Here is a 144,179-nt window from a genome sequence, read left to right as displayed (position 1 = left end):
TTATGGGGCCTTTCTTCCATTAAAACGGAGGCTGTCAATCCACATTGGGGTTGCCAGCTCTGGGTTGAGAAATACCTGGAGATTTGGGGGCGGAGCCTGAGGAAGGCAGGGTTTGGGGAGGGACTTCAATGCCATAGAGTCCAATTGCCAAAGCGGTCATTTTCTCCAGGGGAACTGATCTCTATCGGCTGGAGATGAGCTGTAATAGCAGGAGATCTTCAACCACCACCTGGAGGTTTAGCAATCAAACAATTCTCGAGTGCTCACAAATGTAGTTATACAAACACAAAAGCACTACTGGCAAGAAAAAACACTCACACTAGCATGCATATGCCAAGTGAATATATTCCAACTAACAACAAAGCATTCCAAATATTGTTACACATGTGCAAATAGCAATTTGCAGTAGTAGTAAATTCCTATGTATTTTTAAAGGCAAAAAGTGCAAAGTTCATAGTTGCCAATATATTGGGCCTCCAGTATGTCCTCCCATTTCGCAGCAGCTTCTTCAATATAGGCAATTCTATGAAATATTTTCTTGGAACATATGTTCCATTCACCGGTGTATAACCTCCTCTATCAATGGATGGCTTATACACCGGTGAATAGAAAAACACAGTTTCACTTACCTGTAACTGTTGTTCATCTGGTGGATCTTCTATGCAGTCCCACATTGGGACGGCGCAGGCCAGCCACGGATAAGATTTGTCAGCTTCTAGCAAAATCTAAAAAGAGAGTGCTCCCCCTCCCCTTGGGGCATGCAGCCTTCCCGCCCAGCGGTCACATGACCCAGGGCACTCTTCCCTCCAGTTCTCCAACCTGCCGCCACGGAACCAACAACCACATGAATGCGGAGAGGTCCCACAGCGGGGAAGGAGGGAGGGATGTGTTACTGTGTAGAAGATCCACCAGATGAACAACAGTTACAGGTAAGTGAAACTCTGTTTTTCATCTGTGTGGTTTCTATGCAGTCCCACATTGGGAGAATAGCGAGCTTGCTTACCAGGAGGTGGGTGTGGGACAATCACCGAAACAGCGATTGCAAAACGGCACGTCCCACGGCTGCTTCTCTAGCGGAGTCCACATCCACGGCATAGTGTTTCATGAACGTGGATGGCGTGGACCAAGTAGCAGCTTTACAGATGTCGTGAAGATCAACCTTAGAGGAAAATGCGATGGATGCCGCATACGCTCTGGTCGAATGCGCTCTAATCATGTCAGGGCAGTGTTGACCTGCAAGTTCGTAAGCCAACCTGATGGCTGATGTGATCCATCTGGAGAGGGTCTGTGGAGAGGCTCAACAACCTTTATGATGACCACCAAAGCAGATGAATAAATTATCTTCTTTTCTGAAACTGCGTGTTCGCTTTATATAGAAAAGGAGAGCTCTGCGAACATCTAGGGAGTGTAGGGCTCTGTCTGCACTCGAGGACGGGTTAGGGGAAAATACCGGAAGGACTATGTCTTGGCCAAGGTGAAAGGCTGAGACAACTTTGGGTAAAAAGGAAAGTTTTGGCTTTAACACAACCCTGTTGGAATGAAACTTAGTATACGGAGGGGAATGTGACAGTGCTGAAAGGTCACTAACCCTCCTAGCCGAGGTAATGGCGACTAGGAAGGCTGATTTAAAAGACAGTAGGGAAAGCTTGCATGTAGCCAATGGCTCAAATGGGGGCTTCATGAGTTGTGAGAGTACCAACGACAGGCTCCATTGCAGAACTGGAAGTGAAACCGGAGGGTATAAGTTGGTGAGGCCTTTAAGGAATTTTTTGGATAGAGCGTGAGAAAAAACTGAAAAGGAGTCAATATCGCAGTGAAAAGCCGAAATGGCGGCTAAATGAACTTTAATGGAGGAATCTGATAAACCACCATCTTTGAGGGACATCAAATAATCCAAAATAAAGGACAACGGGCATATAACAGGAGAAAGTGATTTGGCTGTCACCCAACTAGAAAACCGCTTCCATTTTGCATTGTATGAACTGTGGGTAGAAGACTTTAGGGAGTGTAATAGAACTCTGGCTACTCCATCAGACCACTGCCCTAGGATCAAATCCTCCAGGCTGCCAACTGGATTTCCGGGGGGTAATGGGTAGGGTCCTTGGATAGGTGGATGAATTCCCTGTGGGCAAGGGACATTAGCACCGCCAACCATGACCTCCTGGGCCAGAAGGGCGTGATCACTATGGCATTGGTGTGGTTGTGACTGAGCTTGGCCACTACTCTCTGAAGTAGAGGGAAAGGCGGAAACAGATAAAACAGAGCCCCGTTCCATGTCAACTGAAAGGCATCGCCCAGGGAGCCTGGGATCGCCCCCGCCCTTGAGTAGAACTGTGGACACACAGAGTTGAGATGTGTGGCAAACAGATCTATCGTGGGCGACCCCATAGTTGGAATAGATGTTGGAGGCAGTGCGTGCTCAGAGTGATCTCGTGTGCCTGATTGGGATGACGACTCAGGGCGTCTGCCAGAGTGTTGCTTGTGCCTGCGATGTGTATCGCTACAAGTGTCACTTGATGTGCTATGGCCCATTCCCAGATGCTGGTGGATTCCCTGCAGAGCGAAACGGACCGTACGCCTCCTTGTTTGTTCAGATAATGCTGAGTGGTAGAACTGTCTGTAGCAATCTGAACATGATGCCCTTCCAGATATCCTGTAAAGGAAGACAGAGCAAGGCGTATAGCACGAAGCTCAAGCAGGTTTATGTGTAGTCTGGATTCTGATGCAGACCAAATGCCCCGAGCCCTGAGGTGATCACAGTGAGCTCCATATCCTGATAGGGATGCATCGGTGAAAAGATGCAACTCTGGGGAGGGAAGGTGGAAGGGAAGGCCTGCGAGGAGGTTGGAATCACTAGACCACCATTGCAGAGAGCGTATAACATATCTTGGGATGGAAAGATGTTTGTGTTGTGAGTCGATGTTAAGCCTAAACGTCAGGAGGAACCAACCCTGAAGTGGGCGCATATGAAGACGCGCAAACTCTACCACAACCATGGTGGAGGCCATAAGGCCCAGCAATTTCTGAACCTTGAGGGCAGTCTGGAACCTATTCCTGGTGAACTGAAGGACCATAGACTGAATTGCACGGGCCCTTTGTGTAGGGAGAAAAGCCCTGGTTGTCGTGGCATCCAAACAGGCCCCAATGAATTCTTATCTGGGAGGGGAAGAGCCTAGATTTAGAGAAGTTAACTAGGAGGCCTAAATTGTTGAAGGTCTCTAGGATTATATCAAGCTGAGCAAGCAGCCCTGATTGTGAAGTTCTTACCACCAGCCAGTCATCGAGGTAGGGAAAGATTACACGAGCAGATAAGCTTTGAGGGTCAGCCACTCGAGGTCGTTGAGATACGGATAGACTCCGACGGGTTGAGCAGCTCCTACAAGAAGTGGATCGACTCTGACAGGCTGATCGGCTCCGAAGAGGAGATTGACTCTGACGAGGAATCAAACGATGCCGACGAGACTGGGATGGTGTCGGAGTACGGGATCGGTGCCGAGGTGCTTGGCCGTGCTCGATGTGCAGCGATCCCTGAGGCGAAACTGCGGGGCTCTTTTCAGTGACCGACTGAGTTTCCGTAGTGATAGTGGGTTGCGGCTGAGCAGCTCCCGACACATAGCCGGTATCGGTATCGGGCCACGCCATCGATTCATTGGCCACCAAAGGCACATCCTTGTAGAGCTTGATGAGGTGTTGCTCCATAAAGACTTTAACCTCCTGGGCCCTGCTTGGAGCCGGAGCCGAGGGGGTAGCCAGGGAATGAGGAGGTGAGTCCTCAATGGTAATGGGCTGGCACCCAGCGACGTCGGTGGCAAGAGAAGCCAGTGGATGCGGAGACTTGGTCTGAGTTCGGCGGCAAGGAGGGGTGGATTGGGAGCAACGTCGAATCGATCTCGGGGACCGTGAAGGCGACTTGCGGCGTGGAGATCTAGAGCGAGAAGAGCTGCGAGAGGAGCCCCGACCGTGGCCATCATGTGCCACCGGCACAATACTTTTAGCGGGTTGGACGACCACCGAGGAAGGTTTGTCCCACTTGGAATTCCCTCCCGCCGACCGTTTGGAGATTTTCGATGTTTTGGATGAGGGCCCGGGTTCAACTGACTGACCTTGCGATGAGGTTGAAGGGCCTACCGCCGGATCCTGATGGAGAGACTCTTTGTAGAGGTGGGAGAGAAGGCAAGTCGAACGGCCCCTCAGGGCCTTCGTGGTGAGTTTGGCACAACTCTTGCAGGACGCAGAAATATGGCCTTCTCCCAAACACAACAGGCACTCTTTATGAGTGTCTGTTTTAGCCATTTTTGTACCACAGGTGGCACATTTCTTGAATAAAGGAGCCTTTTTGGACTCCATTGCTCCAGCAGAAGCTAACACGTTCTCTCTCCATGGCGGCAGAAAGAGAACTGGGAAGAGTGCTTTCTCCCCCTGGGTCATGTGACTGCTGGGCAGGAAGGCTGCATGCCTCGAGGGGATGGGAAGAACTCTCTTTTTAGATTTTGCTAGAAGCTGACAAATTTTATCCGTGGCTGGCCTGCGCCTGCGCAGTCCCAATGTGGGACTGCATAGAAGCCACGCAGATGAACATATGTTCCAAGAAAATATTTCATAGAATTGCCTATATTGAAGAAGCTGCTGAAAAATGGGAGGACATACCGGAGGTCCATTATATTGGCAACTATGAACTTTGCACTTTTTGCCTTTAAAAATACATAGGAATTTACTACTACTGCAACTTGCTATTTGCACATGTGTAACAATATTTGGAATGCTTTGTTGTTACTTGGAATATATTCACTTGGCATATGCATGCTAGTGTGAGCGTTTTTTTCTTGCCATTAGTGCTTTTGTGTTTGTATAACCACCTGGAGGTTGGCAACCCTAATCCACTTATGAAGGAATCGGCCTGGGAAGCTCTGTGCATGCATCAGAGTTCTGGCATCGAGAATTACCAATATGCAGGGTGCACATGCAATGAGGTATAGCCATTTTCTGATTCGTTCCTGCACACATATTAATTACATGAGTTCATAAATCTAAATCTGAAGCGGTCCTCAGAAGAGTCTGCTTAGGCTGTCTCCTCCCCCACCCCACCCTGGCCATGAGAACAATCTGTGTGATTTCCAGGTTAGAGATGAGTCACCTCACTTAAACAAATCCATACATTCCAACAGTGATTCATGGACAGTGGTTTCACAGTCACTTGCATAAGGCTCAACCCCCTGGGTGGTAATAAGGATCAGAGAAGTTGTGTTCTAGTTCATTTTCCCCAGCCCCCTGAATCTGTGCACAATAAAAATCATATTGAAGCAAACAGTGAATGGTACAATAAACTTCACCATATGCGTTCAGTTTAGTGATCTGGCATCCTCAGAGCTACGTTGCCATTTAAAATAGAAAGAAAGAAAGAGAAAGGAAAGAAAGAAGGAAGATCCTATTACATCATTATTTATTTGTTTATTTATGTCACTTGAACTTGTTCTTAGGTTATGTTTTTCTGTTTAAATCAGGTGGTCCACGAGATGCAAAATCCCTGTCTTTCCACGGGGCTCAAGCCCTACGGAAATGAGAGTGGCATTGTGGGAGCTACGCAAGAAAGTAGTGTTCAGTGGCAGACAGTCAATGGCCTTTCACACCCTAGTGGTATGAAAATGGCTAACTGGTCTTTAAATCCAGAGGTGGTGTTAGCTCATGGGCAACAAGGCAGGGTTGCTGATTCGTCAGGGAGGGAAAGTGTTGTCCCTTTAATTGAAGTTTAATGAGTAGAAATTGGCAGCTGGAGGTTTTCGTGGCATGGAGCTAAATAAGATCACCTGATAACTGCTGCAGGTCAAACTGATATTCAAGGGACTTGTAAAAGGGCGCGTATAAAAGCTGGCAACCCTGGCATCAAGGGCCATTGCCCTGGGCCCCATGCTGGAGAGGGCGCCTATGGCCACCTATGGCCCCATGCTGGAGAGGGCGCCTGGCCACCCAATGGGGAGGGGGAGAAGAAAAAGATCAAGCTCCTGCCACTGTTACTAGAGTTTGCTAGCTCCCTCTTTGCCACTGGTGGGAGGCTTTTGGGGCGGAGCCTGTGGAGGGCAGGGTTTGGGGAGGGACTTCAATGACATAGAGTCCAGTTGCCAAAGTGGCCGTTTTCTCCAGGTGAACTGATCTCTATTGGCTAGAGATCTGCTGTAATAGCAGGAGATCTCCAGCTAGTACCTGGAGATTGGCAACCCTACCTGTCACTCACACCCAGCCTATTTGGTGTGAAGTGGTGACAATGGAGGGGTTAAAGGGGGCAGGGCCAGAATGTGTGAGGGGGTGGCGAGCTTGCAATGACACCCACTCAGTCCAGGGCTCAGGCAGTCAGCCTCTGGTGGCATTTCCGCCCGTCTTGCATGGGGCAAGGGCCACTACTTACTTGGCCCTGGCAGGGGGCAGTGATTCTGGGGCCCCAGACTGGACTTTTGCCCGGGGCCCAGAATAAATAGGGCCGCCCCATTTAAGTCCTTCACTTAGATGGCGAATGGTTTTATTTGCATTTAGCCATAGGCCATTACAAACATGTCAAGGATACCACAGATACATAATAAAAGGAAAGACTAGGTTAATAAAATTCTGGATTAATAATAAATATACATAATAAAACTATGCTAAATCGATGCATACAAAAACAACAACAAAAATAATAACTAAAAATCGTGGTGGTGTCCCAGTTGACCTAGCAACTATTAAAATCAACTTGAAGGATCCTTAGCTTTGATCATCAATGCATTTTGGTGGATGGAAGGTTTCCATTCACAGAGCTTGACTTTCTCATTCCCTCCCCCTCCCCAAACACACCTGCTGCAGTCCAAAAATGATATTCCTACTGAGAGCAGCATTTCAGGAGGTATTTTGGGCTGAAGTGGGGAAAAGGAGAGAGGTTGTGTTCCACAGGTGGAAATTGTCCCATCTATGGAAATGCTCCCCTAGATTCAAGACTTACCTGTCTAATAATGTTCCCCCTGACTAATCAATTCCTGTGTGACCACAGTGATCTGATAGCTTCTGTCTTTTTTAAACATAATGTTGTCCTTCTAATGCAGGGGTGGAGAACGTCAGGCCCGGGGGTCGTTTAAGGCCTGCAAAATCATTTGGTCTGGCCCTTCGTGGGTCCTGGCAGATCTCTAGCTCAGAAGAATCTAAGACTGGTGATCTGCCCCCTCCCGCGGACAGGAATAGCCTCTCTTCAAGGCAGATGTGAGTTTGTTTTGCCGAGAAAATGAACCCTTTACCCCCCTTGCAGAAGAGTCATTAGCTATGGCGCTACTAGGACTGCCCAAGAAACTGTGTTAACCCTTTCCCAACTGGGCCATGGAGAAATGTATTCCATTCTGTACTACAAGAGAGCTGGAGGTGGAAGTGGCGACAGTGGAGGGGTTAAAGGGGGCAGGGCCAGAATGTGTGAGGGGGTGGCGAGTTCTTAGCCAGTGTGTCTTCATTTCATCCCTGCAGGCAGAGGTAGCAGGAGCCAGCTGTAGAATCTGGGCCCAACTATGCAGAGCAGGAGCAACTCCGGCGTGCGGCTATGCCTGGCTGGTGCAACAGATCATCCTATGCCACCAGGTGGGCGAGTGTGCCACCGGTTGGATGCCTGCCTGCTTGCCTGTGCGGGGGGTGGTCATCTGGGGCAGCTGCCTGCTTGGGGCTTGGTTGGCTAATTTTTAAGTTGATAATTTTGTATGGCCCTCGAAGGATGTTATAAATATCCAAATGGCCCTTGGCGGAAAAAAAAGGTTCCTTACTCCTGTTCTAATGCATGCCTGGTAGTGAGACATTTATCTCCAGTACAGTATATACATTGAATCCCAGAGCAGTAGTGACTGTGTCCAAGCTTTATTCTAATATTGCTCCCCTAGGCAACCACTTAATAAATAAATCCTGATGGATAATGTGGGGTGGGATGGATCTTGAAAGCACAGTTACTTTTTAAGTGACAAAATGAAGTTTCCCTGGACAAGAAAGCCTCAGTCTTCAATTTTGTCCTTCCAGACCGGTAGCGCTAGAATTAATTTCTCTCCCCTCTCCATCTCTCTTATGCTTTGCCAGGTTGAAATCTGAGGGTATGTTATTTCAGCCCCCCTTGCCTCGAAGCACAGACAGAAGCGAAGTAGTCTGCCAGGATGCTCTCCCCTTTATCTGTGCCTAGCCAAGCATGGCCTTTTATTTCACTGTTCACATTTACCTTTGTACTTTGGTCTTTCCCCTTCTTGCATATCTGCGTTTCCCTGGGCCTTCCTGGTTATATCAATGAAGCATTTGTAAGTAGCATCAGGCTTGACTGGTAGGCTAGCCTTTTTCTGAATGCGGTGGCTTTTGCTCCATTCCTTGCCAGCAGGTGAGGTACCTCCTCAGTCCTCACATGGGCTCCCCTTTCCTATCATTGTCTGGCAGGAGAGAGCAGGAATTCACTGCAAATGTACTCCTCTCAGAAGCTCAAGTGCTTACTTGAATTCATTCTACTGGGCAGGCACCCCACCACTCCCTTTCATTGTGGTCAATAGCCTTCAGCTGACTTTTCCTTCACAGCCAGCTGGATCTATACTGGATCTAGACCATATGTTACAATTCTACTGTGGTAAGCAGAAGTCACACCTGCTTAAGCTGAAACACTGGTTTCCTGCATCAATGCTACATATAATGACATTATGATAGTGGCTAGCACCACACCCATCTTTGACGTCTCCAGCCTGATATACTGGATATGGCCTTTTTACAAATGGAGCGAGCTTTGTGATATGAAAGGCAGATGCTAACAGTGCAACCTCCAGGCCTGAGGTCAATATCTGAGCTTTTCAGCCATTCCCCTTACACTGAGTCTGGGCAAAGTGGTATAAGTAAAGCCTTTTCCTTCTTCTTTGGGTCACAGATTCAGCCCCTCTACAGATTCCTATTGTGTCTCATCATAGTTGAGGAAACCAAGCTCTAGATGGGCTTCCACAATTGTGAATTTTTTTTAAAAAATTATTTATTTCATTTATACCCCACTTTTCTCCCCAATGGGGATCCAAAATGGCCCTTTTCATTTTGTCTCCCCACACTAACCCTGTGAGGTAGGTTAGGCTAAGAGTGTGTGGCTGGCCCAAAGGCCACCTAGCAAGCTTCCTTGGCAGAGTGGGGATTTGAACTCGGGTCTCCCAGGTCCTAGTCTGACACTGTAACCACTACACCATTCTGACTCGCAATGTTTAACAATAGAGCATTGTTGCTATACTACTGGGATTGTCACCTTCTATTCAGACTACAGAAGAACAAGCAGCATCACAGCAGTTATTAGAAGTGGCAATAATAACTTGTTAATGGAGAACCTCAGAAAAAGAAATAAAACTATGGAGGTACAAACCACTAGAAAGGAGGGAAAGGAAGGTGTTGAATGAATTTCCACAACCAATAAGACTCCGTCCATGCTGTCATATCCTCTGTGAGATCTAAGGGTTGCCAACTCTGTTGGGAAATTCCTGGCGATTTTTGGGGCGGAGCCTGTGGAGCGCAGAGTTTGGGGAGGGGAGGAGCTTCAGTGGGGTATAATGCCCTCATCTCTCAAGGCTGCTACCTTCCAAAGAGAGTCCACTTTCCAAAGCAGCCCTTTTCTCCAGGCTAACTGATATCTGGGGCCCTGACCACGATGGCCCAGGCTAGCCTGATCTCGGAAGCTAAGCAGGGTCAGCCCTGGTTAGTATTTGGATGGGAGACCACCAAGGAAGTCCAGGGTTGCTGTGCAGAGGAAGGCACTGGCAAACCACCTCTGTTCGTCTCTTGCCATGAAAACCCCCAAAAGGGGTTGCCATAAGTCGGCTGCAACTTGACGGCGCTTTACACACACACACACAACTGATATCTGGACTGCAGTTGTAAATCCAGGAGATTTCCTAGCCCTACCTGGAAACTGGCAACCCTTGATCTTCCACCTGAATTCCCAATCATGGGGAGAAAGACGAAAGTGGATGTGACTGAACATGCATGGAGCCAGATGCCTTGTATTTCCATGGCGGTGGCTGTACTGTGTCAGGGTAATGGCTGCCATATTTCTGAATGTGTACCTTGATTCCCATTAGTCACCCTTTCTCTATGTAGTTGCATACTGATGAATGCAGGAAGGAAGGGGGAGAGGGAGCACTGCTAATATTCCCTGGAGCAGATGATTATCCGATGTCTTCCAAAGAAGCAGAATCACAGTCAAATGGCTCACCTAAAGCCAACCAAATTCTCAGATTCGAGTATCAAATATACCAGCTACTCTCAGTCTTCAATATATAAACAGAACTTGTGGATTTCTGGAGTTTCTAGCATAGTCAGGTTCTGGTCTGGACAGAGGACGTGGGGCAATCCTGCAATACTTCTGAAAGGCTTAAATCGTTGTATTTGGAGCTGCTAGTGCAGATTTCACCTTTGCCCCTTTCCATTCTATTTGAATGCCAGAGCTGCAACACGGGCTGGTCAAATGAGACACTCGCTTCAGGAACACAAAACTGAGGGGGAGAAGTATATCATGACTAAAATAAATGTTGTATTGTTATTACAACCATTATTATTCTCAACCATGGGGAGAAAGACAAAAGTGAATGTGACTGAACATGCATGGAGCCAACATGCATGTTGAAGACTTTCTATTCCTTGGCTTCATCATCACCCAAAAGGGAGACTTCAGCCAAGAAATCAGAAGGAGGTTGAGACTGGGAAGGGCAGCCACGAAGGAGCTAGAAAAGATTCTGAAGAGTAAGGATGTGTCACGGGCAACCAAGATCAGGTTAATTCATGCCATCATATTCCCTATTACTATGTATGGGTGTGAAAGCTGGACAATGAAGAGAGCTGACAGGAAGAAAGTAGACTCCTCTGAAATGTGGTGTTGGAGGAGAGTGTTACAGATATCGTGGACTGCCAAGTGGGTCATAGATCAAATCAAGCCTGAACTGACCCTAGAAGCTAAAATCACTAAACTGAGGTTATCATATTTTGGTCACATTCTGAGAAGACAAGAGTCACTGGAAAAGACAGTCATGCTAGGAAAAGTTGAAGGCAGCAGGAAAAGAGGAAGACCCAACAAAAGATGGATTGACAAGAGTCACCAGAAACTACAGTTATGCTAGGAAAAGTTGAGGGCAGCAAGAAAAGAGGAAGACTCCAACAAAAGATGGATTGACTCCACAGCCCTCAATTTGCAAGATCTGAGCAAGGCTGTCAAAGATAGGACATTTTGGAGAACTTTGATTCATAGGGTCGCCATGAGTCGGAAGGGACTTGACAGCACTTAAAACACACACATTATTATTAGTCTTGCTATTTCTGTATTTACCTTTTAATAATAAAAAAAACTACTATGGAAGTATATATGGAGGCATTTTTATATTTTTGCCTTGGGAAAATTTGCTAGTTATGGCTCTGTTGAATACTACGGCTGTTAGGGGCTGGTCGTTAAGGTGATAGTAGTCTCATTAGAATAAACTTCTGTTTTTACTTTGCTGGGCAATTGATGCATTGAAAAGAATATCCCCTTGCCTCAGTTGTTTGTCAAGCAGTGGTTAACATTGCATAATGAAAGCTATTTTTAAGTTAAAACTGTCTTCTATTAAATTCATTCAGTATCAGTTAACCCCAACCATAGAAATATTCTGAACTTTAGAAAGAACAGGATAAACTATTTTTAAAAGCGATAAATCCCTTTATTGTGCTTTTATTTGTCTTAACAATGATGCATTTGTTTTACACTCTAAGATGTGTATGCTGAAATTTCTATTATAGTGTGGTAAGATTTGAGGAGAGCTCTCCCTAGTGGTAGTAGAAGGAATCACAACTGTAGATGATTGATTTTTACCGATATGAACATCTCCCACCCCCACTTTTTTGTTCATTTTGTCTTTTTTAAAAAACCGAGCTTTGTCAAATTTTTATTAAAGCTCATTCAGTTAGGTTTTTGTTTCCATTAGCTTCAGTGGGAAACATTTTATTTCAATCTGTCATCACTTCCCTCTCACAATGGAACAGAATTGTCCGCAATTGGTGCCCCTGAAGCTTTCCTAACTCTACATCACATTTCAGGCTAATAGACTAATAGGCGATTTTTAAAAAATCTCACTTGCACAGTAAGTACAGCTGGGTGTTGAGCAACACAAGGAAGTAAACTGGGAGCACAACAAAGCTAGGCTTTCGAAAGAAATAGATCGCAGTGGCCCTTCTCCTCTCCCATCTTTTTGAGAAAAAGAGAAAAATAGTTGAGGACTTTGGCTTAGTTACAGGAAATATCTCTTTGAACTGTGCCAATGCACTGCATTGTCCTATATGGCACACATTTGTTGAAAAGGCTGCACAAGGCCAAATCGAAATCTAAGAACGGGCTGGGGCTGGGGCTGGGGCTGGGGCTGTGTGATTGCTTGGTTACACTTCCAGAATTGACAGCAGCACAAGCATGATTTTATGCAGAGACCCGCAATGCTACCATGAGCCTTCTGTTTGCACAAAATGATATAGATATACGGTATGGGGCTAAGTAGAGCTAAATACATATCTTTGATTTTCTCCTGGTTCTCAGAACAATAAAGTACTATAAAATATGAATATTTTTTAACATATAGCATTTAAGGAATGTAAAAAGTGCATACAAAGCATATGTACTGAAGTTACATATGCATCTGTTTCAGTTGTATTTATATACAGGTGGGCACAAAATCACACCCTAGATGCCTACAAAAGGCATATTAGCCCATTCAAATAGCCGTTATAGTAGCAGGCAGTGACTACAGACTACAGAATCAAGCCCCGCAAATGCACAGAAATCATATCTTGCTACTCTGAATGGAATGATAAAACATTGGGAGAACATTAATTTTTCACAGCCAATGGTGCAGAAACATCTACTCTAAGAGTAGATGATGCTTGCTGGATTTGGGCCATGATATATCACTTCTGAGTATCTGTAATCCGTGTTAGTAGGTTTGGCTTGCTGTGCAGGATCATCAGGTATGATTTCACAGAGCCATAAATAGACATGAGTGATAAGTCATCCCATTTTTGTCACTGTGAAGCGATTCTTGCGTAGAGTCAATTTGCTAGAACGCTCCTTACGGTGTGAGAATGACAAAACTTGCAGTCAGCTAGCAGAGATGCAATACTTGGTGGCAATAGTAATTCACAACTTATTTATAAGACTGCCACATCACCTTGTCAGAAGGCAGCTTCAGGATTTGTATGTTTATGCAGTGCAAAAGGAAAGGAGAATTTCAGTAGAGCCGCCATCATCTTTGAAGGCCTGCAAACATGCAACTGAATCAAATGAGAGACTGAAGTCAGAGAGAAGAGTAGCAGATGAGATTGGTTGAGGCCCTGCGGTACAAACTGGAAGAGTACACAGAGTCCGGCCAGGCTGAGTGGATCTGCTGGGAACTGACCCACAATAGGCTTGGAAGGCCATGCTGAAAAACAAAGCTGCAGAAACCAGTCCAGGTCATCTTGATAGAAGCCGTGGGTCATGAACAGGAAACTGGAAGATTCAGTGCTGCCTTTGGATCATCCCTTGTCCAGAATTCCCATGGATCTAAGACGAAAAGTCGTGGGAAGTAGCCTTGAACTTGCTGCATCTCTTAAGCCTACCTACATCCTAAATGAAGCGAGGAGCTTCAAGATTATAGCCTCAAGACATGTATGACAGCAGCACATAGTAGTAGCCCTTTGACTTGACTGAAATGATGATCAATAGCTTTAGCTTGCATCATTTTTAAAATTTGTTTTACAGCATGAACACAGTCTTATACTTTACAGCCTTATACTGAATCAGACTATTGGTCCATCAAGGTCAGCGCTGTCTACTCAGACAGGCAGCGGCTCTCTAGGTGTCCTAGGTAGAAGACTTTCATATTACCTACTACAAGATCCTTTAAACTGGAGATCTCAAGGACTGAACTTGGGACCGTCCACATGCTGAGCAGATGCTCTCCCACTGAGCCAGAGCCCCTCTGTAATGATAGCCCGTCTTTCTCATCTGTTGTGGAAATATAGTCAGCTCCTTCTTTTTCCCTCTTCTTCCTTAACAGATTATTAGATTTACAAAGCTCAAACTTTACTAAGCTTGTTCCCCTAGCACAAGAATGAGGGGGGGAGGAGATTACGTTGCTTGATTTCCCCCTCCTTACAGCAGCCCATGTACCACATGGCACTTTATTCAGCAGGGTCTCCTGACCTACAACAGTACACACACACGCACAATGATCACTTTCAGATTACCATTCTAAACCGGATGTTATCTGTTGTTGGCCTGATTCCGAGTAAACTCAAAATAATACCCTATGCTGCAATCGAAACGCCAACAAAATACACAGCACACAGGCTCATAAAAAACACTACCAAGTCTAAATACTAACAATACTAAGTATACTAAATATAGATACAACACACTTGGCAGTTGTATGTACAAAAATGTCCATTACAATACTGATAATACAACACTCATATTACAAAATATATAACCAATAGTATGGCACTCAGGCAAGTGAAACAAATACAGTCCAAATTCTTATCCCTTAAGTTACACAGGGCTCCTTGAACAGTATTTGTTTCACTTGCCTGAGTGCCATACTATTGGTTATATATTTTGTAATATGAGTGCTGTATTATCAGTACTGTAATAGACATTTTTGTACATACAACTGCCAAGTGTGTTGTTTCTAGTATTTAGTTTACAGCCCATTCCTGAAAAATGGGCTGAAACTCAATAGGAGGCGGTGTGACCTCGCCGCCAGCGTAAGTACGCATAATTGCATGATTAAACGTACTTACACTGGCGGTGAGGCCAGTCCCGCCGGCGTGCGTGTGCCGCGGGACCGCGCCTCACCCCTCCACCGGCGTGGCCTCTCCATGGCACCGGCAACAGCGTGCAGAGGCTGCGCCGGGGGCGTTCCGGCGGCGTTCCGGGGGGAGGAGCGCTTCCTGTCCCCTTTCAGCCACTTGCGCCGGCGGCTGGAACGACGGTGCTGCGCCTGCTATTTAGGGCTTTTGGCCCTGTTGAAAACAAAAAAAGCCGCGAAACGTCTTTTTTTGTTTTGTTTCCCCGGCCTGTGTGAATCGGCTTAGGAAGAGGCGCCACTGTGCCTCTTCCCTGCCAACTCCGCACGCCGCATTCTCAGGAATGGGCTGTTAGTATTGTTAGTATTTAGAATTGGTCGTGTTTTTAATGAGCCTGCGTGCTGTGTATTTTTTTGCTGATTCCGAGAAAAGCAATTCAGAGACATTTCATACAGCTCATTTCAATCCATCTATGAGCCATCAATAAAGCACTCTGAAGTACTCTGGCCATTTCAAACAGTGCCGTGCTTTCCCCCCTGCCTTTTTTTCATGGCACATTCTTTTTCGACATTAAAAAAAAAATTCTAATATTAGTGGCACCACAGCAATCCAATGCATCCAAATGCTGATGATATAGCACTGAAATGCTACATCACCAGCATTCGGATGCATTGGATTATGATGGTGATAGTAAAATGTGGGCTTGACACTGCTACTGTTAGGTGGATTGGTAATTGGTTGACCAACCGAACCCAAAGGGTGCTCCTTAATGGCACAACTTCATCCTGGAGAGGAGTGACCAGTGGGGTACCACAGGGGTCTGTTCTGGGACTGGTACTATTTAATATTTTTTATTAATGACTTGGATGATGGAATAGAGAGCATGCTAATCAAATTTGCAGATGACACCAAGTTAGGACGGGTAGTTAATACCCCGGAGGGTAGGGTCAGAATTCAGAACGACCTCGATAGACTGGAGAGCTGGGCCATAAGCAATAAAATGGTTTTCAATAGGGAGAAGTGTAAGGTACTTCACCTAGGCAGAAACAACATAAGGCACAGGTACAGGATAGGAGATAGTTGACTTGACAACAGTACTTGTGAAAGAGATCTGGGAGTCTTAGTGGACCACAAACTGAACATGAGTCAACAGTGTGATATGGTGGCTAAGAAGGCCAATGCAATTCTGGGCTGCATCAATAGGAGTATTGTGTCTAGGGAAGTAATACTACCACTGTATTCTGCATTGGTCAGACCTCACTTGGAATACTGTGTCCAGTTTTGGGCTCCACAATTTAAGAAGGATGTTGACAAGTTGGAGCGTGTCCAGAGGAGGGCGACCAGAATGGTCAAAGTCTGGAATCCATGCTGTTTAAGGACAGACTTAGGGAGTTGGGTTTGTTTAGTTTGGAGAAGGGAAGGTTGAGGGGAGACATGATAGCCATGTTTAAATATTTGAAGGGATGTCATGTTGATGAGGGAACTAGCTTGTTCTCTGTTGCTCCAGAGACTAGGACAGGGAGTAATGGATTTAAACTAATAGAAAAGCGATTCCACCTAAACATTAGGAAGAACTTTCTGATGGTGAGGGCTGTTCGACGGTGGAATGTGCTGCCTTGGAGGGTGGTGGAGTCCCCGTCTTTGGAGGTCTTTAAGCAGAGGCTAGATGGCCATCTGTCAGGAGTCCTTTGGTTGTGGGATCCTGCATGGCGGGGGGAGGGTTGGGGTCACTGGGGATGTGTGGGGAGGTAGTTGTTAATTTCCTGCATTGTGCAGGGGTTGGACTAGATGACCCTGGTGATCCCTTCCAACTCTATGATTCTATGATTCTATAGCGCTATAGCACTAATCTTAGTTTTAATTAAAAATGACTACGCCTTGGGATGCCACAACACACAAACAGCTTTGTTTGAAAAGGTAAAAAAATCTGTTAGCAACCAGGAGCCAAAACGGTTGTGTCTGAAATGACACAAAAAAATCTGTTAGCAACCAGCTGCTGAAACAGATTATAAGGGCAGTTTGAAAGTGGCCTAAAACTGGAAATCTGAATTCTATGAAAGTCTGAATATGTCTCTATTTCATAGCTTTGCTTTCCAATGACTAACCCATGCATTAATTTCAGATGGTAACAAATAGTTATTAATGTTAATATAAAACAAAACCATTCAGGAGGGTGTATTTTTATAACAGAACAGAGCTGCATTATAAAATAATGATTTAGGAAGATGTTCAGTAGGGGGAATGGTACTGGGGATTATACTACTGTATTTTATTTTTTCCTATGTAATACCATTTCTTGCATTAACATGTTGTGTTTAATACTTATGCCTTGTTTCAGATTTCTGAAATCCCAGTCCTATTACATTGTTTATTATACGTCTCCTTATCCTATTGATTGTACTAATTTACATTATGTAATCCGCCTTGAGTCTCAGTGAGACTCAGTAACATACATAAATAAAATAAATAAATTAGCAGTCACATATTGTGCCATCCTAAGCAGACTTGTAAGGAACCCCATGGTGCAGAGCAGTAAGCTTCAGAACTGCAGTCAAAAGCTCTGCTCATGACCTGAGTTCGATCCTGACGGAAGTTGGTTTCAGGTAGCTGGCTCAAGCCTGCCATCCTTCCATGGTTGGTAAAATGAGTACTCAGCTTGCTGGAGGTAAAGTGTAGTTTACTGGGGAAGGCAATGGCAATCCACACCGTAAACATAGTCTGCCTAGTAAATGTTGGGATGTGTGACGTCACCCCATGGGTCAGGAATGACCCGGTACTTGCACTGGGGAATACTTTTACCATTTTAAGCAGTTACACCTTTCTAAACCCATTTTCTTCAATGGATTTAGAAAGGTGTAATTTTGCGTAGGATGGCCCTGCAATTGAGTACTCAGCATATTCCCAGTATGAATAAGCAATGCAGTTGCATCAAGTACAGGATATAAATTAAGATCAGTGGGTTGGATCTAAACTAATGTTTCCACGGCTGCAAGGATTTCTGCCCACAAAGTGTACTTTTCCTGCCTGTTCCCTCCTGCAGCAGCTCAAAATGCCCCCCCAGTCCTAATCCTGGGCTATCCTCAACCCCAGTAACTGGAGGGGGGGCATTTCAGGCTACTGCAGGCGGGGAGAGGTGGGAAATCCTTGCACCCGTGGCAATGTCTAGACTGGATCCAAGGCTGGATCCTTAAATAGCGTTCTAAAAGGAGATCTTGAGGTGTGAAGGCGAGCCTTGTTCCAGCACCATTAGAAGAATGATAAGTGAAAGAGGAGCCCATTCTTTGTAATCCTGTTTTTGCAGTTCTCAGCCATTGTAGAAGCATGGATGGATTTTAGCCCTAAAATTCTTGAAGGAGGCTTGAAGGCTCATCAGACCGATAGGTCCAACTTGTCTAATATCCACATAATTATGAACAAATTGGCTATCTTATTTCATATCAAAGTTATGCCAAAACAGATGTGTGGTGTTTTTTTTTGGGGGGGGGAGGAGGATACTGCCCATTAAAGAACTGACTGAAAACCACCCGTCTTATTTGAATGTGAACGTAAAATTGTTCTAATTGTGTAAGTACTGAATTGCTTCAGCTCGTCAAAGTCAGCTAATATTATGTAGGATACTAGCCCTGTCTCGCATCAAAATGTTCCCAGTTCCCAGAGGACAATGGCATTTGAAAGCTTGTCTTTGAAACTGCAGGAGGGGAGAGGTGGAGGGTAGACCTTGTAAATATTCATGCACATTCACAAAGGCAGACTTGTCCAGATGCTGAGGATCAAGAAGCAAAGGCTTTTGAAAAGATTTATCCAGGGAACAAAAACCTCCAACTCTTGTTAGAGTGCCCTGGGATTTTCCTCTGTCTTCAAAAATGATTTCCTCAACAGATGGAGCTGCGGGGAATCACCTCTACTAGAACGCCCCAGCTTACCACAGTGCCACAGTGATTAGTGCTTGGAATGTATCAAGTATCATATAAATAAAGTATCTAATAATAACAATAGTGCAGCGAATATGATCCAGCCAGTGCTAAGTACTTTTAAGTCCTGCTAGTTAAGTGCACATTTAACTCTCTCCAGCAAAAATTAATGGAACTTTAAAGTATTTAACTATGGTTTTGGTTCATAACTTTTGATATATATTTTTAAAAAGTGATTTCCATACCCCTGACATGTTTCTGCAGTACGTTCCCTCTTTGCCGTTTTGAGTTTGCTGCAGGTTGGGTTTGACGGAATGCCTAGAATGGACTCCATTCAATTGTTCAGGTCACTCGTTTCAGTTGTGAAATGCAATGTTTAAAACAAATTGTTCTTTTTTTTTTTTCAATGGGTGTCAATTGGAGGCCTGTGGGACACACTGGCCCCCAAAAGGCATTTTTCCTGCTCACTGCCAAATTTTAATGAGATCAGAGCAAAGGCCCATCTAGTCCAACACTGTATCTCCAGTGCTGAGCAACCTGGTGTTCTTGGGAAGATGACTAGCAGGCTATGGTGGCTCTGTTTTGCCTCCTACCAGATGGTAAGAGATATTGTTAAAATGGTGGACACAATTTTCATTCATAAGGAAAATGAAATTGTTTCAAAAAGTTCTGAAAGGGTACTAAAGGGATCTCGCGGATGTAATTTCTGAGCCTCTATCCATTATTTAGAGAATTCTTGGAGAACAGGTGAGGTGCCAGAAGATTGGAGGAGGCAGGCAAGTGTTCCCCATCTTCAAGAAGGGGAAAAAGGAGGATCCAGGTAACTACCGACCCGTCAGATTGACATCTATACCTGGAAAAGTTTCAGAACAAATCATCCGTGAGTCAGTCCGTGAGTATTTAGAAAGGATGGCTGTGATTACTAAGAGCCAGCACAGGTTTCTCAAGAACAAGTCACATCAGACTAACCTTATCTTCTTTTTTGAGAAAGTTACTACCTTGCTGGATCAGGGGAATGCTCTGGGCATAGTTTATCTTGATTACAGTAAGGCTTTTGATAAGGTTCCACATAATATTCTTGTTGACAAGTTGGTAAAATGTGGTTTGGATCCTGTAACTGTTAGGTGGATCTGTAACTGGTTGACAGATCGCACCCAAAGAGTGCTTGTTAATGGTTCCTCATCCTCTTGGAGATGAGTGACAAGTGGCGGGATCTATCCTGGGCCCTGTGTTGTTCAACACCTTTATAAATGATTTGGATGAAGAAATTTGGATGAAGATACTTATTAAATTTGCAGATGATACTAAATTTGGAGGGGTAGCAAATACAGTAGAAGACAGAGTCAGGATACAGGATGATCTTGACAGGCTGAAAAACTGAGCTAAAACTTATAAAATAAATTTCAATGGAGATAAATGTAAAGTTCTGCATTTAGGTAGGCAAAAACAAATGCATAATTATAGGATGGGGAAACTTGTCTTGCAGTAGTAAATGCAAAAAAGATCTAGGGGTCTTAGTAGACCATACACTGAACCTGAGTCAGCAGTGTGATGTGGCAGCTAAAAAGGCAAGTATAGTGTCCAGATCTCGTGAAGTGATGGTATTGCTTTACTCTGCTCTGGTTAGACCTCACTTAGGGTATTGTATTCAGTTTTGGGCACCACCGTTTAAGAAGGTTGTAGACAAGATGGAACATGTCCAGAGGAGGGCAACAAAGATGGTGAGGGGTCTGGAAACCAAGTCCTATGAGGAAAAGTTGAAGGAGCTGGGTATGTTTAGCCTAGAGAGGAAACTAGGGGTGTACATATCAATATGCCGGAACACGCCCACCCCCCCCCCCCAATACCTTTTTGGTTTTAAGCTAAATATTAGGAAGAACGTCCTGATAATTAGAGCAGTTCCTCAGAGGAACCGGCTTCCTCGGGAGGTGGTGGGCTCTCCTTCTTTGGAGTTTTTTAAGCAAAGGCTAGATGGCCATCTGACAGCAATGCTGATTCTGTGAACTTAGGCAGATCATGAGAGGGAGGGCATGAAGGGTTGTGTCGGTGCTTCGCTCTCATGGCCCTTTCTCACATGCCCAAGGTAATGCCGATTGCCACTTTGGGATCTGAAAGTAATTTTCCTCCAGGCTAGATTGGCCAGGGATCCTAGAGGTTTTTTGCCATCTTCTGGGCATGCAGCAGGGGTTTCTGGGGGTGTGAGCATTGGGGAGGTAGTTGTGAATTTCCTGCATTGTGCAGGAGGTTGGACTAGATGACTTTAGAGTCCTTTCCAACTCCATGTTTCTATGATTCTGTAAAAGTACTCCACATTTGTATTTTACATTTCTATTTTGAATTTTATGTGGAATGTCTCAGCTGATAGTTACTTGGGACTGGACTCTATGGCATTGAAGTCCCTCCCCTCCCCTCCCCAACCCCCACAGGCTCTACCCCTAAAACCTCCCGCCGGTTGCCAAGAGGGACCTGGCAACCCTATTTTGCACCGTTCTGGACTTTTTATCATCATGTCGATCTGTTGGTGCCACCTGCCTATGTCGCTTACAGCCCACATTGATACCTTATTTGTCATGGGCAACAGGTTTTCAAGCCTTTCAGGGAACTCTTTCCTCGTTAGCTCCTCTGCCAGAATATCTCAGAGCATTTCAGATAATTTGAGAGCGTGTTGTAGGGCACACAGTTAACAGCGGATACTGACCATTGCCCTGGATGCGCTAAAAGACTGCCCACCTAACACACTTCTGCAGATGTACAATGCCGGGCAAGATTGGAAATAATCAATAAGCTATGCTTCAGGGAAAGTTTTTGCTTGTGCCCATCTTGTCATGGACAAATCTCTAATGAATCTCCAGGAGAGCACTGTCTGAAATCTACTCCAGATGCAATACAGGGCAGAGCTCTTTTATTTTCTAGAGTTGTGCAGCAGATATAATTACAGCATGTAAACTATTTTTATTCCAGCAGTAGGAAATGGGAATTACAATAGAGGGAACCTATGCATACAAAAAGACAACCACAGAAACTCTAAATGTCGGCCTTTTGCAAGTACTCAGAATAGGATTGCCAGGTCCCTCTTCGCCACTGGCAGGAGGTTTTTGGGGCAGAGCCTGAGGAGGGCAGGGTTAGGGGAGGGACTTCAGTGCCATAGAGTCCAATGGCCAAAGCAGCCATTTTCTCCAGGTGAACTGAAATCTACTATCTGGAGATCTTCTGCTAGTACCTGGAGGTTGGCAACCCTAACTCAGAAACAAGAAGTTATCATGCACTCAAAATATTAATATCAGACCTATCAAGGACAAACCAATTTAATTGACTCTTGCTGCTGCTTTATTAATGCTGGACAAGATTTGCTCTTTGAGATCTGCCTGGTTTCATTATTGGGCTAGGACTGGAGAATGTTGTTTTCAAATACCCACTCGACCACAAAGCTCACTGGATTATATTGGGTCAACCACTATCTCTTAGCCTAACCTACCTTGTAGGGTTGTTGTGAGGATAAACTGGCAGAAGGGAGAACAATGTATTTCACCTTAATCACCTTAGCGGAAGGGCGAGATAAAAGTATAATAAACAAACAAGACTTTAATAGTAACATGGATTTAACAGGGTAAATTCAGTTGCCACCCCATTTAAAGGAAGACTGCATGTAACATGTCATGAACAAAAGTAGGAATCGGATTCTGGGGAATTCTAGCAAGTATAAGGTTTTAAAAGTTTGGGAAATACTGTTTCGGTAATTTTTTTCACTAAAATGTGATCTTCCCATTATTTTCCTTCAAACAACAAACAAGACAGGATGCATAAATGGTGATTGTCCCAAATATTTCCCTGGGAACGTTTCATGGGAGAAAAGCTATTGCAGTGCCATTCATCTCCAGCCATGGAAATACAGATCAGTGCAACAGATGTGATATTTGTGATGCTACTGTCCGCACAGGATTAGGACACGTAGAGAGAGCCACTGGGGTAATGTAAACAGAGGGAAAACATAGTGTGGGACTGAAGCCAGAATGGGGCACAGATCCCTTGGACCTGCTACTACGATGAAACAGAAAAGTATGAGAAAACAGAGCGCTGTATTTTTTTCATTTATTGTTATACAAAGCTGTGGTCACCATGCAAGTACAGCGTAAGGGGAATGATCTTCCTGAAAGATTCTGACAAATCAGATTTCAAGAGGTCATAGACTACATCATTCCAAGTGACTGGCTCTTTGATTCGGAGAGAGCGAAACATAAATAGCAGAGAGACAAAAACAACCATTTCACATATGGCGTGTATCCACATTTCTCTTTTGTTCCATAGCTGCTTAGTAAACCAAGTCCACATGTTCGGCCCTGAAATGCAGAACTTTCCTTTGGGAACTTAGTAGGGGCTATAGCCTTAATTAGGAAAATGTAGAATCTTGTCTGCTCAATTAATGTTACAAATAATTGACTGTAATTTTTCACCTCATCGTTTTTCTTTTTGCTTTCTAGGAATTCATTTGGAACAAAGGCAGCAAGATGAGTCTGGCCAAACGCTGGTGCTGATCTTTTGATTTCCAATTCTTGTGATGTTCTGAAGATTTTAGGGTTTGTCACCCTGAAAAATGTTCATGTCTCCCCTAGACCAATTAAGAGTTTAGGATGTGGTCTACTGACAAGTACGGGCATAACAAAGCTTGATGCTACTCTAGTGCTGCACTAGAATGTCTAGAACTGGCAGCACCAGTCACTATTCAAGGTCTACATAATGACAGCACGCAAAGTGTTACATCGAATGGAGCCACCTAAAAACGCATTTTGAAATGTTTAGTCCTGAAAGGAAACATCTTTCCCACCAAAGGTTTTCTTGCAATCCGTCCTTCAGTTAATTGTATTACAAGAATCAAGTTGGATGTGTTATCATTTACAATCCAGTGTTGTCTTCTGGTCCTGCAGAAGAGCCTCTCTCTGTATTGGATGCAGAAAAAACAAAAAAAACTGTTCATCTGAGCAGAAAAAAAGGTGTTTAAAAAAACTCACAGAGTTTATTGGTTTCAATTTATAAAATTAACCCTGCTCCAGACAGGTAATACTGTTGGTACGTTTATAGTCCCTGGTGTTTATCAGAATGTGCGTACTGACACAAAACACCTTCTCAATATGTAATGCCAGGTTCCTTCCTTCTAATACTCCACAACCAAGCTCCGATGTGATGGCCTTTAGAACCCAGAAGCACTTCGCACTTAACTCTGCCGAGCCCAGCACACCGTCAGTTGCCACAACATCCTTCATCATATTGCCTGTTGACAAAAGGAATAATTACTAGTCATCACTGGAGGGGTGATTCCAGCTTTAAAAAGACAGAGGTCAACATTCAAAAGTAACTGTTGCCTACATAGCTCTGGGTTAGCATTTGACTGTTTGCATGCTGATGACAAATGATTAAGCCTATTGTTTCATACGATTTGTTTCCTATGCTAACTAGGCAAAATGTAATGGATGTCTAGGCTCAGTTTTAATCATGAAATGAGTCTCTCGCTCACACATATATCGGGTTGCCAACCTCCAAGTATTAGCTGGAGATCTCCTGCTATTACAACTTATCTCCAACCGATAGAGATCAGTTCACCAGGAGAAAATGGCTGCTTTGGCAACTGGACTCTATGGCATTGAAGTCCCTCCTTTCCCCAAACCCCGCCCTCCTCAGGCTCCACCCCCAAAACCTCCCGCCAGTAGCAAAGAGGGACCTGGCAACCCAACACACATATACATGGGATTAAAAACTTCAGGATTGTTAACATTTTCCACACTTGTCTTGGTCACAGTACTAAGGGCGAGGATACTCTGCAAAAAGGTTGTGTTAACCATACTTGGATTCAGTTAGATAAGCTGCATCGTTGTAACTGAGTTCAGATCAAGAAATGAGTCATCAATAAGTCCTGTAAAAATTCCTAATATCTTTTGCCAATTACATAATTATGCCTCACTCTTGTGAGTCACCTATTGCATTAGCTCATCAACCAAATATAAACTGAATTTACAGTTTAAAAGGATGGTTTCTTCTTATCTGTACAATGAATACAAAATAAAAGCATTTTTAACATCAAAGAAAGGTGTTCAATGATTGAAGAGTAAGGTTGCCAGCATGGGGGGAGGGGTAGAGTTTTCCTGAAGGTACAACTGATCTCCCGAGCATGTGGCTGCTTCAGAGGTAGGGTTGCCAGGTCCCCTCTTACCTTCGGCGGGCGGTTCCTGGGGAGGGCGGGTGCGCGCACACGCCGACGTGCCACTTCCGGTTGTAAACCTGGCTAGCGCGCGGGCCATGCGCGTGCACAATTGCCCGCTGACCCTCAGGTGGTCGGCGGGCAGAGGGGCACTTTACCGGGGGTTTGCCCGCCACCAGCGGGCACCTGGCAACCCTATTCTGAGGGCAGACTCTATAGCATTCTACATCACTGGGGTCCCTCCCATCCCCAAATCTCCCCCTCCCAAGGTTTAACCCTCTAAACCCTCAGGAATTTTCCAACCTAGAGTTGCCAACCCTAGCGGTTAGCACAGGAGTTACGCGTGACACAAATACTGAAACCTTGACTAAGCTTATCCATTAGCCAACCAAGAAACATCCACACTATGAAAGAATGTCCTGATGAACTGATCCAGTACATCCAAACCTGGCAAGCTATACTGCACCTAGCCACAACTCTGACCCACAGCTCAGAGTGCAAAACAGTGGCACTGTGAATCATGGGCTCAAGATAGGTGGAGCAAGTCTCCATGAAAGAAGGATGCCTGGTGGCTTTTCTGCAGATTAGACTAATCCTGTGAGTCTTTCCAACGGAATCACCACCTCTATTAAGCAGAAGTGGTGACTGCATGGGACCCTCCTCTGTGGCTACAAGCATTGGAACAGTAGAGGAGCACTGCTGGATCATCGTAAGGAGAAGCTCCTCCTGCCATACTTTTGTAACATTTTAAAAGGCACCTATTGTTTGTGAGACATAGGCCTACAATGCAGTGCTACTTTTTATAAATATGAACTCCCTTCCTAGGTACAACCAGTTTGTGAAAGGTAGTTATGGACCACACTTTAAAACCTTTTTATGAGTTTGCCTGTCATTTTCTCTTTCTGCCCACCCCCCACCCATCACTCTTTCTTTCCAGCCATCCACCTGCTTCCACCCCACCCACCCCAATCGGCAGCGGCTCTCCTGGAATCAGAGATTGGTCCCCCATTAGGGTCGCCAGTTCCCTGCAAATTCAAACTGATCTCCAAGGGGGCAAATAGCTTCTCCCCCCCACCACATCCTCACCCATGATAGGTTGTGATTAACATTAGGCCTTGAACACAAGTTTCTTAATAATTTGAAGCCCCTAGATTTCTTGGTTTCATTTACCACTTGAAACTCCCTGGTTTCATTTATCACTTCATGCATTAGAGCCACCATGAGTTTTCCTACCTGTTACCCACATCACTGGCATTCACTGCTGGGAAAACTCATAGCATAGTAGCCAAATCACATTGTGGCTTGTTCCACAATATGTAGATAGCAGTGGGAAACTTAACATGTGGTGAGGGTCTGTATGAGAAGTGTTTTGAAAACTTGAGATAACACTATATACTAATTCTCTCTTCCTCCTTTCCCCTTTTGATACATGTGCCAAGCCTTTATGAGAATTTGGCTGTGTGTTTATACTACTAATAACAAATATAACATTACTACTACTACTACCACCACTAGTAAAAATAGCAGCAACAGTAGTAGAAGTAGTTGTAAACAATGTCATACTAAAAGCAAGTAGTTAGCCGTTCCTCATTCTTGGTTTTTTTCAGTGATTGAAGTGGTGGGGCCAGAAAGCTGGATTCTCCTTATGCATTAGCTTACTGTTTGCTTTGCAGATAACTCTGAAGTATTTTTTTCCATACATGGCTCATACATGGATCATTGAGCATCTTGCATTTTCTCTGATAGACCCATTGAACCTCTGGTAGAAAGAACTATTCTTTGGTAGAAAGAACTATTGGCCATGCTTGTTAAGGGGCCTGATTCATTTTCAGAAATAGTAAGTATTTGCTATCAAGCACATTACATGTGAACCAGACTTTTGGTTAGAAGACCAAATCAAGTTACGTGAACCACTGATGTGACTTGACATGACACTCCACAGTACATCAAGGAGCCATTTAGTGGGGCTACCTGTTTTACCCTTAGTTTGGAATCATATCACTCAAAGTCATCTAGATATTTGGAAATTGTTGAAGAATATTATAAACTAATTCCAGAGCATTTCCATGGGTGGACCAGTAGTCCATCTAGTCCAGTATCCTGTTGCCAGAAGGGCCAGCAAATGCTATAGAAGCCAAGACCTTCCCCTGATGCTGCCTCCTGGTACTGGTATTCAGAGGCATTAATCCATCTAATCCTCCTTTAATAAGAAGGAGTAGTGAATTTTGCCCATCCTCCCTCCTGCTATAGACCTCCAAATCCCTTGTTGTTCCCAGGAATCCTCTTTTCCCCAGCAACAGCATTCTTTCACTTCATGGATGGAAATCAATTATATTCATGGAAGTATGTGTTGGATCCAGTCTTATAAACACTCAGTGGTAGAATGCTAGAGACTATGACAAAGGTGCAAAGGAGCAGTAAATGGCATCTCTCTTGTCATATTACATATAATCACCGGAGGAAAACGATTTGTAACATGGAATCTAAAAACTCAGTTTGTGCCATTTCAGTCATAGCAATATGCTCAGAGTCAGGAATCTGTATTTATTGTCAGTTTGTCAAATTTGTGTGTTTGTCTTTAACTGCCTGTTACATTTACTGGACAATTTCATTTCATCACAGGATTTCTTAGGTTACCATTTACTTACGAATTAAAACATATAGAGTTTAATTCATTCTACTGAAATACCTAAAATATTAAGAATCTCTTCATTTCTTATTAAAACAGTAGAACTATGAATATAATGTAGCATATAATGTGTACAGTCATCATCAATACAGGGTAGGAATCCCACTCTGTACCAGCACAAACCATGTCATTTCAGTGGGGGGTGGGGGCAAATGCCACAGAAATGGATGACACATAGAATCCAGAATGTGAAATCTCACCAGGGTGGTGTCTCCCACCCAATACCACTATGATACACATCTCTTCTACATGGGACTACCTTTGAAGGACCCTGGATCTGCATTTAGATCCCTTTGCCCTATAGTTATATTATATTTTATATTAAGGGTCTGTGACCTTATGTTTAACTAAAGCCTGGCATTTCTATTATTCTTGCTGATACGTTTATAGGATGCTGGACACACATGCTCTAAGCCAGGATATCAACTTGTACCAGAAACATGTGTTTTATTTAAGCTTAGTTTTTAATGGTTCTGTTATGAGTGTATGATTATGTTTGACAAATATTTATTGATGTATACAGCTATTATTTTTTATTATGTAAAAGTTTTTATTGTTGGTCTTGGACCGTATTAAACTATTACTATTACTTACTTACCAGAAACATGGCAAAATATGCACAGTCTCCTCTGCAATGTCACCCTCTGGATAAAACGGACCAAGCTTCTGTCTGTACCTTCTGAAGTCTCTACGTATGTATCTCTATGCATTTGCTCTTCGATAAAGAGAAAAGCCTGTGCTTTGTCTCCAGCATTAGATCAAAAGATAATGTACCTCTATATATCCTTTTCTGGATGTGGAATGGCCCGGTCTCGTCAGATCTTGGAAGCTAAGGTGGGTCAGTACTTGGAAGGGTACTCCAAGGAAGACTCTTCAGAGGAAGGCAATGGCAAACCACCTCTACTTTGTCACTTGCCTTGAAAACCCCACTGGGTTGCTATAAGTCAGCTGCGACTTGACAGCGCTGTACATACACACATATACCCTTTTTCTGGCATGAAGGATGTAGTAAGTGCATAACATTGAGGTCTGCAAACAGAAAGGAGTACATACACCCTTCTGGGCACAGCTGACAGCGCTAGATTTAACAATAAACCATCAAGGGCCTAAGTACATCAGAGACTTCCTCTTGCTCTCTTATTGTAATTTCAGTGGTAAATCGGTGGTGCCTTGCTTGTAGCAAGTTCAAAGGGCAATGATGCATTCTTTGGTGGTTAGTCTCTCTTGTAGGATTGTATTCCTGCAGATTTCCAGAAACATGACTTTGCTTATCTTCATGAAGCCATTAAGACCCTTTTTTAATTCATATGCAATTAAACCTCCATTAAAAATTTCCTGTTTTTCTTGCTAACTAAGAGTGCAGAGTTCCACTATCATCTTTGATTATCCATCATCACCATGCCGGTTCGTCTCCGCTCAAGACTGGCTAGGAAGGAGTCACAAGCACTCCAATCTGAATCTTTTTTTTTTTACTTTTTATTGTCAAGGAACATAACCGATTCCCAGTAAACAGCCATGCATGCAAGGATGTTCCTTCCCAGAACTCCTCTTATGCTTTGCCACACTGAAGAAAGAGGCTGGAACAGTGCAGAAGTGCAGCCCAGCAGTTTTTCTTTCTTGGTAACATTCCCACACCTATTGTCGAAGGCTTTCACGGTCAGAGTTCATTGGTTCTTGTAGGTTATCCGGGCTGTGTAACCGTGGTCTCGGAATTTTCTTTCCTGACGTTTCGCCAGCAACTGTGGCAGGCATCTTCAGATCTTCACTCTTCCTACACCCTTGACACTGAGAGACACTGTCCTTCAGTGTTACTACTCTGAAGATGCCTGCCACAGTTGCTGGCGAAACGTCAGGAAAGAAAATTCCAAGACCACGGTTACACAGCCCGGATAACCTACAAGAACCAATTCCCACACCTGTTTTAAGTATCCTTTGGGAATAGGAAGGTTATGAATTACTTAAAGGATTAATTAAAGGGGTGAAAGAGTGAAGAATAAAACAAACTTCTAAATGAAGTGTCATAATTATGACACTACATTTAATAGAAAACAACGAGACCTTCCTGTTTGGAATTATAATTTTGCTAATAATTCTATGTTTTATAACGAATAATGATATTTCTCAGACATCTTAGGCAGTGCTTGCAATGCGTGATATCCTAATTTGGGATGAGGTCTGGTATTACAATAATTATGTAGCACACTGACCTTGTGTCATTCTATACACTTTCGGAAACAACCGTATGGAAGATGTGATGGATTCATGTGTCCACATGTTTTCAGTTATGCCACGAAGCAACTGAGGTCAAGCTGTGCTCAGAGTTCAGGATGTGTACAACGTGCTTACCTGTTTAAAATGGATGCTAAAAAAATACAATCTCAAAAGACACTGGAACAACTCGTTCACAGAAGCAAAGGTCAGAACTTAACAAATCAAGAAAAAGGTGGACTGCGGGATATGTTTCCAGGCTAGAACTAGAAACGACCCTTTCTAGAACTAGAAACGTGAAGGCTCCTTCTGCTCTGGGATACAGAGGGCATCTTTACAGTGGGTGTTTCTTTTTCCTCTTACTTCGGGAGGCAGGAACCAAACTTCGACTTCCTGTCTCTTGAGGGGAATGCCCCCTCTCCTTCTTCAGTCAAAATACTTTCCGAGCAAGGAGTGTTGCCATTGGACAGGAAGGAATAGTACAGGACAGCAGAGACAACTGCAAAATCAACTTGTCAAAGGAAGGCGGTAAAACGCACCCTAGTCTAACGAGAAATATGAGTAAAACTCTTTGAAACAGTAACTACATCATTAACCATAAGGGAAGAATCCCATCGAAGATAGGGGGAAGAGGAATCTAACCCTGTAATGCAGACCTAGCAGATTGATGGATGATCCTACTAGCCTGAAGGAACCTCCATTTTATGTTAGACGTCTGGGCGGGCAAGATGCCCTCCGTATCCCAGAGCAGAAGGAGCCTTCATGGTGAGTATCCAAGGCTTGTTCTTGCTCTGGGAGAGAAGGGCATCTTTAGAGTGGGACATGAAAGAGCTGTTCCTGCCCGGGTGGGCTCAGACATCTTGGATGATGCTCTATAGAACCCACCTTCCAAATGTGGTGTCAGCTGAGGCATAGAGATTAAGTTTATAATGCCTCACGAATGTGGAAATGGAAGACCACGTAGCTGCCTTGCAAATTTCCTCTACAGAAGCCCTACGGTCAAAGGCGGTTGACGTGGCCACACTCCTAACAGAGTGGGCTGTGAGTCCCATGGGTACCAGGAGATTACATGCCTTGTACGCCTGTGTGATGCATTGAGTGATGGTGCGACTAATTGACACCCGGGACATTGGCTTGCCCTTATTTGGAGCTGCTAGGTTAATTAAAAGGGAATCTGAGGCCCTAAGATGTTGTGTGCGATTAATGAACGTGCGAAGGGCTCTCCTCAGATCTAAGGAATGCCAGGATCTTTCCTTTGGATTCTTTGGGTTTGGACAGAAGGAACAGAGGACAATGTCTTGTTCCCTGTGAAACCGGGAGTTAACTTTTGGGACAAAGGAAGGATCGGGCTTAAGGACCACCTTATCTTTGTGAAAGGTGCATAGCCCTGGTCTAATGAATAAGGCCCCTAGCTCTGAGACCCTCCGAACCGATGTTACAGCCATTAGAAACAACATCTTCATTCTTAGCCAGTTTAAGCCTACGTGTCTGAGAGACTCGAAGGGAGATTTTGTGAGGGCTGTTAAGACCGTGTGTAGACTCCAGGTAGGGAATCTGTGCTTGATAGGTGGAGAGACTAAACTAACATCCCTTAGGAAGGCCTTGATATGGGGATGCTTGGACAGGGGTAAGCCTGACACCCTCGGGACCATAGTGGCTACAGCAGCTTGCTGTCTAGGTAGAGCGGCCGGGGAGAGACCCTGCTGTCGTCCCTCTTGGACAAATGACAATATTTTGGAATTGCGTGGTTTCAGAGGGTTAACATGTTTGCATCAGCACCATCGCTCAAAAGCCTTCCAGGTAGTATTGTACATTCTCTGTGCAGATGGCTTTCTGGAGGAGAGGATGGTCTCTATGATTTCGGTGTCATACCATAAGACTAGGAGGCAGCTCCTCTCAATACCCAGGCATTCAGCTTGTACCAGCCTGGATCTGGATGGCAAATTGGTCCTTCGATTAGGAGATCTGGGCGGAGCGGAAGTGTCCAGGGTTCCCTGATGGACATCTCTACTAATGTGGGGAACCACGGACGGCGCGGCCAGTAGGGGGCGATCAGTATGACTATTGCTTGTAGGAGACTGATTTGCCTGAGGACTCTGGGTAGGAGAGGGAATGGAGGGAATGCATAGAGGGGGCCCAAAGGCCACGGTACTGCAAGTACATCTGTCTGTTCCGCTCCTGCTTGAATGAATCTGGTGTAATACCTGGGAAGTTGGCGATTCTTGTTCTAAGCAAACAGATCCGCCAGGGGCTCACCGCACTGAATCGTCAGAAGGTGGAAGATTTCTGGGTGTAGGGACTACTCCGCTTTGCTGAAGCTCTGCCTGCTGAGCCAGTCTGCGCTGATGTTTAGGGATCCTTGAATGTGCTCTGCAGTGATGGATGGTAGGTTGGTCTCCACCCAGGACAGCACCGCCAAAGCCTCCTTGTGCAGGGTGGAGATCAGAAACCACCCTGCTTGTTCAGGTGTGCCTTGGCGGCCACATTGTCCATCCTCACCAGCAGGTCTGCTCTGTGCAGTTGAGGTTGGAAGTGTTGCAGGGCATAAAAGATCGCACAAATTTCCAAGGCACTGATGTTCATTTTTCCTTTCTTGGAGGGACCAGGTACCCTGCGCTGGTTGTCCCTGCAGGGTGGCTCCCCAGCCAGTGAGAGAGGCGTCCGTGAACAACTGCGCAGGAGTCTGCTGGATGTACTACAACCCATTGGCGAGGTTCCCCAGGATGGACCACCACTTGAGGCTGTTCCGAACCGAGTGGTAGAGAAGTTTTTTGTCTGTCTTTGACATAATGTCCTTCTGATAGACTTGGAGAAACCACTGGAGGGGTCTGGAGTGTAGATGCACCCACTGTACCGCTGGGTTAGAGGAGATCATCAGACCCTGAAGACTTGCTAGGGTCATGAGGCGAGAAGTTGGCCTTCTCATAGTTGTCTTGGCTAACGAGCACAGGTTGTGAATCTTGTCTTCCAGAAGTATGAGGGAGTTGGAGATGGTGTCTACGTATACTCCTAAATGGCGGAGACGTTGTGTCAGGATGAGGTGATTTTTCTTGTGGTTCACCAGGAACCCGTGGTCGTACAGTAACCTGAGAATGACGTCTGTGTGTCTGAAGCTTTGATGGAGCACAGATTAGGATATAGTCTAGGTATGGATGTATTCTTATACCCTCCTGATGTGCCAGAGCAACTAGGGTCACTGGGACCTTGGTGAAGATACGGGAGGCTGAACCAAAGCTGAAGGGGAGTGCCCTGAACTGAAAGTGTTGGCCTTGGTGAAGAAACCTCAGGAACCAGCGATGATATGAATTAATTGGCAAATGAAGATAATATTCTGTTAAGTCGATGGAGATTAGGAAGTCACCTGGTCTCAATGCCTGTTATTCCTTTCCTTTCCTTTATCCCTTAAGAAGCTCCTTGATCCATTGATCTTGAGCAGCATATATCTAATGTTTGAGGGATATAAGGACTGAAACAAATCTTGCCACTGACAGTGTAGCCTTGAGATCCCTGTCACTTAGTAAAAAAAGGCATTATGTCAGACACAGAGGCGTTATAGAATCATAAAGTTAGAAGGGACCACCAGGGTCTAGTCCAGCCCCCTGGACAATGCTGGAAATTAACAACTACCTCCCCCTCACATCCCCAGTGACCCAACCCTTCCCCCGCCATGCAGGATCCCACAATCAAAGCACTCCCGACAGATGGCCATCCAGCCTCTGCTTAAAGACCTCCAAAGACAGGGACTCCACCACCCTCCGAGGCAGTGCATTTCACCATCGAACAGCCCTCACCGTCAGGAAGTTCTTCCTAATGTTTAAGTGGAATTGCTTTTTTATTAGTTTAAATCCGTTACTCTGTGTCCTAGTCTCTGAAGCAACAGAGAACAAGCCTTATCAACATAAGGCTTGTTTGGGATAAAAAAACGCGGCGAGCACGAAAAGTAGTGCTGTTATAATCAAGCTCTTTAATGCACTTTTCAATTTTGGTGAAAGCTTCAGTTTCCCCAAGATCTAATAACATATCCTGCGAGAAGCAATGCCTCTGTTATGGACTTGAGGGTCTCCATCCTGAAGAGCTTGTAGGCCACTTGCCTGTTCAGGTACTTGAGGTTGACGATGGTGCACCAGCCGCCATTCCTTTTGGGCACAGTGAAGAATACGGAATAGATGACCAATGATTGTTCCGATGGAATCACGTGTTTGATGGCCCTGATGTCTAGAAGATGTTGAATGGCAGACAAGGTTCTGAGTTGCTTTTCTGTGTTGTTGGATACTGGAGACACTAGTAGACTGTCCCTTGGGGTCCTGATGAATGCTATTTGATAACCTTTAGTAATGATCTGTAGGACCCAATGATCTGGATGTGAGGAGGACCATTGATTCTGAAAAAGACTGAGCCTGCTCCCCACAGGCTGGGTGTTGGCGACACTGTTTCGCCTGACGGAAGGGCTTGTCCCCTCCGTCATTCTGAAAATTGAAGGGTTTAGAGGCCCTAGAGAAGCGCCCTCCCTGGCGAAAGGAACCACAGCTAGCTTTCCACTGATTCCTCCTCTGCTCTGATCTATAACAGGACAGGGGGTGGTAGGGGCAAAAGGATGAGCTGTTGGTAAACCCTTTTGAGTCCTTCCGCAAACTTTTGGGCAGGCACTTCTTTTTATCCTTTGTCTCAACTAGGACATCCTCTAGTTTTTCTCTGAATAGTTTCTTTCCCTGGAAGGGAAACCCCATAAGAACTGACTTGGACCTATGCTCGGTCTGCCACGGGCATAACCACAGTGCCCGTCTGGCAGCGCAGTAGTGGCCAAGGCTCATACCACGAAGGACATGGTGTCCAAGGTTGAGTCAGCTAAGAATGATACAGCCTTTAAAATTCTGGACACCCCTTCCATAGCACTTCCGTCTTTGTCTGGAATTAGTTGTGCTAATTTTCTGGTCCAGACTATTGCAGCTCTTGAGACTAAGTCATGTGACTTCTTACAAGCTAATTCAGCCTTTCTAACAGCTGGGTCCTTGACTGAGACTAGAAATGCAGGGCAGACTAGAAATGCAGGGCAGCAACAGGGTTTTCCACTAGGGGGACTTTCAGTAATTCCGAGGTGTTATTTGCCACATTATAAATTTTTTAAGTAAGTTGAGGGAACTGTTTTCCCACCATGGGCTTTTCCCATTCCACTTTAAGCAAAGATCGGAAATAATCTGGAAGGCTGATCCTGGGCAGATGGCATTGCCACGAGGAGGCCTGGTTCTAAGTTTCCTGGGGAGATATATGTATCAGGACGCTCGTCTGCCATCTTGTTTTGGCGGGAACTACTTTGTTCTACCTCTAGAGACAGATAGAGTTAAGAATAGGACAGAAAGATAAGATTTTTTTTTGTAAATTCAGAATAGAAATAGAGTAAAAGTTATTATAGAATAGAGTAGAAATAGAGCTATGATTGTACTGCTTTATGTGTTTTATACTGGCCTATGGCTGTAAGAATAAAGCCAATAAAGAGTAGAAATAGAAGGATTTTCTGTAGCTCAAGGCAGAGAGCTGTGACTACACTGCTCTCCCGTTGTGAGGCAGGAACAAAGACTGAAGAAGGAAAGGGGGCGTTTCCCTCAAAAGACAGGAAGTCAAAGTTTGGTTCCTGCCTCCCAAAGCAAGAGGAAAAGGAAACACCTACTCTAAAGATGCCCTCCTCTTTCAGAGCGAGAACGTTTGCTTCCCCAAATTTTCTTCAGTGATTTTTATATAAAAGATTAAATATCCTCTGAATATTTTAAATATTCATATAACATCATTAGATATGAGATATGATTTTGACATGAGGTTTGATATTTAACAGTATCTGACATGCAAATGTTTGATTTAGTATCTGCCATGCAATGTTATTTAGTAAAAATATATATACCGCTACTATGGCTAGTGTGTGGCAACAATATATAGTCGAAAACTGTTTTTATACTCACTGAGCATTTCTTGTATACAACAAGCTTTTCAACAAAAACTTATATAAGATAGAAAATTAGCATATTAATGCGGCTGCAAAATACATTGTAGTATATAGTCCATATTCAACGCAAAAATGACTCATAGTATAGTGTCCAAATGGATACAAAAAGTGAAATATAACATCCAAAGTGGATATTATTAACGCAATTCTGGGCTGCTCCACACCGCCGAGAATCGGCTATCAGCGTACTATGTCTTTAAGAGATCAGTTAGTGCACAACGACCTAACAAGGGAACTGACCACTCCTACTGTTTTGGGGCATTTTTGCTGTGGGACATGTGCAATGTGGCTTTACCCGTAAAAAGTTTTACCAGTAAAAAGTTTCACTTATGTTAAAACTGGGTTTCATTTTGTACTAGGATCATTTACTAATTGTAATTCTGCAAATGTAATTTACGTGTTGATCTGTCCATGTGAATTGGTTTATATTGGAAAGACTAGCCGCCCTTTGAAGTTGCATATCGGCTAACACCGATCACACATCAGAAATAAGGTTTTCGAAGCTCCAGTTGTAGAGCATTGTCATAAGAAAAAACACGCAGATATAGACTTGAGATTCTTTGCCTTATGGAAGTTACGCCCCAATAAATTTACAAAAACAAATACTGAGAAAACTTTGAGCCGGCAGGAGGCTCGCTTCATTAGCATTTTCAATACAGTAACCCCTAATGGGTTAAATGCAGCATGTGATTTTTCCAGGTTTCTGTAAGTCATGAGAACTCCTCAAGAAGGCAAAATGAACAGGGCTTAATTCTTGCTGTAAAGGATTTAAAACACCTGTAATGGAAAGAGGTTTGCATGATAGAAGTTACATCCAGAAAGGCTCGATAGAGCATTGGTATAATATGGTAGCATGATGGAAACTGCTTCCAGAAAGGCTCAGTAGAGCACTGATGCAACAGGATAGCATCAGACTGAAAATAAAAAAAATGGGTGAGTTCATTTTGAATGATTACTGTATACATAAGTTGAACACAATGTTAAAATATTTTAAATATACTAGAAGTATATGTTAGCTTAAAAATATTGTGATTATGAAATTTATAGGAAAATCGGCGATGGCTTTGAACATGATGTGAGAGGCAATATAATCTCTACAAAAATAACTTCTTCAAGACAACTTTGACTCAACTACGGGTGACTGATGAAGAAATACAGTGAAACAGGAATATAAGATCGGAAACCTGTACCACCCTTTGTATCCATTTTGGACGTTATATTTCACTTTTTGTATCCATTTGGACACTATATACTACAATGAGTCATTTTTTGCGTTGAATATGGACTATATACTATTTTATATTTTGCAGCCACATTAATATGCTAATTTTCTGTCTTATATGTTTTTGTTGAAAAGCTTGTTGTATAAAAGTAACACTCAGTGAGTATAAAAAACAGTGTTCGACTATATATTGTTGCTACACACTAGCCATAGTAGCTGTATATATATATTTTTACTAACAGACAATTACAGCTCAAGTTTTTGTTTTATATTGACCCATGCAATATTATTTGGCATTTGACAACTGACAGTAAATATCTATTCTTGGCTGATGTTGCCCAAATTGAAACAATTAAAAGATAACAACTACCCTAAAGCACTAAGTTTTGAGACAAATCAATGCAATCCTAAGGAGAGTTACTTGATTTAGGGATCTTCATTGATCACAAGGTGATTATGTGCAGCAATGCTATAAAGTATGAAAATAATGAGCTTACAGCATGAATTCCCCCTGCTCTTAATAACTGTTCTGAGAGCCAGTGTGTTGTAGTAGTTAAAAGTAGCAGACTCTAATCTGGAGAACCGGCTTTGATTCCCCACTCCTCCACATGAGCAGCAAACTCTAATCTGGTGAACAGGGTTGGTTTCCCCACTCCTCCACATGAAGCCGGCTGGGTGCCCTTGGGCAAGTCACAATTCTCTCCGAACTCTCTCAGCCCCACCTACCTCACAAGGTGTCTGTTATGGGGAGGGGAAGGCAATTATAAGCCGCTTTGAGACTCCTTAAAGGCAGAGAAAAAGTGGGGTACAAAAATCAACTCTTCTTCAACCTTCTATTATTATTACAAGTCAAGTCCTTTCCCTCAAATTATTAATTGCAGGAAAAAAGAAGATATATCTTGCATTTATGTGTCCCTTTTCCCCAGCAGTCGTCAGACTGGGCTGCTGAGGTCAGTAGCCACGGTTGGTGCCTGCTCAGAGGTTGGTAGCTTTAACCTCTTGATAAAGCTGTAAGGATTGGGGACAGTGACTTGAGCTTTTTGGAAAAGTAATTGTAAATGCTGACAGACCTGCTGCTGCTGCCCCCTCTTCCATTAATATGGAGCATGAAGCAAAGTGTTTGTTGCCTAGGGAATGTACTACCATGCCTTTCACCTGCACTTCAACTCCCAAGTAACAGTGTGAGAACGTATGCGTTTTAAAAGCAAGCCAATTTAGAATTCTTGATAAAAAGCTATACTTACAGATTCAGATGCTGCTTGTAACTGCTGATCCAATTGTGATTCAAGCCATGGTGAATTCACTCACCTAACACTATTATATGCAGCACGGTGGTGATGCTATAAATCTAAATGTCACTCTTAGGTCATTTCCACATGGAGTTTTTGCTCCAGTTTGGCTTCTTAACTATGTTGGTTTCCCCCCAACCCTACATGCAGTATCGCTTGCCAGTTGTTCCGCTGCTCATTTTCTGCCAACTTTCCCCCATTTTTTTCAGACAACCTTTGCCCCCAAGGTTTCTGGGAGAAATGCACCGGAGCGTTTTTGTGTGGAGTCTGCAAAGTGCACCACACTTTTAAAGGGCCTGCACACACCTGACCACTTTCACACCCCTTACAGTAGAACGGCATGCTCAGCTATTAAAGTTCCTTTTCTTCTCTTTAATGTGCTGACTGCTAAGGGACATCTCCAAGCTCTGAGCTGATCAGACAAAGGGGGATTAATGAGTTACCAAGGAGTCACTCATGCACATTGTTCCTGATTCTCTGACCCACCAGAGAACTCCCAGAGTGGCTGGAAATGGGGAGAGGGGCAGTAAGACAGGGTTCCTGCTGGGTGTGGCAGCTACTGGAACACTGAGTTTCAATCCAAGGGACTGGGGGTGAGGGGTTTCCCATAGCCAGGAATGCGAGGCTTGGGAGGCAAGATGGGTGGGAGAGTGCGGTGTTTGTGTTTGAGTGAAAGACAGAGCATGGGGCTGTGTCCTCCTCTGTCCCTCCTACTTTAATGGGGGTCCCAGTAAGCCTGCACGGGTTTGCTAATGGGGGAGGGGCTGAGCTGTTTAAAAATGCAGCCTTAGGTCTAGAAAATGTGGAGATTTCTATTGCCCTGGAAACACTACATTGTGTTATCCCGTGTTGAAGTAGTGCATGTGAAAAGGGGGAAAAAGGAACATAAGGACATAAGGAAAGCCCTGCTGGATCAGACCGAGGCCCATCAAGTCCAGCAGCCTGTTGGCACTGTGGCCAACCAAGTGCCTCTAGGAAGCCCACAAACAAGACGACTGCTGCAGCATCCTGCCTATGTTCCACAGCACCTAATATAATGGGCATGCTCCATTATAGAGAATATGCATCATGACTAGGATTCATTTTGAATAGTAGCCATGGATAGCCCTATCCTCCATGAACATGTCCATGCCCCCTCTCAAAGCCTTCCAATTGGGGGTGGCACATCACTGCCTCTGCAATGACAAAAATGCTGATGGAATCTAAATGCAATCCTTCACCCTATCATGTGCAAATGAAAGTGCAACTCACCAAGTTAGAAAAAATGGAGAAAAAGCAGAGGAAAGCAACCCATCAGGAAGTAAACTTGTGATGTCCCTTCAGCTAGAAGTGCGGCGGCACACAGAGAACATACAGAACAAGTGTTTCATGCAGCAACGGCCTTCGGTGGCAACCTGCTGTTTCAGAAAGTGCCGGAAAGCACTGATTTGTTGCACAAAGTGCTAGTGAAGTCTGAATTAGGATGCTGTTTCCACTTTTGGTCACTCATATTCAAGAGCAATATATTTATACTGGATCGAGTGAAAGAAAAGTTTAGAGGCAATAAGATGATATTGCCCAAATGCATGAGCTGTGGTAAGAGAACATAAGTTATTTAGCTTAGAAAAAACTATGGGATACATGAATCAAATGCTACAAATAGTCCATTCAAAAACGTTTAACACTAATAGCCCAATTGATAAGCTACAGCATTGTTGCAGAGGGTGGGGGAGAGATGCACTTGAGAGACTGAATACATGAAGCTACTACTGAGTCAGACCATTGCTTACCATGGTCAGTACAGTCTACTCAGGCTGCTGCACTCCAGAGTCTCAGCAAAGTCTTTCACTTCACCGACTACCTGATTATTTTAAACTATGTATTTATTATTTATTTTTCACATTTGTATCCTGCCCTCCCCAACAAGTCGGCTCAGGGTGGGATACAAACTAGAGATACCAGGGATTGAACTGGGAACCTTCTGCATACAAAGCAGATGCTCTAGCACTGGACCTCATCCCCACCACTATGGTGGGGAGCTTGTAACTCCTTCTTTTGAATAAAGCAGTGAAGATGTGTGCTTGAGGGCTGGAGAGTTGTTTACACTTTACCCCCAGCAAGATGGGTACTCATTTTACCAACCTCAGAAGGATGGAAGGCTGAGTCAACCTTGAGCCGGCTACCTGAAACCAACTTCCGTTGGGATCGAACTCAGGTCGTGAGCAGAGCTTGGACTGCAGTACTGCAGCTTACCACTCTGCGCCACGGGGCTCCTACTAAAGGATTCTCTAAACTGGTGTATTTTGACATAGCGCATCTGAGTCACACAGATGTTTTGGAGATGGTATTGGTGAATCTGGGGCCCCAGGCAGGATTTGAGGATAGGGCTCCAGAATCACTAGAGGGATCATCCATGCCCAACCCCCAAAGGAAGGAGGGAGGGAGAAAGTGCCTGCTAGCTGGGTACCTCCTCCCCTCCTTGCACCAGCAGCTTCAGGGCTTGGACAATCACCTCTTCCCCTCATTGGTGGCTTTGGACTTCTGGGAAATTGGCTACATGAGGAGTGGGTGGCAGCATGAGTCCTGGGGCAGATGGCCCAAGCCCAAGCCCTCCCCAGATGTTGACTTTTACAGTAATCTAAATTATTAGGCAAACAAGCTTTAAATCCCAGCTGTATAATACTCATAGTTGTTCCTAGATGGTGGGGTTGTCTTCACCAGCTCTTCTTCATGTTCCCTTGCTTTTAAATGTGAGACGGTGGCCACAAGAAAAGGGGCCTTATCAGTGGCTGCTGAACAGCTATGGAATGCCCTTGTGCTCTTCTTGTGCCTGGCTTCATTTTTGATTACTTTTTGACACCAGGCCTAGACTCACGTGAACACAAGAAGTTGCCTTACACTGAGCCAAACTGTTATCGAGAGCAGTGTCGTGCAGTCTGACTAGCAGCAGCTTTTCAGGATCCTCAGGAAAAGTATTCCACAACACCTATGACCTAATTTTTGAAAACTGGAGATGCTGAGGATTGAATCTGAGAATTTTTGCATGCAAAACAGATTCTGTACCATTGAGCCAAGGCCCCTCCTCAAAAATAGAGCAGGCAGGAAATACTGGAGAAGGCAGGTGACAGCCCAGTGGAAAGTATCTGGGTGAGGCTAAGGGAAGGAAGGACAAACAGTATTGTGGTTAGAGTCTGCTACAGACAGGGTGAGGAGATGGATGCTGCCCTCCTTGAGCAGCTTGACAGAGTATCCAGGCAACATGACCTTGTAGCTATGGGTGACTTCAATTTCCCTGATGTGAACTGGGAGACGAACTCTGATAAGCGTCCAGAGTCATGCAACTTTCTGACCTGCCTGACAACTTCCTTTTCAAATTGTGGAGGAAGCTACAAAAGGCTCAGTCACATTCGACTTAATATTAGCCAACAGGTAACAATCAGCCTTCCATCCTTCCAAGGTCGGTAAAATGAGTACCCAGCTTGCTGGGGGTAAAGGGAAGATGACTGGGGAAGGCATTGGCAAACCACCTCATAAACAGTCTGCCTAGAAAACATCGGGATGTGACATCACCCCATGGGTCAGGAATGACCCAGTGCTTGCACAGGGGACCTTTACCTTCTTTTAAAACAATCAGTAGATGGGGTGAAGGTGGTGGGGACCCTAAAGGGAAGTGACCATGTTCTCATAAAATTTCTTTTGCAGTGCAGGACCAAGGAAGTTTGTAGCCAGATGTGTATATTAAATTTAGTAGGGCAAACTTTAATGAACTCAGAGACATGATGAGAGTCATTCCAAGGACAAGAATTCTGGAAGGGAAAGGAGCAAATGAAGGGTGGGCTCTCTTAAAACAAGAGCTCTTGCAAGCTCAAGCCATCACCGTTCCAACCAGACAGAAACATGGTAGGGGATCCAATAAGCCAATGTAGAACTCCATGATGAGCTAAGGAAGAAAAAGGAAATGTTCAAGAAATAAAAGCAAGGACATACTTTCTAGAGAGCTTGCAGAACCCTTGTCCATCATCTACAAGACCTCAAGGACGACAGGAGATGTGCCACAAGACTTGAGGAGGGCCAATGTAATCCCAATCTTCAAAAAATAGAGGAGGGATGACTCAGGAAACAACAGACCAGTTAGCCTGACCTTTGTCTTAGGGAAGATATTGGAGCAGACTTTGAACGGGTCAATCTGCAAGCACCTGAAGGACAACTTGGTGATCCAGACAAGTCATCATGGATTTGTCCCTGACAGGTCCTCCCAGACCAACCTAGTTTCTTTCTTTGATAGAGTGACAAGCTTACTGGATCATGGGAATGCTGTTGACATTTGTTTACTTCGATTTCAGTAAAGCTTTTGACAGGGTCCCATATGATGTTCTGATAGGTACACTGGAGCACTGCAGACTACACTCTAGGATAGTTAGGTGGATAAGGAACTTGTTGGAGAACCGCTCCCAAAGAATAATTGTCAACGGCATTTCATCTGACTGGAGGGAAGTGTACAATGCAGTGCCACAGGGCTTTGTCTGGGCCCAGTACTTTTTGATATTTGTTATAAATGATCTGGATGAGGGGGTGAAATCTACACACCAAATTGAGAGTAGTGAACACCCCGGAAAATAAAGATAGAATCCAATGAGATCTGAACACACTGGAAAAGTGGGTGGATATGAGCAAGATACAACGCAACAGGGTCAAGTGCAGAGTTCTACATCTGGGTAACAAAAATGAGAAGCATGCATACTCGATGGGGGATACATTTCTGGCTAACACTGTTTGTGAACAAGATCTAGGGCTACAGCTGGACTGTAGGCTGAATATGAGCAGTCAGTGCGATGCTGCGGCAAAAAAAGCTCATGCGGTCTTGGGGTGTATCACAGCAGCATAAGATCCAAATTGCAAGATACCATAGTCCTGCTGTACACTGCACTGATCAGGCCGCACCTGGAGTACTGCGTGCAATTCTGGAGGCCTCACTTCAAAAAGGATGTGGACAGAATGGAGCAGGAACAGAGGAGTGTGATGAGGATGATATGGGTCCTGGAGACCAAGCCCTACGAAGAAAGGCTGAGGGACTATGGAATGTTCAGTCTGGAGAAGAGGAGGCTGAGGGGGACAAGATCGCTCTCTTTAAGTATTTGAAGGGCTGTCACTTAGAGGAGGGCAGGGAACTGTTCCTGTTGGCAGCAGAGAATAGGACTCACAATAATGGATATAAATTACAGGTGGAAAGATACCAGATGGACATTAAGAATTTTTTAATGGTAAGAGTAGTTCAGCAGTGGAATCGGCTGTCTAAGGAGGGGGTGAGGTCCCCCTCACTGGCAGTATTCAAGCAGTGGCTGGATGAACTCTTGTCAGGGATGCTTTAGGTTGATCCTGTACTGAGCAGAGGGTTGGACTAGATGGCCTATATGGCCCCTTCCAACTCTATGATTCTATGCGATTGATTGGTATATGGTTCTATTTCTTCCTCTTTAGTCATAGTATGGATTTGAATGTTGGCTGCTGTTTTGGCTACTGTAGCTGTTTTCTAGTGCATTTTTATTGTTTTTAATATTGTTTTAAATGTTTACATCTGATATACATTTTAATGATGTGACCCGCCCTGAGCCCAGCCTTGGCCAGGGCGGGTGGGCAAGAAATCGGAAAAAAAAATTTTAGACACTCTAAATTGATTTGATTGGTTTTGTGTTTAGTTTCAGCTCCTTTTGTTTGTTGCTTTTCAATGTTTTTTTGTTTTGTTTTACAGTTTGATTGTATGTTCTTAACTGACTGAGGGACATGTGGAAATGAGGGGCATTGTGGAAATGTAGCATACATATTTTTAAACAAACAAAATAGCTAGTCAACTGTACTGAAGAGCACAATGGCTAATTAGGATAGAAACAAATTATGTAGTAATTTATACTTGATTTTTTTTTTAAAAAAAATCATGGCTACTTAGGATGGGTTGCTAGGGTAGAATAGGGAACTGCATAATATTTAGGCCAACTGTGATAAGCCTTTTATATGATACATTTTCTTTAGATTTCAGATTTAGCAACCATACTAGGATTTAACAGGCTAACTCAGAACCCTATACTTTGCTGATATGGCAGGAGTTTCTAATCATCCCCATGTTTGTGCTCTGAGTAATCAGCCGCAATCCTTAGGAATCTAAGTACTTTATGAATAAATACGACATGATTCTTTACATGGCCTCATGTACTTTGAAATAACTTTGTTCCTTTTAAGATCAAGAGTAGTTACAATAAATTATATTAGTATGAACATTATCCCACACTGTGTTAACAAGAGTGGAGAATACAGTGAGTAGCATCAATGGTATGCAACCTACACCAAATGACAGAATTCAGGATACATTATTAAAACATAAAGCTTTATATATAACAGCATCAGTTAACTCGATTTTGAACATTCAGATGGGTTCATAAGACTACAGTAATGGGTACCAGCAAATATGAACCAAAAATAGGGTCTCAATTCCACGATGAGAATAGAACTAGTGCCCTAATGCCAGTACTGGGTTCCAAACTGCCCCTGCTCCAGCATTTCTGCACCCAACTAGGGTATCTACATCAGGTTCTGAAGGACACTGCCTGAACTAGCCATATTTCATAGTAAGAGAGACCCCTCATTGTTGTTCTTTCCTTCTCTCACCAGGTATGACTAACCCTTTCTTTGAAAGGTGCAAGTCACCACATAGCCAGTGAAATTTCACTCTAGGGCTGTGCATTCGGTAAAACCCAAACTGAAAAAAAGCAGTTTCGGTAGATTTCAGGTTTGGGTTTACCGAATTCCAAAACCTGGGGAGAAAGCCAAAGCCAAATTGGCCCTCCCCCCCAAAAAATGAGTGATTTTCCGGCTTTTTCTGGTTCTTCCCAGGCTTTGTGAAGCTCCTGGGGGGCGTTTTTTGAGGTAGAGCCCCCACACTTGCTGGATAGTTTGCAGGGACTCTCCTTGCAAGAACCCCCCAGGTTTGGTGAAGATTGGGTCGGGGTGTGTGTGTTTGAAGTTAAGGGGTCTGGAAGAGGATGCCCCCTCCCGCATCCATAGACATGCATTGGAAGGTAAGAGTCAGTCAGATTCTCTGTTCCTTCACGAGTTGGCTAACGTGTGTCAATGGAGAGGGGAGGGGAGGCCTCTCCAGAGCCCATAACTCCAAACTCCCAGACCCAATCTTCACCAAACTTTGGGGTTCGTGCAAGGAGAGTCCCTGAAAGCTACCCTGAAAATGTGGGACCTCTACCCCCCAAAATGCTCCCACAGGAGCTTCGCAAAAAATCCCCATTGGTTTCTGTTATGAGAACTTTTCAATCAGCTGACTCACTACAAAGACAATCCAATGGAAGTCGGCTGATTGAAAAAGTCTCATAATAGAAACCAATGGGGATATTTTGCGAAGCTTCTCTGGGTGCATTTTGCGAGTAGAGGTCCCACGTTTTCAGGGTAGCTTTCAGGGACTCTCCTTGCACGAACCCCAAAGTTTGGTGAAGACTGGGCCAGGGAGTCTGGAGTTATGGGCTCTGGAGAGGTTGCCCCTCTCCTCTTCATTGACAAGCATTAGCCGACTCACGAAAGAACAGAAAATCTGACTGACTTACCTTCCAATGCATGTCTATGGAGGCGGGAGGGGGCAACCTCTTCCAGACCCCATAACTTCGGACCCCCAACCCAATCTTCACCAAACTTGGGGGTTCTTGCAAGGAGTCCCTGCAAGCTACCCTGCAAGTTTGGGGGCTCTACCTCAAAAAATGCCCCCCAGGGCCGAATTTTTTCAGGAAACCCGAAAATAAACCCAATTCCCATATTTACCGGCTTATTTCGGGGTTCCCGGAAAAAATCGGGCCCAATAAACCCAAATTTTACTGGGTTATTTATTTTTTTTCACACCCCTATTTCACTCTACTGATACAACTGTAGTTTGGTCTGCCAATGAGGCAAGTGCAGATTTGTATGACCAGTGTATGTGATGATATGTATGGGGAAAACTTATTGTTTCTCTCCCTATTTCAGGAAGTGGTTGCAAGCTATAATGTGATATCATGTCAAACAAAGACATACTGCCCTAGCATATAATGCATGTTTCTTAAGGTACTCTTATTCTTCCTAAAGAATGTTAAGCCTAAAAACTATATTACTCTATCTTAACACCTATTCCCATCTAGTCATTAAGGAACATGCTTACCAGAGCTGTGTCTAATAAGGTAAGTCCAAAATATTAACACTCTTTTGCATAACAATGCATTTTGTGATGCTGGTCATGTACCTGGTGGTCAGATCTACCCAAAGAACTACACAGCAGCTACACAGCAGCACAAAATTTCAGGACCAGAGATTAAGGCTGCAAGCCTAGGTATGCTTAGCCCATGAATGCATCACTGAGCACAGTAGGACTTAATTCTGAAGAAACGTGTGTAGGATTGTATTGTTAACCTATATGTTGTTTTTATCTAATTAAATTGTCATGTTGTTTTTGTGGGTCCTTGCAATATGTTGTTGTTCTGTTAGCTGCCCTGAGTCTAACACAATAAGGTGGGATAAAAATATTTTATATAAATTATTGGACTGCTACCCTGAGCGTACTCATTTGGAAATAAGTACCAGTGAAAAGAGACACACAGCCCAAATTGAGACATGCACCACTTTGTTCAACAGGATTTACTTCCAAGTAAGAATGCACAGGACTTTAGCGTTAACTTCTAAGTAAATGTTAAGGTGAAATCACCTAATATACTATTGGTACCGAACAAAAGGTAAGTTGGTAGCTACTTTCTTTATATCCTGGATCAGGAGCAAATATTTTCCAGAAAGAGTACAAATTGTGTTCATCCAGAGTGTAAAAGAAAAGATTATCTGTTCCAACACAAGTAGTTTAGTTTTATTGACATAATACAGAGCGGCGAACGCAATTAAAACTTTATTTTGTGCACGATCTATCATACAAATATTTTACAGAATTCAGTAACAGTTTCAAAATTAATGTAAAATGAAAGCAGATGAGATATAGATGCAATGTATTTTTATTAATGTACACAGATTCAAAGGAACTCACTGAAGCATCTTTTAGAGTATCTTTTTAAGTCCACTGGTATGTCAACATGTCTAAGAAAGCTCATCTAGTACTGTAAATTGAAATGTAATAGGGTTAAGAATAAGATCCAGCCTCACAGAGCTAATTATAACCTAAACTTTAAGATTGAAATCAAAATTAAGATGACAATGAGTCACAGCAGGCAGATGGAAGCAAGGCAGGCGTTAAGCTAGCTATTTGAAAGACATCTTGGATTGTAGTACAGATTGCCACTGGCACGTGGAACTGCTTACTACGTATGTAGGATAAATGGAGGAGGATTTTGTAACAGGGAGCTGGACTAGGTAACCCTCTGGGCCGCTCTCAGCTCAATGATTCTGTTCACAGTTTTGCATAAAAATACTACAAATAGTGTCTTATAAAAATCTCCCTGCAGTCCTTCACTTACATTTAATATTAATACTAATTTTCATAGAGCATTTGAAGTGTTCCAAGTGTTCTCATATATCCTCAACATATCTACAGTGACAATGAATCCATTGAAATGAATGTGTTATGTTAGCTCAGGATTTTGAAAATGATAGAAAAGATCAACAGAAAGACTTTTGACAGTATTTTCAGTCTCACAGCAGAGCATTTAGAAAGAAGATGATCCCCAGTCATTACATATAAAGGTCATTCCTAGGAGAATCTTATGGGGTCTCATTGAAATCAAGCAAGTAATTCCTTTGCTGTTGACTAATGGAGTACTCGAACTCTTTGGCTATTTCAGAGGTGACTGAACACGTGGACAGGAGCAGGACTGGACCTGCTGGTCCAGCCCTTACTGAAACACACTCATTAGACAGAATAGAACCTATATGCGTATAATTGTATGCCCATGGGGCTTTCTCTGTACGATCAGGAATCTTGCTTTTTCAGGGGCCCCAACCTCACAGAGAGAGGTATATACACAAAAATATATGGGCTGTGAGAAAACATCATTCCACATTTCCCAGCCTTAAGTTTTCATCATGCATTTGGTGTGCTTTTTAAAAATCAGTTTCTCGGGGTAATTGTTTGTTCAGTTGTCGTTTTTTTAAAATCTCATCTGTGCGTCCCATTTCCTTCAAAAGCTTTTTTGGCCACACACAATGAACATTTCCTAACCCCCCTCCCCGACTGCTTCCAGTGGGATGAAAAACGGGCAGAAATGCAGAGAAGAGAAAAAGCGATACACTCTAGTGATTAACACACAAGGGAGGTCAATCCTCAGCACATGTGCCCATTAGTGGGACCCCAGACCATTTTGCTCAGCCCACTGTGCCAGTTCTACACCCAGAGGTCTTGGGTGACCTCTGAGGCACTGCAGCATTGCTGGGGCTCAGCCGTCTCCCAGTATATTTGGTCAAGAACTGCTGTCATCTCCACAACCATTTTGCTAGCACATTTTGCTAACATCTTCACATGTATACATCGTGATTTATTTATTTTTTGATACCATGGTCAACAAAAAAAGGTTGCCTACTCACAACTTCAGGATTGGATCCTATACCGTTGGTGTGTGTGCACTTCTCTCTGGACACTGCAGAGGCAGTCCTCTACTGCAGAACTTGCTTCCTCTCATGCTAGCCACTTGAACACATGAAGCTGCCTTACACTGAATCAGACCCTTGGTCCATCAAAGTCAGTGTTGTCTACTCAGACCGGCAGCGGCTCTCCAGGGTCTCAGGCGGAGGTCTTTCACATCACCTACTTGCCTAGTCCCTTTAACGGGAGATACCGGGGATTGAACCTGGGACCTTCTGCATACCAAGCAGATGCTCTACCACTGAGCCACAACCCCCCCCCCCAACTTCTGTTCATTCAGTTCCAATGAGACCCAAAATGGTAGTGTGGGAGGAAGCAAAGTTTCTGGCAGAGAACTGCTTCCACAGCACCTGGAAAGGTATAGGATCCTAATCTTAGGGCTAAATAATCACTGTAAGGCCAAGGTACAGCTATTAGGCTTGGATGCTTGGATGCAATCTAAGCTGCGACACTCTAGTTCTCTCTAATCTAGTTATCTTGATTAGGGCCTTAGGCATTTGTAGCCCATTTTATTACAAATCACAGTTCCGACTACTTTCCTACCATCCATTTTGCACACAGAACTGTACAGTGACCTTTTTTTAAAACAGAAGCACAACGAAGTTACTAGCAACGAAAAATACCAGCAGAAAGTGTTGTTCATTCTATTCAAAACAAAGTGAATCCAATTCTCTTCGCTATCACCAAAAACTTCCCATCTCTGAGGATTAAGAGCATAGTGTCTGTCTATGGTAGAGGAATCCCTAGCCTATGGCTAAAGAATATACCACATCTCTATATATGTAGTAAAGGTAGTGAGTGTTCAATGAAATCACGGAATACATGGTGTAGACAATTAAAATCTGCAGTAATACTGGGTGTGCAATAACAGACCTACACCACATATTCTCTAACACATAAGATTTGTAATGGGTACTACAGATGTGAATGTCGGGATGGTGGTAGAAAAATTCAGAAAACGCCAGTTTTTTTTAAGGACTTATTTAAAGTTTTTTCCCCAGTGGACAAATTAAGACATTTGGGACAGCATTAAAAATAAGTCCTATGACTCCCCCTCCCTATGGAATGAATATGCGTTTTTAAGACGAAGTTTTACTTACTAAGAATTTATAGCACAAGAAGTCTCTGAGGACTTTTTCCATTCTTTTCAATGGATGTTTTGGAGAACAATGGAAAAACTCATTTATTTATTTTTGAATGAGCAAAATGCTTTTAAAAACCAGGTTCTACTCACTCAAAATGTACATCATTCAATTTCTGACAGAAACACTGAGACATTTTGAGGACACTGAAAAAACTCTTAAGGAAAGGGAATTTAACTGAGAATCTATCCGAACCCCCAGGTGTACTAAGGAGCGAGAAGGAGTTAAGGAACTCTTTTTGAAATTGATTATGTAACCATGGTCCTGGAGTACCTGCACTACTGTTGTAGTGTGGTGGATGGATTGCTCCCTGGATTGAGCACAGATCAGGATGTCGTCCAGGTACGGATGTACCTGGATCCCTTCCTGTCTGAGGGCCGCCATGACCGTCATGAGAATCTTCGTAAAGACCCTCGGGGTGGATGCCAGACCAAAGGGGAGCGGCCCTGAACTGAAAATGATATGGGCCAATTGCAAATCGGAGGAAACGTCTGTGCCGCGGATGAATGGGCACATGCAGATAGGCCTCGGACAAGTCTACTGCCGTCATAAATGTATTGGGGCGTAGTGACTCCACAATGGAACGTAAGGTTTCCATCCTGAAATGCTTTTTTGTCATTCTCCTGTTTACATACTTGAGGTCCAGGATGGCCCTCCAGTCCCTGTTTTTCTTTGGGACGGTGAAAAATATGGAGTAAACCCCTGGTGCATTTCGTGAGTGGGGACCTGTTCTATGGCCTTGATGTTCTGCAGATGTTGTACGGCCCTGAATGTTCTGATGCGCTTTTCCCTCTTGAGGGATGTGGGGGAAAGAATGAATCTGTCGCGTGGTTGGCAGGTGAACTCCAGAAGGTAACCCTCTGATATGATTCTGGAGACCCAGTTGTCTGGGCTGGCGGCTAACCATCTGGTCAGAAACAATTGCAGCCTCCCCCCGATCCCTGTGGGATAGACCTCACTGGTTATTGGATTTTGTGAACTTGTCACCCTTGTCGTTGTATCCCTGATTTCTGGTGTTTTGAGGTCTTTGGAACCTACCGCCCTTTCGAAAGGGCCGGGAGGTATTCCAGGATCCTCTCTAATAATCAGTCCGGTACTTGGAAGAGGGCCGAAAGGAACGAAAGGACTGGGTGTAACTAAACGACCTCTGTTCCTTGTGAAGTTGTTTGGGCATGACATGTTTTTTGTCTTTGGTTTCAATAAGAATTTTGTCCAATTTCTCCCCAAATAATTTATCTCCTTGTATGGGGTAAGCCATAAGGGCAGTTTTGGCCCTGAAGTCTGCTGGCCAGGCTCTAAGCCACAGACCTCTTCTTAAGGCTGTGACGGAGGCCATGGATCGAGCTGTGAAGGAGACTGAATCCAGTGAAGCGTCGGCCATTAGACTGACCGCGCTTAAAACTCTCTCCAATCCTCCAATAACCCTGTGGTTATCCTCAGGTACTAACTGAATGAGTTTTTTGGTCCACAAGTATGATTCCCTAGCGAAGATGGACATAGTTGCATTGGCCTGAATTGCCAGTGCCGAGGCCTCATGCGCCTTCCTAGCCAGAGAGTCCGATTTCCTGTCCAGTTGGTCGCGTAGGGTGCCTACACCATCTTCTGGGACCAACCCAGGATTTTGAAGATCTGCCACTGGGGCATCTACAAGGGACACCTTAAGCATGGTCATGGCATGTGGTGCCAAGGTATACAATTTTTTAATAGTAGGAGGTACTTGTTTGCTGGATGAAGGATTCTCCCACACATTACTGACTGCTCTTACAAAGAGATCAGGAAAGGGAACCAGGTTGTTGGAAGCTTTCTTTCTAGGAAAACATTCCTTGACCTCTTGTTTTAACTTGGGTTTAGGTTCCTCTGAAGAATCAGGCTCTTCATTTAATTCTAAGGCTAGAATAGCTTTAGCTAACAAACCCTGGTAATCTTCCCCATCAAACAATCTAGTAGGCTGATCATCTGACTGAGAAGACTCGTCCCCTGAGTCAAATTCTCCTTCCTCTCTCTCTTGATCTGAATCTAGGGAAGTGGAGGTATCCAATTGACTAGTCTGAGTATTCAATGCCTTTGATTTCAGTGCAGCTCTAGTTGGCCACTGAGATGAGGTTGACGCCTGGGGCTGAACAGGCATTGGAGCCATGGCCTGATTTAGGGCAGGCTCCCCATCTCTGGTACTCTGGGAATGAGAAGTAGAGGGAGACCCCATGGGCCCCATCCCTGTGGGCCCCGTCCATGGAAAGGAGGGGGGGAATCCTAAGTTGGAAAGCTTGGAAAGCTTGCCACTGCCTCTGCAAAGCATAATTTACCAAATCGTCTGCCTCCTGCTGGGAGAATACGCGCTGTCCCGCCAATTCAGAAGGGGGGGAAAGTACGTTACCAACTCCGGGTCGGGAGACATCATGTGCTGCAGCCGAGAGGGCATTGGAAGTTGTGCTCACGGAGGTTGCCGAGTAGGCAGGAGACTTCTTCCCGGCTCTCGCTTTGTGCCCGGTCGTTCTAGAGCCTCGCCTCTTTCTCCCCGCTCCGATCTTTGTAGTCGCAGTTTTTCGCGCCTTTTTTGGCGACAGGAGCCGCGTCTCTCTCTGCCGCGATCTCCACGGCGCTCTCCCCTAAGGGCTCGCTATTGCGGCCGTTGGGATAATTGGGGTCGTGGCGGGCCGCCTGGACTAAACCTAGTCGGTAATCCTCTACCGACAACAAATTGTCTTCCCGGGCCGAAATGGCGTCCGCCATCTTGGATCCTTCCAGGTCCATTAAGTCCCTCACAAAGACAGAAAAAACCTTTCACACAAAGGGAAGGGTTGGTGAGGGTAGACTGGGAAAAATAAGGACTAGGAATAAAGAATCGAAGAAAGAGGAAAGAACAAACCAAGATAAGACTATCCAATCCTTTCTACTCTAAATGAAGCATGGAGCTGTGCCAAGATCCTGCTTCCCCGTCAAGAAGGCAGGAGGAAACTGGGCTTCTGCAGGCTATTTTCCCGCCAGGAAGACAGGAAGTTAGTTTTTAGTCTTGCCTACCCCGGATGGAACAAGGAAAATAACCCACTGCTCAAGACGCCTGAAGCCTCAGTGGAGAATTTAACTGTGCCTGGCAGCTTTTATAGAACGAGGAAATTTATTTATTTATTCATATTTCTAACCCGCACTCCCCAGCCAAGGCCAGGCTCAGGGCGGTTGAAACATTAATACCACAAATATAACAATAAAACCATAAATGTCATTCCTTAATTATTAAAAAGACGGTCGCCATATAACAGCATCTACTGGAGTAAGAAGTGCCGAAACAAGGCAACCAAGTTGGCTATCCCGCCTTATAACATCAGTTGTACAGTAAATTCCACAAATTTTTAGATGGCTTTGCCAGCCCGCCTTAACTGCCTGCCACATAAAGAACACCCTATCCACATGGCATGATCAAGTTTTACACTGCTTCCACAAGAAGCTCAGAATCTAATTAGGAGAAATTGATTTCTATGTTTGGGTGAAGCTGAACTAGCTCCACATACTCTTGCAGTTCAAATTTGATGCATAAACTTAAGAGGGCACTCTGAGTCTTTGGCCTCATTAACAGTGACCATGGGGCTACCTATGAAGATTGCTTGGAAACTTCAACTGGTTTAAAATGTGACCAGTAAGCTGCTAGCAGACATAAATTACAGAGACAACATCTTGTAAATTCTAAAAACAACAACATTGGTTGCCAGGCATGGTTCAAAATGCTGGACTACAAGACTACGATCCCTAAAGGATCACCTTCTTCCTTCCATACAAGCCTACGCAGTTAAGATCATAATAGAGGCCTTGTGCTGTTCATCCTAATTTTTACAGGCTAAGTGGAAGAGCACTACTCGAAGTAGCACTTTTTCAGTAGAGCTTGCCAAGGTTGTGGATACTTCCCCACACACACCTCGAAACTGGGAAATGCATTTACAATCTTTTAGGCACCAAAGAGGTTTTATTCTTCCAGGAGCATTCTTTGCTTTTCCTCTAAAAGAACAGCCACTTAAGTTGGAGGAAGTCTCCTTGGGCAGTAGGAAAGTTTCAGCTTTGCAGAGTGGAATGGCCAAGCAGAAGTCAAGGCATGGAGAACGTAATCATTATGCTACGTATTCAACGCAATTTACATTGCTGGTATAGAATCCCGACCCAGACTGAAACCAAATTTCTGGAATCCCTGGATATTTTAGTCAGGTTGCTGTTCCAACACCTAACCATCAGGGATGTTACTGAATTCCATTACAATTACAATTCAATTTGAACATTTAAGCTGCTCTTACATTTTGTCCACATTTAGGACAATTTTGAGCATTTACCTTTTCCAATCATGTTAACAAAATTTGATTAAAAACAACACTGGACTTTGAAAACTTTGATTTTACTTAAGTGAAATTGGATTGATGTAAATATCACTTTAGTTGTGGGGCTCAGACTATTTGCTTGATAAATTCGCCTGTTGGCTTGATCAAGAGGACATTCTAGCTATAGAACAGGCAGGCTTTAGGGAAGGGAGGTCAACAATAAATCACTGCCTTACGTTGCAGCATCTTATCGAGAAATACCTTGCATTGGGTCGGTCATCACTATATGCTGCATTCATTGATTTCAAGGCAGCTTTTGATTCAATATCTAGACCCCTACTCTGGTCCAAGCTGAAACCTCGAACGTAGATAGAAGGCTCTTGTTGCTGATGCGTGCCCTTCATGAGCAGACAGTGCTGAGTTAGGTGCACCAGAAATGGGCATCTCATTGATCCTATAAACACTTATAGAGGAGTTAGACAGGGCTGTCTTCTTGCCACCTTCTATATAAACAACTTGGTTAGTTCTCTTAATGCACCAGAACTTCATCCACCTAAAGTGGCGAACAGGCACATCTCTGTTTTGCTTTATGCGGATGATGCTGTGATCTTATCCAGGACACCAGTGGAATTAAGGAGAGCGCTTGCAAGAGTGACAGTGTTCTGCGAAAATGAACGATTAACAAGTAACTACGAGAAAACAAAAGTGATGGCCTTTGGTAAACATCCTAGAAATAGGATTTGGAGTGTCAACGGACAAAGGTTAGAACAGATGTCCTGTTTTAAATACCTGTGTGTGTGTTAAGTGCCGTCAAGTCGTTTCCGACTCATGGCGACCATATGACTCAAAGTCCTCCAAAGTGTCCTGTCATAAGAAAAGCCCTGCTGGATCAGACCAAGGCCCATCAAGTCCAGCAGTCTGTTCACACAGTGGCCAACCAGGTGCCTCTAGGAAGCCCACAAACAAGACGACTACAGCAGCATTGTCCTGCCTGTGCTCCACAGCACCTCATATAATAGGCATGCTCATCTGATCCTGGAGAGAATAGGTATGCATCCTTAACAGCCTTGCTCAGATCTTGCAAACTGAGGGCCGTGGCTTCCTTTATAGAGTCAATCCATCTCTTGTTGGGTCTTCCTCTTTTCCTGCTGCCTTCAACTTTTCCTAACATGATTGTCTTTTCTAGTGACTCTTGTCTTCTCATTTAAATACTTAGGTGTGATTATTCAGGCTTCTGGATCCAAGATGGCCCATAATAGCTATGCCGCCAATCTAGGCACAAAAACAGCTGGCAATATAATTAAGTTCTTGCGGACAAAAGAGGCTCACTATGTCCCGGCTGCCCTTAAACTCTTCCAGGCAAAAACATTAGCTCAGATGCTCTATGGAACGCACCTTGGCTCTACACCTTGCTTTACACCTCTTGAACTGGTGCAATCCAAATTTCTTAGAGCTGCCCTTCAACTCCCGAGATGCGTGTCAAATTCCCGGATCCGATTGGAAACTGGTATGATGAGGGTAGAGGCAAAGGTTTGCTTATCCTCCCTCTACGTATGGCTTAGGATGAATCTTAATCCTAGGGGTCTTTTGCCACTGGTACTGACCGACTCCTTTAGGTCAAGATGGATCATTGCTATAGGGGATAAACTAAATAGTTTGGGACTTGCTCCGTCAGCACTTTTGTAAATGGGTATGGACCAAGCTAGACCAACTATAAATGAAAGAGTCAAAGATACTGAGCGTCAAACGGATCTCTTGAGATACCCTGCATTTATAGCACCTCAACATTCCAGGTATATTCTAGCACCAGCTGCATATTTATACTCCCTGGAAAGGAACACACATAGGAGGGCCTATACACTGGCCAGATGTGCAGCCCTACCATCTGCCATATTAGAAGGGAGATTTAAGAAGATCCCCAGGGTGGAGAGGCTTTGCCCGTGTAACACAGAGGAGCTGGAAACCATTGAACATGTATTTTTTAGATGTCCCCTCTACAAGTCAGCCTGCTTCAGTATTATTGACCCTTTGATTAGGGAAATGGGCTCTGCTGATGAGGGTGAATGGGCCAAAAGGTTTCTGCTGGGAGACAGCTCACCAATCACCACCCAGGTTGCAAAATATTGCGCCGTAGCAATGAAGCTACTTAGCCTCAATGTTTCCTAATCTGTGGAAATGTAAAATTGGGTGATTCCTAATTTTGTTGGCCTTGGTTGTAAACTTCTACTCTTTATGGTCAGTTTCTGTTTTATCTGGCATATTAGCCGCAAATAAAATTTATTTATTAAAAAAATACCACTATAGTTGTGGGGCTCAGACTATAAAGTGTAAAAAGTTATAGCCTTAATTCTACATCTGGAATAGAAAAGAGAAAAAAGGAGAAAATAATTCATTTTTTAACAGCTTACATTGATCTGCTACTCATAGAAAATATTATATTTAATAAATACTTGCAGTTCAAATAGTTGAAGTTCAAATTCTGCTCACAGCTAAAACAATTTACTGTTAGCTTTGAAAAAATTCTGCATATAGTATATATACACAGTAGCTACTTTTTTGAAAATTGGGCAATATTGCACACTTTAGTATTTTCTAAAGATTATTTATTTAATTAATTTATACCCCACCCTCCCCATTTACTTTGGCTTAGTAAATATTTCAAAATATTGAGGTTTGAAACCCAACGGACTTAAAATGGCACAGTTTAACAAATGTTATTACTGTATTAAATAAATTAGTTAGCACAGCTATAATTTTTTTGTATGTTTAGACAGTAATAAGATTCTTTATCATGAATATGGCAACTTTCTCTGACCTTTCTAATTGAGACTATTTAAAAAAATACATGAGTTTTATATTTATATTGAAAAACATTGGAAGTTTTTTAATATAGTACTGGTAGAAGAAAACAAATGAAAATAGGCTTTACATGCAGAGTTACTTTTGCTTCAGAAATATTTATCATACTGAAATCCCTGATGTTTTTTGAGTGTCATACCTATACTTAAATATATTTCAGAGATATCAGTCAACTAAGAGGAAAAAATAGGGCTAGCCCTAATGCCAAACGGGATGTGTGCTTTGCTCATGGAAATCACTCCCCTTTCAGTTCAAGCCTCAGAAGAAGCCAGCCAACAAATGACTCTTCCAGAAAGTCAGCATGAGAGAGTAGTGATAATTCTTTACATCAAAAACTATTTTTATGCATTTACTTATTAGAACATCATTACCCTGCCTTTCTGCATGGTTCAAGCTTACAATGCATACTTTTAAATATCCAAGTGACAACATAATAAAATGTCTGCCACCTGCAGTCCATTAAAACCTCGAATGAATAAAGTAACCTTACAGCATCTTCTGAAAGTTTCCAAGGACAGCACCTCTTACACCTCTTCAGGAACCCCATTCCATAAAATGGGAGCATTCACAGAGAAAGTACAGGCCATAATTAATATTTGGGCAGGCTATCAACGTGGTATAGTGGTTAAGAGCGATGGTTTGGAGTGGTGGACTCTAATCTGGAGAACCGGGTTTGATTCCCCACTCCTCCACATGAGCGGTGGACACTAATCTGGTGAACCAGGTTGATTTCCCCACTCCAACACATAAGGACAGCTGGGTGACCTTGGGCTAGTCACAGCTTTCTCAGCCCCACCTACCTCACAGGGTATCTGTTGTGGGGAGGGGAAGGGAAGGGGATTATAAGCCGGTTTGATTCTCCCTTAAGTGGTAGAGAAAGTTGGCATATAAAAACCAACTCTTCTTCTTCTACCTTTAATGAAGAAAAACCTTGTAGGTGGTAAGATGAAGAATGTAGCTGGTGCACAAGGAGATGTGGGTAGAGATGATCCTTTAAGTGGGTCCCAGGCCATGAGAGGCTTTAAAGTCATAACCAACACCCTGAACTTGGAAATAAACTATCAGTAATGAAGCTGTTTTAAAACAGCCAACATGTTCCTGATGTCTAGACCCGAGCAACAACTGGGCTGCCACATTCTGGACCAGCTATAATTTCTGGGTTGTCATCAAGGACAGGCTATCATTGAGAATGTTACACTAGTCCAACCATGAGGTTACAAAAGCATAGATTAATGTGGTCGGGTTGGCTTATTCGGAACAGAGAACTGGAGAACTGGATTCATGAGTACCCCAAACTCTTAACCAGCTCTGCAAATGCCGACTTCAGTCCATTTGCCTCTACTGGATCCAACTCTTCCCAAGTATCAGCTTTTTCAAATCAATTATCCCTGTTTCATTTGGATTTAACTTCAGTTTGTTCTGCCTTAGCCTCAAAACAGTAATTCAGAGTGAAAATGGACCAATTTGAAATCATGACCAGAATTAATTTTTGCGTTTGAATTGAAGTACCTAAGTATCTGGGGTCCAAATTACACGTTCTCATGTAACTGCCATTGAGACTTGCAGCCATGTGGCAGCTGTGAGTTCCCAGTGAGAACTCAACTGTGAAGAGAAGCAGAGGCCTATTTTGCATTAGGATTAGGGTGCAGAGGTAGGAGACACTTCAGCCTCTTTCCCAATGATGTTACTTGCTCCATCAGGGGGCTGGAAGAGCATGGAATGCTTGTGCATATAGCTCTCCTATGGGCCAAATAAAGACCCCCTCCGAGGATGGTTTTGAATTGGGAAAACAGCACAGGGGAGTCTGAAGACCTTTATCTCCCCCATGCTCCGGTCCCAATCCAAATCAGACACTTGTGGCACTTCAGAATTAAGTTTTCATACCAAACTCACAGCTGGTGTCCTGCTTTAAGTCCCGGTGGCAATCATGTTATTATTCATTTATTTAGAACACTTTTATGCTGCCTCTCCAGGAACAGGTGGCTTACAAAACAAAACATTAAAAGACACTAATTAAAATCCAGCATTAAAAATCCAACCCAGTGTAAAACATAGACCATAAAAACATATCACTGAGAGCCAACATGGCGCAGTGGTTAAGAGTGGCAGACTCTAATCTGGAGAACTGGGTTTGATTCCTCACCCCTCCACATTGAGCGGAGGACTCTAATGTGGCAAACCAGGTTGGATTCCCCACTCCTCCACATGAAGCCTTCTGGGGACCTTGGGCTAGTCACAGTTTTCTCCAAACTCCCTCAGCCCCACCTACCTCATGAGGTGTCTGTTGTGGGGAGAGGAAGGAAAGGTGATTGTAAACTGCTTTGAGACTCCTTAAAGGTAAAGAGTGGAATAAAAACCAACTCTTGTTCTTCTACTAGAATAAGAGTTTCCATACTAAAATAGTGTTAAAACTCCATTAATAAAAAGCCTGGGTGGGTGAACTGCACCTGGGATTTGGCCTGCACCTGGGATTATAGCTGTATAAGCATGTGGCAGTTGTGGCCAGGAATTCCTTTTACTAGCTTTGATTGGTTAGTTTAGCTGCAGTGTTTCCTGGGCAGAAAAGATCTTGGCACTGTCTTTTTGTTTCTGGGACCAGTTCAAGGTGCTGTTGTTGACCTTTAATGCTCCATACGGCTTGGGACCCCAATACCTGAAGGACCGCCTACTCCTGAATGAATCTACAAAAATGGTACGGTTATCTTCTGATGCACCGCTTTGACTGCCCCTACTTTCCGAGGTTATGTGTAGTAACCTGGGAGAGCGCCTTCTCAGTCATGACACTAAAAAACAGAGTTGCACTTACCAGTAACTGTTGTTCATTGAAGTCTTTATGCAGACACACAAATGGGACTGCGCAGGTGCAGGCCAGCCTCCGGTGGAAGATTTTTTAGTCTCCTAGATCCAGAGGGGGTGCCCCTCCCCTCGGGAGAGAGAGCGGCGGCTTGTTCCTGCTCAAACCACCACGTGACCTGATGGGAGGGGCACTCCCTCCTCCCTCAGCTCCTGTAAGCTGCCGTGAACTCCTATGTTAAGAAATAAAAAGACAATAGTGAGCCGCAGCGGGGATGAAGGGAGGGATGTGTGTCTGCACGAAGACTTAAATGAACAACAGTTACTGGTAAGTGCAACTCTGTTTTCATTGTCAGTCTTCTGTGCAGCCCCACATATGGGATTTTAGTGAGCTACTCACAATGTATGGAGGTGGAGAGTGACTGTACTGGAAGAGTGACTGAAGCACTGCCTTTCCGACATCAGCCTCCTTTCTCACTTGCAGGTCTAGGGTGTAATGACGAATGAAGGTGTCACCAGCCGACCAGGTCGCTGCCTTGCAAATGTCCAGAAGAGGAACCCCCCTGTGGAAGGCAGCTGATGCACCCTTGGCTCTTGTGGAATGTGCCTTGATGACCAGCGGACGCTCCTCATCAGCAGCCTTGTATGCTGACCGGACAGCAGCCACGACCCACCTGGATATTGTCTGGGATGAAGCAGGCTTTCCCTTTTTGGGTTCAGCATAACAGACAAACAGGGACTTATCTATTCTAAAGTGTTTAGTCCTATCCAAATAATAAAGAATAGCTCTTTTAACATCTAATGTGTGCAAGGTTCTTTCAGAGGAAGGGCTCAGAAAGAACACAGGTAATGTAACAGCTTGTGCCAAGTGGAACTTAGAAACTACCTTTGGCAAAAATTCCAAACTAGGGTGAAGGACAACTCTCTCCTGAAAGACTTTTAAAAAGGGCAGATCCGACCGTAAAGCAGCCAGTTCACTCACCCTTCTGGTTGAGGTAATGGCTACCAGGAAGGCCACCTTCTTAGACAAGAGGGAGAAAGGGCATCCACTCATAGGTTCAAAGGGGGGTCCTGTGAGCTTAAAAAGAACCAATTGGAGGGATCATTGGGGCACCAGAACAGGTATTGGGGGAAACACATTCAACAGCCCTTTCATAAATCTTTTTGAGAGGGGATGAGAAAAAACCGTCGACCCATCCACTGGGTCATGGTGTGCGGAAATTGCAGCCAGAAAAACCTTCACTGAGGACACTGCTAGGCCCCTGTGTGCCAATGAGAGCAAAACCTTAAGAACTACAGCTAAGGGACAATTGAAAGGGGATACCCCCTTCCCTGAGATCCAATTTTCAAACTGGTGTAGGAGTCCCTGGTAGAGGGTTTTCTAGCCTGCAACAGAATCCCTTGCACTTCACTGCTCAGGACCTCTTGTGAGCACTGACCAGCCAAGCTGTCAGATGAAGTCTGGGTATGTCTTGATGCCATGTTTCTCCCACAGCAACAGGTCCAGGACCTGAGGAAGAGGGATGTCATCGGGACCGGCCAGTCAATTCTGAGTACCAGATTTGCCTGGGCCAGCTGGGGGCAATGAGAATGCAGGAAGCATTGTCTGCTACTATCTTGCCTAACACCCTGGGTAACAGCAGGAAGAGGGGAAAGGAGTAGCAGAGACGGTTGGACCAGTTGATCTGGAAGGCATCTCCCAGGGACAACCTGTCGTTCCCTGCCAGTGAACAAAAATCTGGAGCTTTGGCAGACTCTTGAGTTGCAAATAGGTCCACCTCTGGGAAACCCCATGTAGCAAACACAGGTTGGAGGTATTTGTCATGTATGGACCACTCGTGGTTGGTGCCATAGTCCCTGCTGAGGGTATCTGCCCATGTATTTGATACACCTGCAATGTGGATAGCCCTGATGAATACGTTGTTTGATAGGGCCACCTGCCAGACTCTGATGGCTTCCTCGCATAGGGATCTGGAGCCAGTGCCCCCTTGTTTGTTGACGTAGAAGACAGTACTCATGTCCGATTGTAGGAGCACCTTGAAACCACGAACTACATCTGCAAGAGAGGTAAGGGCTAGACGCACAGCAATCAATTCTAGCATATTGATATGTAAGACAGACTGCTCTGTTGCCCACAAACCCTGGACAGCATGGCCTCCACAGTGAGACCCACATTCGTTTAGGGAGGCATCCATTGTGAGGACTAAATCATGGGACCAGTACCCAAACGGGATACCCCTGAATAGGTTTCGATCCTCTAACCACCAGTCCAGAGACCTGAGGACAACTCTAGGGACCGAAAAATGGTGGAAAGGGGTATGCAGCATAGGCTTAAAACAGCTGAGGAACCATAACTGTAGGGGTCTCATGTGTAGTCTGACATTAGGGATTACAGCTGTGGTTGAGGCCATAAGGCCTAGTAGCCTTTGAATTGATTTAACGGTTTGCCACCTCATCCTCTGAAAAGAGCAAATCAGTCTCTTAATAGTCATGACTCTCTCCCAGGAGCAGTCCTAGACCTTGGTGGGAGTCTAGTATAGCCCCAATGAAGGAGACAGGAATTAAGTGGGACTTTTTTTAGTTTATGGCCAAGCCTAGCCGTATACATGTAGAGAGCACTAAGCTGACGTGATTCTCTAAGGTGTCTGGGGATGTGGCTACAACCAGTCAATCATCCAGGTAAGGAAAAATAGTGCAACCCAGGGTCCTCAGATGCGCTACCACCACGGCCATGGTCTTTGTGAAGACCCAGGGGGCTGTGGCTAGGCCAAAGGGCAGGGCTGTATACTCATAGATGTTTGCACCCTGCCTGAACCTCAAGAACTTTCTATGGTCCTGATAGATGGAAATATGGAAGTACGCATCTTTCAGATCCATCACCACAAACCAGGCCTCACGAGCCAGTAACTCCATGACACCCGGAAGAGACACCATTCTGAACTTTGAAACAAACAAATTTTTATTCAGCTCCCATAGATCCAGAATAGGCCTACGGCCTCCGTCTTTTTTATCAACAAGAAAAAAACCTTGAATAAAAGCCCACACTTTGGGAAGAGGGGGGAACACACTGAACAGCCCCCTCTAACTCTTCTAACTGAGTCGCAACTTCCTCCATCGGGATATCAATGGCTGAGGAAGGGGGACGTAACGGGGTAAACTTCTGAATTCGTAAGAAATAACCAAACGTGACAATTTGAAGGACCCAATCATCTTGCCAATGTGGGAGAAACTGGTGAAGTTTGTCCAGAAAGAAGAGTTCTCCTTCCTGGACTTGTAAGTTAAAATTTACGACCCTGGTGGTGTTGGTCTTTTTGAGGCGGGGGGGGGGGGGGGCAAAGCAGAGCGGTTCTCGCAGTCTGCCGGTCAGCTTTCTTTTCCTTAAGAAAATCATTAGTCACAGAGGAAGAGTGTCTCTCCTTCGAAGGGTAGATACTCTACCCGCGCTCTGGTCTCAATAGGGAGGGAGGTATTCCGGAGCCAGGAGTGCCTTCGTAATGTGATGGCTGAGGCCAAAGTTTGAGTGGAGGCATCAGCAGCATGCTTGCCTGCAGCAATCTCTTGCAAGGAGACCTTCATGGCTTCTGATTGTACCTGCTGGATTGCCCTCCTGGGCTCCTCTGGGATATCATCTAAGTGGAGAGAGATCTTTTCCCACATGAAAAGCTGATAGCCACCCAGGATGGTTTGGTAGTTGGCTATTCGGAAGTTGAGTGCAGCAGACAAATATATCTTTCTGCCCACTGAGTCCAATCTCTTGCTCTCCTTGTCAGAAGGAGATGCATGATGGCCCACCTTCTGTTTAGACTGCATCTCCTCTGTAACAATAGAGGAGGGGAGAGGGTGAGTTGTTAGGAACAAACACGAGTCCGGTGTCACCCTGTACAAGTTCTCTACTCTCCATATAGTAGCAGGGGTAGAGGCTGGTTTACTGAAAATAGGGGCCTGGATGTCTTTAAGGCCTTCCAGAACAGGAAAAAGGACCAAATCAGCAGAGTCAGCCTGCAATCTACTTAGAATTCTGTCCTTTGGTTTGTTGTCAACTGTGGTGATGTCTAATTCTAGGGCAGTAGCAATCCTCAACATTTGATCCGCACGGATGCGGGAGTCCTCCGTAGGAGAGGCACCTTCTTGGTCCCCAACCTTGTCATCAGGAGAGGATTTAGAGGTGGCCTCAGAGCCAATAGCTGCAGTTGAGGAACCTTCCAGTGCCTCATTCGGCTCAGGGAAAGAGGTCAAGTATTGGAACCCAGGCTGAAAAATAGGGAAGTTGGGTTGCTGAGGCATCACCTGCTGTGCGGGTTGTCCAGACAGGTCCAGCCCCTTAGACTGGCAAAATTCGATCCAGCTTGGTATGTCGGCTGGAGAGAGAAGCATCTGCTGCGGTTGTTGATAAAACTGCCATTGAGGAGGGGGTGGTGGTAGAGGTGAGCCTGACCGGGCTTCAAAACCTTCTGGTGAGGGGTAGGTAAAATCCAGTTCCAGGACTGAGCGAGCCGGAGATCCTATAGAGGGGGTTTTAGGAAGAGGAGTAGGCATACTCGGGGTATCCCCAATAGCACTTGAGAGCTGTTTTCCCTTTTTTGAGGATTTGCCTTTTTCTTTTTCTTTGTGCTTTTGTTTGACCTTTTTTGCAGAAGGCTCCATATGAGAAGACGAATTCTTCCGCTTGCCAGCGGACAGAGTCGGGTCCGATAGTGTCGGAATTACGGTTGAAGTCATTGAAACCAAGGCAGCTGGGCCCGAGGCGGCTTGAACCGAGCTGGTTGGACCCACGCCGGCTGGAACTGAAGACGTCGGGACCGAAGCTGGAACCGAGGCTGATGGAACCAGAGCAACTGGCGCCGAGAAGGTCGAGCCAGACTGGGAGGGCAAAGCTGGAGCCGAGGAGCTGCTCGGGGTTGGGGCCGACATGCGTGCCACTGTAGAGACCAGGGAAGGCGCAGAGGATGTGCTCATCCGGGCGGATTTCACTGAGGCTGATTCAGAAAAGTGCGCTGGTGAGCGGGCTGGGGTAGAGCGCACCGAAGCGGGCTGGGTCTTAAGGGTGAGCGCCGAGGATTCTAGGGCTTTTCCCCAAAGGGCGGCTTTGAGGTGCAGATCCCTGTCCCTCTGAGCCGTGTTTGTAAACTTCATGCAAATAGTGCAGGCCCGTACATTGTGCTCTTCCCCCAGACAAAGGAGACAGAGCTCGTGTTCATCTGTGCGCGGTATTTTGGTATTGCATTTCATGCACCGTTTGAAGAGGGGCTTTGAAGCCATAGTCACAAATAGCGTCCAACAGAAAGGGATCTAGGCCAGTAAGAACTGCCTCAGATCTAGAGGTTGTTTTAGAAAACTCACGAAACTCAAGAGAAAACGACGAACACTTCCACACCAAACGGCGGCGGAAAAAGAACTGAGGGAGGAGGGAGTTCCCCTCCCATCGGGTCACGTGGTGGTTTGAGCGGGAACAAGCCACCGCTCTCTCTCCCGAGAGGGGGGCACCCCATCTGTATCTAGGAGACGAGAAAATCTTCCACCGGAGGCTGGCCTGCACAGTCCCATATGTGGGGCTGCACAGAAGACTGACAATGAACTATGGAACCCTGTCGCCGGATAAATTCTTCTGTCACTGTCTTTTGCCAGCAGGTGAAATTTTTTTGTTTCATCTGGCATTCCCTCAATGATACCTCCTTCCTGTCCTGTGTTTTACTTACTGTTTTTGTGTTTTAAAGTATGTCTTTTAATTCTGGTTTTATTTGTTTTTATAATTTTATATATTTTTATATTTGTTTTAACTGTCAGCTTCCTTGGTGGACCTGATGAGACAGAAAGGTGGGGTACAGCATGGGGAAACGTTGCTACATGAGTATGCGGACAGGGATGGCCAGTCCATTGGCTATATTCCTAGCTTCAGGGGATCCTCTTCATTTTTTCCTTCTACATATTTATTATGTTAGGAGACAAATTAAGGACAAATTCACCCTGTGGTTACCGCAGCAGTCAGGGAAGAGGATAAAGGGGAGAAAAGAATGAGAGGAGGGAGAGCTGAGATAAACTAACAGAAAAGTGTGCATTTTGTAGAGCAGGGTCCCCAACATGGTGCCCATGGCACTCACCAACACTTCTGGTGCCCGCTAGGTGGTTTTAGGAAGTGGGTGGGACCAGGTAGAGCTTTTACCCAGCAAGGCTTTTGGTTGTGCAGATTTTAAAAAATGTTGCCCCCATAGCACAAGGATATACACTGTTACTGAAGTTAAGCCGTGGCAATCATTTTGTGGCTGGCTCCGCCTCCTGCAGCAGCCATTTTGGTGCTGCACCCAGCATGCTGTGTCAGAATTCCACAGGTGCCTGCAGGCTACAAAAGGTTGGGGACTCCTGGTGTAGAGACTGTATCTTCTTCTTAGAAAGACTTAATGACTTCTGTACTGTACAATGTGACAGAATGAACCTTATATCCGCAGAAGAATGTACCCATATGGTACCAGGAGTTAATTTTGGCATTTCTACCCTCAACGTATCACCAAAGATAGGTTTAGTTAAAATTCCCCACTTGAGAGGTCAGAATGAAGTCTCCTTTTCCACCTATCCTATGAAAAAATTAAGGAAAAAATGCATCCAAGCATATCATTGACAAGCATGTTTTTTGGAATTTTGAAAGATGTGAACTTGACTTATGCATTCCTAAGCTGCTTCCATGACTACTATTCTATTACGATGTGATGTTTATTAACACACTGTACTTTTAAGCAAGGCTTCTTGGTCATCTTGTAAGCAGTTATGGCACCGAGAAGTACAGAGGAAAGTAATGATTGCCTTTCATGTGTGTGTGTGTGTGTGTGTGTGTGTGTGTGTGTGTGTGTGTGTGTATATATATATATATATATATTTACAAAAATAAAAGTACGTTCAAAGAAGCACAAGAACACATGACCATACTGGATTGTATAATTATTTTGTCTCTGGTATTAATACTAAAGCCTTAAGACTGATATGAATATTTAAGAGCAAGTTCTTTGTTCATTCCAGCTTTCAAGAAGTCAAGGTTTCAGAGGTGAAAACACTAACACACACACATACCTTTATATAAATAACATTAAGCTACCTTTATTGAAGGCAGTTTAATGAAGTCATGCACTTGGGTTGATGTGCCCCTTCTCCCTGCTAGACAGGACACAGCTTAATGTTGTAACTGATAAGGTTCTTAAGCTGTTAAGTGGGGTGAGCAGCAGGTAGTGTTAGGACCAGCTGGCAGAAAACACAGAACCTTCTGGCCTCCCCCCACAGTATTTCCTGGAAGAGCCACATTCATGACCAGGAGTAATTCTCCTTAACTGAGTTTTAAAGTTCATGTCTGAGAGCTGCAGGTACATTTCACACAGTTCATATTTTCAAAAACAGACCTTATGTGAGCAGCTGTCTTAGTTGAACTGTACTGGGGAAAAGTTGTTTTACTGACTCCAGTTTGAATGTAAAAGGAGAAGTTCTTGCCTGATGGCTGTTCTGAGAACGTATGAAAACTAAATATATGTAGGTTTGATTGAGGAAAATGACCAAGTAAGAATTTAATGCGTCCTCTTTTCAATTACACTGATCACTACATTTAAATATTTTTATAAGTGGATCCACCTCTAGTTTAAAATATACAATTTGAAGTCTTCATAATGATCAAAGCTCCCACCTTTACAAGCCTACAGAATTCAAAACGCAAGACTTTATCTAAATTTAGACCTTGAAAGTATTATATGCATATGAACTGAGAAATATAAATTTGGATGCAAAGATTTCACTGCTGAATATTTTTATGATACGTTTTGCTTACTTTTATGTGGAAGTAAGTTTTGCAGAGTTTACTCTAGGCATACAACATTCCTGGCTGGGGTCAATATTCTGAAGGATCTCTTTTTGAATGGAAAGTAAAAGGTCACCTTCTTCCCAAGAACACCAGAAACTACTGGAGTAATAAGTACTGATTTTTTTTAAATTGGTAGCCATAACTGCTTAACTGGTAGCCGAAATTTCAGTTTTTAGGGAACTGTCTAACTGGCACTAACTGCAGCAATATACATAGCAACAGCTAGTTTAAAAAATGCTAGCCAAAATGATAACTTTTTAAAGGCTGCCAGTTATCACCAAGACTATATATAGTCTTCCATATTATGATATAGTCTTCCATATTAGTTAAAAGCATGTTCAACAGCATAGAAGCTAAAGGTCTTAAATATTTATTACACCAAAATGATGCTTTAAAAAATCATTACTAAAAACAAGGTCTCACAAAATGAAAATTATAATAGAAAACTAACAGCTAGTACGTGCCACAACATACTCAAGAAGTCATTACCATTTTTCTGAATCCAGACTAATGTAAAGAAGCCCCCAAAACACCCCTTCCCACATCGTGGCATGTATTATGCTATTATTGTACAAACGTATATGCTTGAGATGTTTTGTTACATTTGTAAACCATTTTTCCTCCAGCATCAGAGCAGCATTTTAGCCCTATAACAGCTCTGTGAGGTGCGTTAGCCTGAGTGGCTTATACCTAGGGTTACCTGATTAATGTTAAACATGTATTTGAACTTGGGTTTCACATATTCAAAACCAACAGGCTAGCTACCTCATTAGACTGGTATCTATACGCAAAGCCCATATTCAGCAAAGCCCATATGTGTTCTTGTAACATTCATTTCAACTACATATGTATTTTGAAAAATATCCCGGTCACGACTAGTGACTCAGCAAAAACAAGATAGTAATATTTAATTGAAATGTAAATGCAGATATGTTGACATATGTTTCTAACTTTCATACTTCTTATAATGTGAAGTCTAAATTACCAAACCGTTCAGATTCCCCTCCCCTTCTAATTATGAAGGGCTCGGCTAAAGCTAAAGAGGTGTAAACCTCTGAACATGTATAGTTGGCTGTTTGGGTATGTTTACTATCCTACCTCAGATAGCAAGAATTCCTTTAATCCATTCTACAGATCAGTAGAGTGTTAAATAACAGCAAGACTCCTCCACTGCATGCCCCATCTTGTCATTGTATGATTTTGTGGGGAAGTAGTAACACCCATAACAACAGCAAACTTAGATTCTTTGGAACAAAAAGCTCTGGTGGGCAATTCTCCTTCCATGTTCCAACAAGGAAATGGTGATGTTAGTCTTAGATCAGGTGCATCCTGTGTATAACGTTCCTCTCCATGCCTGATTCTGTCCTCATGTTCAACACTGCTCCAACCATCCCTCGGAAATCAGCAATATGACAGGTGGATAGGAAAGGTAAACACAAGAAATCACATCCGAGTGTTTATTTGGCTTTGACTTCTAGCTTTGAAACTGGGAGGTGTCCTTCCATCCATCCATGCCACAGGAAGAATCCAATCCTTCACTTCTTCGTAGAAAGAAGTACTGAGTTGTTACAACAGAAATGTAACATTTAGATACAAAGTAGTATTAGTTCGTATGTTTTTTCCCTATAGGTTAAAATTACATTCTGAGATCATTCCTGCAGCTTTATGGAAACAACTATGTGAAAAGTTTCTTAGGTGTTAGCATGAGAAAGTTATCATGTCTAAATAAAAATGGCAAAACAAGCTCAGTGACTGGTCATATCTCACAAAGCTGTGAAATATTACAGTGCTGGACTGGAATCTGTTTGTATACAAACAGAATTTGTATGGTAAGTAACTGAACAAAAAGAATACAGGATTACATTTATGTTAAGTGACACACATTCAATTGATTACAGGTAAATAATAAAATTTTGTACTAAATCTTAGGGCTCTTTCAGGCATTTTCAGATAAACTCCATCGTATCTACAAATTCTCCACTGCATTGAAAAGAAGTACATATGCTAAAGGAAGAAAAGAAATCAGGACTAAATAAGATAAAGGTGATGCAAGAAGTAGAACAGCTTTCAACATTTCAGGAATCATGGTGTTAGAAGCTAACCACCTCAGTTATTTCTCACTTGCGAAACAGTAGTCACATCAAAGCACCACCTTGGTAATACCACCTCTAGACAAAATCATTTGTAGGGAATCAGTTTTAAAGAGTTGCAAGAGCATACCAGCTGTACTCCACCCCACCAGGCTAAACAAGTCCAATTAAAAAGCAAACAATCATTACTTATAGGCTCAACTTTCATTATATATAATTAAGACTGTAATCCTATGCATATGTACTTAGGAGCAAGTCCCACATAATTTAATTCTGAGTAAGCATGTCTAGGATAGGGCTGCAACAACTTTTTTTTTCATATGAGGAAACAAAAATAAAGGCACATATATAACGATTAATGGAAGAGTGACTGTGACATAATTTTGGCAGGTTTTGAAACAAAGGTTTCAGAGTGTTTCAAGCTCTGAAAGTGTATATTTGTGGTGACAATAAGGTGCCTACTACAAGTATTTGTGATTTCATACGAATCAGGAAAACTGAAAAGTTGCATTTTGAACTGCAGTAGAATAAGGGCAGTCAGTATTTATATACATTCAAAGAGTTAATAAAGGTAAATCAATTCTAATTTAATAGAATTGAGGACTGTCAATTTCTTTTTCCAAACAGCTGCAAAATATTCCATGCACTATTATTTCTAAAGCACATGGTCAAGATGAGCTACTTTTTCTTGAAGTAGCAAACTGACGTAACATACGATATAATGGAATTTCATGCAAACTTGCCAGTCAATCGACATTTAGTAGATTAACTGACCTACTAATCAATCTAATACACATGTACTATATTTTCTTTTGTATCATTTTGGAAATTTTAATGTATTTTCTGTTTAAACATTTCAGGGCCACAGATATACTATTTGTGAGGGGGGGGGAAAGATTGATGCTCACTGGTTTGAGGTGGATGTTGTGACTGCTTCAGCTGTTTACATTTCTTGTTAGAAAAAAAAAGTCTTAGTGAAGTGGTTCTCAACCTTTTTTGCTCCATTCTCCACTTTCACCATTGTTCAGAATATAATTCTCCCCTTCCCTAGAAACTCAAAAAAACAAACTACAATTTTACAGATTGTAGTCCTACAGGACGTCACACTTTGCTGAATAGTGGTCCCAATTCCGCCCCCATGGAACCCTAACATTTCCCCCCGGGGGGGGGGGGAATTCCCCCCTTGCTGAGAACCCATGTCTTAGTGATTTCCCCTTAAAAAGCAAAATATCCACCACCTGAGTACAAGCTAGCATTTCCCCCCTGAAAATAGGTTAAAGAAGAGATCGATCTGCATAGAAACATATTCCTAAATCTCACCAAATAGCTATTTTTGTCTGCTATTAAAGCTTTAGTTGATTAACCTATGAAAGCTGCCAGCTCTAGTTTCACAAGGAAGAAAACATATCCTGTCACCTCAGACAGCAAAACTGGTTTCTACAATTGAGGTTAATTTAAAGTTAACCTGTAATAAAGCTTACATTGGAAAACCCCATTATTTATGGCTGATAAAGGACAAGAATCTATACTACTTATCTGCTTTGTTCATGAGCCACTGAACAGCTGGAAACATATCAATGGGTTGAACCCACCTACTTCCTGGCAGAGGGCTTGCTCCTGAGGAAGATGACTCTTTAGGCATAGTGGAAGGGAGTTGTGATATCTAATACGCTAGGTCTGAAGTAGTAATATTTAACAAGCTTTTAAAAATTAAACACAGTTACTAGATTCTCTTTTCAAAGCAGTCATACCAACAATGGCTACATTAGCAACAGTAGCACTTCATTTTTAAGATCTGTGGAACTGGATAATTCAGCTAACCACTCAGGCCGAACTGTATAGCAAGAACGCAGCCCAACACAAACATGTTACAGAACCAAATAATACCACTGCTACCTAGAATATCTAACTCTCTCTCTCATAAAAAGTGGGTTCTTCTGCAACTTCCAAGTGAAATCCAACTATTATTTCTGCTTAGCACACAAAAACTCAGATTTATGCATGCTGTATCACTGTTGCACAAACAGCAGTGATCAGATTGCTATGCTGCATAGTCATCTTTAAATTTCTAAACAGAACTAACCCGAAACATTCTAACCACCTATGGCAGTTAAATGTAAATGTTTATTGATACGACACCAGCCAGACAACAATAAATATATATGGCAGTTATTATTTAATGAATATCAGAAGGCAAACAAAGTGTTCAGAGATCAAGTTTTCAAACTTAATTAATTTTAAAGGGGGGGCACCTTTCAGTAAAACAATTACTAAATTTCACTTCAACAGAAAGGCAATGTATTATTGACATTGGCTGTTACCGCACTAGGTATTCCCAGCAATGTATCAAGAGTTTGGAAATGTAAAAAAAAACCATCGCTTTAAAAGGGTTTTTGATGCCATGGCTAAAAAGTGGCTGGAAGACATCTTCACAGCTAAAGGGGCCAAACAAAGTGCGAACAGTATTTTTTATAACATTTTCAAACTCTTAATACATCGGTGGGAATACATAGGGGGTTACCGCACTTTGTATTCCCAGCAATGTATTAAAAGTTTGAAAATGTTGTAAAAAACATAGCTTTAAAAGGGTTTTTGTATACCATGGCTTATAAATGGTTGGAAGATGGCTTCACAGCTAAAGGAGCCAAACAAAGTGCGAACAGTATTTTTTATAACTTTTTCAAACTCTTAACACATCGCTGGGAATACCTAGTGCAGTAACAGCCTATGTTTTACAGTGATTCACTACTTTCCTTGGGGCTTTCATCATCTTACAAAAACAAAAAAATGAACGCTATAAAGCCAGGCAGATTAGCATTTCTAATGATAAAGATAAAAAAAAATTGCTTTCTTTGAATTAAAAGGTGCTCTTTTCTGCACAAAAGACCTTATATATCATAGAACATAGCCTGCTAGTAACAGATTATCCTATCTGGTTGGTATTAAGAAAAGATGCCTAATACACACCGAAATTTTAGAAACTTTTAAACGGAGGAAACAAATGAGTACATGAAGCAAACCTGTCCACTATTCATCAAAGTCCAGGTCCTGAAAAATACATTCCATTTCTAGCATACTATACTACACTTTATGGGACCACTATAAAAAACTGGACCTCAGTGAATATTAATTCCTAGATGCCAGCATCAAACCTTTAGGGGGTGACTGGACACTGGGATCTTTCCAGCCTACTTTAAGCCTAATAACAAACAAACCAATGAGGACAGCGTTAATTATCCACACAGGCAGCTTTTCCATCTCAATAACCGATCTGAAGTTCAGACTTGCTATTTTTGTGATTTTTTTTTAAAGAGGCTCAATATTTTTGGGCAACAACTGCTGATTTCAGATATTCACTGCAAAGATATATGCACAAAGTATTTTAATTCTATGACTTTCTATCCAGAACACCAGAACTGGTATTACAAAAAAGGACAATTCAAATATTTGCTTCAATACATATCCACACTTTAAACCCCCCTTCTGACTGTACCAGACTCCACTTTCCAAAGTAATATGAATTTAGGAGCTCAAATGTTAATTTAACCTGACCCATCAGCTTGTATTATTTTCTTGCTACCTAAAGAATGTGAAAGACAAATTTCCATTTTATAACCTAATTCAATTCAGTTTTATTTAACTGTCTACATTATTCTGTGAGTGTGTGCACATACACTATCACACACAGAAACAGCGGTATCTACATACAGTTTTACACAAATATTTACATACATAATGTTATACACAAACTAATGTGATTCCATGATTTTTTTTTAGTAGAAAGGCATATGCTTTTTGTAGCACATTTAATTGCTGCACTGGTCTTACAAGGGTACTATAAACCTTTCGCAACAATTCGTAAAGCACAGTTCATCCAGAATTGTATAGATGGTATATAAAAAATACAATACCTAGAATGCTTACCAAACAAATAACGCTTTATTGTGATCTAAAAAAAACATTAAAACGTATGTTAATTTTCAATTTTTTAACCCACTGCAGTATGAGGAACAATCACGAACACTTACTATTAAGAAACAGAGACTAGTATGCAGAAATTTCAGTAACACCCCATCTCTGTATTATTTACGCTACTTTTTTTTTTTTGCCAAACTGCAGGAACATACAATATCACAGCTCTGCCTATGCTTTAAAATTCTGCAGCAGCCTAAAAACCTGAACAAGATACACCAGCACCTGTTTTCAAGTATAACGATTTCCATGGCCAACTTAATAGCAACATCTAAAACTTTCATTTCTTCCATAGGAAGTCAATTGTTTGACAAGCTGTTATTTATCCTCATGAAATAAAAGTGGGGCAAGTTTGTGTTTTTATCAGAAAAATTAAAAAAGGAAAGAAAAGTTTACCTACCATGTTCCAATCAAGAACAATATTCTATACACGTCAGTTGTACAGCTAGGTAAGTGAAAGATGAACATGGACATTAGATTAACTTAATTCTGGCAGACAAAAGTGAACTACTAAGGTCCAGTCAGCCATTCATCTATTACAGAGAGAGATGACAACTTTACAAAAGGTATCTTTTTACCTACTGAGTGATGATTATGTCCCCTCAGTTTCTGTGCTTTCTACCACTGGTTCACTTTCTAATTCAGCTTCTGTGTCACTCTTCTCTTTTTTTATGTCACTTGAAGTTGGCAGCTGTTCATACAGTTCCGATTCGTCCTGTGCTTGCACATCAGGCGGCCGGCTCTCCATCTCTACATTTTCACCGTTAACTTGGGGCACATTGTCAGCTTTTGGTTGAGAACTGCTCCCTTCAAAATATTCAAAAGCTCTTGGGTGTGGAGGAGGTATCCAGTTATTCTGTAATCTCTCTCTCCCAAATCTGTTTCCGTTGATTTCTCTGCCAAAATTAAAATCTCTGTCATCCCTGTCCCTTTGCCTTTCCCACGGTCTACGGCGGTCATCAAAGTCTCTGTGCGTATCCTGTTCCAGGCCCCTGTTCCAGCTAGGGCCACTTCGCGTTTCAAATCTGTAGTTCGTTTGTCGATACCTCTCTCGATCGTCCTGGAAGCCTTTAAGACCGCCATATGCAGGAAAAGAATGATGCTCTCTTTCATCATAATCTCCTCTTTGTCCCCAATGCTTATCTGAATTGTAAGCAAAACGATCTCTCCGGCCAAGGGTATCCATACCTGGCCTTCCAAAGTTCTCTCTTAAATCTATGTGTGGCCTGGCAAGATGATCTCGTCCATCTACTGGGGGCCTTCCTAGACTCTCTCTTGGATCTAGTGGTGGCCGTCCCATAGAATCTCTAATATCCACTGAAGATGGTCGATTAAAGTTCTCTCGGTTTTCTACAGGAGGAAAGCGATAATCTCTGTCTCCTTCCTGCTGAATGCTGTCATCTCCAATTGGCAACCTTTTATCTGGATTAGAAATGTTATCAACACTTTGCCTACCAGAAGTTCCAAAAGGCCTCTCTGTTTGATTAAAAAGATCTCCTGGAAGGAAAGCTCTAGGTGGAGGAGGAAGTGATGGGTCAAGGATTGCTGGAGGAGGAATGCTACGCTGTGGTGGCATTCCAGGCTGTAATAGTGGAAATCTTGGCCCATGTGGCTGTGGCATTAGTCCTGACCGGATATCTACCAGAGGCATTCCAGGCAACCTTTGACTTGCAATACTTAAATGGGGTAGGCTTTGAATCCCAGTGGGTGGCTGTAGCCCTAGAAGTCCAGAACCACTGGAAATATTTGGTGGTGGCACACCTAACAGTCCAGAACTACTTGAGACCATTGGTGGTGGCAATCCCAGAATCCCAGTGTTACTTGACACAATGGGTGGCTGGAGTGCTGACAAAAGCCCAGAACTACTTGACACTATGGGTGGCTGGATTCCTGTCAAAAGTCCAGAGCTACTTGACACTATGGGTGGCTGGAGTCCCATGAGAAGGCTAGAGCTGCTTGAGACATTCATGGGCTGGAGTCCTGTAAGAAGGCCGGAGCTGCTTGAGACACTGGGTGGCTGAATACCCGTAAGAAGCCCGGAGCTGCTTGAAGCACTAGGGGGCTGAACTCTTGCCAAAAGTCCAGAGCTGCTTGAGATGCTAGGCTGCACGAGCCCCGAGCTGCTTGAGACACTGGGTGGCTGCACTCCAGCCACAAGCCCAGAACTGGTGGAGACACTGGGTGGTTGCAGTCCCCCAATAAGTCCAGAACTGCTTGAAACATCATCTAGAGCTGGAATGCAAATACAAAAATGTACGTTAGCAGAACTGTATCGAATATTAAATACCTAGGGTTTTGTTAATGCTAAATGAACACATGAAGCTGCCTTATACTGAATCACGCCCTTGGTCCATCACAGTCAGTATTGTCTACTCAGACCGGCAGCAGCTCTCCAGGGTCTTAGGTAGAGGTCTTTCACATTGCCTACTTGCCTAGTCCCTTTAACTGGAGATGCTGGGGATTGAACCTGGGACCTTCTGCAAGCCAAGCAGATGCTCTACCACAGCATACTTGCACTTTATAGTTCCCCAAGGATCAATTATCACTGGAATAGCATAATGTGAGATTAACCATCTAGATGAACATTCAAATAAATCCTTCCTTGAGTTTCCACTGTGAACTAATAATTATAACTCAATGGAAACCAGGATTAATATGAAACTATGCTGTTGATCAGAGCTGAAAATCTTCCACTTGACTCAACAGCAGTTAGATTAAATTGAGGTCAGCATCTATGGTTTAGCTTCTCATATCAATTTGGAATAATATCCGTTTAGAGAAAAGCAGACAAAGCATATAAAGGTTTAGATTAAGTTATGAAATGACCGTGGTTTAGAACTATATAATTTAATTGCTAGATGTTTCAAGTAAGGAGACAAACAGAATCAAATCGGAAATCAAAAATCTGAAAGAGAATCAAAGTTTAAGAATGCAATTTCCTGCCTCCTCAAAAATGTTGACTACAAAAGGCTTGTGGTACTATAATGAAAAGTGAATGATATGAGAAATGAAGAACAATCCAAAATGGAAGGAACAGTAGCAACTGTTTTCTAAACAAGTTAGCTAGGAGTTCCTGATATGCTAAACCACCATCAAGACCCCCTATTCCTCTTGCAGAAAAGAAGTGGAATATTTCCTGGTCTCAGAGATTAAAAAACAAACAAACAGTAGCCCTACATTGTGTAACTGTTGCTTGACCTAGAATGCTTAAATGGTACGTCATGTAAACAAGAGGGCTTCCTTGCAGTCAAAACCTGCATGTCAAGGAGAAGGCTTAGCCGTGTTCCGTAGAGACTTTCGAACATTAGGCCAGTATAACTAACATTCTGTTCACTGGTTGCAATCAGGCAGCTGATAAATTGGTAGGCTGCCCGGCTGTTTGCAATCCGTTCAAGTCTATTCCCAGAATCAGGCTACTTAGCCATCTGAAACTAACTCCCAGCAGATGGGAGATCAGCTGGGAGTCAGCTTCTGATCTGCTGCTAGGGAAATTTTGCTCTCTACCAAGCATAAAAAAATGGGGGGGGGGAAATCAGCAGCCTACACCCAGGTGATTGTGGGGATCAGGTGGAAGCCTCCATTCTTCAGATCCACCATCCTAGAAAATGTGCTGCATCCCAGACTTGCTGAGATGCAGCAAATGTGGTGGTGGGTAGAATCAGAAACCTTGCTGATTTCCCTTCTCACCCCAAACAGTTAACTTGTTTGTAGAAAAAAGGAGGTGTTTGCTCCTGTTGTCCACAGCCCAAGCTTTCAGCCCATGCTATGAGTCGGCTTCTGATTCCCCCCCCCCCGCCCCGGAATCATTCCTGTGTCCCAGCACAAGAGAGCTAGGATATAAAGGAAGTTCTGGGAGATGAAAACTCAATTATCAGCTGGTTCCTTGATGGTTTCTGACCAACAGGACCGTTACAAACTTGTTCAGCAGCTCTCTGAATTGCTCCATGCAAGCTGAACATATCCTAGATCATCTCCGGGTCTGATCATAAGTGTTGAACAGGGTATATATGTCCCATCTCCAAACAGTTTTGCTGTGAAATTCATAGCATTCATTGTGTTCTGGAAACTTTTTATAAACGCGAAGGCATTTAAATACATAAACTCCTATCTGCTCTCTAAAGCAGTACAGTCAAGCAACAGTTACAATGTGTGCGGCGTCCAACTGCGACGCTTCATTGTAATAACTACCCTTTCAGAATAACAAAGCAAGACTGGCATAACATCACTGCCTGGTACCCTTTTATTGTAGTGCTGCTTACCAGCTCTGTTTTCACTGGATGAAATCTGAAGGTCTGCAAGGTGTGAACCTTTTTCATCCAATTCTGACTTGGTACTTGAAAGAGGAGTAAAAACACTTCCAGCAGATAATGTTGAGGTGGTAAGACTGCTAGAAATAGTGCCGACTGGTAGAACAAGGCTGCTAAAAGGAACCTCTTTCATTGTCTCTTGAGCAATTGGTAGCGAAGGCTGTACAAGAGCTGAGAAAAAAAACACAACGTTCATTAAGAACTTTTTCGTCTGTATTGTGAAATATAATGTCAATGTAAATGAAAAGCTAATTGTGCCATTTACCACGTACACATTCATAAGGATATGCATGAAGAATTCCCTTTTATTGTCTTTTTTATTGAGCCAGCATGGTGTAATGGTTAAGAGCGGTGGACTCTAATCTAGTGAACCAGGTTTGTTTCCCCACTCCTACACATGAAGCCTGCTGAGTGACCTTGGGCTAGTCTCAGTTCTCTTCGAACTCTCTCATCCCCACCTACCTCACAAGGTGTCAGTTGTGGGGAGGGGAAGGGAAGGTGATTGTAAGCTGGTTTGAGACTCCTAAAAGGTAAAGAAAATTTGGGTATAAAACCCAACTCTTCTTCATCAAAGAAACTTTCATTTTTTTAAATAATCTACTATAGTCTTTGCTATCATATGGCTGGCAACTTTCTCCTGAACTGGAATATGTTCTATTCATCTGTTAGACTAAAAGCTTGCAGAAAACAGTGGAGACTTGAAATGACTACTGAGGAAGGTTAAAGGAAAAAATGCCGAAGCAGGATTATAGCTGAACATCAAGAATACAAAAGTAATGATTACTGAGAAATTACAAAACTTTAAGACTGATGATGAAGAAATTTAAATTTTTAAAGATTCTCTGTTCCTTGGCTCAGTCATCAACCAAAAGAGAATGCAGCTAAGAAATTAGGAGATTGAAACTAGGAAGGGCAGCCTTGAAGGAGCTAGAAAAGACCCTAAGTTTAAGGATGTTTCACTGACAACCAAGATAATTCATATTATTGTATTCCCCATTGTTATGTATGGGTGTGAAACTAGGACAATGAAAAAAGCTGACAGGAAGAAAGTTGATTCCTTTGAAATGTGGTGTTGGAGGAGAGTTTTATGGATACTGTGGACCACCAAAAAGGCAAGTGGGTTCTAGATAAAACCTAGCCTGAAATCTCCCTTGAAGCTAAAATGACTAAACAGAGGCTACTGTATTTTGGTCACATCATAAGACAAGCGTCACTGGAAAGGACAATAATGCTAGGAAAAGTTGAGGCAGTAGGAAAAGAGGAAGACCAAACATGATATGGATTGACTCAATAAAAGAAGCCACAGCCTTCAGTTTGCAAGACCTGAGCAAGGCTGTTTATGTCAGGACATTTTGGAGGTCATTAATTTATAGGGTCACTGTAAGTAGGAAGTGACTTAATGACACATCACACACACAGCACATAATCTAAAGACACATATACATAACACAGAAATTGTATTTATTTTTTTAGACCAGGAGCTTTCCCCCAAACTGTATTTTAAACCCCCACTGAGCTGAAGCAGTAGCTTTGAGGTTTGGTGGAGCTGCTGATTGGGAAAAAGCTCTCAGTGGTCTAAATATGCTCCTTTCCCTACTTCATAGCAATAAGAAAGCCATTTCTTAAAAAGTGTGGGTAGAGCATCATGAATGATAGTAGAAGTTTACATTTTATTATACAAAGTCTGAGACTGGTCATGATTTGAATGATCATAGCATATATATCCTGTGTACATAAACACATGTGCCAGTAAGTTGTGACAAACAATAAATTAAGCAGTATCTATGAAGAACTTGGTAATGCCCAAGTTTCCCAATCATCAAGTAGGGATATGCTAGGGAAGCTACTTATTAGAAAGCATTTAAACATAACTGGAGTGTGCTGCGGTCATGTACTTCTTGATTCTATCTGTATGATTCAAGCCTTACCCATCCATGTAACTAGATGCAGGGCTGTAACCTTAAACTTTGTATTTATAAAACATTATATTTATCCACACTTCTAATAATAGCCATTTGATTCCTGAATTGAATTACACAGGAAACCAACTGCCTTCAAAAAGTCTTCCAGCTACAAAACCATAAACACTCGCCCTGATGAATCTGCCAGTCAATTCAGATTTTCAATGGAGGCCCTTCTTTGATACCCAAGATGGATGGTCAATGGGTGGCTACCAAACACAGAGTTTTTCTGTGACTGCACCCTGCTTATGGAACTCTTTCCTGATGGATTTTCAGCTGACACTGTCCTTGCTGTTTCTTGAGTTACCAGGCAAAGTCCACTGAGTCCACTATTGAAGCCTTTTGTAAAAACAAAGAAACAAATTTTTTTTAAAAAATAATAATGACCTGGTTAGCCGCTCCATTTCTACCGTTATTCAGTTGTTGCTTTTGGGCTACTGTGGCTGTTTGAAACTGTTCTCTTCATTAGGCAATGGTGCTGCTATTTTAAATTAGTTTTGGCTACTTATCTGAGTTTTCTTTCTTTCTTTTTTAAATTGATCCTAACAAAGCTTTTGCATATGTTGGTGGGGTTCCCCCCCTTAAACCAACTTGAATACAGTATTTTGTCAGAAAGGAAGCTCAGAATTTGTTAAAATTAAAAAAATAAACAGAAATCCAACGTAGGTTAATTCATAACACTTATTTCCCCCCCGTGGTGCAGAGTGGTAAGCTGTAGTACTGCAGTCCAAGCTCTGCTCACGACCTGAGTTCGATCCCAACGGAAGTTGGTTTCAGGTAGCCAGCTCAAGGTTGACTCAGCCTTCCATCCCTCCAAGGTCGGTCAAATGAGTACCCAGCTTGCTGGGGGTAAAGGTAAGATGACTGGGGAAGGCACTGGCAAACCAACCTGCAAACAAAAAGTCTGCCTAGTAAACGTTGGGATGTGACATCACCCCATGGGTCAGGAAAGACCCGGTACTTGCACAGGGGACCTTTACCTTTATTCCCCCCCATTTTTTGCACCATTAGTCTAGCATCACTTTACTGAAAATGTGAAGAATGACAACAAACAAACTTACACGTTGGGACTACTGGTGGAACAACTGGAGGTGGAACTGGAGGTGGCATATACCCTAGAATAAAAACACAGATTAATAACTACAAGTAGACAAAATCAGCAAAAACGATCACGAAATTCAACATGTATCGACATCGCTCTGTGAATGCGTTATTAAATGTCTTTTTACAGTTTTAATGTATCAACGACAAAGCGCTTGTACAACATACGTTAAGAACAATTAAATAAATTTGGAAATTTAAAAAATATAAACGCAGCGTCAAATATAGTCACAACACCAAACAAAGGAGGGATAAAAAGTAAAATTTCACCAAGCCCTAAGTACAGCTCTATCAAGACATGAAAATCATAAGAGCAAAAAGAAGTAGCATCCTACATTAACCACATTAGCAGTTCAGTATTCTCCATCCTTCTCTAAAATTTATTTATACACACACACACACACACACACACACACACACACACACACACACATATTTATTTATTTGGCAGCCTTCATCAATCAAATCTAAGTTGTAATTCTACTCATCATCACCATCATCACCTTTATTAGGCATTTACATCAGCATACAATAAACAGAGTTGTGAAAACGGTTAAAACAGGTTACATTAAAATGACATTACTTAGAAGTACAAACAAACTGCTTGCAAATCCTTTGTGCAGACAGGAGAAAACTAGCTACTTGTTGGGTGACAGAGGGGTTTCTATCAGATAAAAGGTACATCACCTACTGCTGATCTGAGAGACTCTGATCAGTGGGCAGTAGGGGTTTAATATAGGTATTCCTCGGCCTCATGTAAAGCTGGCAGTACAACAGCACGTGGGTTAAGTGTTCAGGATCCCGTCTTACATGGACAATACCTATCGCTAAAAGGGATTCCTTTGTATCTTTCTTGTAGTGTAATTCTACTCAGGATGCTGAGTTCCCAACATATAACGCACTATTCCCTTACCTGGAGGATCTTCAGGGGATTTTTTTATACTTGGAGACAATTATTCTTGCTGCAACAATTAATATGAAACAAAAGCCTTTGTTTCCTGGCAACCGAAAGTTTAATAAACAATATTTTGGACCCAAGGATATAAGTATATTTATATAAAAGAATCTAAGTGAACTATAATTCAGTTTTTAATCATAATCACTAATAAGGCAGGCAATCCATCGTGGAATGATCACATTTCCAGCAACTATTATCACATATAAGGAGCTGGATGCCATTGGGCTGGCAATTTAAAGCAGCTTTCCCTTAGAATACAACATAAAAACGTAAAGTCTTCCTCAAAATATATTTTCAAATATTTACTGGTTATCACAGCTGAGTGCGCTCTCTCTATTCATGTTCAGAACACTTCTTTTGGTTTTTAAATTTAAGACTTGACAACATTTTCTCAAGAGGTTAATAATCTTATACTGCAATGCCGTATAGAGTTCCTTCAGTCTAAGTTCACTGAAATCAGTGGACTCAGATTGGAGTAACTCTACAGACAACTGCTCTGCTAAACTTAGGCCAAAGCGTCTTAAATGACCATTCCAAGAAATCTGAAAGACTCAGCTAGAGGTCTGCAACCCTGCATGCTAATTTGCAGTTGATCATATTTCAGTTTTATCAATTCAAATGGTAGCTTACCAGGAGGTGGTTGCGAAGGATTGAAGCTTGCTCTCAAGAAGGGAGGTGGAGGAATTGAACTATAACCAGGAGGGGGGACAGGCATTGTAACAGGAAATGCTGGAGGAACTAAACTAACAGTAGGCACAGCTGGAGCCACAGGAATCTATTTAGTTGAAAAGAAGGAAAAATACATTACATATTACATAATTCAGAAGAAATTCCTTGGACAGGAGATGTTACCAATAAGGCTGCAGTCCCAGGCACAATTGCTTGGGAATATGCACCATTTGAAATGGTGGAATTTCTTAATGAACATGCTCAGGATCGGGTTAAGTCACAGAACCCACTTCTAAACTTAGAGCTGGATCTAGTCGAGATTTCCATTACAGAATGGGATTTTTTTGCTTCAACCTCACACTGCAACCCAAAGGGCTCCCCAAAATGCCACTTCTGGGGGACAGAAGTCTCTAAGTAATAGCATGAGGGGTGAATTGGTTGGTCTGCAATGGAAGGGGTGGAAAGCTGTAAAAACAACTAGTCAACCCTTAAGTTTAACCTTCCCAATGTTAAAAAAAAGCAAGAATCTCACATCAGCTACCCCTCCCCCTATCTAGACCTGTAGTTTTGTTGTGAACCATTAGTGGCAGCTCCGGTTCTAATCTCTGTGCTGCCAGATAAATAAACACTTCCAAGAAAGAAAAAACATGGAACCTACTGGACTTGTCTTAAAGAAGAGTGGGATAAGACTTATACTTTGTGGAGGTCGCACCCAAAGAGTGCTTGTTAATGGTTCCTCATCCACTTGGAGAGGAGTGACCAGTGGAGTGCCTCAGGGATCTGTCCTGGGCCCTGTGTTGTTCAGTATCTTTATAAATGATTTGGATGAAGGAATAGAGAGGATGCTTATTAAATTTGCAGATGATACTAAATTGGGAGGGGTAGCAAATACAGTAGAAGACAGAGCCAAGATACAGGATGATCTTGACAGGCTGGAGAATTGGGCTAAAACCAATAAAATGCATTTCAACAGAGATAAATGTGAAGTTCTGCATTTAGCTGGACACATTCCAGCTTACCTATATCTTTCTGAAATTGTGGTGCCCAAAACTGAACACAATACTCTAGTTGAGGTCTAACCAGAGCAGAGTAAAGTGATACCATCACTTCGCGTGATCTGGACACTATACTTCTGTTGATGCAGCCCAAGATTGCATTTGCCTTTTTAGCTACTGCATCACACTGATGACTCATGTTCAGTGTTTGGTCTACTAAGACCCCAAGATCCTTTTTGCACACACTACTGCTCAGACAAGGCTCCCCCATCCTATAATTATGAATTTGATTTTTCCTACCGAAATGCAGAACTTTACATTTGTCGTTGTTGAAGTGCATTGTATTAGTTCTAGCCCATTTCTTCAGCCTGTCAAGATCATCCTGCACCTTGGCTCTGTCTTCTACTGTATTTGCTACCCCTCCCAATTTAGTATGATCTGCAAATTTAATAAGCATCCCCTCAATTCCTTCATCCAAATCATTTTTAAAGATGTTGAACAACACAGGGCCCAGCACAGATCCCTGAGGAACTCCACTAGTCACTTCTCTCCAAGTGGACGAGGAACCATTAACTAGCACTCTTTGGGTACGATCTGTCAATCAGTTGCAGATCCATCTAACAATAATAGGATCTAACCCACATTTCCCCAATTTGTCAACTAGAATACTATGTGGAACCTTATCAAAAGCCTTACTGAAATCTAGATAATATCTAGATTTCTATGATAAGCTTCAGCTGCCCATTTCCACACATGGGACAGGACAATGTTCTCCAGGTCAGTTGGCAGAACCGCTTGGTCTGTGGGCTAATCAGCTTGGCTTGCTTGACAGACCTTTGTGGTTGAAGCCCTCCTAGGCTGTAGACCTATTAGCCATTTTTCACTGTTGTTCATTTTGAAGCCCCTTCTGTGACAACTTGTCCCATGGCCCTTACTAAATGCTTAATCTAAAGCAACATAATATGGGTTCTGTTTCTCCCACAAATGGCAATGGTCAGAAGCCTTTCTAGTGGCCTCAGGCAAAAGAGAAAGAAAAAAGTAGCAATACAGCTCAGAAGGCTGCTAAAGCCCTACTCTCATGCTAGTTGCAACAACAATCTGGCAGGTGGGACCACTCGACACATCCCAGTATCAGAAGATTTTGAGCCTGGCTTCAGACACAGGAGTTCCAAAATTAACTCCTTCCATTTCTGGCTTCTTTCCTGAGTACACAAGAAGAGCAGGAGCACAAACAAATGCAGTACCAACCTGTAACATAGCAACAGACTGTGTGTACGTTTCTGTTTGTGTTGTAACAACTGTGGTTGTTTCAGATGTTGCAGTCTGGGTGGTTTGCACAGGCTCTTTTACAGACTCTGTGATTCTTGAAGTTTCCCATTCTAAAGAAACAATACAGCAAGCCATTAAAGGTTAATAGATATGAATCTTCAAATGCTCTGGAAACCTAAAGATTTGTAATACATACAGTAGAACTAGTCACACCAATAACATATTGCTATTTGACATCCCTTGTATTCTCAGATATCACCTCAGTATAATTTAGTAACAAAAACAAAGGAACACACATCCAGCCTTAGTAAGTTGCATGAACCAGCTCCCAGAACCAATCTCTGTACCTCTCTGATGCTGGATTCAGACATCATGATCAACCTAGTTAGTTGTGATGTTTGAATTCAGACAGTCCAAAAAACAGGGTTTGCTGGTGGGCATCATACTGGGATTTTGAACTGAAGTTTGCAGCTGGTTTGTTAATCACAGATTGTGCTGATTATGATTTGTTGTGACAACAGAATTCACAAACCACATCTTATTCAGAACCCTCCTTGGACCTCTTATCTGGCCACAATGGCCAGGCAGATAAGGCATAAGGAAGATGTTCATGCTGCTGGTAGGTGCAGAGGAACAAGAAGCAGGAAAACTAGGGTTTTACACACCAAGATTTATTAATGTTGCCAGGTAGACTAACCAATGCAATCCTAGCAGAGTTATTCCACTCTAGCCCAACTGATTTCAAAAGGCTTAGTCAGGAGTAACTCTGTACAGGATCACATAATAAGATGCATAAACTACAGTTTAAATAAATTAGTTTATTGTGATGTCAGAATGCAGACTGTATCTCTGTTGGGCCTAAAATAATTTCAGAAAATGTATTTTGTCATAAGTCGAGTCTGGGCAAAATGATATCCATGCTTCTAGCTAACATCTCCCTCAAGAAGATTTCATGTACAATGGGAAGATATAATCAGACAAATCTGGTGGGCAATAAATATTATCTAAGAACCTTCCTAACCAGAAAAGCAATGGTTAAACTTACAATCCAGGAACCCTACTTTGTAACTGTCTGTAAGCAGAACACTGCCTTTTTTATTCTGATGGACACATTTTGTAACTTAGAAAGATGTTTTTATATAATTAAACATTGAAAAAACTGAAATTTAGCCGTAAGATAGAGCCAAAATGTACTTACCATTATTTACTGTCTCCTGGTCAATCATGCCTCCTTCAGCAAAGCCATCTAAATCATCCAGTTTAACTTTTTCCCAAGGTATGTATGAAACTCCAAGATCTACATCCCAGAATTGTTTGTATTCAGTTTTCACCCCTTTATTTAAAGCCCATGCAATCTAAAACAAAAACACAACTCAGTGTTAGAGTAAACAAATCACAGCTTTACTTTGTAGTGTAATGTTTTGCTAAGTCCACTTTAAAACATGCTTAACCTATGGTCCATTTGCCATGTAGAACAGTATTCCACATGAAGAATTCATTGGAGAGCCAGAGTGGGATTTGAGAGACCTAGGTTTGAATCCCCACTCTGACATGGAAGGTTGCTGGGTGACCTCAGGCTAGTCACACGTACACACACACACTTAGCCTAACCTATCACACAGGGTGATGGAAACAATGTAAGGCAGTGTGGATCCCCACTGCGAAAGAAAGGAAGGGTATAAATGAAGTAAATAAATTTATTTTATTAGGTTTCTGGAAGTTTTCCAAGATACGGAAAACAGACGTTATCTTATTTCCATGTAACGGATCCTATCACAGCCCTTATACATTATATATACTTAGGGTTATACATTATATAACTTAGTTGGGGCATCAAAGTCTGCAGCACATTATTTGATCAGCCTTCTCTGCAAGTTGTAATAAGCTTGTCTGAAATATTTCGCTGCAATACCAGCTACCGTATTTTTCGCACCTTAAGACGCACCTGACCATAAGATGCACCAAGTTTTTAGAGGAAGGAAAACAAGAAAAAATATTCTGCTGAATAAAGACCCCCGTCCGGTTTCCAGGGAGTCCCTAGAAGCCGGGCGGGGTTCTTTAAACTGCTCTGCGCTGCCTGCCTAGGCAGCGCAGAACAGTTTTACCTCCCCCCCCCCCACTTCCCGGTCCGAGGCTCAGCTATTGGGCGGGGACCCGCCCGGCTTCTAGGGACTCCCTGGAAGCCAGGCAGGGGCGGGTGGTCTTGAAAGGCCCCAAGTTCAATCTCCAGCATCTCCAGTTAAAGAGCCCGGGCAGGTAGGTGATGTTAAAGACCCCCTGCCTGAGACCCTGGAGAGCTGCTGCCGGTCTGAGTAGACAATACTGAATTGGATGGACCAAGGGGGGGGGTCTGATTCATCAGAAAGCAGCTTCATGTGTTCATGTGTATTTTGGAGGGGGCTGTGAGCTCAGTGGCGGAGCCTCTGCTCAGCATGCAGGAGGTCTCAGGTTCAATCCCCAGCAGCATCTCCAGTTAAAGGGACCGGGCAGGTAGGTGATGGGAAAGACCCTTTCTGCCTGAGACCCTGGAGAGCCATGGGGAGGGGGCTGTGAGCTCAGTGGTGGAGCCTCTGCTGGGCATGCAGGAAGTCCAAGGTTCAATCCCCAGCGGTATCTCCAGTTAAAGGGACTAGGCAAGTAGGTGATGGGAAAGACCCCTGCCTGAGACCCTGGAGAGCCATGGGGAGGGGGCTGTGAGCTCAGTGGTGGAGCCTCTGCTGGGCATGCAGAAGGTCCCAGGTTCAATCCCCAGCGGCATCTCCAGTTAAAGTGACCAGGCAAGTAGGTGATGGGAAAGACCCCTGCCTGAGACCCTGGAGAGCCATGGGGAGGGGGCTGTGAGCTCAGTGGTGGAGCCTCTGCTGGGCATGCAGGAGGTCCCAGGTTCAATCCCCAGCGGCATCTCCAGTTAAAGGGACCAGGCAAGTAGGTGATGGGAAAGACCCCTGCCTGAGACCCTGGAGAGCCATGGGGAGGGGGCTGTGAGCTCAGTGGTGGAGCCTCTGCTGGGCATGCAGGAGGTCCCAGGTTCAATCCCCAGCGGCATCTCCAGTTAAAGGGACCAGGCAAGTAGGTGATGGGAAAGACCCCTGCCTGAGACCCTGGAGAGCGCTGCCAGTCTGACAGTACTGACTTGGATGGACCGATGGGGGGGGGGGGGTCTGGTTCAGTATAAGGCAGCTTCCCGAGGAGGGGCCCGTGGCTCAGTGGCAGAGCCTCTGCTTGGGCATAGCAGGAGGCCCCCGGTTCAGTCCCCGCGGGGCGCCTCCGCTCCCACCCGCCCCTGGCCCAGGCGAGCCCGGCGCTGCCAGGCCTCCGCCTCCCCCCCACTCGCTGCACGGAGGCCGGGCGGGGCAAGCGGAAAGCGAGGCCGGATCCCGCCGCCGGGACGATCCGCCTGGCCCCCCCTCCCTCCTTCCTTAATCCCCCTTCCTTCCCTTCTGCTCGCCTGGCCTCCGTGCAGCAGGGATCGCCGAGGGGGAAGTGGGAGAGGGAAAAAAGGAAGGCCGGGGGTGGGGTAGGCCTGAGGGGGAGACGCCGCCTTCGCTCAGCTTGGGCGGGGGCGCTTCAGGGCTGGGAAGCGCGGGGGGGAGGCTTAAACCCCCACCGCCCCCCTTCCCGGGAGTCCTCACAGGAAGGAGGCCTGGGCCGGGGTGGGGCGGCTCCTGCTGCTGCTGGGTTCCTGGGCGGATGGCGCTGGAGGTAAGAAGACCCCCCCCCTGCCCCGGCTCCCCCCCCCCGCGGGCGAAGGCGGCGTCTCCATCTCAGGCCTACCCCACCCCCCACCCCTCCTTTTTCCCCTCTCCGCCTGTATTTTTCTATAACGTTTGTATCTCCAGTACCTGGCATTAAATTTTATGGTACACATGGCCCAGCCCTACCAAGTGATGTTTCTGTCATATTCAGCACTCCTAACAAATGAGTTTGACACCCCTGCCCGACAGCATAATAATCAGTTTGACTTTGCTTACATTTTTGATTTCCTATTCAACTGATATCCTATTTGCTTATCTCTATTATCCCAATGGCATTACTTAGTGTTTTGTTGTTTTCATTTTGGCAATGAAAACAACATTTATCTGCAAATATTGCCTTCACAAGAAAACTGTTCCACAGAACTATCCAGGAATACATAATTTTCTCATTACCATGCACATTACAATTCATGATAATATAGCCTTCTTTATATGTAAAAGCATACAATGAAAAGTTGTACTGAAGAAGTGCTACTGAAGATGTACCTTAATAATTTTCGATCCAATCTTGTAAGACCCAGAGCTTAATTTCTGAAGAGCACGATATGCATCCTGTCTATGAACCATGCAGACATACGCGCAACCTCTAGGAGGAATCATCTATAAGGAGGAATGATAAATTATGGCAGCATGGAAATTAAAATGTACCAAGCCCAAATAGTAGCATTTTTAACAGTAAAGGATTATGACTTCACTTACATTTATAGATTCTATTTGTCCAAATTCCTCAAATAAATTTGTTAAATCTTGTTGCGTGGCTTTTTTGTCTACTTGGCCAACCCAAAGCGTAGTACTGCAGACTGTTAAAACAAATTTTGTATAAATAACATTTGTTTTTATTACATTATAATATACATTCATTTAACTTGGAATCTTTTTTCCTGCCTTTAGTCAAAGGTAAACTCAAGCTGGAAATTTATCAAACCATTAAATAAAGCTGTTTGATTTAAGTGATAAGTAAAAGACTGCTAGCGATCTTCTAATAATTAAAAAACAACAGATATAATCCCGAAACAAGGACTGCCAAAGTTTTGAACTCAGAATGGAGAGTATGTTTTCAGTCATGTAAGGGGCTCATAACTGCACATCAAAAAGGAAAGTTTTAATTTAAAATAATCAGAAACAAAAAGATTCCCATAGTAAGTACTGCTGATGCAGCCTTTACAAAGGCTTTTAAAGTCCAACTCAATGCATGTAAAGGTGTTGATTATCTCACAACAGATGGTTACAAGAACATGAAAAGTTACACAGCAGAAACAGACCAAGTATGTCATTAACTTTCCCCCTTGAATAAAGAATTGCAGCTTTTTTCAGACTTCTTGGCAATATAACTGCCTATTGTTTTGACGCGTACCTCCATTAATCCTAGCTAAATATTACTCATTAATGTGAAGGTGTCAAGATGGCATCTGTTACAAAGAGCCAAACTTGATTGCACCGTGACAGACCTGTTAAATTAAGTTTGGCATGGAAGCCACGGTGCTGTGGATACTCATGGAGAGATCTAACATACATCATCAATGGGCCAAAAGGAAAACTGAGCCCTCTCTTATCCTGCCCATCTTTTTCACAACTGCAATATATGTGCTGTTTTATTACTGTGATTCAAGTAACTCCATCAAGGAGAAACTACTAAGGTGCAACCATTCCAAGGTAAAAAGTGTATGCACAGGAGGTCTGCCAATGTTGTGCTTTAAATCACACCTCAAATATACTCCCTCTACATAAATTCAGCAGCATACTTGCTGTCAGTGGGTCTACTTATTGGTTCAATAAGCATCCTGGACACTAATTTGACATCTTCATTGGTTTAAGAGTGTTGATTTAACCAACACCCAATGTTGGCCTTTACTGCAGAAGTCTGTGGTATGGTATTCCTGAAAAGGTCAAGAAGGCATCTTTCCTTCTGGTCTTCAGGAAATGTTGTAAGGCTGAACTTTGTTCAGGATTTTTGAGGTGATGGCAAAAGTTTGGCTGGACCTGTGCAGTACTACAGTCAGGCAAGTCAAAGGACTGTAGTAAGAGGGGAAATGAAAGTGAAATTGCCCTTCTCCCTCAGCAGAATAGCTCTTCTGGAAGACAGAGACAATTTCGTGTTCTTCTCCTCGTCTTTGCAGCTCCCCAACTTACATGGCTGTTACTTAACACAGGTCCTGCAACTCCAAAAATCAACTTTCTGGAGGTGAAAAGTGACTGGTGGTGGTGGTGGGCATACAGCAAACATCTGATCTTTTTCTGGCCACTCCACTGAATCTAACCCCAGATTTGCAGAGACCTAAACTGTAGCCAGGGATGGCTTGTTCTGCAGATTTTTGATCCATGCAGGCCTAGCTCTTAAGCTACTGGTCATAAGGATTATGTTCTTTAAATTGCAAAGCGAAAGCAAATGTTACCTACCACTTAGTGTTTTGGATCGTATGGGAGGTAACCCTTTTTTCTGTCGTTCTTTCTCCCTTTCTCTAGCTCTTCTTTCACTGGAATATGACCTCGAGGATTTCCTTTTTCTTTCTCTTGATCTAGAGCGGGAACGTTTTCTATGTTTACGCTTTCGAGAGCCGGATCGTGATCTGGACCTTCTTTTTCTTGGGGATCTATAAAATATTCATTTTAATAATGCCACCAGAAAAAATGTTCCACAAGAAAAACACAATTATATTTTTTAAAAAACCACATTAGCACAAAAATATCTGGACTGGGGAAAAAGTTATACAACCTTGAACGAGATCTTGAACGTGTTCTTGATCTTGAAATAACTGCTGATTTCTTTTCCTCTTGTTCGAAGGCTTCCTGTTCAACAACTTCTTGCCCTTCATCTATATCCATGTCCTGAATATATAAGAAATTAGATGCTCACTTAAAAGAAAAGGAAAATATGTTGACTCTAATTTAGCAAGAGCAATTCATTTAAGTAAAAAATTATCATATGAAGTGGTTGTATACAAACACAGACACACACACAATGGTTCTGTGGGTAAAACTCTGTATTCAGTGTTGGGGTGTTCTTGTCATATTTACTCAACACGAATAGTATGGCCACTCTGTAATAAATAACTCAACTTTAATATTAAAACAACATGGAATGTAAAACAACATATATTCTCCTAACATAAATAACATCTAGCATGGAATGTAAAGCAAAAACACCAGTGTTTCTCCACACCCAGTGTAATTATATCTATATAAACTATTAAACTATATTTAAACCTATTTCATATTATCAATACAATATTATAAAATGTTAAAAAGACAATATATATATTTTCATAGATGGCTTGTCGCCTATATGAAGTGTATACAGTAAGATTTTGGGGGGCATGAACTTCAGAGAGACATAATTTCTTATGTCTTTAAAAGCTTTCATTCTGCACTTCAGCAAAAGCAAAATTATAACATAATACATACAAGAACTCCCTCAAAAATTTTATAAACACACAACAATAACAATTTAAACAAGAAGTCAGACAAAGAAGTTAACATTAAAACTCTACAACCCTCAAACGTCCTCTAAAAGTTTTCTGGAAGTCAGAAGGATGATGAAACGAGGAAGGCTTTACCACGATGGGGCCACCACCAAAAAGCCTTTGATTGGAAAGTAGCTCTGTGAACTAGGGAGGAGCCAACCAGAAGACCTGCTGCATTTGAAGAAGTGAGCAGCAACTCACAAAATGTTGTGAGCTGACCAGAAATGTTGTTAAGTCTTTAAGATGTTACTGGACTCTAATTCTTTTCTTCTGCTACAGACCGACTGACATGGCTACCCATCCTACTGCAATAAATGAAGGGCGCACACAGATATATATGGGAATACATGATCCTTCAAGAATGCGGGCTCAAGATAAAGAAGTGCTTTGAAGGCGAAAACCAGCACTATGAATTGAACCCAGAAACAAGCAGGTAACAGATGCAGTACTTTTACTACAGATGTTTTACGCACAAAATGATTTGCCCCAGTTAAACACGCGGTTGCTGCATTTTGGACCAATTGAAGCTTTTCAGTTGCTTTCAAGGGAAGACCCACAGATAGCAAATTACAACAATCCAGCTTTGAGTTTAATATAGCATGGATCAAAGTGGCTAGGTTGACTGTGTCGAGCAGAGGTGCTGGTTTTCAGGCTAAATGCAACTGCAAAAATGCCCTCTTACAGCCCATTCCTGAACTGAGGCGTACAGGGACGGCGGGGAAGAGGCACCTCTTCCTATGCCGTTTCCCTGACGCTGTTAAACAACAACAAAAAAAAGCCATTTCGCGGCTTTTTTTTGTTTTCGTTTACTGGGGTTTTTTGCCTCATTGAAAACAGCGAGGCTACGCCTGCTAAATAGCAGGCGAAGCAACGCTGTTCTGACCGCCAGCGAATGTGGCCCAAAGGGGATAGGGAGTCGCCTAAACAGCGGCTCCTCCCCCCGGCTGGCCCCCGGAACACCCCCCTGCGACGAAGTGGCCTCTCGATGCAGTTGCCGGCGCCACGGAGAGGCTGCGCCGGCGGAGGGGGGAGGTGCAGTCCCGTGGTGCTCAGCCACCGGGACTGGCCTTGCCGCTGGCGTGAATGCGTGTAATCGCGTGGTTACATGCATTTAGGCCGGCAGGAAGGTTACGCTGCCTCCACAGAACTTTCAGCCCCATTCTCAGGAATGGGCTGTAAGCTACTGCCATCACCTATTTTTCCAACAAGAAGGTCAATGCAACAGGACTCTTGAGCTTTTTATTAAGTCAGTTAAAGAGACACTCAATTCATGAAAAACATGCAGCAAAAATTTCTACAGAATCTCAGCCTTACCAACCAGCACCACCTCTGTCTTGCATGAATTTAACCTCAACATGCTTTTCCTCAACCATCTGACAACAGCATCTCGGCACCAAACCAGAACTGAAACAGCAGCTTTAACCAGAGCAGTCATACTATATTAACTCAGAAATTGTGAGTTTCACCTGTTGTTGAACATCCATTGAGTTGTCAAGGTTCGTTTCAACTTCTATAAACTGCTGGTGGTTACTATCTTGAGAGGGTGATGCAGATTGCTCAGAACCAAAATTCCCTTCTTGGGTTTCCTCAGGGCTTGCCTGCAAAGTAAGAATACATGGCATTAATTTTCTTGAGCGGAAAATGTATGTAAAGTATCTGTAGTAGTATAATTTGCATAAATCACTGGAATATTTTTTAATTTTGGTAATTTTTTGTTTCTGCCGTCAGTGAAATAGGCTTAAGTATCTACAATTTGAATGTGGCTTTCCTTCAGCCCTTTCAGTGTTATAATAGCTACTTCGCATAGCGAAGCAATTCATATATACTCCCAAATAATAGAATTTTGTGGTACTCAAGCCCATCCTCCTTCTAATAAAAGGACCAGCTCCTCCTCGTGGTTCAACCAGGAGTGCAGCAATCAAAAGAAAGAGCTCAGGGATACATTCAGATTGGCCCATCTATCCGAGGACCCAAATAATTTCACTACATATTTTGAATGTAAAAAGAATTATCAGACTCTAATCCAAAAGAAAAAACAATATTTTTCTCAGGACAAGTGGGATCACCTGTTTAATGCGATTAAATCTAAGAACAGTAGAGCCTTTTGGGCAGCTGTATTGGGCTCTCTGAAAAATAAACCCTTCACATCTGAACCTAACATCAGTCCTCAATTATGGGTAGACCATTTCTCCACACTATTTAATATAACGGCTGTTCAGCTGTCCAACTCTGACGATATAATTCCGGCTAATGTCCCTCGGTGATTACCTGTGAAGCCTGATGAAATAGAAAAATTAATTATGAATTTAAAGTCAGGTAAGGCCCCCAGCCCTGATGCCATTCCGGCGGAACTATTAAAAAGCAATATAAAATAGTGGGCTCTCCCCTTAGCTAACCTGTTTTCGTTATTAGATCTATATGGGATTCTTCCAAATTCTTGGTTAAACTCTTATCATTATTCCAATCTATAAAAACGGCAACCTTACTAATCCAAATAATTTTAGGCCAATTAGTTTACTTTCTATAATTGGTAAGCTCTATGCTAAACATCTTGAGCTCTGGTTGACTGAATGGATCCAAAGTCATAATATCATTAGACCGGAGCAAATTGGTTTTTCACAGGGCAAATCGATTGTAGATCATTGTCTGACTTTTACTTTTTTGGCAAACAAGTATATTAATACTGGTAGGAAAAAACTATACGTGGCTTTTATAGATCTACAAAGTGCCTTTGATAAGACTGATCGAGATATGTTATGGAGTAAACTATCTAGACTGGGTATGGAGCCCTTTTGTTTCTTTTGAGGAAATTTCATGTTGCTATATTATGCCAAATTCGATATTCGTCCAAACGTTATTTAACTGATAGGATTCCTATAACACTTGGTGTTAAACAAGGCTGTATCCTTGCTCCCCAACTTTTTAATTTGTTTTTGAATGATTTGGCAGACAGACTAGATTCCATTGACGGTCACCCCCAAAGCTTGCTTGTTGCCCATCTCCTTTATTATTGTACGCGGATGATACTGCATTGCTTTCGATAACCAGGGTCGGCCTGCAAAGATATCTTACATCATTTTATCAATACTGTAACGATAATAAGCAGGCAATTAATTATGCCAAAACTAAAATAATGGTTTTCTGTAGAAGTTGGCGAACAAAGAAATGGTCTATTGGAGGTATAGAAATTGAACAGATTAAAACTTTCAAGTATCTAGGTGTTACGTTTCAGCATAATTTAAGCTGGAACTCTCATCGATCTCATGCAATCAATTTGGCCAAACATTCAGCTGTTCAGATATCACAGTTTTTCTTTGCTAAAGGTAATCAATATGTTCCGGCGGCAATTAAATTTTTTAATGCCAAGGTGGTGCCGCAACTCTTATACGGTTGTCCTATTTGGATCACAGCTCTCAATCCAACTATTGAGAGCATTCAAGCCTCTTTTCTACAAATTCTAGGAGCCCCTAAATGCATTTCCTACCTAGCTACTTGTGCAGAGTTAGGCCAAATCTGTATTAATACCAAGGCTTGGATTAAAATCCATTTTAGATCTATACCTGACAGTCTTCTAACCTATTTGAAAAGTGATCCTTATAGCCCGCAGTGGTCCCAAGCTATTCTTCAGAAGTTGGCTTGTATTGGAATTGATTTTGACTCTTTATTACTTTCTGATGAAAGATCTGCTTTTCGAGTAATCAAGCAAAGGCTTCTGGATCATGACCTGCAAACCCTTTTCCCTACTAAGGCGTATATATGTTCACCTGCTTTTTTTGGCATTTCTAGCCAGCTAAGCTCTATGGCTCATTATTTTCATAATTTAGTTGATCCAGACCAAAGAAGAGCTTTTTTCTTAGCTAGTATGAATGCCTTTCCATCAAAGGTCCTACTAGGTACATTTAGTCACATTCCATATCAGGAGAGACTCTGCGGCTCAGGATCTCCAGATTCGCTTATGCATATTATATTGGAATGTCGCCTGGGTGAGGGCCCTCGTAATGACTGTCTATTAGATTTGCTTGATATCGAAATAGTCAATAATAAAAGTCGAATGTTATTTGCTCTACTGTCTGATGCTAAGCCTGAAACAACTGCTTCGGTTGCAAAATCTTTGGTAACGTTATTGAGATGGGGATTCATGAAGCCCATCTAATATTTTAAGTTGCTGTTGTGATTGTGGTTTATCTAGTGAATGGTCAATGATTATGACTATTATGGTTTATTGTATATCACAGTCTGGCTGGATGGGAAGATTGTTTTAACCTTTTGCTTAATTTCAATAGTGTGGTATATTTTATATTTATATATATTATATATATTTTGTATTTATTTGTATTTTATATATTCTGTAGATTTCTAAGCCTGATAGGGGCCCTGGTCTGTTCATCTTGGGTTGGTGTGATTTGATTTTGATCGTGAGAATCTGTACGAGATGTCTTTTGAACTATGCCTATTAAAGGTTAATGATATATGTGTTATAATAGCCATTAAATTGAATCAGAGAATTATAGAGTTGGAAGGGGCAATACAGGCAATCTAGTCCAACCCCCTGCTCAATGCAGGATCAGCCTAGAGCTTCCCTAATAAGTGACTGTCCAGCCTCTGCTTAAAGACTGCCAGTGAGGGGGAGCTCACCACCTCCCTAGGTAGCTGATTCCACTGTCGAACAACTCTTACTGTAAAAAACTTTTCCCTAATAGCTAGCTGGTACCTCTCCAACTACAATTTAAACTCATTATTGCAAGTCCTATCCTCTGTTACCAACAGAAACAGCTCCCCACCCTCCGCTAAGTGACAGCCCTTCAAATACTTAGAGCAATCATGTTCCCCCTCAACCTCCTCTTCTCCAGACTAAACTTTCCCAACTCCTAGGGCTTGGTCTCCAGGCCCCTGATCATCGTCTTCGCTCTCCTCTGCACCCGCTCCATTCTGTCCACATCCTTTTTGAAGTGGGACCTCCAGAACCGCACACAATACTCCAGATGTGGCCTGACCAATGCTGTGTATAGTGGAACTATGGCTGTTACAGCACTAGGTATTCCCAGCGATGTATCAAGAGTTTGGAAATGTTAAAAAAACCACTTTAAAAGCGTTTTTGGATGCCACGGTTAAAAAATGGTTGAAAGACATCTTCCCAGCTAAAGCGGTCAAACAAAATGCGAACAGTATTTTTTATAACAGTTTCAAACTCTTAATACATTGGTGGGAATACCTCGTGCAGTAACAGCCTATGACATCTTGCGATTTGAATGTTATGCTTCTATTGATGCACCTCAAGATCACATGAGGTTTTTTTATCGCTGCGTCACACTGGCTGCTCATATTTAACTTATGGTCCACTCATACCCCAAGATCTTGTTCACACACACTGCTACCCAGAAGTGTATCCCCCCCATCCCGTGTATCTAAAATTAACAATTTGGAATGTGTGTGTGTGTGTGCTGTCACTTCCAACTTATGGAGACTATGAATTAATGATCTCCAAAACTTCCTATCGTTAACAGCCTTGCTCAGGTCTTGCAAACCGAGGGCCATGGCTTCCTTGATTGAGTCAATCCATATCATACTAGGTCTTCTTTTCTTGCTGCCTTCAACTTTTCCTAACATTATTGTATTTTCTAGTGAATCTTGTCTTCCTGTAATGTGACCAAAGTCTGATAGCCTCAGTTTGGTCATTTTTGCTTCTAAGCAAAGTTATTTGTCTTCTTGACAGTTCTTGATATCCATAAAATTATCATCCAACATCACATTAAGTTATATATTAAATGTGTTTTAAGCAGCAATATTTGGTGACACCTAGTGGCAAGACTGTTCAGGTTCTTAACCTGAAGAGAGGGCCTAAAAACTAAAAATGGTTGTTCAAGAATACCCGTATGTGTGCATAAAAAGTGCCACATTACTTCTCACCATATGATCTCCATTCTTTCAACAAAGTTTGTCAGTGCCTTTTCACTGTTTCTGTACATACTGAGGACTAGTTGTATAGTTTTGCTAATTCTTTCATATTACTTCTGCTCTCAGGATCTTTCACAGCTCTATTCCTTTCCTGCTCCGCTTTCCTAGATTACTTTCATAAGGCACCCAGATCTTCCTTCTAATATTTCAAAAAAGCTATAAAACATGTTCGTTTGATCCAGAACAAATGAATGCAACTATAAAGAAAAGTTAGCAACTAATAAATGCTTCTTTGAGATTTTATCTGGACTATACATATTTTACACCAAAGTAATGAAAGGCTTGTGCTCTGATTATACAAACTAACTTTATATAAATTTGTTTCACTTACATAATTATTTTTTTCATTACAGATGAAAGGGAAAGTTTTTTTAATTAACACTTTATGCAGCACTCTCGGCTCCAACCAGTTTTTGAAAATTGCTCAAGAAACAATCAACTTTCTATATTCAGATTAAGGGCAATGAAGTGGCTTCCTTCACACTGAGCAAACAATATTGTTATTGACATAGTATTGACACAGTATTGGGTCATCACAGTAAGATAATAAGAAAAATAGCTATAATAACAAAAAACTGGTACTAAAGAAGCAGTGAATAGGACTGAAACAAAGAAACACTCAAGAGTTTGGGAAGGGAATATTTCTGCCATTTTGGAAGCACTCCCTTTGACCTAAAAATCACACCGTGAGAACATTCTGCACAATCTAATTGTTCATGACAATGACAATGAAACCTTTAATGGCATAATTATTATTACAGTTGTTACAAAATAATCATAAAACCTAATATCAATAAAATGAGCTCAAAAATCAAAGGTTGCATTGTTCATATTTTTATTATGGTGAGAGGCTGTGGCTCAGTGGAAGAACCTCTGCTTTGCATGCAGAAGGTGTCAGGCTCAATCCTTGGCAGCTCCAGTTAAAAGGATCAAGCAGTAGGTGATGTGAAGGACCTCTCCCTGAGGTCCTAGAGAGCCACTGCCAGTTTGAGTAGACAATACTGACTTTGATGGACCAAGGGTCTGATTCAGCATAAGGGGGCTTCATGTGTATTAATATTATTATTTTGATCATTTGCGCCTTGGGTGTGATAGCTGCCTAAACTGGAAGTGTTATTGGAGTGCAGAAAATTTTATGTTAACCCTTTAAACGTGCTAAAAGATTCCTGCTCCTGCTTATTAATCTCAAGGAATTGCTTCTTAGTGGCAGTGGATGAGAGGTAGACTTTTCAAAAATGAAAAGGTTCTGGTGTAAGGATGGCTATTGTGCTTTTAGTAACTTTTCAAGATTCTGCAGCTAATCAGTTATAATGAGTTTCTGTTTCTGATAAAGAACATTTAAAAGGTGCTATATTTTCTGACTGGGAGCAACACTAAATATTATAAAAATCAGTAACAGTAATTGTCCAAAAGATAAGAGTCTTGTACCTTTGCAGGTTGCTGCTCTAGAAGCTGCTGGCGCAGATGTTCTAGGTTTTGTTGCTGCAATTGTTCAGCTAGCTGATGAAAAAGGGAGTTGTTCACAGACTCCGATACAAGAGGCCTAGAATAATATAATTAGAACAATCAATTTATATTACTTCATGGAAACAATCTCATAAAAAGGTTTCCTATCAACTGAAATTCATATTGTAGGTTAATATTAATTTGGTTCTATACATACTGGAAAACAACTAGTCAAAAAAGAAGAATCAACAACAATAACAAAATATTATGCAAGCTTTTAAGTCCCCTGGAAGTGTGCCCCTATACCAATGACTGGCTTATCAGAAAACAAGAGAGAAATCCCAGTGTACAACACAATACTAAGCACAGGTCATTGGAATTAAGACAGGTTACAATTTTTTTTGTAATTGCGGGACCAATTCCGAAGGAAATGATAACCCTATCTTTAAAAATAAGAGTAAGGAAACCAAATGTATGTACATAATTTACACACGTAAATTTAGCTCAACTACATGTATAAACTTAAATGAAAGTTACTACGAAGTAATTGTCTAGCTAATTTAATTTGGCAAGCTGTTCTGAACATTAAAAATGCACAAAGATTTTCTTGTAATTTGCCTTACTCTTCAATCGGACAGTAAAGAAAATCTTGTTTTCACTTGATTTTTTTTAAATGCATGAGCCTTGAATTAAGACATTTAGAAAAGTATCATCCAGTATTTTAAAAAGGTAATGATTATATAATTCATCATAATGGAAGGCATGTCAAAATTGCCTTTCAAAGTTTTCCTAAAAGAAATCTTGGAAAATATGACAAATTAGTACATAGATTCCACATAAAAACAAAATGACACTTTCTGCACAGTTTCCAAATAAAGTGTGGTTCTAAATTAGAACAATAAATCTTACAGCTGGGAAGTTGGAGTTTCTTTTTTAGGCTCTTCATTAATGTCAGCTTCTTCCCCAAAATCCCCAAACCTGTCCATCAGCTTCTAGGACAAAATAAACCAAGCATTAGAAATTCACTATGTGTACACCATTCTTTGGAAGAGAGAACCCATTAGAATATGGTGTGCTAGCTAAATCCATGAAGCTGCCTTCTACAAAGTTATACTATTGGTCCATCTAATTCAAAACGCTGACTAGCAGTGGTTCTCCAGGAATTCAAATACAAAAAGGTCTTTCTCAAGACCTGCTACCTGAGATTCTTTTAGTCGTAGATGCCAAGAATAAAAACCAGGAACTGCTGCATGAAAAGTATGAACTGTACCACTGAGGCTGTCCGTCTCTATATATGTGATGTAAATTTTTAATTATTTCAGATATTTATTTGATACATACATCTGACATTATAAAATAGTAAATTACAAATTAGCTATAAAAACGAGCCTTGGTTACTTACCAGTGAAGGCTCCTTCTGCTCTGGGAGACGAAGGCCATCTTCAGCTCGGGTTCTTGTGCTTGCTTATCTGGGAGGCAGGAAACAAAAACTGCGGCCCTTCCTGTAACCGGGAGGAAGTAGCCCCTCCCCTCTCCTATTAGTCCAGTATTTCTAGAGCTTTGACTTTGATAACCCTAATTTTTAATTTTATTTATTTATTTATTTTTTAACAGGAAGACCGGACTGTAAACAACAACATTGGATAACGTATAACGGAACGCAAAAACAAACAACGGCAAGATGCTCATTTAACAACATAATAAAAAATCAAGGACTATGATTTCTGTGTTGTGTGTGTTTGCTGAGGAAGGTACTAAATCATGAAGTATCCATTTTAAGTGTAGGAGGTATTAGAGTTCCTGATTGGGAGGGGAAGATGGCCTTCGTCTCCCAGAGCAGAAGGAGCCTTCACTGGTAAGTAACCAAGGCTCGTTCTCGCTCTGAGAGACAAAGGCCATCTTCAGCTCGGGATTTGCAAGAGCTTATGAATCCGGGTGGGTACAATTAAACCTCCTTGACACACTGCAGTACCTTTTTCCCAAAGGTAGTGTCCGCAGAAGACAGTAAGTCTAGCTTGTAATGCCGAATAAATGTAGAGGAAGACGACCACGTGGCTGCCCTGCAAATTTCCTCTACCGAAACCCTTCTGGCCAAGGCAGCCGAGGTAGCTGCGCTTCTAAGAGAATGCGCCGTGATATTAGTGGGCACTGGTAGGCCGGAGGCTTTATATGCCTGAACAATACAGCTTTTGATGTTGTAGCTGATGGCCGCCCTGGACATCGCCATACCCTTGTTTGGAGCTGTCAAAGTGACAAACAGTGAGTCGGAAAGTCTAAGGTGTTGAGTACGCTTTATATATATTTTTAATGCTCTTCTGAGATCTAGAGAATGCCAAGACCTCTCTCTCGGAGAGGAAGGATCTGGGTGAAAGGCTGGGAGGACTATGTCCTGTTCCCTATGAAATCTCGTGTTCACCTTCGGTATAAAAGACGGATCTGGTCGCAGTACTACTCTATTTTTATGAAATATACAAAGGTGGGGAGCTACCGACAGTGCCCCCAATTCAGAAACCCGTCTGGCCGAAGTTATGGCTGTTAGGAATAGGACTTTTAATCTGAGCCACTTCAATTCTACTGTTCTAAGTGGCTCGAACGGAGGCTTAGTAAGGGCGGTAAGAACTGTGTGTATTCTCCAGGTCGGGAATCGGTGCGACACTGGAGGAGATGTTGTTTTGACCCCTCGAAGGAATGCTTTAACGTGAGGATGGTTTAAGATCGGGTATCCGGATACCCGGGGTACCAGCGTAGCAATAGCTGCTAGTTGCCTCCGCATGGTGGCGCACCGAAGGCCCAGTTTATGGCCTTCTTGGAGAAAGGTTAAGATATCCGAAACCCTAGGTTTAAGGGGATCTACTGATCTGTTTCTGCACCAGGAGTCGAAGACCTTCCAAGTGGCATTATAAATGCGGATGGTAGATGGTCGACGTGAAGCTAAGATAGTGTTTATGATATCTGGCGTGTAGCCCAAGTTCAGAAGCCTTTTCCTTTCAACGGCCAAACGGTCATCTTGAACCACTGAGGGTCCGGGTGGCAAACTGGACCCTGCAGAAGCAGGTCGTGACTCACGGGGAGACGCCAAGGCTCCCTGAAGGACATCTCGCGAAGGGCCGGATACCAGGGGCGCCTTGGCCAATCCGGAGCTACCAGTAGAACTGTGGCCTTCAGAAGCCGGACGCGGCGAATGACCCTTGGAATTAAGGGCAGGGGTGGGAAGGCGTAAAGGAGACCGGCCGGCCAAGGGGACATCAAGGCATCCGTCGCCTCCGCGGCCGGATGCTTGTAGCGGGTGAAAAAACGTGGAAGCTGGTGATTGGCATTGGATGCAAATAGATCCAGTACCGGGATCCCGAACTTTTGGGTCAACTGATGGAACACTACTGGATTGAGCTCCCACTCCCCTTCGTCCAATAGTTGGCGACTGAGCCAGTCGGCCTGTACGTTCAAAACACCCCTTATATGCTCGGCTGTCAAAGACTGGAGATGATGTTCCGCCCAATGGAGAATCCTCGAGGCTTGTTTGTGCCTCGACCGTGACCCGCCCTGCTTGTTTAGATGGGCTTTTGTGGTCACATTGTCCGTCCTTATTAGAAGATGCTTGTTCTCTATCTGTGGGGCAAAATGTTGTAATGCCATCCAGACTGCTTTCATCTCGAGAATATTGATACTTTGACCTCTCTCTGATTGACTCCAGAGCCCCTGAGCTGGTTGGGCCCTGAAGGTGGCCCCCCACCCTGACAGACTGGCGTCTGTAAAGAGTTGTTCTGGAAGATCGTGAATGTATGGAAGACCCTTGCACAGGTTTTTTGTGATTGTCCACCATGATAGAGACAGGCGTGTTGCCTTGGGAAGAATAACATTCCTGTCTCTTTTCATCATAATGTCTTGTTGGAACTGCAGGAGGAACCACTGAAGCGGCCTGGCATGGAAGCGCGCCCAGGGCACTGCAGGGATGCAGGAAATCATATGCCCCTGCAGTTTTGCAAGAGACATGAGTTTGGACGAAGGCGACCTGATGGCCTTCCTGGTCAAGGCTGCGATCTTGAGAGCCTTGTCCAAGGGAAGAAAAAGAGCATTCTGAGTGGTGTCTATCAACACCCCCAGATGTAACAGAGTCTGAGTAGGCTCCAGGTGACTCTTTTTCTGATTGATCAGAAAGCCGTGGTTTGACAGAAGCTTCAGAACCAAGGATGTATGTGCTATGCTCAGTTCTTTTGATGGAGCACAAATAAGAATGTCGTCCAGGTACGGGTGTACCTGGACCCCCTGGGCTCGCACTAACGCTATCAAGGCTACCAGGACCTTGGTGAATACCCTCGGGGCTGAGGAAAGCCCGAAGGGCATGGCCCGAAATTGGTAATGGCGGTCCTGGAAGGAGAACCTCAAGAACTTGCGATGCATGGGATGCACTAGGATGTGCAGATAGGCCTCGGTGAGGTCTATCGAGGTAAGATAAGCGTGGGGACGTAGGGCCTCTCTGATGGATTTCAGGGTCTCCATCCTGAACCGCCTCTTGATGACATACCTGTTGAGGAACTTGAGGTCCAGGATGGCCCTCCAGTCCCCGTTCCTCTTGGGGACTGTGAAGAAGAACGAGTAAATTCCGCAAGAGCGTTCTAATGGCTCTACGGTTTCGATGGCCCGAATGTTTAATAGGTGGTTTACCGCCTCCGCAGTGCGTAGGCGCTTTGTTTTGGACAGAGGTCGACGGAAAGATACTGTGCGGTTTGGAGGGTGACGTGCAAACTCTATTTGATACCCCTGGGATATGACTTGTGTCACCCAAGCGTCCGACTGGACGTCTGACCAAGGAGTAACAAAGTGGGCGAGGCGCCCTCCCACTGGAAGAGTGTTGGCGTCATTGTTTTGCTCCCTGGCGGGAGTTGAAATTTTGTCTGTCGGAGCTGGGCTGTGAAAATCTGGGCCGTGAGAAACGGCCCCCCTTCCGAAAGGAACCCCTGGGCTGCGACCACTGGCCTCTTCTTTGGTCATTTCGAAAACGCTGGAGTGTGTGAGACGATCTGAATGGCCCAGAGGAACCCCTGTTGTCCCTGCGGAAGGTCTTGGGCAGGGCCTTCTTTTTATCCCTCGTCTCTACGAGGATGGGATCAAGTTGGTCTCCGAAAAGTTTTCCTCCCTGGTAGGGGAAACCCATTAGTTCTGCTTTAGAATGGGTGTCCGCCTGCCAGGGGCGGAGCCAAAGAGCCCTCCTAGCGGCTGCCTGCGTGGCAATAGCCCTAGCCGAAAAGGACAGGGTGTCCAAGGTAGAGTCAGCAAGGAAGGTGACAGCCTTGAGTACACGGGACACACCTTCCAGCGCCTTCCTGTTGTCCTCAGGAATCAGCTGGTTAAGTTTCCGTGTCCAGACTATGGCAGCTCTTGAAATAAGAGCAGAGGTAATTGAAGCACTAACTGCCAGTGTGGAGGCCTCATGGGCTCTTTTAATCGCCAGTTCCGCTTTTCTGTCCAGGGGATCTTTAATAGGCCCCATACTGTCTCTGGCCACCACGTCGTTTGAGTGAAGCGCCACAACAGGGGCCTCCACTAGTGGGATCTGAAGCATTTGCGCAGATGGTTTTGATAGTGAGTAAAGCTTTTTTGAAACCGCAGCCACCTGTTTTGAGGCCAGAGGCTTTTCCCATTCAGCTTTAATAAGCGTAGAGAAGTAATCTGGGACTGGTATGGTCTGAGAGGGAACATTGTGTCTGTGGAAAAACTCCTTCGCCCCTCTAAGTTTGTCTGGATCTTGGGTCTCAGACACCTCAGCCAGATCAAGGGCTGCTAAAGTTTTAGAAAGAAGATAAGGAAATTCATCTTGGGGAAAAAGTCTAAGTTGTTTCTCCTCTACTGGGGGAGTCTCTTCCCCTGAGGAGAACTCGCCCTCCTCTAATTCTTCGTCAGAAGAATCTGGAGACATGGATACATTAGTATTGGAAGGTGGAGGGGCTTTTCTGGCCACTTTGGTTGGCCAGGGAGTTCCCTCCCCCCCTTTGGTGACATTGCGCTGGAGATTGGAAGGAGCACCTTCCTCTCGAGTAGGCCCGTCCCCTTGCAGGGAAGGGGCCGGGGAGACCTGCAGAGCCTGCAGCCCTTCTACAAACACGCTGCGCACTAACTGAACGAGCTCTGCCCTAAGAGCTAACAGTCCCCCTTCTCCCCCCGCCCGTCGCGCGGTTCTGAACATTACCGGGCGCCGTCTCCGCCTCTCCGGCTGTCGAGGTTTCCCTCACTCCGGCCCTGGTTGGTGCTTGCTGCGGTGAGAGAGGGGCCGCCGCGAGTTCACCCCTGTGAGCTGTTGCGGCTGCCGGAGGTGCTCCGCGCCCAGCGGACGCGGCCTGGAGCGAAACCGCCGCCGCAGAAAGCGCGACATCCTGGGAAGCTTCTGGGCGGAGCGGGGGGGGCATATCGGCCGAAGCCGATGTAGTAGCCCGGGGCGCTATGACAGAGAGGCTAGGAGCCGCGCCTTTTTCCTTTCCGTGCGTCAGGCTAGCAGCCTCGCTCGGATCCTTCTTCTTTTTCCTCAGCGCTGCGGTAGAACCTGCGCTTGTGGTGCCCTTGTGCTTTTTAGAGCCCTTATTTAAATTAGTTGAGGGCTTACGTTTCTTTCCTGAGGAGGAATCCGAAACGTAACTGCAAGATGGCTCGGCCAGATCATCGTGAGCCGCAGTAAGTAAGCCCGGCACTAAATCCTGGGACGAGATGTAGTCGTCTCCACGGGCCTCCGCCATTTTGTTTTGGCGGGAATCCGCAAGGCCTAGCCGAAGCTTGCAGCCAAGGGGATTCTGCACAAGGCAGAAAAAACAAGACGAACTGAGGGAACAAGGAACACCAAAACACACAAGGAGTAAACAAGTAACAGTGAAATTTTGGATCTAAATCTTATATTTGATAGGAGCGACTAAGGAACACTGCTCTCCCGTCAAAGGCAGGAAACAAAACTGGACTAATAGGAGAGGGGAGGGGCTACTTCCTCCCGGTTACAGGAAGGGCCGCAGTTTTTGTTTCCTGCCTCCCAGATAAGCAAGCACAAGAACCCGAGCTGAAGATGGCCTTTGTCTCTCAGAGCGAGAACAGGATGCCTAGCAACAGGGACTTGGCCACCCTTGACTGGCAGTGGCTGTGGGCAGTGGAAGGTAGTTGATCATCTGGATGGCTGCCATGATGATGGAAACATTAAAAATGGTGCTGGCCCCTCAGTTGATCAGTGGCCACAGGGAAGGTGAAGCACCATTAAGGCCACATAAAGGTAAAAGTCCCCTGTGCAAGCACCGGGTCATTCCTGACCCATGGGGTGACGTCACATCCCAACGTTTACTAGGCACTTTGTTTACAGGGTGGTTTGCCAGTGCCTTCCCCAGTCACCTTCCCTTTACCTCCAGCAAGCTGGGTACTCATTTTACCAACCTCGGAAAGATGGAAGGCTGAGTAAACCTTGAGCTGGCTACCTGAAACCAACTTCCATTGGGATCGAACTCAGGTCGTGAGCAGAGCTTGGACTGCAGTACTGCAGCTTACCACTCTGAGCCACGGGGCTCCTAAGGTCACATAGGAAACCTAAACTCTTGTGAGGGACTGAATGCTTGCAAAAGGCCAGAGTGCTCTATGGGGCCTGCCACTCAAAGTGCTGCATGCTCTTTGAAAGGGCTGGAAGGCCAGCCAAGGAGAATATTTGACCATCCACTCCTATAAAGCATGGAGTGGGAATGACTGGAAGGAAGAGGAGCTAGGTGTTATAAACCTATTCCTTGGCTAAGATGAGTTCATGGGTTCAGAATTGGCCATCAAATTGGGCCTGGAGGGACCAGGCCGATCAGCCTTGGACACCCTCCCCTCCATATAAGAGACTGATAAATATATAATAGCACTTTTTAGATCTACAACTTATGACTGATTTAGATGTAATTGTAGGCATGTTCAAAACCACAAATTACCCATGGAGAGTGGTCCCAAGCAGCCAGGTACATTTATACATCAGGGATCTGTATCTAAGTGTCCACAGGCACCAGTGACCTGTTTAAATATGGGACTAGCTGTGTGGGTGCCCTCAGGGGCCTAATTTTGTATTTCAAGATCAGACTGTACAAATAAATTGATCGGCAAGATGCCTAGTTCTATGTAATACAGTAATACCTAGAAAATCTGTAATACGGTAATACTTTTAAAAAGTGAATAGTTTTTACTGCAAATAAAACAAGGGTCCATCACTCCAAGCTATACATGCAGTTTCTGAAATTTGATTTAAAAATTGGCAAACACAGCAGCAAATGGAGCAAAGATTTATCACCTGCTTCTTGGAACTGGTAATAACATCCAAAACACCCACCATGCCTCTCAGTGTGGACAATGCGTTTTAAGATTCAAGCCCTTATCCCTCCCAAACTTTTTATCTTTCTCATTTCTTTCTTGCTGGCCACTGGCAACGTCAAAGCCAACATCTGTAGGTGTGGACGACCAATGGTTTTAAAAGAAACAAAAATATCCAACATATCATTTCTGAAACATTTTAAATAAATCCTGTCATATTTCATAACAGTGAGATTAACATCACAAAGGTTTAGAAGATATTACAGTTCTAACTGTTTAAAAATAAAATCAGAGTTCTGATACGCAAGTAAAGGAAACAAAATCCACACAAAAAAAAATTCTGTAAAATTCAGGATTGAAGAAATACTTTGCTGCTATGCTAGCAAAATAACTTCTACCTTGTTAAAAGAGACACTTTGTTCTAGTGGATTTAGTGTGTTGGCGGCGGCGGCGGCAGCTGTAAGTTGTGCTGTGAGGGCTTGTAACTGAACCACAAGACCAGCATCCAGCGCCTGTAGCAGAGACGGCTGTGGCTTCTGCTGTTGGACTTGCAGGGTCTGTATTAACTGCTGAAGCTGGAATTGGGGGGTCGGGGGTGGCGCGGGAGGAGAGGAAGAAGTAAACTTGCAATTCAATTTTTTACTGAACAATGAATGAATTCTGTGTTAAATATCAGCTCTGACATAGAGGTATGCAGCATCTCCACTTACAGGCTGGACTTCTGACGTTTTCTCTGGCAGAAAAGGATGGTAAAACATAAAAAACGAAAGCACCTACAATACATTATACTCAAACCATCCAAGAAATTTTGAGGAAAAAAATACAGTGTTTTTAGAGATGCAGTGTAAATAACAAGGCACAACACAAATACTGGATTCGTATGTCCTAGCACAGATTATAACGAGACACTTGCTGGCATTCAATTTCACATTCCAGACTGCCTTTGACAAACAAGAGAGTCCAAGCAGTTTTTTTTAAATCTGAGAATATCTATAGGTCACATAAAAACAGGGTTGCACTTGTCGAAGGCTTTCACGGTCAGAGTTCATTGGTTCTTGTAGGTTATCCGGGCTGTGTGACCGTGGTCTTGGTATTTTCTTTCCTGACGTTTTGCCAGCAGCTGTGGCAGGCATCTTCAGAGGAGTAACACTGAAGAGAGACACTGTCCTTCAGTGTTACTCCTCTGAAGATGCCTGCCACAGCTGCTGGTGAAACGTCAGGAAAGAAAATACCAAGACCGCGGTCACACAGCCCAGATAACCTACAAGAACCAAAGGGTTGCACTTACCTGTAACTGTTGCTCATCATCATGGTTTCTGTGCAGCCCCGCATTAGGACTGTGTGTGTGCGTGTGCAGGCCAGCCACGGAAAAGATTTCCAAAAATTTCTAGTAGACTAGGAGCACTTCTCCTCCTTCTGGCAGTTAACTGCCAAAACGATCACATGACCAGGAGGAGGTCACATAAACTATACGTAGCAGTGAAGTTGGATTATTAGGCAATTCCGGATGGAAGCATTTTTTAAAAGCCACACATGCACGTTATTTTTTACCTGTTGGCCTTGTGGACTCTGGAGAATCTGTGCTACAGCAGCAAGGGTGTCTGTATTCGTTATCTGAGAGACCCAAGGATCAGGTAAGCCTTGGACCACGTTGGCTGGTGTAGCAGGTGTCACAGGCGTGCCTAACAGTTTTTTTTTTGGGGGGGGGAGAGAAGCAAGAAGTTATCTTTGCATTTTTATCATTAGAAATAAGCAATAAAAAGCAGATATAAATCAGCCAAAATGAACTTGCATAAAAAACATTACAAATATTACTTTTGATGTTCCATGGAGGGCTAAGATTTATCTGACAAAGATACTTCCTGACTGCTTATAAGTGATGGAACCTAAACATATTCCACACCTGTGCTGAGACTACTGTGAAGAAGAACAAACTACAAAACAAACAACCACACTATCACTGGCTGAACAATACAGACAGAAGCAACGAATTCACTGCCTGAAAACTACCATCCAAAAAGGGCACTTTGTTATCATCAAATTTGAAGTAAGGAAGTTTGACTGTCACCATCTATTTTCCCATTTCTGTGTTTATATTGCTACATACATGCATAAACATTTGGCATGACTTAACTAAGCAACTGACCAGCTCTCTGTTGTTTAGTATAAATCATATGCTCATCAGTCTTCATTAACCCTGTCTTCCCAGGAAGTCCAGCTGGTATCAAGCAATGCAGCTCTCTCAATGGCTACTCTGTCTGCCTGGGGCCATGCACCACATCCTGTCCATGATGAATATTTGTAGGGCCTCTAAGACCTAGTTATTCTAGGAGACTTCGTTAAGAACTGAGGATGGACAATCAAATCTGATTTTGTTCTGATGGGACATTTCTAAATTTGTTGAGAAATGATTTTTGAATTTGCTATATAAGAACATAAGAAAAGCCATGATGGATCAGACCAAGGCCCATCAAGTCCAGTAGTCTGTTCACACAGTGGCCAACTACCGGTAGGTGCCTCTAGGAAGCCCACAAACAAGACGACTGCAACAGCATCCTGCCTGTGTTCCACAGCACCTAATATAATAGGCATGCTCCTCTGATCCTGGAGAGAACAGGTATGCTTCATGACAAGTATCCGTTTTGATTAGCAGCCATGGATAGTCCTCTCCTCCATGAACATGACCACTCCCCTCTTGAAGCATTCCAAGTTGGCAGCCATCACCACATCCCAGGGCAGGGAGTTCCACAATTTAACTATGCATTGGGTTGTTCCTCTGGTAACATATGTATACTAATTTTTAAATGTGACACTTGTTTTTAAAGCCCATTAGCTGTGCTGAGCCTTTGGGAAGAGAAGCACAGAAATAAGCAAACATGTTAACTAATTATATCATCTATTTGTTTCATATAAGGTGTTCTTACTGTAGAATCTATGCCTCCTGATCAACTAAATATGATTTATCATGCTACCTAAGAGCAGATCAAGATAACCAAAATAAGAAATGATCATTGCTATTAAGGGTACTCAATATTGATTTTTTAAAAATTAAAATAGACATATATGTGAACACACCAGGAAGAGCACAACAGCAATAAAATAATTTTAAATTGAGGTGTGCATTTCGCTAAAGCTGAACCCCCCCCCCCCGAAAAAAGGCTTTTTAAAAAAACCAGCAAAAAAATGGTGGCAATTAAACAGAGCCAAAAAAAGTAGATCCCAAATAAAGCCAATTTTTTTCAGCATTATTCGGGGCTACTTTGGCCCCACTGCCATTTTCCCCACTCCTTCCCTCCCCCGCTTCCTTACCTGCTGGCTAACTCCTCACTACTGCATGCCACTTCCAAAGTGCACATAGAGTTCGGAGGCGGCAGGTCGTGGCAATTTGAATCATATCGATGCTTGCTGCCTCTGAAGTCCACACAGACATCGGAGGCGGCAGGCCGCAGTGATCTATGCTGGGCCAACACCAAAGTCCACACGGATTTCAGAGAGGGCAGGCAGCACAGAACTGAACGCTGGGCTCTAGGAGCCCAGTGTTCAGCTCTGCACCACACATTTTTTTCTGGTTTGGGTTTAATAAGCCTGAAAAAAATTAATTTTTTCAGAAAAGCAGAATCCCCTTTATTTGGTTTTTTGAAAATATCTGTGTTTATTAAACCCGAAAAATACTGAAAAAGGCGCACAGCCCTAATTCTAAAATCACAACTATAATTTGCCTAATTTTGTCATGAGAAGCCAATATTTGTTTTCCAAATAACAGCAAGACAGATTTTGAATACTGACAACATTTACTAACATAAAAATAAAACAGAATCATTTTTGTTACCTGGTGTATTGTTACTCATAGTAGCTGTTGTGCCAGGCAAGACAGGGGTCACGACTGGAGGAGGAATTCCTGCTGCCATATCTAGTAGAGGCTGAATAATTTCACTCCTGAACACATTATTCTTCTGCCATAAATTTAGTACTCTAACAATTTTACTCTGAAAGGAAGACAGAGCAGCACAAAGCTTAACAGAGACATTAACAGAGACAAGTGTCTTTATGATTTAAAGAGATCTTGGAAAAAAGTTTGAAAGCCCACATGTAAGAGTGGATCTTTTTCAAAAAACTATGGTGTGACTCATCAGGAAAATTTTACAAATTTGTGTCCTTCCTCGCTCTCATATTTCCCTCTTCCATTTCCAATTACTATAACAGTAGCTTGCTGCAACGTCCAAATCTGGTAGCTGTAATCATCACTAATCTCCATACCATGGTTTGCCTCCGATTTGGAATTTAACACTAAGCCAAAGTTTGTCCAATCTGGACATCCTTGTAAATACAGCAACTCAGAAATGGAAGCAATTGGTACATGGGAGAAAAGAATGCAGCACGCAAGTTCATAACATGTTCCCAATCTTTCAAACGCTGGGTTGTAAGACCACTGAAATGACACCAATTTGGTTCAGTGAATGAAGCACTAAATTCTGATCTGGAAGACACGGGATGAAATCACACTTTGATCCTATTACTGATAATACAATCCTAAATAAAAGTAAATTTCATGGAGTTCAATGGGAATTACTCCCAAGTAAACCATTCATAAGTTGCGATGGGGGGGATGGGGGTGACACAAATATGAAAAAATAACATAGCAGTGAAAAGCAGAAGCTTTACACCCTTTCCCTGCCTTATGCCATCCCCCCTACCCAGGTAAAATCTCACTGCAGCCATGACCACAACAGGTAGCTTTAGGGAAGTCACCCTCCTAGCTACGTACACCCCCTCAACTGTCATCCCAGGATAATAATATTGGGACTCTAGGGTTGTTGTAATGATTCCTGAGTTGATGTAAGTGAAGTACTTTGAGCACTCAGCAAAAACATTATAAAAGTATTATTAATGTTCACCATACAGCAACAATGTAGGAATCACAGTCCAGAAAATTCAATCCTACAGAATTTCTACACCAATATCTAAAATATTACTATATAACTTTGAAATCAATATTAGAAGAACATTAGTATAGAGTGCTAATCTATGATCACCAGCAGACCCTTTTCTACAGAATTTTTGTCAAGATTATATATCTTTTTTCCACTGATATTATCAAACAAAAATGTATATAAATATAACTTGGTCTATTCTAGCATTAAAAAGAAATTTACAAAACTTTAATGAATGCTGTAGCTGGGTTATTTACTTTTAGAGGAAAAAATGTAGCAGCCAAAATACCTTGTCATCCCCAGGGCAACGATATAAATTCTGGAAGGTGCTAATGATGTTATTGCTAAACCTAGGAGCAAATACATCTTTTTCTTGCCCAAACTGATGTCGAGACTGTCGAACAATAGAGTCAATGACATACAAGCCAGGCACCTTGTATTCCGGTTTACACTATAAAAGAATACAGCAAGAATGATCTTTTGTATGCAAACCATTCCCCGAGCATAGTTTACAATATAGGAATCTAAACAGTGCAATCAACAGATGGATAGCAATTCGCATGTACTGACCCAGACACATTTCTCTATAAGAAGCTCAGAGTTATTGCAACAGTGTAAAAATATTCAAGCTACTTTTCTAAATGATACATTATTTACCTTATATAAAATGGGGTTTTAGTACCTTTTCCCAAAAAAATAAAAAAGAAGAAAAATAATAATAATGTATAACCTGCTCTTTCATAGGACTCCCAATGGTCGCCCATTCAGATTCCTAATCAGGTTCACACCCCACTTAGCTTTAGTAATAGAAAAAAAATCTATTGTTCTCCAAGTATTGAATTATGTATATTTTAAAATATCTATAATACATTGGCTTGAAATTACAAATTTTTAATAGAAAATCACAACATAGCTCTTAGGTAATTTACCTTCTGAATGAATTTCTCAACACTCTGTACAACATGCTTGTAGAACTAAACAAAAAAGAGAGATTTTTATAGCAGAATACAATTACAGAAAGTTCACTTTTCATTTTAGCAACTTCCCTGTAAATTCCCTGGTTCAATCCAGTGGAGTGTGGATGCAGCCTCCAGGGGTAGAGAACTCTCACAGGGCTCAGGAGACTGTTTTCCTGCCCCCACTCCCCCATCCACGCAACGGAACAGGCTGCTTGAAGGCCTGCTTTAGAGAAGGGCTGGGCATGGGTCTCACACCTCATCCAGCCCTCCCTCTATTAGAATTACTCATAGCCCCATTTTCTGCAATGCTGTCTTGTACCTAAAGTGGGGGGAGGAAGAGAGGAAAACAGGGTTCTGTTTATCTCTGTGGACTCTACTACCCATGAGCACTGAGACCAAAGTTGACATGAGCCACCTTCTTTCTTCCATATGAAAATGATGTATAATTCCTTCTGTTCAACGGTTTAAGCAAGTCTAAGAAATAGGGGGCAAATTAAAATATGCTGCTTCTTACTTAGCTGTCAACATAAAGCAGTTTCTCTTGTTAATGCAAATGCGTAGCAAGTCTGCAGTGCTATAAATATTTTTAACAGTTCTGACTACCTAACAGTTAAGGTACAAGGCAGGCATGTATTAATAAAGAGAGAAATATTTTCTTTTGGACGAGAAAGTCTGGGGTCCTTGAGTAGGGGTAGTTATCACTGTTTTCATGCTGGAGGTCTCTTATCTATTGCCGAAGTATCTGACTGCTTTGCTCCTCCAGCCAACTGGTGATGTCACACACACACAGGGGAACACTCCTGCTCAGTAGGGTTTCAAGGCACAGAACAGAAGGTAAACTTAAGGGGCCATACAAAATGCCCCTTCTGGGCCATCAGTTAGCCATAATTCTTTAGATTACTAAACAATGTCTGCATTCAGGCTAACATTCCTTGAGGTACTACAATCCATCTGGTCACAACGACAGAACTAGCAGTTTTAACGAGAGAGAGAAAAAACTGCTTTATGGTAAGACCATAGGAAGTGCAAGAATGTTTAGACAGTGACAACGTAACAGCATCAAATAATCTAAAACAGGGGTGTCAAACATGGCCCGATGGCTGGATCTGGCCCCTTGAGAGCTCTCATCCGACCTGTGAGCCAGCAGAGGAAGCCACCCCTCCCCAGTCCCAATCTGGGCTGGTGAGACATGGCCCGGCCCGACCAAGTGAAACTTATGTCTCATCCCGCCATCGTAACAAAGGAGTTCGACACCCCTGATCTAAAAGACACTGCAAATACCCCTTCCCCTTATTTGTCCCCTCCTTCACGACACTGTGGCAAACTCAGCTTTCAGTTAGGTAGAGAACAGAAAAGGTGACAGATGTCAATACAGCAGCCACAATACAGTGAGTGGTTCCTTAACTGCTACTGCTCCTTCTGTGCTCTTCTTTATTAACTGTTAATTCATTTTCTTCGATTCTGCAATAGGCAAATACTCTGACTTGCAGACTCTCTCTCTCATTTCCCAGGGAAGTTTAATATGCCAGGAAGTGGAACAGGCTTGAATCTGGTCCAGATTTACAAACCACATTCAAAACTTAGGATGCTAATATCAACTCTTTACTCAAAATGTACTGATATAGCTATAAAATGTTTTGTCATCAGCCTATGCAATATATTGTAAAAACTTCAGTCAAGCTCCCAAATGTGTCTAGAAAATCCATATTTTAATCAGTGCATACATACATCATCTGATGCCATCGAAGGAACTATAATATAGCCAAAATGGGCATGATATTTTGGCAACTACAACCAGTGAAATTTAACCAAAGAGTAAAAGTGCATAAAACAGAGCAGATGGACCGCTTGTATGACTTACAACTCTTTCACATGTTTCAAAGCAACTCTATTGTGCTCAGAAATAAAAATATCGTTGCCAACATCAGAATGCCAAATTATTCTATCAGTGTAGAGTACCTTTATAGCCTTGATTGCTGCCTTGGTAATCTGGGTCATTTTAGCTTTCGAAATGGGAGGTTTGTAGTCATTCAGCGAGTACAACTGAAAGAAAAAACAGATGTTTGTAAACAAAGATGGAAAGAAAAATCTGCCTTTAAGCTTTATAAAAGTTTAAAAGTTGTATACATGCTTTCTCAAGTTTTAAAGGTCTTGGGCTCCTTAATGCTTGGAGGGTAAGAGATATTCAACACTACACTCCTGGATTGAATGAGCAGCACAGTACAGACCAAGACAAACACCTGAAGTGAAGGCAATGTTAGGATTTGTTGATCTGGAAAGTGGTAGACGATATCTCTCTGTTTCATTCTGAAGGGCAGAACCCCCAGGCAGATAGCAAAACTTGTGCAACAGTGGCAGTCTCAACTTCAATCGATGGCACCGCAAAGCCAGGGGACTTCCAGATTCGTAAAAAAATTCAAAATTGTCAAATGAATTGGGCGGTTAACCTCCAAAAAAAACTTTATTGCAATGACTGTTGTTGAAAATGTTCTGGCTGGAGTTTGTGTGCCACTGGGCAGAAGCCATGCCTCAGTGGTAGAGAATCTGTTTTGCATGCAGAAGGTCCTAGGCTCAATCCCTGGCATCTCCAGTTACAAGGATCAAGTAGGATGTGATGTAAAAGACCTCTACATGAGACCTTGGAGAGCCGCTGCCAGTCTGAGTAGATAATACTGAATTTAATGGACCAATGGTATGATTTACTATAAGGCAGCTTCATGTGCTCTCTGAGTGTTGCTACAGAAATCATAGTTCATATCTACTGACCAGCCTGGGGATTTTGCAAAGGTAGAGCAAGCCTGAGGAGGCATAGGAGCAGGCATGACCCCAGCACTAGCACAGATGTCACTAACACCATCTAAACTGGCCTCTATACCAGTGAAGGGGAACTTATGCTGGTGGGGGAGAACAGCGCAGCAGCATCTTGGCTCTGGTGTAGGGGCTTGCAGAGGACATATTCTGCCCTCCTTCAACTGTCCAAAGATTGTAGCTCATTTACTCTGTCACACAGAATTCCAAAGACGACACTGAGAAGCTTGGGTTCTGTTTCTGACAAACAGAAACCAGGGGTTAACATTTTAATGTATTTGGTCAATATGCGGAACTTTTTAAAGGGGTCAAATCACCAACCAATGAACAAACATTTAAAGCAGCATATTTTGACAAATACATTATCATATAGTCTGATAGTGAAAGTGTGGCCCAGTCTGCAGATATCTAAATCTGCAGATTGGGCCCATTTACACAGAAGTAAGATTTTCCTGCAAACTTGGGGGACCCCCCAGGCTTGCTGAAAACCTGAAAGTTTTTTTTTTAAAGGCTGAGGGGTACTACAAAATCTAAAAATAGAGTACTTTTGTCTGCACTTGAGCAGAAATGCCACTCATGCAACTCAAGCAGTACTGCTGCGGTGGGAGGGGGGGAGGAACGATCGTTGTAGTTCCTGACAGCCTGGCTGAAGGAAAAGATGGGGGGGAAAAGAGGGGAATAAAACCCAACCTGAAAACAGAAGCTGGGTACCCATTCCTAGGGTTGATATCTGTAACCACATACCAAACCCGTTTTGGCCTATTGGGCCTTCATCAGTGGTTAATAAAAACATGTTAAGCCTGCACACATTTACAGAAATAATAAATACATATACAAACAGTTCAAATCAAACCAGGCATGTGTATAGATTGTAAAATCTATTACCAATTACTCAAACATCTGGTCAGATTGGCTCTAGTTGTAATACTGGTTTATGTCTCTCATATACGATGTGTGCAGTTATCAACCTAGTAGAGCAGTTCTGTGGAGCGCAACTTCCATGGCTCCCCTCTCCCACTGCAGTCCAAAATGCTATTTCTAAGGGACAGCGGACCTCATTGACTGCATGTGGGGGGAATCAGCAAAAATCCCTCCTCCATCCACAGAAATCCTTAGGCTCTAACCTCCTGTATAAAATGAGTATCCTTATACAGGACAATCTAAAGCATTAACTAATGATAGCTCCTGTATATAGGGACAGTACGCACATAAAACACTCAACTTCAATATGCATTTCTGTACATATAGAGTGCTGCCATCTTCACAGGACTATTCTTTGTGGATTGTTGCCAGCCTTCTTCTGGTGAATCTGGTACAGATATCAAAGCCAATACCCTGAATCTGCTGCCCTCATCACCTCCCGTTTTTCATCTCTCTCCTCAAAGAACAGTAACTGCTATAAGTGGTTTGTAGGCATGCCTTGCTGGGGGACAACAGTCAGAATATGGGGGGCACAAAATGCAAAAGACCCACTGTTGTGAGTTGCAAATCCTCAGAAGGCAAAACCAAAGATATATGTACACTTGCAGTTCTTTCAGTATTGTGTATATCTGCAATTCTGTTTGAACAAAATCAATACATTAATATTTCAAGTTTATATGTATTACGTATTCCTACAGTGGTAATATAAATTTAGGTTTAATAAGAAATTAAAACGGCCTATGTTTCCATTCCCCCCCCCAAAAAAATTCCCCAGCTTCAACATTTGCAGAAAATTATTATCTCTATGGGTATTTACATGTACGACATTCCCTAAATTTTCCTATTTGAATTGATTTTTTAAAATTATTTTATATATTTTACACATATAATATTGTAATATGATACAATACTGCATGGTTACATTCATATAGAACAGGGGTCCCCAAACTTTGTGAGCCAGCGAATACCTTTGGAATTCTGACACAAGTAGGTGGATGTAACTACAAAATGGCTAGTGCAGAAGAGGAGCCAACGACAAAATATGGGGAAGTGATCTAAATTCTTTCACCGTAAGTCCAAAAAAGGCTGCCAAGACAGGCAGCCCATTCCTGAAGGGGGGGGCAGTAAGGTAGCAGCCAGGAGTGGCACCACCACACTGCCTCTACAGAGGCTTCCCAGCCAGAAAAAAGAAAAATAAACGTCTTGAAAATAGAAGTAAAAAAAAAATGCCCCACAGAATTTAGAAGAGTTGGTTTTTATATGCTGACTTTCTCTACCCCTTAAGGAAGAACCAAACCGGCTTACAATCACCTTCCCCTCCCCACAACAGACATCCTGTGAGGTAGGTGAGGCTGAGAGAGCTCTAAGAGAGCTGTGACTAGCCCAAGGTCACCTAGCTGGCTTCATGTGTAGGAGTGGGGAATCAAACCTGGTTCTTCAGATTAGAGTCCACCGCTCCAAACCACTACACCACACCGGTGAGGCTATTTTGCTGGTGTTGCCCTGCAGCAGTGTACAGGGGCATTCCCAGGGCTAAAGGGGTTAGGAAGCTGCCTAAAGGCAGCCCTGCCCCCAGGAACACCCCAGGAATGCCTCCCAGGACACCAGTACAGGGAGATACCCCGGCCTCCGAGAGCTGCGCTGCTGCCACGGTCAAGGGGACCAGTGTCCGTCGCCCTACGCCAGTGTCCCTGCCAGTCTGCATGGCGCAAATGGCACAGACACTGGTGTAGGGGTCGTGCTGGCTCCTATGGGTATTCTGTCTCCCCCTTCAGGATTGCAGTTAAAGATTGTTTTCACCTCCCACCACTCAAATGAACTCGGTTAATCTGGACAGCTTTACCAAATACCACACTTCTTGGTTCCACATTCAGATATTTAATATTTTGGAACTCCTCCAATATTTTGCTATGAATAGTTCAGTAACTGTCAAAAATCTTGTATCATATTTGTGATTTCTTAGGAATCCCTTCATCATCTAGACAACCCAACAATATAACCATTTGAGCACAAGATAATTTATAATTAGCCATATACTTTATCTCTGCTATACCTTTGCCACAACAATTGTATTACAGGACAAGTCCACCCCATGTATATATAGTTTGCTGAAATTAAGCCAAACTTCCAACATTTGTATTGTTTCTCTGAATCCATCCGGTTTAACTTGAGGTTTATTCTACCAATGATATAACAATTTATAGAAGTTATCTAGAATACTAATACTTATTGCTTTGTTGGGTCCTACTGAAAATATCTTCTGCCATTCTTGCTTAGAGATTGTACAAAAGAACTGAGATTCCCACCTCTTAAAGAAAACTGGTTCTTTCAGTGGAATCAATGTAAATATATTTGTACAATCTAGCTATCAATCCTTTCATTTCCTGTATCAGCTATTTAATTTATTCAAACTGTTAACGTGACCTGTAAGATCCCTTTTGCTGCTATTGTTTCTATATAGTGTCTTGGCTGAAAATATTGAAACCATGTGATATCATGTTTGTTTCCCTTAATTCTACTACTGACAGAGACTGATCTGCTTGTATTTCCTGAATGGATATTAGGGAGAACTTTTTTTAAGTTAAGAGCTGTTCAGTAGTGGAACTGGCTGCCTAGGGAAGTGGTGAGCTCCCATTTACTGGAAGTCTTCAAGCAGCAGCTAAACAAACATATGAAAGGGATGCTTCAGCTGATCCTACACTGAGCAGTGGGTTGGACTAGATGGCCTCTATGTCCCTTTCAACCCTTTGATTCTATGATTTTATGACCTTATAACCAGATTGTCCAAGCCTTTGTTAACTGAAACTCAGCACTGAAAATAAAGATTCCAAAAGTGGAGTATTGGGGCTTAATTGGGGAGAGCCAGTGTGGTGTAGTGGTTAAGAGTGGTGGTTTGGAGCTGTGAACTCTTGGGCTCTCTCTCTGGACTCTCTCAGCCCTACCAACCTCATAGGGTGTCTGTTGTGGGGAGGAAAAGGCAATTGTATGCCGGTTTGATTCTTCCTTAAGTGGTAGAGAAAGTCGGCATATAAAAACCAACTCTTCTTCTTCTTCTTAAACACTTTCATAATTTATCCTGAGTAATGAGAATCACAAGTAAAAGTTTATTGGTGTATTTTAAGCAATCTTTACTTTTTTATAGTTATGAATACCATGGTATGTATCCCAAAGGCATGCTTGAACATTCCTGTTTGCAGATATACCAGGTGCGTCTTTATTCGTATGAAGACATTTGTATAAACGTTTAAATTATATAGCCTGATAATACTTAACCAGAGTTGGAAACATCAGTCCCCCATCTTGATCTTGTCTTTGTAAGGTAGACCAGTGGTGTGCTAGAATTTTTAAAAACTGAACTCAAAAATATCATTTCTTTTTGCCAAAGACTTGAAGTCTTAATTGGGATGTTTAGAAACACATTTTCCAATAAATACAAAATGTTTGGAAGTAGCTTAATCATGCAATGGTTTAGTTTCCCTAAGCAGGAAAGATGTAAGCTGCTCCATGCAGACATATCTGTATTCCTGTCCATAATTTTATGCAATTATTTTTGACAGTGCTGATGTATTTGAGAATAACCATATGCCAGATATCCAACTGAGGCATTGGCACATTTTAATCCCATTGATTCAAAATTTTAATTCTTTACGCAATGATTTAATAAGGGCTAAAATCTCAGTTTTAGCTTTGTTTAGATGAGACCAAGACATATTGATTACAGCAGGCTAATACCTGTTTTAAAGAATTAACTGGGTCATTTACTGATAGAGTAACATCATCAGTATATCTTTTTAAAGCTTCGTGTCTCTTTTAAATTAACTACGTTTAAAACGTAATCTGAACTTAATGCAAACATAAAATCCCTTAAAACTGAATTTATGATCTTATAAAAAGCTGTAACTGTGACTAACGAATCTTCATCTATCACCACACAGCTCAAAACGTGTTGCCCTATAATGGTGCAATACCGGGCCCCAGGAACTGATAAGTTACCTGAAGCACCATCTACTGATTTGATCTATGACCATTTACACTAGTAACTACCTGACCTCTTCAACTGGCTCAGTTATCTAATTAAAGAAATTTATGTTATTTATCAAAGAACACAGGCATTTATCTCCTGCCTTATGGTGATGACTGATCTTTCCAGTAGCTTTGCTCTGTAAAGAGGACGAAACAATAGAAAGAAGAGACATCTTCTACTGCTGATTCCAACCAACACCTGTCTACAAAACGCTGTTTCAGCCACAGGTCATAACAGAAACCCTACTCGGGGTTATGAGCATAAAGTAATCTAAAATGAGCAATATACTGTATATAGCAAAAAAAAAAATTAAGTTCAATATTTTAAAGTTACAGAGTACCCTTTGAGGCTGTATAAAAGCTCTATTCCATTTTAGACCAATATGTTCTTATGGTTCCAGCACTCAATGATTGTGTTTTTATTTAGTAATATCTGAAAAATTAATGGAAATATTTGATTTAAATCAATTTTGACCCTGATCGCTAGATTTTAAAGAGATTAAGATCGCAACAGTAGTCCAGCTAGATCAGACCAAACATCTATCACCTCAGCATTTTGCCTCCATCAAAGGCCACTAGAGAGGCAAAGACCTGGAAAAAACAGAAACATTCAGAAAAAAGCTTTGTCCAAAGAATTTGGAATGACTTACAATGCAATCCTAAGGAGAGTTACTCCATGTTAATGGGCTTAGACTGGAGTAACTCTCCCTAGAATTACACGGTAAATGATTTTTCAGTAATGTTCTATTCACTCACAACATCTAGTATTTCCAAGGCACTTTTATTTCAATTTTTTCAACAGAAAAATTGAGAAATTTGAAGAGCACTGGGGAAAAAATTTCCTCTTTGGATGAATGGCATGTTTTTTAAGACATGTCTTGCATGAAAATGTCTAAGGATTTTGGGGAAATTTGGAAATTTAGAGGACCACTGGAAAGAATACACTTCTATAATTTTTCTTATGTAAGATAAGTGATATGCTTTTTAAGATAAGGTTTTACACATTCAAAAGGTATAGCATGAAAAGTTTTATGTAACGCAACCTACAACAATAGATACTGATGCTTTCTATGTATACTGTAGACACACACAACATATTTTCAATTATATGCTTACTGTTTAAATGTGAATAGTTTTGGCACCAATGAATATACTATAATATGCTTGATGGTAATAAATTAATAAAAGGTTCAGTAATTTCAATGTCAGAATGTTTATTTTCATATCCACACATGCTAGTAGTCCTACCTACTGTGACTGCATGAGACTGTTTCTGTCCAAATAATATAATTTACTGTTGTCATTACCAAATTTGTTTTCTAATGTTAATGTTTAGTTTTTCCTACCTCTCAGAGAGCACCAAAAAAAAGGTAAGGTAAATGTGTTAAAGGTAGCACAGGGTGCAGCTCCCGCTAAAGTATTGGTTGTATCTGAAAATTTTCTAATAGAAAACTAAGACATTTTATTTATTTATTTGGTTTTTAACCAGCTCTTTCCCAACTGATGGATTACATCAACTAAAATACACCATCTCATCATAAATAAATATCATTAAAATTAATACACATCTTAATTAAATATGCCAATTAATACTATTGTATATGCTAAATTTAAATAATACATTTTATGTAACTCTAACAGCAAAATAAGTTTAGATTTGATAGAAAACTACTTATTGTAGATATTTCATTACCTCCCCCCCACTCAAGGCTTCAAATTTAAGGAAATATTACATCTCTAATAGCCACTTTGACTGGCACATCATTTATCAATACTTCACTTTGAAGGTATAAACTGCATGTTCTGCTCTATTCTACAGTGCCTGTTCTCTATGTGGAATTGTGTTTTGGGTTACTTTAGAGGAACATTTAAAAATGAGATCCCTCCAGAGTGTATGAAGTGCTACAATCTGACTATCACCTCTGGTTTTTGTCACTTCATTTTCTCATTCTGCTACATGCATTGGCTAGGCCTTAATTCTTATACTTTCACTGAAATTCACTTTCCATGCTTAATGTAAAGGCTGTGTCCGAAATTTAAGGGGACAGAGACAGTATAAGGGAAAACAGCATGGTGTAGTGGTTAAGAGCGGTGGACTCTAATCTAGAGAACTGGGTTTGATTCCCCACTCATCCACATGAAGCCAGCTGGGTGACTTTGGGCTAGTCACAGTTTTCTTAGAGCTCTCTCAGCCTCACCTACCTCGCAAGGTGTCTGTTTTGGAGGAAGGGGATGAGATTGTAAGCTGGTTTGATTCTCCTTTAAAAGGTAGAGAAAACTGGCATATAAAAAACAACTCTTCTTAATGTCTGCATTTTGTTTTGCCAGCTGCACAAAGATGAATTATTTTAATAGAGCCTGCTAACTATATTTTATTTACAGCAACAACATGGCTGGAATGGAAGGTTACTCTTTGACTCAAGCAGCGTTCCTTCTGTCTGTGTTCCATACAAGTCACGTGCAGAAGAATTATGTCTTTGAATTTTGCAAAATATTACTTATACTAGTAACTCTCCTATTTAACTATTTGTTCATTAGGAAAGAAAGTCTTTCAATCACTATCTTTGAAAAAACAGAGATATGACAGTACATTTTCCAGGGTGTCTTTTACCTTAAATCAAGAATTGTCTATGCTGAAAGTGAAATTATGATGGGTAAAGGCCAGAAGTTGTATTTAGGATGTGGTTTCTCCAAACACTACCTATCTAAACGTGAAACAGGAAGCAGGCTCCCAGCAGGTAAGGGTATAGAACCAATAAGTTAAAATGAGATACTGCTACCACAGGACATATAAAATCTGGAGACAAAAGTCAATCATGGAAATTAGTAACACGGACACAGAAAGGATGAGGGCCTTCAAAATCATAGATGGACACTTGATAAAATGAATCCACCATCCAAAGGTTTTACATAATCATAGAGGCTTACATTAAAGAGCTATATATATTTTAGAAATTCATACTCTCTAGATTACAACTACTTCTAGTAAAGTTACACTCTCGCTGACTTTTCACCTTGTTACCTGACTTTTCACCTTTTCTCCCCAATGGGGACCCGAAGCAGCTTATGAAATCATTCTTCCTGCCTCCATTTTACCCTCACAGCAATCATCATGTGAAGTAAGTTAGCCTAACAGAGAGTTACTGACGCAAGGCCACCCAGTGAACTTTCATAGCAGAAAGAAGATTCCAACCCGAGACTCCCAGATCCTAAGTTCCAAAAAGTGGGGGGGGGGGGAGAATATACTTGGCATCATATATCAGTCAATAAATTTTAATTACTATGCAATCAACCCAATGTTTAAATTTAATTTTCAATTTTTAAAGTAGAAATTGCCTTATTACGGCCGCAATTTGCCATTCACAAAAGAACAAGAACTCACACAAGAAGCAAAAAAGAGTGGACAACCAATTATTCAGGTCCACAATGTACATCTATAATTAAAATATATATAACATGGAAGATAAGGGTAGTTTTCAGTTTTTTCTAATCTGCTGATCACTGAGGGTGGGACTTGCACAGTTCTATGTGCTTATTTATAAGTAAAAGTACAATTAAGTCAACTGGTTAAACTTTTAATTTCTGGGCAGTTTTGTATGAAAACAACCTTAATTGCTCCACAATGTTGTGCCTATCAATGGAGTTGTGTCTATCAACAAATATTTAGACTGAATGTGTGTTTCCAGGCCTTACTCTTTGCCTTTTATCTGAAAAGAATATAGTTGTTCATTTATTTTATTTATTACTTTTTATTTATTTAAAATATTCACTGCCTTTCTACCTTACAGGAACTCAAGGTGGCCTCCAGAATGAACGGTAATAAAACACAATCACATAAAACCACAAATTTAAAACCAATAATTTAAAACTGTCAGTAGACAGAAGAACTAAATTAATTGAATGCAACCCTGAATAAAACTGTCAAATAGTTGTGCTACTACTGTTTCCTTGTAGTTGATAAACAAGTTGAAAAAAACCAACCACCTTATCTCTCTGCTTATTTTATCAGCCATTAAAGATCCAAGCATACTGCATATGACTGTTAAATAGTTTGCAGAGATATGAATACCCATGGGGGGAGGAAGGGTTCTCCCCTAGGACTCCTCCCATTTTTCTGTTGGGGAAGCACCGGAAAAATCTCCAACTAAATATTTTGTCTTTTAGCACGAGCAAAACACTTTTAAAGGCTGTTTAGCTCAAAATGGTAGTAAAAAGATTGTAAGACTCTACAACATTAGAAAATAACTTCTGTGTATACTGCAGACTAAGGATTTTTCAAGGACATGTTTATTGTTTATGTGATTAATTTTGTTCACAGTTAATGTGTGATAGGATGTATGACAGCATACTATTGAAGGGTTCAATATTTCAATTTTATAAAGTTTAACGTGATATCCAAATATGCCATTAATCCTATTGTGATGTGTGTGTTGAAATAATAAACAAAACAAATAATTGGCACATTACCTAGTCAAAGCTTTGCTAGTATGCTGGGAATTTACTACTACTCGGCTAGAAAACACAAAGGTATTACTATTGAATGATTTACAAAAATCGGACTCTGAATGAGACAGTTCAAAGGGCAACAGTGAAGAAAAATGTGAAGTTTAAAAACTTCAAATCAATTTAAAATGTTATTTGCAGAATCCATTTCAAGTCAGTGCTTTTTCAAAAACCACTGTGAAATTTCTGAAGCTGTAAGTATCTCCTTAAATAATCTTTTCATATGCCAATTAACTAGAGATCAGACTATTCTGACAGTAGACGTTTTACTCCATACAAAAAAACAGGCAGCTTTAGCAGCACAGAGCAAGCAGCTGTTTACTAACAGAAAGGAAAGCAGGAAATACGGATGAGTGAAATATCAAGTAGGGGGTTATGACTGCAGCGAATAAAGATGTGTTGATTCAGGTGACAAAAAGGGCACCTCAAGCTTATATCCAGTCTCCCAACACTTATACTGGTCTGTGTTGGAACTTGTACTACATCTGAAGCCATAGCTAAAGCAAAACATTAGTTAGCATAAAGTAAATAAAATTAGAAAGGTAATCACACAACCTTGGCTTAATTACATTCTACTTTCATCTATTCCTGTCTTTACCTACAGCTGCCCAACCTACAATTCCACCTCCATGCCTGTCAGACACACATATATACACACATTGGTAGACTAGGCCTCAATGTGCCACAAGCAGAGAACATATGCATCACTGTTATTACTATGGTGGCGAAGAAGGGATTTTTCCAGCTGCACTTAACCTGAAAACTTCCTCTTATTTAGAGATTGCTGATTTGGCCATGTTGATCCGTTCTAGTAACCTCAAGGCTTGACTAATGTAGCAGGCTATATGTGGGGCAGCCCTTGAAGGCTATTCAGAAACTGCAACTGCTTCACGATATGGCAGCCCATATCGTAACAGAGGATGCCATATGCAGTTTCAGAGGGTAGCCATGTTGGTCTGTAGTAGAATAACTAGATTCGAATCCAGTATCACTGTAGAGACCAACAAGATTTTTGGGGTATAAGCTTCCAAGATTCAAAGCTCTGACACTTAAAGCTTTGAGTCTCGAAAGCTTAAACCCCAAAAATCTTGTTGGTCTCTTAAGTTGCTACTGGACTTTAATCTAGCTGTTCACTTGCAGAAAGTATATCATTTCCATTTTATAATTTCTTCATTGGTTTACAATTTGATTTCAGGACCAATTTGAGGTGCCAAAAAGTACCCTTGAAAATTATTAAAACCTGGGGGTACATACTCGGAAAATCAACCTCAGTACACATACATCTTCTATCTTTGCTCAGCACAGCACGACCTTTTGGTGTTCCCCTTCATCCCAAGGTGCAAACAGCTGTTCATGGGCTTTTTTTGCAGCTGCCCATTTTATGGAACAGCCTTCTAGAAGCCTGGAGGAGGCTCACATCTTGATGGCATTTCAGAGGGGATGAAAACTGAACTTTTTAAAGAAGGCTTTTGTGGTTTCTTGAGATGAGGAAAGATCTCTTATACATTACTTGGATTCTTGTTGGACACTGGTTGGTCAAGAGGATGTCAGTTATACTTGCTGGCTGTTTGGTGGATTTTGTTTTAATGTTTGTATTGCTTTTATTGGTGATTATACAGATTAAAAAAAATGTTACCCACCTTGGGTCCCAGTTACAGTAAGAAAGGCCTAACCATGTTTTTTAAAAAATGTTCCTATGAAGAAATAGTACAACTGACTCAAACAATATTGGGAAAGCCCCTTCCCCTCAAACCTAAATTCTTCAGTCATTCACTAACCTGACCCTGAGGAAAATTATTTTCCAATTGTCTTAACCTTAACTACCCATTGCAGATATAGGAAATTAGACTTTTTAAAAATTGATAAGTGAACTCAGAAAGTAAACGTGCACAGGATGTAGCTGAAAATCACTATTTATATAACTTGAATTACAGCTCTTCAAAAGCAGATTTTAATCAAAAAGGCATAAATTTCTTCATGTTTAGTATCAAGCAAGTCTAAAACCTGCAGTTCGAGGGCAGTTCCACATCTTGATTCACCACCTTAAATTATGTAAGCCAAATCTTACCATTTGGGAGAGAAAAGGAGTGCATGAAGATACTATTCAGAAAAATGAGTGTTATAAAACATAACTGATTGACACTCGTTCTGTTCCTAGAAGACTGCAACCCTTCCACCTGATGAATCTAGAACACCACACTAAAACATTGAGAACCCACACATGTGAATCAGCATGACTAAGGAGATGAAACTCCATCCGTGTATCTCACCCTTTCCTAACCAGAAAGCTTAACTAGCATAACTTTTTGCGTCCCACACCCAATTCCACAAGCCCTAAGACTCAAGGATCCCGAATAAGAGAAATGAATAGCACCTGCAAACTGGTGATACCGCACTACGTTGTTTCCTCTAGTTGTCTATCACATGCAACATTAGGATGCAAAAGCTTCTTTTTTATGTTTATGGATTTCCACACACCATACAAAACAAGAGTCCGGCTATTTAACCTCAGGGGGTAGAAACAGCCACCTATCTAGCACTGATGGAGAGAGTAACACAGGGAGGGGTGCAGCATTTATATGATTGTAGAGCAAATGCAACAGGAATAGACATGTAATTTTAAAAAGGTATGCCAAGAAGTACTGAAATGTGTACAGCAGTCTATCACAGAATCATGGGATTATACAAAAGTAGCCAATATCCCTGCATCTAAGAGCTGCATACATACAAGATGACTTAAATGCTGTAACTTCCCTCTCCCTAATATGCCCTCACACCTATTCTACTTCTGAGAGTATAAGATTTCCTCTTCCCTAAAACAAATTCTAATTTTAGTGTATCAAGTACATCCAGATGATAATTCTACAACCACTACTTTTTCCCCAATGTGGCCTGTGATCCTCACACACCTCCTTTTAAAGGCACCTTTTAAACTTGCAATGTAGCTACTACCACCTCTTCTCCCTGTCTCAGAGTGGGTACGCATGGGATTTCCAATCTATTAACCATAGTTAATAGAAAAGTTCGAAGGAGGCCACAGGAGTGAGAACTCCCTCCACTTGTTCTATCCTATCTGGATATTCCTCCTGCCATTTCCCTGTGGTCTGAAATCATGGTTAAGCGTTTTATCTGCACCAATCTTAACTAAGGTAAATGCTAACCATTATTCCCAGCTCAACTATAACATGACAACATTGCCTGAAACAAATTCAGTAGCCTTGATCACCACCATCTGCATTAACTGTTTAAAGTCAGTGCAGATGTAAGTCAACTGTTAAGCCGTGGAAGAGGAATAAGGAATTTCACACTGGAGCAGAGAAGAAGTGGATCCTACTGCAGCTATCTTGAGCACCTTCCGCAAAATGACATATGCTCTAACCACATGACATCCAGATTTCATAGAGAAAAAGAAGACTCTCAAAATCTGGCATGGAACTCTATTGCTGGCATGAGGAGACAATTTGCCAGCCATGACAGCAATAAATCCCAAATCTGGTGATGCTTTTCCTCTACCTCCTGCACTGCTTACCTGTGCCATGCAACATTCATTGTCTCACTGGAACATTTTGCCTCCAAAGTCATAGTGCCAATGTGCACTAGTCAGAACTAATGCTAAAGAAGAGATAGCTCTGCCCTCCCAAACAAAAAATCTGAGATTTAGCTGCAGAAGCGTAACTATGGATTCTATTCACAGTACAGATATGTGGCCAAAATGCAGAACAGTAATATTTTATTTATTCCCCCCAACATTTTAATTGACAATTTAAAGATCCTATCCATACTAACTGCAAAAAATTAGCACCTTAGAGCCTCCAAACAGACTGGTATTATTCCTTTGAGAGACATCTCTAAAAAGACAAGATGCCTCAAAAGCCTCAAGAAGCACAATGATCTCTAATTTTGTTAAAGTTATAGCACCTGCAAGATTGAATGAAGCACATGAAATTCTTGCATACGCTTTCGGTGAAGGCACCATCAGTTCTTGAGCTCCAGTACTGACCAGAAAAGACAAGAGCTGCTTGTGACAGAGTGCAACCATGCTTTATCTCAGAAGCTCCTGAGAAGTTGTGTGTGCAAGATTAAGCATTAATGTGTATCACCAGTTTCATCGCCCATCCCTGTGCCAGGTTGGCAGCTCTGTTACTTACAGGCATTTCTTACTTTGGTAAATAAGAGCAAAATTTGACAGGTAAGAATGTTGTGATTTGTGCTCCCAATCTGTCACTGAGAACAACAGAGTGAGTCTAAAAAAAGTGAGGCAAAACTTTAATCTGAAAAGCTAATTATAAATGTTTAAAAACCATTACAGCAGTTTTAAAATGGCAGAATTTACAACCAGCTGTTTTGCTTTTGATTGTACTAAAACAGAGGCCCACATTTTTTTGCTAGGCTTGGAAACTGTCGCTCCTGGTTGCCAGAAAGGTCAGTTTTTCTCATTTCCTGCTCCAGAGATGAATTAAGCACATATTTTTGTATCTGCTAGTTGAATAAATGATTTTACAAGGCAAAAGCAGCAGGCATTTATCTGTAGCAACCTTAACAATGCACAACCTGGCATCATTCTTAAGGATACACTATCTACTTGTGCTTCCTGAGGTTTTTCTAAAAAATGATAATCCTAGATACTGTGCACTGGGAGGATTTAACTGCTGGTTACTAGAATTAAATTTCTGGTTAACTATATTCATCATAGGGATCCCAACTCTCTGTCCAGAAAACATTGCCCACCTGGATTTTTTCAAGGAACACTGAGCAAGTCATTTTCGGAATGAGGAAAATACTTAAGGTTTTACTCACTTAAAGTCCTTTCTGAACATTATGAATATTTTTTGCAAGACAAGCTACATCATTAGATAGTATTTCTTCTGTATAGCATAGACAATGAAAAATATTTCAAGACTACATTTTTGTTTAAATGTGACTAATTATGCCCACAATTAATAATACTGTGTATATGACAGTGCATTGTTGGAAAAGTCAATGTTTTCAGTGTCGCATCAAATTGAACTAATACTGGGGTACATCGTAAACCTATCCTACCACCACCCTGAGCAGTCTGAAGCCCTCCTCCAATCTAAGAAGCCTTTCTCCAAAAATTGAGCTGGATTCATACCACTGTTGACTATATCTAAGTCAAAGTAATAAATTTCCTTTTGCTTACTACAAAATATCTACTTTATATTTTCAGTGGTTACTTTTCAAATTAATGGCCATCACCAAATTGAATCACCACATATAGTGGCAGCGAGTTCCACAATTTAACTACGTTCTGTGTGAAGAAGTACTTCCTTTTGTCTGTCCTGAATCTCCCACCCTTCAGCTTCAGTTGGTGACCCTGGAGTCTAGTGTTGAGGGAAAGAAAGCCTCTCCCTGTCCACTCTCTCCGCACCATGTGTAATCTTATAGGCCTTTATTATGACTCCCCTTAATCACCTTTTTTCTGAGCTAAACAGCCCTAAGTGTTTAGGCTAATCTTCACACGGAAGTTGCTCTAGCCCCCTGATCATTTTGGTTGCTCTTTTTTGCACCTTTTCAAGCTATACAATAACCTTTTTCAGGTAGGGTGACCAGAACTGTACACAGCATTCCAAATGTGGTATCACTATAGATTTATGTAAGGGCAGTATAATGGCAGCAGTTTTATTCCCTATTCCTTTGCTAATTATGGCCAGCATGGAATTTGCCATTTTCACAACAGCCGCGCACTGGATCATCATTTTCATCAAGCTATTCACTACCACCCCAATACTTCAGGAATATAAGGTCCTGCAGTTTGCAGCTCTTATATTTGGCATACTTACAATTTTGTTTGAAGGAAAGGGCATTCAGTTTTAAATTTCATAAATATGCTACATGTAATTATATATACTAACAAACTTGTAAATAACCATGTTATATTCTTTAAAAAATAAAATAAGTTTATGTTTGATATAAAATTAAGTATTGCAAATGTTTCAGAACTTCCAGGGTTTCTCCCCCCCACCCCAAACTTAATATACTTTCCCCCACTTTCTGAAAACTGTTAACACATTCTATTCTGAAGTATGGATTAAACCAATCTACATTCGCCTTGCAACTACCTTTCAGCACTAGCAATTAAATGAAGAACTCAGGATTCATGTGAGTTATTTGTAAATTTCACAGAAGCATTTTCAAATTAATTAGATAGGAAGAGCAGTATCCTCAAACACAGTCTTCATAAGTAAGTTTCAAATCGGAAAACTTTGAAAGAAAAAAATATTGAAATTAAAGTCTTTATAAAAATATCTGTGTAAGATTCTATTTTTCCAAAACAAAATTTAATGTATCTTGTACTCTTGATGACTATGTTTCCTAAATTAAGGAAATTGTATGTGTGTGTGTATATACATCTATCTATATCTATTTAAAGATCAACTCCCACAAAAATTTATTACTTGCCTATGCAAATTCTTATGTTTAAAACCCAATCCCAATCATGTTTTCTATGGGAACAGTCACATAAATCTAAACAAACTTACTTCCAGGTGAGTCTGCCCAAACTGCAGCCTTATAGCCCATACAGACTCAGAAGAAAATACCTGAGTTTGACAGGGCTTACTCCAAGATGAGCACACACAAGACTACAGTTTTACAATGATAACAACGGCTCAACCATAAAGATAATTTGCATTAACTGAATGTACATGTTGAATATAAAAACTGTAGCTCTGCTAATATATGAGTTAAATATTTGGTTACTTTGCTGCCTAGCCCACAGACTAAGGAAAAGTGCCTTGGTCCTTTGTTCGACTATGACCAAATGATCTGTTACTTTTTTGAACTGTCTAATTATTATTCAAAATAAACCTTTGTATAGCAGAAGTTTTTTTTAAAAGATACACAGGTTTACTCAAGAAAAGCTAATATGCATGTTCTTAGCAACCTACATGCCCTTTCCTCATGCACTACATATTTTTCTAAGGAGACAACCAAATTCTATCAAATACAGAAGAAAACCTGTCTCCTTGGTAATATAACTGTTTTGATCGATTGCCTGTAACCACGTGACAAAAGGTTCCATTTAGCTTAACGCCTTGCATATATAACAGCAAGCTCATTTGGTACTCTCATGAAAAGAGAGAGGTGGTATGTAAGGTGCTGTTGCTTTAACCAGCTAACGGAGATGCAGACTTTACAGGCCTCTTCCACCATCTGCAGTGTTGCTGTCTTGATACACAACCTACGAAGCAAAGACTGGTACAGTGGGTTTTAGTTTTGACTGCAGCAGCGGCAGTAGAAGGGAAAGAACAATTCGTCTGTAGCTCCATTTGGGTCTTTCCTCGCTACTGTGGGTGAAAACGCACGGGAGGTTTTGCCTTGGATTTGCAGCTCTCTAGATGCACATTTCCCCATCTGAATCCTCAAAATTCTGCATGGGGGGGCTTATTTTGAGGATTTGGCTGGGGAAAATGTGCATTTAGACAGCGGCAAATGCAAGGAAAAACCCCCCATGCGTTTTCGCCCTAAGGATCTTCATGCATTTTACCCAAATAATCTAGGCTGTCATGGTAATGAGGAACAGACAGTGCAGGAGGTGTGCGTACAAGTGCAGCCTTGAAATAGGAGAGTGGCGAAAAGAAGGGATCAGAAAAAAGGTTAAAACCTGCAGCGTGGGGGGCGCGTGGGGGGGGGGAAACACTGGAGTAGGAAGGCGGGGAGAGCAGGCAAGGAAGCAACCTCAGGGGAGGGGCCCTGGCTCAGCGGCAGAGCCTCTGCTTGGCATGCAGAAGGCCCCAGGTTCCATCCCCGGCACCCCCAGTTAAAGGGGGCCAGGCAGGTCGGGGATGTGGAAAGACCTCTGCCCGAGACCCTGGAGAGCTGCTGCCGGTCTGAGCGGGCAACACTGGCTTTGACGGCCCAGAGGTCTGATTCAGTACAAGGCAGCTTCACGCGTTCAACCTGCACGGTCAAGAAGAGGAAACCAGCATATATTTTTTAAAAACAACAACAACAACAACCACAACCCCCCTTTATAGTGGCTCCCCCTCCCCCAGGTATGTCATAGGGATCATGGGATCGCCCAGGCTGAGGAAACCCCCCCCCCACCCCCGGATAACCCCTCTAGACACACAGGCCTGGCGCCCCCCCCCCCCCATGGCCTGCCCCAGACAACCCCCCACCCCACCCCCCATGGAGTCCCAGCACAGACCTCGCTATTAAAAGCTTTCACGGCCTCCATGTTGCGGCGGAGGGAAAAGGCAGGAGCTGAACGGTGAGGGGGGGAGGGGGAGGGGGGGGAGGGGAGGAGGAGGGGGAGGGGTTTGTTCTGCTCTGGTAACGGCGGCCGGTTTCCCCTCAGGAGCCCACGGGCCTGGTCGTCATGGCGGGCGGCGGAGGGCCGGCGGGGAGACGGGCTTGGGGGAAGGGGGCGGCGGCGAGGGGCTCCTCCCTGCCCCGCTGGGCCGGCTCCGTCGGCGCTGCGGGGACAAACGCGCAACCGCTGCGGCGCGGGGACCAATATGGCGGCGGGGCGGGAGGGCGCCTCGCTCCCTTGCAGCAGCAGCAGCGCAGTTCGCTCGCGGGAGCCGCCGAGACGTCGGCCAGAGCGGCCCCTAGCGGGCGAACGGACGCCCGGCTGGAAGCGGGGGCCACCATCGAGGTGGGGGGGGCAGAGCGGCGCTCGGAGTCCGAGGCCCCCGGGAACGCGGCGTTTGGAAGCGAGCGCCGCGCGCAGGGGGGATGGCGGTACTGCGGCGGGTGGGCGGTGGCGGCCGGGAAAAACGCAGCCCGGGTCTGTCGTTTCTGTCTGGCTGCTGCTGCTGCGGAAACATGCTAGAGGCCCAGGAACACATGAAAGCGGCCTTATACTGATTTTTTTTTTAAGTGTCTTGCACTATTATTATTGTGTTTGTTTGTTTTTATTTTATGTTATAAAAATAAAAAAAATATATATTTTAAAAAAGCGGCCTTATACTGATTTTTTTTAAATGTCTTGTACTATTATTATTGTGTTGGTTGGTTTGTTTTTATTTTATGTTATAAAAATAAAATATATATATTTTTTTAAAAAGCGGCCTTATACTGATTTTTTTTAAATGTCTTGTACTATTATTATTGTGTTGGTTGGTTTGTTTTTATTTTATGTTATAAAAATAAAAAATATATATTTTAAAAAAGCTGCCTTATTCTGATTTTTTTAAATGTCTTGTACTATTATTATTGTGTTTGTTTTTATTTTATGTTATAAAAATAAAAAAAATATTTAAAAAGCTGCCTTATACTGATTTTTTTTTAAATGTCTTGTACTATTATTATTGTGTTGGTTTGTTTGTTTTTATGTTATAAAAATAAATATATATATATATATTAAAAAAGCTGCCTTATTCTGATTTTTTTAAATGTCTTGTACTATTATTATTGTGTTTGTTTTTATTTTATGTTATAAAAATAAAAATATATATTTTAAAAAAGCTGCCTTATTTTGATTTTTTTAAATGTCTTGTACTATTATTATTGTGTTTGTTTGTTTTTATTTTGTTATAAAAATAAAAAAAACATATTAAAAAAACTGCCTTATTCTGATTTTTTTAAATATCTTGTACTATTATTATTGTGTTTGTTTTTATTTTATGTTATAAAAATAAAAAAACATTAAAGAAACTGCCTTATTCTGATTTTTTAAAATGTCTTGTACTATTATTATTGTGTTTGTTTGTTTTTATTTTATGTTATAAAAATAAAAAGTATATATATTTTAAAAAAAGCTGCCTTATACTGAATCAGAATTACTTTGTGGATGATGTAGAAAAGGGCAAGAGTCACAAAAGCTCATACCCTACCAGAAAATATTTGTGTTAGTCTTTAAGGTGCTACTGGACTCTTGCCCTTTTCTACTGCTGCAGACAGACTAACACGGCGACCCACTGGGAATTATCTTTGTGGATGATGTTTTGTGAAGGCCTCTGGCCACATACAAATAAATTTCTCACTGCTGCTACTACTGAATCAGACCTTTGGTCCATCCAAGTGAGTCTTGTCTGCTCAGACTGGCAGCGGCTCTCCAGGGTCTCAGGCAGGGGTCTTTCCCATCACCTACTTGCCTAGTCCCTTTAACTGGCGACGGCGGGGATTGAACCTGGGACCTTCTGCACGCCAAGCAGATGCTCCAACACTGAGCCATGGCCCCTCTCCATGGTCTCAGGCAGAGGTCTTTCACATCACCTACTTGCCTAGTCCCTTTAACTGGCGATGGCGGGGATTGAACCTGGGACCTTCTGCACGCCAAGCAGATGCTCCAACACTGAGCCACGCCCTCTCTCCATGGCTCTCCAGGGTCTCAGGCGGAGGTCTTTCACATCGCCTACTTGCCCAGTCCCTTTAACTGGCGAAGCTGGGGATTGAACCTGGGACCTTCTGCACGCCAAGCAGATGCTCTACCACAGCATACTTGCACTGTATAGTTTCCCAAGGATCAGTTATCACGCCAAGCAGATGCTCTACCACTGAGCATCTACCACGTAGCATGCTCTACCACTGAGCAGATGCTCTACCACTTAGCATGCCAAGTAGATGCTCTACCACTGAGCCTCGGCCCTTTATGCACTGGAGGTTTTGCCTTGGATTCTCCACTTTCTAGATGCTCATTTCCCCCATCCGAATTCTCAAAACTCAAAGGCCATTTATGCAGGGTCAAATTTGAAGATCGCTAAAAACTCTCTTTTTTAAATGCAATCTTTAAGATGCCTATTCACGGTCCCGACGCAAAAGGAGACATTCCACCCCCACCCGGTCGCCTGCTCCTTTGTCCCTTCCATTAGCCAACCGCCATTTGCATAGCTGACGCGAGGCTGTCGTTTTGCATGGTTCCTTGAGGGAATTCTTCGGGGCGGGGGCGCAGCAAACACAAAAGGTCGCATTAAATGGGCTCTTAAGAAATGCGAAGCAGGTAAGTGCCAGCTTTGCAGTCACTTCCTGAACGACAGTTCACCGTGAAAAACTCAAAAAGATATGCGGGGCAATTCAGCCTGGAACGCGCTGCTAGTTACCAAGCATAAATGGCCAAAAATAAGCCTCCATGCAGAGGTTTGAGAATTCGAATGGGGAACATGGGCATCTAGAGAGCGGCAAATCCAAGGCAAAACCTCCCATGCATAAATGGCTTGTGAGTAAAATCCAGGGAGGAGGGCAAGGTCGCCAGGCTTACAACGTCACCCTGTACGCTGTTTTTACAAAATGTTTTTATAGTTGAAGGGCATCGTAGGTTGATTTTCTTCTTGGTCCGATTCTGCGAGTCCTGCACACAACTGAGCAGGCATCTTTGTTGGACTGCTTTTAGCTACGCAGCCAGTCACATGGGAGATGCCTGCCACATGGGAAGATCAGCCTCGATTAATTCATTATTATTATCCAAAATTATAGCCCTTATGCAAAAACATGGTCTTAGGGCGGCTTGCAAAATCATACAAGTAAAACGACAATCGTACCCATATATGTATTACCAGCACATAATGTTGTCTCAAACTCCATATAGGTAAGAAAAACAGACTTGTTAGCCAACTAATTGTAACTCAGCTCATCAGAAAAGTGATGGGAAATGTCGTCTTTATTAGCACAGGGTATCCAAAACGATCACTGAACAAGCAGAACAGATTTTGCATGACACCTAAAACATAAAAACAGGGTGGCTGGCTAACATTTGCTGAGGAGTGCCAGATTCTAGGTGCAACCACGGAAAAGGTAGTTAAACTAGACCAATATTAGCAGAGGCCACCCTTCAAATATGAGAGTCCCAGATCATAACGTGCTTTAAACAAAACAAAACAAAACAAAATGCCTTTCCTCACTGGGATGAAAAGCCGAGTTTCCGTTATTTCTTAAAACAAACCCTGTTAATGAGTTATTTGAGGACAGCCTACCAGTCACAGGGCAGTAGGATGGTGATTGTCTTGACTTGTACTTTGCCACTTGTAGTGGTTTCAGATCATATTAAATAGAATTCCAGTGCAACCATTCAACCTACGGTCCATTGCAGGAGTCCCCCAACTTTTAGAGCCTGCGGGCACATTTGGACTTTTGACATGGCATGGTGGGCGCAGCAAAAAAAATGGCTGCCAAAGGAGGTGGAGCCAGCCACAAAATGCTTTCCACAGCTTAGATTCAGTGACTTAGTGGAGATACTTGTGCTGTGGTGGCAGACGTTGCCAAAGCAAGGTTTTTTTAAAAAAAATCTGCACAGCCTATCAGATCTCCAATAGTCAATCAGAAGCCTTGCTAGGCAAAAGCCCTACCTAGCCCTGCCCGCTTCCTAAAAACTCTTGGCCAGAGCCAGAAAAGGTGTCAGCAAGCACCATGGCACCCACAGGCACCACGTTGGGGACCCCTACTCTATGGGATGTTTGTCAGCCTTGTGTAGTTTTGTACTTCTGTTAGCGAGCTGTAGGACAAGTTGGTGGCAAGCAAAGTATACTACTTGCTAGGTCCAGGATATCACTTTAGTTTTTTGCATTGCAAATTCTGTGCTACAGTGGCGAAAATTAATCCACATGATCAGGTTTCCCAGGGCAATAATTCCAAGCCAGATCTGAGAGGCAGATTCCATCACCTATGGCAAATCCTTCTAATGAAGGGTTTAGAGCTGATATTCTGATTCAAATATTTTTTTCTGCCAAAAATTCCTTTAATTGTATTCTGGAAAGGCACACCCAGTCCTCCTGTTTGCATGACGAGAACAAGCGAGGCCACCATTAGAGGGTTGTTATAAAGATTGCTGAGAAAATATTCCAGACACCACACTATATAAATTCTAAGTATTCTTAATGCTGTTTTAGAACTATTCTTGTACATCTTGATTAGATGACTGCAATGAACTCTACGTGGGACTGCCCTTGAAAAACGTTCAGAAACTTCAATTGGTGCAGAATGCTGCAGCCAGGATGTTGACTAGAGTGGGTCGTAGGGACCATATCGCTCCAGTCTTGGCCCATCAACACTGACTTCCAATCTGTTTCCAGACACAATTCAAGGTGCTGGTATTGACATTTAAAGCTTTTTATGGCTTGAGACCAGCATACCTGAAGGACTACATCATCTTCTGAGACTGTTTTGAGTGAGATTAGCTGAGTGGCAACCCAGAGAGGTGGCTCCAAAATTGCCAAAACCACTCACCTGTCCACTTATGTTGCCGTCTTCTACCAGCAGATGAACACTTTTTTGTTTCATCTGGCATTCCATTAGTGATCCCTCCTTCCTACTCTATGTTTTAATTATTGTTTTTATGTATGTGTATTTTATTTTATTATACTATATATGTATTTTATCTTCTTTTTGTTTTAATTATGTGTTTTTGCTTGGTTTTAATGGTTTTTAATGCATGTTTTCATTATGTACGTTTTTATGTATGTTTATTTTATGTATTTTTAGCAGCCCTGGTGGCCCGGATCAAAGCAGAAAGGAAGGGTATAAATTTTGTAAATAAAATAAATAAGCTGCTGAAAACTACAGAGGACCTAAATAGTTCATCACAAGGACAACAGCACCATCTAGTGAACAATCCTGTGGTTAGCAGGGCTATGTCTATTTTATCTCATTTAGATTTAAGGACTTCTTATACACACACCATATCCTTTCATAAAACTTGACCTACATACATCTATCAGGGAAGAACAGGCAGTAAATGACAGCTTTTCTGTTTATAAAGTGAATGAATGGGAAAGCGTTTCATCTCCAAAAGGTATTCACATATCACTTGACATAAGAGAATAATAAACACTGTATATATAATATTCAGTTTTCGCTGGTATGAAGTCATAAGGGAGAAATTGTCCACAGCCAGTGTTTTATGGGGGAGGGGGAATACTACTATGAAAGCTGAAAAAAACTAAACCACAGGAAAGTCAATCTAAAAACACATTAAGGACCAATGTCCTAGTAATACATCTAGTGCTATTTCCTGATCATTAATGGTACTTGGTTGTTAGGGATGTACATTTAGATCTTAGCTCATCAAAGTACAAAATCCAAACACCCTAATTTAGTTGTTATAAGTAGCCCAAATTGAAAATATAATGACAGCTGGTACTATTCAGAAATCTTCAGACCTGACCTTTTACTCCAGCACCTAGCTATTTGGCTCAGAGTTTAGAGACAGTGGAGAGCGAGACATAGCAGGTAATAGGGACAGTTTCCAATCAGCAGAGTCACACCAGATACCTGGCTCTGAAGAAGACTTTCCAAAGTGGTGGTTGTACCAATCAATCCCATTGCTGGCCCACTGGAGGATTTGATTCTATATAAGTAGTGGCTGTTGTCTACTTGCTGTTCTCTTGGCTTGCTGCTATGCCTGCTAGGCACAGGAAGAATGGATTTGCTTGCAAGCTTTGGCACAGGCAAGAGAGGGGAGCAGAAGCAAACACTCCACTTCCCCAGATGCCAGACTGTGTCTGTCATCTTCTCTTAATAATGTGTATGTACTGCAATTGGCACAAGAGTGAGAGATACAGAAAGCTGTCTGTGCTTACTTAGGGCAAGGGGTACATTATGAAGACCTGAGATTTCTTAGTATCTTTCATTTTTCTTAAAGGGGGGGGGGCTGGGGAGCATGGTTTAGATCAGGGCCACAGCATTTTCTCTCCATGCTGTTTCCTACAGAAAGTGCATTATTAGCACTAGTAGCAAGATAAAAAATATAAATAACAATGGCACTTGCAAAAATTAAACTCTAAACAAAAACTAGATGTGACCAGGAGTTTTGTGTGTGTGTATGCAGGCAGGGATGGGAGAACATCTTCACATGTATTTAAGTAGCCTCCCATTCACATCTGAAGCTAGTGGCAGTTCTAGTGTTGGAGGAAAGATCCCTACTTTCACAGGGCTTTAAAACAGGGCTTTAAAACAATGAAGAAGAGTTGGTTTTTATATGCTGACTTTCTCTACCACTTAAGGAAGAATCAAACCGGCTTACAAGCACCTTCCCTTCCCCTCCCCACAACAGACACCCTGTGAGGTAGGTGGTACTGAGAGACCTGTGACTAGCCCAAGGTCACCCAGCTGGCTTCATGTGGAGGAGTGGGGAAACCAACTCAGTTCACCAGATTAGCCTCCACTGCTCATGTGGAGGACTGGGTAATCAAACCCGGTTCTCCAGATCAGACTCCACTGCTCTTAACCACGACACCACGCTGGCTCTTAACCACTACACCACGCCGACAGAGCGCATGGATGATAGATATGTGATGAAGTGACACTTCTCCACAGTTTCCTATGTAAAAATCTACAGTTTTTCAAGACAAATGTTGCACCTGTACTCTGTGGATGCTCAGAGCCTTCTTGCTCCCAGGCAGTTTGTGATTATTAGATTATTGTCCTCAATAATCTATATTATTTTAAAAGTGTGTGCCAATCTGTGGATCTCTAAATCCATGAATCGGGCCTACATTTTTCTCCAAACTTTGGGGACCCCCCAGGTTGGCAGAAATCATCTATCTATCTATCTATCTATCTATCTATCTATCTATCTATCTATCTATCTATCTATCTATCTATCCATCCATCCATCCATCCATCCATCCATCCATCCATCCATCCATCCAATTTTTTTCGGTTTGCTCAGTTTAATAACAGCACACATCTTAGCATTACTTCTACTTAAAGACTGCCTGTGAGGGGGAGCTCACCACCTCCCTAGGTAGCAGATTCCCCTGTCGAACAACTCTTACTGTCAAAAACCTTTTCCTGATATCCAGCCGGTACCTCTCCGACTGCAACTTAAACCCATTACTGTGAGTCCTATCCTCTGCTTCCAACAGGAACAGCTTCTTGGCCTCCAAGTGACAGCCCTACAAATACTTTGAGCAATCCTGTCCCCCCTCAACCTCCTCTTCTCCAGACTAAACTTTCCCAACTCCTAGGGCTTGGTCTCCAGGCCCCTGATCATCGTCTTCGCTCTCCTCTGCACCCGCTCCATTCTGTCCACATCCTTTTAGAGGTGGGGGCTCCAGAACTGCACACAATACTCCAGGTGTGGCCTGACCACACCTGTGTACAGGTGTGTACAGAGGAACTATGCTGTGTACAGAGGAACTATGACATCTTGCAATTTGGTCAAGGTAAGGGAAGGAGAAACAGAGACGGGGCAATAATGACAGAGAAAGTGAGGGGAGGAAGAGAGGAGGGTAGATTGTCAGAGAGGAGGAGGGGAGAAATAGAGGGGGAGATTGACAGAAAGGGGAGAGAAAGAGGAGGTAAGATCATCAGGGAGAGGGAGAAATAGAGGGGGGAAGATTAATTGCATTTTATTGTATTTATAAAATTGCATTTTACTGTATTTATTGACAGTGTTTCAAATTGTCCTTGTTGTATTTATTTTATTAATTGTTGTTAGCTGCTTTGAGCCCCTCTTTGCAGTGAGAGGGCAGGATATACATCAGAATAAATAAATAATTGAGAAGGGGAGGGGGAAAAGAGGGGGTGGAAGATTATTTGAGGAGGGAGAAGTGAGGAAGCACGTGATGCACCCTCCCGGAAAGTTTCTTGTGGGTCTCCCTTGTAATTTATCAGTGCCCCCCTCACAGCTAACTTTTCTAAGGTTCGGTCTGTTATTCTGTAAGGACTACCGTTTTGGGTTTTTAAAAACGGTATCCCTGAAAATCTGTGCTATTGCTCATTAGCTGACCAGACAAAACCAAAAACAAGCGTTCACATTAACAGTGCCGTTCTAAGGAGAGTTACGCCTTCCTAAGTCCATTGATATCTTAGAAGAGTATAGCTAACCTTAGGATGTCACTGTAATAAATAGTCGCAATTTGTGCAGGGTCAATTTTGATGCTCGCTCAAAGCTGGGTTTTTTTTAAACACACCTTTAAAATGCCTATTCACGGTCCCGATGCAAAAGGAGAAATTCCACCCCCCCACACACTCGCCTGCTCCTTTGTTCCTTCCATTAGCAACCTCCGTTTGCATAGCTAACGCGTGGCTGTGAATTTTGCATGCTTCTTGGAGGGGATTCCCCCTGGCGAGGGTGGAGCCAACACAAAAGGTCGCGTGAAAGCGCCAGCTTCGCCGTCACTTCTTGAATGACGGTTCAGCGTGAAAAAACTCAAAAAAGGCTGTGGGGCACTTCAGCCTGGAATGGCCAAGCATAAATGGCCAATGTCTACTTAGTGTCTTAACAGGCCAGCTCTGTGAGCGTAAAGGACAGTAACTGTCCTAATTGACAATAAGAGACAATAATAACATTGTCTTCTCGGGTGTGTAAGAGCTAGATTAGAGTCCAGCAGCACCTTAGATACTAACAAAATTTTCAGGGTATAAGCTATATATAGAAGAGCCCCGTGGCACAGAGTGGCAAGCTGCAGTACTGCAGTCCAAGCTCTGCTCACGACCTGAGTTCGATCCCAACGGAAGTTGGTTTCAGGTCGCCGGCTCAAGGTCGACTCAGCCTTCCATCCTTCCGAGGTCCGTAAAATGAGTACCCAGCTTGCTGGGGGTAAAGGGAAGATGACTGGGGAAGGCCCTGGCAAACCACCCCGTGAACACAGTCTGCCTAGTAAACGCCGGGATGTGATATCGCCATATGGGTCAGGAATGACCCGGTGCTTGCACAGGGGACCTTTACCTTTAAGCTGTATAGAGTCAAAGCTCTCTTGGTATTTGACGAAGGGAGCGTTGATGCTCAAAAACTCATGCCCCAAAAATCTTGTTAGTCTCGAAGGTGCTACCGGACTCAAATATAACTCTGCTACTGCAGACCAACACAGCTATCCTGTGAAATTACTCTGATGTAAGACACACTGAGTTTAGTGGAACTGATATGCAGGCAAGGATGCACAGGATGGCAGTTGTGGGCTGACTGGAGTGGCTGGCAGGCTCCCCACCCCCTCCCTGCACTTCCATTTTGTAAATTAACTTCTTGATAACAGACTCCTTCCTTCCAGGGCTTAAGGTTAAAAAGTTTCAGATCACAAAGGAGTTCTAATGTGTGGGAATTTTCTGAAATTCTTTTTGACATGTACAACCTGTTTTTAGTTGT

General features: G+C 42.6%; 1 protein-coding gene across 3 annotated transcripts; it reads right to left on the bottom strand.

The window, feature by feature from the left end:
* Window positions 1-23,672: 23,672 nt before the first annotated feature.
* On the bottom strand, window positions 23,673-134,404 carry SCAF8 (SR-related CTD associated factor 8). 3 transcript variants are annotated; one of them, XM_056853266.1, is made up of 21 exons: window positions 134,364-134,404; window positions 115,898-115,981; window positions 113,909-113,953; window positions 113,269-113,430; window positions 111,878-112,034; window positions 109,600-109,730; window positions 108,447-108,623; window positions 100,657-100,739; window positions 99,730-99,844; window positions 93,813-93,944; window positions 91,599-91,711; window positions 91,283-91,476; window positions 89,585-89,685; window positions 89,372-89,485; window positions 86,329-86,485; window positions 85,110-85,240; window positions 82,828-82,972; window positions 81,200-81,253; window positions 78,130-78,348; window positions 74,449-76,102; window positions 23,673-23,973 (listed from the first exon to the last, which is right to left on the bottom strand). In XM_056853266.1, exons 1-20 carry the CDS (start codon window positions 134,391-134,393, stop codon window positions 74,463-74,465), a joined length of 3,984 nt encoding a protein of 1,327 aa, XP_056709244.1. In that variant the 5' UTR covers window positions 134,394-134,404; the 3' UTR covers window positions 23,673-23,973; window positions 74,449-74,462. The 3 variants fall into 3 exon arrangements, with proteins under 3 accessions (XP_056709244.1, XP_056709243.1, XP_056709245.1); XM_056853265.1 differs by lacking the exon at window positions 23,673-23,973 and having other exon boundaries at window positions 74,239-76,102; XM_056853267.1 differs by lacking the exon at window positions 23,673-23,973 and having other exon boundaries at window positions 74,239-76,102; window positions 100,657-100,736.
* Window positions 134,405-144,179: the final 9,775 nt, after the last annotated feature.

Source organism: Euleptes europaea, chromosome 7 (genome assembly GCF_029931775.1).
Source record: "Euleptes europaea isolate rEulEur1 chromosome 7, rEulEur1.hap1, whole genome shotgun sequence".
Taxonomy (NCBI): Eukaryota; Metazoa; Chordata; class Lepidosauria; order Squamata; family Sphaerodactylidae; genus Euleptes; species Euleptes europaea.
Note: the sequence above shows the minus strand (reverse complement) of the source record. Positions and strands in the feature narration are given on the sequence as shown.

Excerpts from the sequence above, each read along its gene's own strand:
- SCAF8 (XM_056853266.1), bottom strand. The coding sequence starts at position 134,393 with ATGGAGGCCGTGAAAGCTTTTAATAGCGAG. Across the intron at positions 115,982-134,363 it reads TGAAAGCTTTTAATAGCGAG|TTGTACTCGCTGAATGACTA; the intron begins GTCTGTGCTGGG and ends TTTTTCTTTCAG. Across the intron at positions 109,731-111,877 it reads TATGAGTAACAATACACCAG|GCACGCCTGTGACACCTGCT; the intron begins GTAACAAAAATG and ends AAAAACTGTTAG.